This window comes from Pseudoliparis swirei, chromosome 24 (genome assembly GCF_029220125.1).
Source record: "Pseudoliparis swirei isolate HS2019 ecotype Mariana Trench chromosome 24, NWPU_hadal_v1, whole genome shotgun sequence".
Classification (NCBI taxonomy): Eukaryota; Metazoa; Chordata; class Actinopteri; order Perciformes; family Liparidae; genus Pseudoliparis; species Pseudoliparis swirei.
The window spans coordinates 10,735,890-10,857,785 of NC_079411.1; the positions used below are offsets into that span (position 1 = coordinate 10,735,890).

The 121,896-nt window shown below is 40.6% G+C and overlaps 3 protein-coding genes across 3 annotated transcripts; 2 read left to right on the plus strand and 1 right to left on the minus strand.

Annotated features, from left to right (window-relative positions):
* Positions 1 to 2,579: 2,579 nt before the first annotated feature.
* On the plus strand, positions 2,580 to 4,240 carry LOC130189830 (early growth response protein 3). The gene is made up of 2 exons (XM_056408785.1): positions 2,580 to 2,658; positions 2,910 to 4,240. The coding sequence occupies exons 1-2, from the start codon at positions 2,580 to 2,582 to the stop codon at positions 4,238 to 4,240; spliced, it is 1,410 nt and encodes a 469-aa protein (XP_056264760.1).
* A 43,008-nt stretch (positions 4,241 to 47,248) lies between these two features.
* Positions 47,249 to 91,844, plus strand: fbxo41 (F-box protein 41). The gene is made up of 13 exons (XM_056408486.1): positions 47,249 to 47,797; positions 49,468 to 49,697; positions 70,699 to 70,906; positions 74,919 to 74,992; positions 77,148 to 77,536; positions 81,561 to 81,796; positions 81,913 to 82,028; positions 82,529 to 82,681; positions 82,821 to 82,916; positions 83,024 to 83,142; positions 86,060 to 86,218; positions 86,630 to 86,745; positions 87,922 to 91,844. Exons 1-13 carry the CDS (start codon positions 47,249 to 47,251, stop codon positions 87,982 to 87,984), a joined length of 2,508 nt encoding a protein of 835 aa, XP_056264461.1. The 3' UTR covers positions 87,985 to 91,844.
* Positions 91,845 to 97,607: 5,763 nt separating this feature from the next.
* smox (spermine oxidase) lies at positions 97,608 to 114,148 on the minus strand. Its single transcript, XM_056408472.1, has 7 exons — positions 114,068 to 114,148; positions 109,844 to 110,078; positions 108,660 to 108,886; positions 104,645 to 104,818; positions 102,102 to 102,846; positions 101,036 to 101,196; positions 97,608 to 99,750 (listed from the first exon to the last, which is right to left on the minus strand). Exons 2-7 carry the CDS (start codon positions 110,049 to 110,051, stop codon positions 99,580 to 99,582), a joined length of 1,686 nt encoding a protein of 561 aa, XP_056264447.1. The 5' UTR covers positions 110,052 to 110,078; positions 114,068 to 114,148; the 3' UTR covers positions 97,608 to 99,579.
* Positions 114,149 to 121,896: the final 7,748 nt, after the last annotated feature.

Consider the following 121,896-nt stretch of genomic DNA (forward strand, 5'->3'; position numbering starts at 1 on the left):
ACCTCAGGGGTGTTATTGACTCCCTTCAATGCTTTTAAAGGCCAAGGGTTCGTTTGGACTGGGCTTTGCGGTTATTCGCCCTGATGGTGTAAGTGAACACAATTTCCAGCGAACACAAGAAAGAGGGGGAATTTGTGAAAGTAAATCAAAGCGGTTGACTGCCAGGAAGAGTTGTTCAGTTTAACTGGAAACATGCAGGCCATGCAGTCACTCCCAGAGACAGCCATGAGGGAAGTGTCAGGGGAGAGATTAGTAACTGGACTGCAGGTTGGTCTTGTAGTCATCAGAACACAGTAGTGTTTACTTCAAAAACAACCTGACAGACTCTGAATTTGCATAGTCGTTTAAATAATCATCCTTTGGGGTGCCCTTGTCTTACTTTATTACATTTCGTTAATTTAAAATAGCTTCAAAGCTATCCCAAGTCCTTGAATCACACATATCAACAACGTCAGCAGTCGGGTCTACAAAGAGCAGGTGTCAGGCAAATAATAACAGTTACAGTTCGTTCGTTGTGCTTATGTTGCTTTATAGTTGTTGATTTTTAACTTCAATTGCAAATTGGCTATAATATTATCACTAAACACAGAAATGTAAAGAACAAGAACGGTAAACTATTATGATGATTTTACTGACCGTTCACACACACACACACACACACACACACACACACACACACACACACACACACACATATATATATATATATATATATATATATATATATACTGTATATATATATATATATATGCATATTCATATTTATAAATTGTTGATATTTCTGCATTTTAATATCAGGTAAATGTGCTATCTTCTCGTGTTATCATGTTTTATTATTACTCCTTTTATAGGCCCCAATATCTCTATTAAATGTCTGAATGCGCTGTGTTTATAATTACTAATATAACTTGGTATAACATTGTCATAGTTTAAAATTATATTTTGTCGAACAAACTTGTTGCAAATGTGTTGCTGTTTTGTGAACTGGGTTTAATTTTTTTAAAATTTGACCTACTATCCTGAGTATTATAGCCTTCAAGATACATCTTAAAATACGATAACGTTTTAGTTATCCCACCTTAGACCTCAATAATATTTCGTTTATGATTTTGTTCACTGATCTGTCACATTACTCGCTACCTTCCCATTACGCCCCTGGGACTGCGTCTGCTTGCCTCCTTACACTCAAAGAAATGACTCATTGGATGAACTCAATTAAATTGTTGGCAGGTTTTCCATCCAATAATTATATGCAACTCCAACTCAAATTGAGCACATCAGTGCAATAAAATTTAATTTAGTTAGTCCAACTCATTTGTATCAAATACATCTAAAATAAAATAACGATATTCATTAAATTAAATTAATTTGTGTTTGTCCAACTCAAAATATAAACTAACTAACTAACAAAATATGCAAACTCCACACAGAAGGAACGCCCCGACTGGGAATTGAACCCACGGACCTCTGGCTTTGAGGCAACAGTGCTAGCCACTACACTACCGTACTGCCATGAAAGTGTGTTCACCTCATGTAAACAACTGATTTTCAGCTGGCGCATGCGCAAAGGGTAGTCCTCAATGAAACACATTATTTATTTTGACTTGATATGCACACCATCTAACCTAAATAAATCAAATAAATGAAAGTATTCATACATTTTGTGTTACACCCATTCAATATAAATATCTGCGTTTTGTAATTGATTTATTTAAATGTATCAAACAATATTTAAATGTGTCACCTCTAAGAAGGGCTTGAATCGTTTTTTGAGTGTACCTCCTTGCCTCCAACAACTGGAATGTCCCTCCTGTGATTGATCAAGTCAGTCAAACAGCGCTGCTGTCCACTTGTCTACCATGTTTTACATCTCAATGAGAGGACGGTCAAAACCAAAGCGGTGGATGGTGGTGGCCGTTTGAGATATTTCACCTTCGGCGTGATATTCTGAGGGGTGATACCAAGAGCAACGAGACCGTCTTTAGTTTAATATCATTTTAATTCAAAAGATAAATCGTTTCTGTGGAAAGAAATGCCATCATTACACCGTTTTACCAGCCGACACTGATCGCCACTTGTTGCAAACGTCAGACTCCATCTCTCCAGCAGCTACTGGAGGAGGGAGGGTTAGAGGAGGGGGGACTCCGTCACATCCTCTTTCCATGTATGGGCATGAAGTTTACACGCAGCGGGGAATCCTCTCACTGGAGCTGATGAATGGGGAGGAGGGCCGAGGGAGCTGCCAAAGTGTATATAAGGAGAGAGAGGGGAAGTCGCTGATGTGAAATCCACAGCAAGCAAAAACCCACCGAGGAGCAAAGACGAAAAAGGAATACGTTTAATTGCTTTGTACACCTTTTTGACACAGACTGCTTTGGATCATTTGTTGAAAACCATCAACAGGGGGGTTGAAAGAAAACATCCGTCTGCATAATTTGTTTTACATTTTCACCTTTTAATTTTTGTTTGCCTCGGAGAGACGGACTTCTAAGTGCATCAGTATGTTGAACAATATGGATTTGAATGCGAAAGATTCTTTTTACCCTCAGTTTGAGAATTGCAACAGTTCTTCCCTGGGAATGGAAAACAGCGCGCGGAAAGATAACCAGGAGGTGTATGTCGATTCAGAGCGGGGGGTACCTGCCCAGTTTGGCCACGGTGAGTTCGCATCTTTGCACAGTCGATCAAATGTGCATGCATGAACATTTTAATATGTTGAATAAGCTACCAAAGAAGATAGATATCTCGTTTCGTGCAGTCGTGGATACGGCATATTATCAATGCATTCCTGTGCCAAAATACGCATGCATGTTTACGTAACGCTGATTTGTCATCTTCGTTAAATTTGCACTGATTCCAAATATAAAACACTCGCGATGACAAAGTTTTCTCTCTTGCTGATTCAACAGAAGGAACGCCTGCGACCCTCAAAACCGAAGCCTCCAACTCGGAATTTGCGTTTAACCCATGCGAGTGCCCAAAAGACACCTACACTCCCTCCTCGCTCGCCTACTCTGGCAGTTTCTATGTTGAGGCATCTCAGGGAGCGCCGTGCAGCACCGAAACACTTCTCAATATGATTACTGAGATTGTGGGTATATCCACATTGCCACTTTCAGAAGTGCAACACAGCGGCAACAGTCGGGGAACTTATCCATCGCCTGCGCCGATGGACAGCAGCAACGGCAATTTTGGAGACCCCGGCGTTAAAAGACACTCCTACACCTGCTCCGGACCGACTCCCCCCCTATACTCCCCGGACCAGACGTGCCAGAGGTATGCTGATGATCAGTCCGCCAGTCAGGCTCTAGACCCGTCCACTTCGCAATTGAGCTTCGGCTCCTCCCGAGCTCCAAACCAGAAGAAGGATGAACCAAAGTCAGAGGCCGCTTCTTTCCCTGTCGTAGTCAAGAATGAGTTTGAAAGCAGCTGCTACGAGTGGGGAACATTCAGTAAGTCTGGTTGTTTGGAGACGAGTTTCCAGACAGAAACCTTTCCAATGTCAAGTGATTTCCCCCCTGACCAGCAGATGGATGTTAAGGAACTTTTAGACACATTTCCCCCAATCTGTCCCAACCCCGAGATGGAGTTTAAAGTGGAGGGAGGTATCAAACAAGAACCATGTTTCTCTGATACCTGTTCTCAGAGCTACTCAAGCCCCTTGTACAATAATTACCTCCCACCACTTCCGATGGGCCTCTCCTCTAACCTGAAACCCTTCCCCGAGCCTCCGCAGCCATCCAATCAGTGTGATTCCTTATACACATCACCAGCTTTACCGAGCACCATAGACTCCATCCTATATTCTTCCTTGTTGCCAGATTCTTTCGCCCAAAGTTACACCCCCCGTGCGACGAAGACCACCAGGGCCAGAAAGAGCCCCGCCGCCTCTCACGGCCCAGCCAAAGAGAAACCCTTCACCTGCCCCATGGAGAGCTGCGACCGGCGTTTCTCTCGTTCGGATGAGCTCAACCGGCACATCCGCATCCACACGGGCCACAAACCTTTTCAGTGCCGCATCTGTTTGCGCAGTTTCAGCCGTAGCGATCACCTTACAACCCACACCAGGACTCACACCGGGGAGAAGCCGTTTTCATGCGACGTCTGCGGCAAACGGTTCGCCCGCAGCGACGAGAGGAAGCGGCACGGACGGGTACACCTGAAACAGAAGGAGAAAATGGAAATAAAGCCACAAGTGACCACCGCTGCATGGACTTTCACTCTTCCCGAGGGCATTTGAAGACAAGGTTATGTCTCCACACATACAATATTAGGATCTTTCCGTCTTGGAAGATAAGCCAGCTAATTACGAGTTGATGTTTGAGATCGTTCGGCTGGCAAGCCAATGCCTGGCACAAGAGGGTTTGCAAATATTGCAGTTTTTTGAGGAGCAGAAGGGGAGAGAGGTCTGCTTCGGCCTTATTGCCTGTTGCTGATGCTGCTGACTTTACGCAAATATGCATATGTTGTAAAAGTCGGCAAACAGATCCACAGTGACTTGTTGCTGTTACTGTCAGTAGAGCCAAACCTCTCTGCTGCGGCATTGCATGACTGCTGTTCAGCACCTCTTCATCTGGACAGCTCCAACCTCCATCGCCTTAGAGCCTAGATGGATTGCACTTACAGATTATTAATATCTCCATTTAAGATTCTTATTTTCAGCTTTTAGCATTCTTAGAGCAATGGTTTATATGTTTCTTAAAACGCATGTTTATGTCAGTGTTTTCTTTACCTTTAAGCGGAATATTAACCACTGTCAAGGTACGCCTTCACTGAGGGTTATTGACATGAATGTAGGCGAAGATACTTATGGCTTTGACCATAATGCTGTCCATCTTTGATCAAATTGAGTGTTTGTTTAACTTCTTATCATTTGACTGTCAGTGTTTTTGTCATTGGTCTTTGTGTTGTATTACACTTGTTTGGATTATGACAATTGTGAAAGATATATCATAAATGGGAAATAAATATATTTGTATTACTGTACTTCTTTGTATTTTTATAGCTAACTGTATATTTTACATTTATTACATTTGAGCTATCAAGGTGAAATGTATTTTAAATCATTAATAATGTCTTGGTTTTCGAGAGCTATTGTTTAGTAACACAATATTTTAAATGTTACAATTTGATATCAGAAACATTTTCGCTCTTCATTACATTGTTGGTATGATAAGAGTTATTTAATTCAACTGCTGATCTGGATTTAAAAGGGATCAGTATGTACACTAGTTGTGGTAGGGCTTTTCAACAAAAATGATTTTTCAATATGTACAGAAGTATGTTTAATCAGGCTAGAAATGACTAGCAAATCATATAAACATTGCTTTTGAGTAATCAGGTAGCACACATTGCTGCGAGTTTCTGTGGACTTTACCTTGGACTTTCCCATGAAAGGGTTTTAAATCCTGGTATATTTAGCTGGAGATACTGTATGCTGAAATGTTCACTTTAGCAAACAAAAAGAAGAAAAAAAAGAACAATGTTGAGAGTTTGGTGAAATTGTCACCAACAGGTTACTGCAAAAAAGTTATTTAACTCACCTTAAGTTATATTAACTGTTCAAATAAAGATTTTGTATATACACAGTTTCTACAATATTTCAAATTAATATTGATGTTGTTATTTTTATTAAAAGTTTATGAACAAAATAAACATTTTCTGGAAGCAGCAAGTGTCTTGTGCATGGTTTAGAATGATCAAACAACTATTTCCCTTTTCTCCCTTTGTTCAATCTGTTTCATAGAGCATTGGGACCCCCCCATCGAAGTTTTCAGATGAATGTACCTACTCCCAACATATACATTATAACAGTCCATTTGTGGCACCACACTGTAGACCTAACATTATACATCACAACTCTGCCCTGGGAATCACAAGACCTTTGACTAAAACACATTAAAGTGAATACTCCAGTGATGTGATTCTGAATCTCTCCGACTTCGACGATCCCTTTCTCATGTTCTAAATCTAGAGATGAACACCATGGGATCTGTGGTAATCTCTACAGGAAACTTGTAAAACAGGACATTTTCTTGTCATGACATGATCTGATGCTCTCAGTTCATTCATTCCTTTGTTCATTCACTCATCCATTTTTGCAATAAAAGGATATTCATTTCCACTAAATTGCTGATCGCGATTATGGTCTATTATCATGTCTCTCTCTCTCTCTCTCTATATATATATATATATATATACTGTATATATATATATATATATATATATGTCTCTCACACACATAGAATGGTGCTACTAAATCTTAATGGTCTCTGCCTTGAAACCTCTCGAGAATAAGAAAGTGGTGCGAGCAAGCATTTGCTTCTTTTTGTGATAGTGGCCCTCACTATCACAAAAAGAAGCAATGGCTTGCTCGCACCACTTTTTTCAAAGCGACAACATGTGTACCTCACTATAAAGAACAAACCCAAATGCTGCAGAATATTCAATTGAACTGGTAATAACACCTTGAGGTATGCAAATGCAACAAAGGCGGTTGCGTCTTTACTTAAATTGGAATTTCAAGATGTGTGGGGCTCTGTGCATCTTTATTGGGTACCAAATCCTTACAATCTGTGATTGTCAACCATGCAGGCATGTATTACCAGGGACGTAGGACATGCATGCGCCCATGACGCAGTCGGCTGGCGGAACACTATTTTGCTTGCCAACGGCAGTGCGTAAGTGCCTGCTTTGTCTTTAGCTGACAAACATATTGTACCAGTGTGAACATGCAAGCTGCCACATGGAGGGAGCACTGTGAATAGCATGTACCCATCCTCTCCTGTCCATCACTCACCATCACTTACAATAGCACAGGGTCCAGCCAGCATCAACACGCATTCCTTTATCCATGTTGTTTTAGTGGTAAATGCTGTCCAGTGATGGATAGTTGAGGTTTTGAATTGCAGTGATGTGCAGTCACAGTGACCATTATCCAGACACTTGAAGACTGAAGAGTTATTGAACTCTGGCCAGTGATGGAATTTGTGCATTTGAAAGCTCAAATTCACATTTGCATACTGTAAATGGTCCTTGATATATCTACAGCATGTACGTACAGTTTCAGTTGCGTTGTCTTTGTTGAATACGTTAACCATGTCGCAAAGCCTCCTTCACTCATTCTTTGAAGGCAGACTAAAGACATAAATCAGTTCTTTTCTCACTGACATTTATGTTGTTTTTTTTACTCCTGTAGATATGCGTAATTGCTGAAGCCATTAAGTAATTGTGCAGAGAGGGCACATGACCGCCACTGAGAACCATGATTTTTCAGAACGCGCTGTAAATGGTAGCACACCAAGTCCATTAAATCCTTGCTAGGATGTTACTAATGCAAACATATTAACATTAGGACTGATGCACTGTGGATGGGTTTATCCAAGCCTAGTGTCTGTGTGTGACTAACATATTTTATATATATCCACCGAGAAAACCATGAACAGATGTGATTTCACTTATTCATTGTCTCTTCTAATTAATCGCTTAATGTAGGATTGCTCCTGGATAAGTCAATGGCACTATTTATCTGTTGTACCAAATGAGTACTTTGGCTCAGGATTAAATGAAAAAAATCCTTAAAAATGACAGTGAAGGATTACATGGGCCCAAATTCTGAGGATAAGTGTCATTTCAGAATGATATGTACTTACATATACATGACTTAAAAGCTTTCGTTTCCCTCTGATTGGCACACAAATGTTTTTTTTCCTTTTTTCAGCATAATCAATTTTTTTATATTTTGCATCATACACAAGCAAATACGGACCTTAAGATTTATATTATATAGGCTGATAACTGGAGCATGTCCTCCTCAGTGTCAAGCCCATCCACATCTGCGCTGCCATTAAATATCTGAAGTCCGTCTTAAGAGGGACAAGTGCAGGCCCAGTCGGCTCTGAAGAGCCCAACATCCCTTTTATCCATGCTTGAACTCTAAACAATTCTACCTCTACAACAATAATCCAATAATGACTTTCAGAATGTATGAAAAGGAATGTATTTGCTTATATGAAGTATCAGAAGCAGCTCCAGTGGTTCAAGCTTCAGGTATCAGGTCACCTCAAGTACCTATTAATAATCACAGTCCTACTTGAGACAGTCTATATAGCCACACAGTCTCATTCGCTTGTGGATTGATCTATTGTGGGGTAATCACCACATAATTGTATGCATACCTTTAAAATGTGCACCAGGGCACGTCATGGTCCTTGGGGTGGGCTCAGTAATCAAGGTGCATAATCGCATGGCGGTAATGGCAATCAGGTTTAGCAGATTAATTCCTCGGATCATACATCAGCCCGTCGGTTCTGTATCTGATCATGAAGAAGGGTGTAGGTGGTCTGGAGAGTGCAGGTGATTAAAAAGAAGAGAACTATTGCATTGAGAAGGAGCTCGTTATGCAAACATTTGAAAGTGCCTAATTCTTTTTCAATGTTCTGGCTCCAAAATCCTTCATTTTTATTACTGATAAGGTGAAGCACAAGACTGAAGAAATAACTTCTATTTTTTTCTCCATCGTGAACTACATGTAAACTCTGGAGTCCAGTCTACCACTTTTGTCCTGGGCACGTCATCTCGATGGTAACTCGCTCAAGGGACTTACAGCATAGGCTGCATTTAAAGTGAATGGCAAGTCGTAAACATATCCTTGCTAGATTAATGATGTTATAGCAGCTGCCCTTTGAATAATCCAAGTCTGATCCTTTACAATACTGCAGCAGCACTAGGGTGTACCTGTGTGTATACTGTGGCAACCTCGAGCCACCTGGATCCAGAAATCTTTTAGTCCATACAAACAGCTTTCTAACCATATGTTCATCTCTTTTTAACCTCTTGGGATGACATCGCAGTGTGTCAGATGCTTGTTAGTTCACGTTTGTATAAGAACAGGGCACTCTTTGGTATCTTGTAACATAACACATCATTTTAAGATGCTATAATCAGTATTTTTCATGACTAAGTGTAATGTGAAAGGGGACGCTTGTAGTGACAAACCCACAGAGACGTTTCTCTTGATTCTGTAGTTCACTTCAGCTCAATGAAGCATTTGAGCATCTTCAAGCTCATTGTTTTAGCTCTACAACTTGCAACTATAATATGTTGATTCCCTCTAACGGCTCATAGCATAGTTCTGGACCGCAGCAGGCTGCTGTTTTCAGTAAAAAAAGGTCTAAAAGCCCACTGTACACTGCTGCTTAAACAGCAGGTAGACAAAGATAGTAACTAGCTGTTACATATATATACTTTTTATTATAGTGGAGCATTCAACGAGATCTCACAGAAATACAAGAAATTACTCCAACATCGTTCTTAATATTGCTTTTAATTTAGTTTTGAGTCAAGAGTTGGTGGAGACCAAAAACAGAGCTAAAAGAAGTTATTGGAACATTGAGCTAACATTCATCAGGTAGCCAGAAAAACGAGTCAAATAAATGCTAATGTTGCTCCTTCTTGCTGCTAGATGTCTAAATAAGCAATCATTTATGTTTACGTAAGTTCACCATATTAAACTTGATTCGGTGATAATATGTGTTCACAGTTTTTTTTCAGCACCTCCAAAAACTAAATTCTTGAGACAAATTACATATTTCATTTTACTTTAAAGGAAAAAGGAAAATTGCAATCACATGTTTTCAATCAAAACAACCTGCTCATGTTCCTACAACAAAACAGACCTGATTAGCTTTTGTCCCCCTCCTTCCATAACGAAGGAATGAATATCTTTTATTCAAGTGTCATACACCTTAAGGTGCCCAACCCACATGGGCTTGCTACTTACATTACCTCAGAAGCAAGAAAGAACAAAAAGAAAGATACAGTGTGCATGTGTACAACACATTTTATGAGATACAAACTTAACAAATCGAAACCTACATTGTGGAGACTAAGTAGCTAAACGTGTACTGTAATTTACATTTGTCTGTCATATCAATCAGATATTTTCAGGAAAAACTTCAAAAATCCCGTTGACAGTAGAATAGAAAATGCATTTCCCTCTTAACCTCATTCAAATAGCACAGGTGACACTCTCTGTCCTCCTCTGGGACTGAATGGAAGCACGCCGTTTTACAGCCCAAGGCAGAATGCCAGATCTTAACTGAGCACAAATAGATGTCTGAGCTCTGACATATTGCTCGGCATGGTAAGTGTGCTATATAATAACACAATAAGTTCTCCATTTGGGGTCGCTTGGTAGTTCTTCTGATTATTTTCCTTATAATTTTCCAATAGCAGAGACTTAAAATAACTAACAGTTATGTCAATAATATAACTGTGGCTCATGATGGTTTGGACAGCTGTGACAGCAGCTTGTAGTGACAATAGGATGAAATGTTAGTCTTTAACCCATCAGCTGGTTGCCGAATATGACACTTGTGAACAGTGAATTTATGGTACTTTTGTAGTTCGACTATGTTGAGGAAATGTTACTTCCTGTATTCTTGTTGTTCTTAGTTTGTACTCTAGTTTGAAATGCACTTATTGTAAGTCGCTTTGGATAAAAGCGTCTGCTAAATGACATGTAATGTAATGTAATGTAATGAATGATCAGTCGAGTAAATCATGATTCATGTCAGAGGTGATCATATTAATCCCACCTATGTTCTCAACGCTTTGTTGTATGAATATTTGACCTGTTTTCAATTAAATGGCTAGCACAAATACATTGATGTTCATTGCAGAAGTAAGTTTTGGGTGCATATACGTATATCCTGGATTGACATTAATGCATTAATGACTCTGAAGGAAGTTTGTGCTTGTGGGTGAAAAACTATTACTTGTTGCAAATATCTAGAGCCCTGCTGTCACATTAGCATACAGCCATCTCGCAAAGTATCTGAAAAAAAAGAAAAATCCACTCATCTATAAAAACATCACCATATACACACAACTGTTAACCCCTCTTCCCATAAAATAAATTACCGTATGACCATGTGTCCAGTAGAGCCGTGAGTGATTACTTTAGTGCTTTGACATTTGCAACAGCAGTAATGAGGCATGTCTGTGACAGCTGTGTCACTACCAGCAGCCTATGTCTCGGCTGCTCAGTTCAACGCTGGGAAGGAGGCATACTGTGGCCAAACACTGGCACTCTCTCTAGATAATGATGGCTCACCCATAGAGAAGCAGAGAGAATGTGTCGAAGTCTGAGGACACTGCGCATGTGTGTTTTCACTAAGAGAAAGAAGTGAGGCCGATTGAGAGAGTGTTTGTGAAGTGTATTAGTATGTGTGTGTGTGTGTGTGTGTGTGTGTTTTGGTGTCTGTGTGTGTGTTTATGCATGTCTGTCATTGCCAAGATGGAATCAGAGACTGTGAGAGGAGGCTGGGCTGGGACATAAAGACTAGTAGTATAAAAATGAGTGGGCTGAACATGCTCAGCTCATACAGTGCACCCTCCCGTCAAGCAGGGCGACGATTTGCATGTGCACACCAGCCTCAACGCCGACGACACGATGCATTCGGCACCTAAATTAACCATCAAAATCAAGCATCGCTCTTGGGAGCTCCATGAAATGTATGCAAAATGTAGCTACTTCAGCATTAGCGCTTTGCTTTCTCGGCCGCAACAGTTGTTTTAGTGCCCACTGAATTTTGATAGTTTCTGAATCGGAGCCATTAGCAAAGAATAAGAGAGAACACAGAGCCTCGTTCTTTTCTAGTCAGGTACATGAGTGACCTAAATCATACAGATGTGATCAGACATTGGGTATTTATAAAGGTTTAAGATCATATGTGCTATTCTCTTCCGTTTGCTTCTGTTCTGTCGTAATCGAGTCTGGATTATTCTATTTAATTTTGTTCTATTCTGTTCTGTTATATTATATCATTTTCAATTCTATTTTGTTCTCTATGGTTCTTATGTGTTCTCTTTCATATATTCCTTTCTATTCTGTTCTATGAGTTTGTGTCGTCATTAGTTTGCTGTAGATGTGTCAATCTAAACGTTCGGTTTTGATTCTATTCCATCTCACAGGTCCAGTCTATATATATATATATTCTTTATTCAGCCACTTTATGGCTGTATAATCATATCCCATAAAGTCTGATATTTATATTATTGACAAATTTCCCCTTGGGGAGTAATAAAGTATATATCTATCTAATTCTCATCAATGTGTTAAAGAAGTCATATAGTTTACGAAAGGAAGAGTAGCAATACAAATATATATATACAGTATAACATACGACATTACGAGTTACAGGGGTTATATTTTTTTACTTGATACATCTAATTGGCAGTTAAAGCCTCATATTAACCTCTACTCTAAACTTTGGAATATATTTTGCACTGAACGAGGACTGTTAGGAAGTGACCTCTTAATCACCATTATGAACATATGGGCACTTGACTATATTGTCTCAATACTGATTTGAAAGAATGTTCTTCCAAAACTTTCAGTATTAAACGAGACGGTACACATTATGCTGAATGGACTTTCAGATGTATTATTGGATTTTTAGTGTTTGACATTTGAGGACAATATTAAATATGTAGGTTATAATAATTGTACTTTGTATACTGTTTGGTATTTTCTATCTATATCATTGCATAATTGTTTTAATTCCGATCATATGCTTTACATGTAAAATCTTCAATATAACTATATATCAGACATATATATGTCAGATATATCTCTGCAATGTAGTAGGATACACTTAAGTATAAAGCAACATAAAGTAGAACGACTCAAGTAAAATATAAGTACCACAGAGTTATATGCAAAAGTGCATCGCTTGAGAAAATACATTATATCACTTTCCACAATGACTATGGACGATAGTTAAGTACTATATCCTTTTGAGGCATTTGTGCTTTGCTTGAGTATTTCAATTGTAATTCTACTCCACTAGATTACCGAGGAAAATACTGAACTTTGTTCTTCAGGAGTTTTATTTGACATCTACAGTTACTTTGTGTTACATTAGTGCAGATTAAACTGTTCATTTCTCAACACATTCATTTCCTCCACTTGGTCGATGTTCAGCATTAACATGCATATACCTGTGCACATGCATTTTGAATGCAGGCATTTTACCTCTAATATAATATTTTGACCATCTTGTATGACTACTTTTACTTAAGTATAGGATCTGTAGACTTGTCCACCATGGCCTGTGTGTACCTGCTGCTTTACCCCCCGATGGTTAGCAGCATAGTAAATCCATGACACAGTCCCCTCCCCTCCTTATTCCTCCAGGTTCCCCCACAGTGGTGCATAATGACCGGCTCTGCCCCCCAGTGTCTTTAAGCTGGTGATGGACAGCCACTCTCACAGGGGGGGAGGGCACAGAGTGTGACGTCTCTCCCTGTCTGAGTGTATAGGAGGCCTGCTGGGGTCACACAGGGGCGTATACGGTAGGCTACAGTACGTTTCCAAGCCCAAAAGCTCCGGCTGGTATCAGACGGAGGCTGTCTCTGATCTCAAACCCGTGGAGGGTTGGAAACCGAAAGGGACGCTTTTGGTTCCCCTCCTGTGATTCTTTGTACTTTAAATGGTGGCTTTCATATGTATGAGTCAGAGCAGCAGTACAAATTTAAAAATCAAAACACTTTCTGCTCTGCAGGCCCTGAAGTCTCTTGTCTTCTGTTCTAAGCAATCACCATGTGAATTAACAATGCGATTTAGGTTGTAGTTTTTGTTATTGCTTTCGTACCTTTGGAGAGTTATGGCCATCTACAGTCAAAAATGGAGAAACTGAAGGACTTGAAATTTGTAATTTATGCCGTAGCACTATAGATAAGGATATAAAATCGTAAAATGCATGAACTACATGTATTATGTAATATGTGTATCATTTGACAATCCTCCAATTTTTGCATTATGGTATGAATGCATATTTTCTGTCAAAGGTGCAAATAATTTAATCTTGTTCCCAGGAAATAATTACCGACGTCAACTTTCCCGCAAAGAATACATCTAGGGATTTATGCTACATTCAGCTTGGAGGAATTAGCAGCACAAATGCTTGGTGAGAAATCCGAAGAGAGGAAAAAATAGTCGGCTCTGTTGCTGTTAGTCATCAGTGATCCTGTCACTCAATGCTGTGGTGGCATAGGGTCTGCTTCCTGTTAACAAGATATGTTTACAGCATCAGCATTGAGCTCCCACCGTCTGTGTATTTGTGCATTTATACTCCTTGTCACTCTTCGGGATTGATGCATCCACATGCCCGTTAACTATTAACTAATCAGAAACTGCCATCTTTGGGGAGACAGATAGCGACAGGGCCTTCAATCCTCCTCAGTACTCAGTGGCTGAGGCAGGTCTTCCTTTGTTATGGAGCCAAAATGGTGCCAGTGGCAGGATGCTGTGTCTAACCATTAACTAGACTCTTGGCACTCTGACTTACTACTGAGGTGACTAATCACAATGTCCCCCAGAACTTAAGCTGGAGAAATATTAACCCCATCTCAGCTGGGGCTCATCCTCTGCTGTCCTGCAGATAAATGAGGAGATGCTGATCCTTCCATCACCATCACCATCTCCCTCCTCCTACTCATCCACTCTCTGTGTTTGTGTCTCTTCTGGCACCACCGACAGTGGCGTCTTGTGAAGGAGGAAGAGATTGATATGATGAGAGGAAGATCTGTGCTGCTTCCTGCCCTTGGACGCGAAAAAAAAGAAGATAATTTATGGACTTGTCACTTTGCTGCTCATGAAAACTGTATTTTTTATAGCAAAGAATAACCCTCAAATAAATTATCATTATGAACGAATACAGAAGTATGATTGAAGTTGAACAATCACTTAAACAGTCGCAGAGCTGGTACAATCAAGGACTTTAATTTATGTAGCAGATTCTCTTCATATGTGATCTCACACAGTAGACAGTCATTTTTTATGTGACCGTGCTTCTGCTCGTTTGGCCCATTCACTGTGCACTTGAATGTTGTAGGTCTCTCTATGTGTTTAACACCCCGAAATATTTTCTCCTTTCTTCCACAGGAAGTTAAAAGGGAGACAGATTTAGCCGTTGCCTCCATCATTAAATCCTGTACCCCTTCATAAGGTCAGCAGACCTCAGTGGCGTCCCGGTCCAGTGCCGTAATGGCTGCTCACGGTCCAAATGGACTGAAGAGCTTTCATGCGTCCTGAACAGTGTACTCCACTCATCACGGTCCGTAGTGGTCTTACATCAAACAGCCTCATTATTTTCATCGAGGGAGGAAGCGTAAAAATGGTGGCGAGTTGGAGCTACAAAGTGACTACCAAGTTCAAATGGATACTGCACTTTGTGGTTATGCTTTGCAAGCAAAATGCTGCAGATATTCAAATGTCTCTCCAGACCGGTGATATAGAGCTATAAGTCAATGGTTTTACTCATATTTATTTAGAGATCAATGGAATTTATGTGAAATCAGGACTAACATTTTTTAGCTTCTCCAGCAACAAAACTGCAAAAGTCTGCTTCATGCATGCTGAGCCATCATAGTATTCCATACAAAATACTGTGATAATGATGAAAGTGATTAACATTCAACAATCGGCACATTTAAATATCCTCTATCAGGAATTCATTTTAACAATCTGATCATTAAAGCACTGCAGAAATATTTTGATACCCCAGAGACCATCATATAACCTCTTTGCTGAATTATGGCTATTTATAGGTTTAAAGCATTTTACATAACTTACATAAAAAGCCTCTATTACTAGCCTTATTTAATATTAGCTAACAACAATGTGACAAGGCAAGATCAAAGGTTGAGCTCACACACAATGGCTGTTAACACTATTAACATGGAAATGAATGCAACAACTCAATAGCCTGTTGTCATACCTACAGTGAACAGCCTAAATAAGTTGCAGTGAAAAATCACAAGGGCCGTACTTGATAAGACATACTTGTGTTACTATGGCAACATCCATGGCTCAAGCAAAGAATGCAGAGATCTGGATAATCGTTGTCATTGTGAAACATGGGGTTTTTCTGTAAAACCTGTGTATTATTAAACTGGGACATTAATGTGTTTGCCGTCAGCAAAATCAATTTCCATTCAAAAATCTTTTCAACACTGGCTATAGTGTATATACGCTGTCTGCAACACAAAAGCCTCTGGCCAGCATTATATCTCTGTATTCCCAAATAAAATACTCTTTCCTGAACAGATATGAGTTACACATTACACTAAGTATTGTGGCACTTTACACAACTGAAGAATAGTTTAAATATATTTTGTGATACTTGACAAATCTGCTGGATATTCTGCATAACTGATGCATATCAGTTGAATGTAAGATGTATATATACAGTATATTGCCTTTTTTTAATGCATGTACTTTACTAAATTAACAATTATTTGTAGGTGTATCAGTATGATTTTTCTGTCTACACTGTGCAACAAATCACAGCAAAACCCGGTGTACACTATTTAATTTTTTAATGTTTAATTGTGCATTTAAATGTGTTCAATAAAACATACATTTTTGGAGGTAAAAACCCCCAATAATTAACAATTTATTGGACCGAATCGCCATGTAAAGATTTTTAAATATATGTTTGTATCAGTGGCGAAATTAGATAATGATTCCTCACTATAGATGACATTATACATTTCTGCAGAATACTGATTAATTTGTTTAGCACCAACTGTAAGTAATAACAGCACATGTGCAGTTTGCTTTTCTTCAATAATTCCTCATCCTTCGAGGAAGCCAGGTTGGCAGTGATTTTGCATCGTGTGAGGTCTCTGATCAGATGATGAGTGTTTAGCTTTGTGAAATTGTTCTTCAATGTTTTGAAGATTTTATGGCAACATGCATTACACATGTTACCCTATTCAACTAATCGTTGTTGAGCATTATGCATGTCTGATTTGATAGAAATAGAAAGATACGGGCTGACGAAAAGGTAACAATCATCCATCAAGACACAATGTCTCCACAAACAATTACAGACAAATGTAATATTTGATTTGATCTTGTTCTGATTATTTATTTCAGTTACTGTTGTAATGTTTAATCCATGCATATTACTGGTGCCCCCTGCTGTTCAAATCTTTTACTGCTTTCTATTTGTTTTTTCTACATTATACAGCAGTAGGTTATTGATATGTTCAAAGGTGGGTTATTTAGTCCAACAGGACCTATTGAGTGGCATCGATTTTAAGATCGGATAGACATTTCTTTCGAGGATATAATAATAACTATTTTGGGGAGTTAGTAGTGTTAAACAATTGTACATTTAAGGTCCTTTAAGATGTTTTCTTTAGGATTGTGATCATGTGAGGTTGCTTCTACAGGTTTATACAATCCATTGATTTCACATCTGACGTTGACTTTTGAGTGTAAAAACACAAGTGTTAAATAACTAATGTTGAGAGTCAGACACAATAAGAAGCCAATTTTCCTGTTTCCTTTTACTCTTCTTCTCTTTACACCCGTTCAAAAAAACAAACACTGCAGCCAAAATAAAATAAATGTGCAAAAGAAAGAAAAAAAGAGTCAGATATGTGTTGTGGTTGCTAAGCAAACAGTGACTAATAATATCTACATGGAAGAGGTTTGCATTAGTGCAGCAAGCCAAAGCACAGCGTGTCTCAGTCTCTACCAATCTAAAACAATGAAGGTTCACCACACTGTAATTACCAGACAATCAGTTTGTCAGTCACTTCTCATAAATATGAATGAGGAGGGATGGATAAAGGTGTTTGGTCTAAATTTGCCACGGTTTTTGACGTGAGAACGAGAAAACGGCCTAGCATCATATTCATCCTCTCAAAATCTCCTGAGGGAGAGAGTTTTTAAGCTTTTGTGTGTCAGTCTTTCCCTGTCATGACTGGATGAGAGCGGCATGTAGAGGGCGTAGAGGGGTAGAGATTGATGTAACAGGTTTGAATCTGTACTTCTTTTTTATATTATAAAAGGGGTTATATTTTTTTAGAAACAGCTGTTAACTGAGATATGCAGGAACATCTCTTGGCTAAAGCAGGTAGTATGGCTATTAAACCGAAATATACACTAGTGATTGGTTATCGTCAAGTTGATTTGAATATTAATGGTTATGAAAAGCACCACTTATACTGCTGCATATTCGTCACTTAGCGTCTATAGAGAGTACTCTTAATGTTAAAGTAGGCTTGATCATAACCAGTGTTCTATATTTGCATTTCCAATTATATATAAAAGCTTATTTTGTCATCGGAAACTCTAATCATCAGTTAATACTTATATAGTCGTGGATAAAGATTACGTGTATCTGCCTCCTTTTTGTTGGATACATGACTAAAATGTGATTTTAAACAGCTCAGAGACCCGTGTAAGACCCGACATAAGGTATACAATAAATCCACCTGGCTGCTTAAAAATAACTAAAAAGCACAGCTGAATGGGTCCATACTGTTATCAGATATCGTTTTGATAACAGCAGTTGTAGTAAAATCAGAGTTCTTTACCTTGCATCCTAATCATGAGCAATGCAACTACTAAAATTATTATTAGCATCATTTGCATAGTCTATTGATTAAATTAAGATGGTAACAACCCGCCTAAACTGACATTACTCAAGAAGATCATAAATGACAAGACTCACAGATGCTTTGGTTATTCACATAAATAAATAATAATTTATGCATCCTACATATATTTTATTGAGGATTTTCAAAATGCCCAAATTGTACTTCTACTTCCACAAAACAACATTAAATGTCATATTCGTGTTTCCCATGCGAAACACTTTGACATTTAAAAATATGACTTTTAGAGCAAAGAAAATGTCTGCTCTCTGCATGAGTACTGTATTTACCAGAGTAGGACATTCTTTAAACTGAATACTCTTTGGCCACAAAGAACGCACTGTATCTTTGATCTCCTGCAAGTTTCACTGAAAAAATTTGAGAAGAAAATTTGGTATGAATAATTTGTCAGGTGCAGGAGTATGATGAATTATGGGCACTTTGACAACCTAATGTTCTTTGTACTGAAGATAAAAAAGGTTTAGACTTTTTAAATGTTTTTTCAAAATTAAGCCAGGGTTCTTATACTTAGACATCATTGTGGATTAAGGACATCTTCTCTCAGTTGATTTGGCAGCCTGATGGAGAACCCTATTACACACTGGGTTGTATTTTTGTTACTTTATGTTGAAAATTGTAATTCTGAAATTATAATGATGATTTATGATGATTATATTGAAATCTTTTTTTGTTTGTGGTTTGTCTGTATCATGATTTTTGTGTGTCTCCTACAGTTAAATGTATGTCTGTGAACATACTGTATCTAAAAAAGTGCTTTCCAACAGCTGTGTCTTTAAAAGCCAATAATACTTAATAAATCAGATTTTCCTCATTAGAGGGAGTTGTGTGTTGCATAATTAAATGTATCACAATTTTATTTTGATACCATTTCAATTTATCACATCTTCCAAGACGTGTTAACGGATATATATTTCAGTTGGTAAATTCTGATGTGGATAATCACAGGATTACCAGATGGCAGTCAGTACATGTTGTACTTCTTGTCTTTGACCAGTAAGTGGTGCTTGAGCTCCTAAATGGGATTTCTGGGGGTTCTGCATCTCTCCGTCTCTATTTGTCTGAATAATTTTTTTAACGACAAAAATAATGAAACCTGACACTGTACATCCACTATAAGGTATTCAGCTTCATCTTGTTAAAGCTGATATTGTTTTTTCAATAAAGAGAAAGATTTAGCGTCCTTCCATGTAGATTAATTCAGACATTAATAAATCCTTTAAAAAATCCAGCATAATTGAGGCATAATAGCTTCCTTCATCTCATCCACCCGTGTTGTATATTATCAGAAAGTGTTGCAAATATTCACACTCATGACCTTGATTTTCTCCTCAAATAAGAAATGCTCATCCAAATATTGTAAGATGCCAACCGAGTGGATGGGTTAAAGCACAAATCTGACAGTTTGTTTAGTGACAGGAACCCAATACAACAAGAGAGTCTCAGATTGCATGATATTTTTTTATCTTGGCTGTTGATTCACACCAATTTCAATAATTAAATGAACCATTCAGTTCATCTGGATTCCCCATACACAGTATTAATGTTCTGTTCACTGGGTGGTTGGTTGCTTTACATACGTAATTCTATGTAGCATCACAAAAGAAGCATCCAGTCACTCAAGGATTAGATTTGCATCCTAGTTTAAGTGAAATATTGAAGTGACCAAAAATAAAATGGGACCAAAAACAACAGCTGGAGAATAAAGCACTGGGAGCAGATTTGTATTTTGATGGACTTAATATTTTCTTCTCTGTTCTGTCACCACATAATTAGGTGATATGATTAGTTGCAAGAGTTATGACCCCCACACTAACACCTTGCAAAGAGTGTTCTCAAACTTTGTGACATCAAGGAAATACACAAATAAACAAAGAAACTAGAATGGGCACTCGGTAGAGCGCATACCTTCGCATATCACAAGATTGGGCATTGAATTATGAACATTTTGGCATTAGTTGGATGCCAATTGGATAAAAATTGACCGTGCTATGGTAAAAAGAAGAGTTTGACCTTTCCATGGCCTTGACCTTGACCTTTGACCCGATTGATCCCAAAATCTAATCAAATGGGACCCCGGATAATAACCAATCATCCCACCAAATTTCATGCGATTCAAGAAGATTTTGACCTTTTCATGACCTTGACCTTGACCTTTGACCCGATCGATCCCAAAATCTAATCAAATTGTCCCCGGATAATAACCAATCATCCCACCAAATTTCATGCGATTCGGTTTATTACTTTTTGTATTATGCGAGTAACACGCATACAAATAAATAAATAAATAAATACACGGCGATCAAAACATAACCTTCCACATTTTCAATGCAAAGGTAATAAACAGCACGCAGTTGATATACCATATCTGACATGTGTTTCAGTTCTAATGAGCACAACTTGACATTTTAGTTGGAAAAGTGAATGTAACATAGATTAATTTAATAAAAGTCATGTATCTTTTTTTGTGCATACTGGTTTTGATGACAATAATTAGTGAGCTGTTATACACTCAGCTATTCCTCTTCACAGAGCCAACTACTATGTTTCTACAGAAACCCCGAATGGACAAGTGAAACACTGTTCTAGTTCGGGCTATTCGTATTTCCATGTTTTCTTAGTTTTAGTGAGTATACAAGCTGCAGCATTCTGGATTAACTGGAGGGAGTTAAGAGAATAGCCTGATAATGAGGAGTTGCAGTGTTTTAGTCTAGAAGTAACAAACGCGTGAACCTGTTTTTCTGCATCTTTTTGAGACACGATGTGCCTGATTTTTTAAATGTTATGTAAATGTTCAAATGCAGTCCTTGAGATTTGCTTCACATGGGAGTTAAAGGACAATTCCCGATCAAAGATAACGCCGAGATTCTTTACAGTGGTGTTGGATGCCAGGTCAATGCCATTTACAGAAACCACATCACCAGATAATTGATCCTTGAGGTGTTCAGGGCCGAGTAAAATTACTTCCGTTTTGTCTGAGTTCAAGAGATCAAGAAGTTGCAGGTCATCCATGTTTTTATGTCTTTAAAACATGCTTGAATTTTAGCGAGCTGGTTGGTCCCCTCCGGTTTGATAGATAGATTTAATTGAGTATCATCTGCTTAACAATGAAAGTTTATGGAGTTGTTCCTGATAATATTGCCCAAAGGAAGCATATATTCAATTCAATTCAGTTTGAATTGAATTGAATATAAGGTCAATTAAATTCAAAGAGACAGGTAGACGGTTTAGAAGTAGAAACCGTTGAAGACAATTGGTCACGGTTGATGGGAGAAAAGCCATCCAAATATACATGCAGCCGTTTCCAAGGCCACTTGAGGACAGATTGGCACCGGTTGAGGGCAAGAGATCATCAATGTTTCCTCTAATAGTTAGAATCTTTTCATTGAAGAAGTTCATAAAGTCATTACCACTGAGGTCTATAGGAATACACGGCTCCACAGAGCTGTGACTCTGTCAGCCTGGCTACAGTGCTGAAGAGAAACCTGGGGTTGTTCTTATTTGTCTCTATTACTGATGAGTAATAGGCTGCTTTGGCATTACGGAGGGCCTTACATGTTTTAAGACTATCTCTTCAAACTATGCGGGATTCTTCCAGATTAGTCGAACACCATATTCTTTCAAGCTTTCGTGACGTTTGCTTTAGTTTGCGGGTCTGAGGGTTATACCAGGGAGCAAACCTCCTCTGCCTCACTGTCTTCTTCTTCAGAGGGGCTATCGAGTCCAGTGTCATTCTCAGAGAGCCTGTGGCACTATCGACAAGATGATCAACCTGGGACGGACTAAAGTTAGACCAGGAGTCCTCTGTTATATTGAGACGTGGTATTGAATCAAATGCAGAAGGAATCGCTTCTTTAAATTTAGCTACAGCACTGTCAGTTAGACATCTGGTGGAGAAACTTTCGACTAACGGTGTACACTCCGGTAGTATAAACGCAAAATGTATAAAGGTTATGGTCTGACAGAAGAGGGTTCTGTGGGAAGACCTCCATCGGCAACCTCACTGCTCAATGCCAACAAATCCTACACACTGCACCTTTAAATCATTTCTATAGACAGTATTGGTGAGACTCTCTCTCTACCTCCCTACACTTGTATTTTAAGTGTAATTAATTTACTAAAAACAGAGACAAAATGCACAATACACAAAGATTAATTAGACTGATTGCATAATTAATTTTCTCACATTTCCTTTTTATAATGTGATCAAATCTTTAATATAAATAATGGTCAAAATAATCATTCAGTACACATCTGATATGGTTAAAGCTTTTTGGGCGGACCAATATATTCATACTAACACCATTATTAACAACAGAAACCCAAGGGCCACAGCGAGGAAACAAGTTCAAGTCCCCAGTGGAGCCCCATCCGCACCTACCAGGAGCTTATAATATTTGGTTAGATAGTAAGTGACATTAAGGGTTCAGTTTGCTGACTTAAGAGGATATATTTGACTTTTAGTGCTGTTTGATTCACCTGTAGTTTGTTTAGATTGTTTGTGGATTGGACTCGTAAAAACAACACTCTATAACTGCAACTGCTGTGATAAGAGATGATCATGCAGTGTATATATAGGATAACATATAGTGTAACAGTACCACAATAAGTGTCTTTAACCACCTTTCATTGTGATGAGAACCTCTAGGAACAAAAACAGCCGAGGGTCCATATAATGCTCGACTCCCATGTGTCCTTTGTGTCAAGAAATATTGTTTGGATAATTGACAGAATGATGACAGAAAAGCCACGACACATGGATGATGTTGTCGAACCCCCCATCCCTTTTACTCGATGTCGATTCATTCTCAAAGCAGCAGCTGGCAGGAACAAATTGTTTCAACAGCTTGCAACTCTGAACTAGATGATGGTTATCTGTCTGTCGTCTATCTCCACAACCTCACAGGTACAGTATCCTTTATCAGAAGATGGGAGGGATGTTCTTTTTAACATGATTAATCTGTTTATGCATCCCCCTCTCTCTCTCTCTCTCTCTCTCTCTCTCTCTCCTCCCTGGTGGTCCTCTGCGGGCCTGCTGCTCTCTGCTGCAGAGAGAGGCTGTGTGACGTCAGTGAAGGCTGGAGCGGTTCCTTGGTTGAAGCGGAAAAAAATGGGGAGAAGATTGCGAGGTGAGTAAGACGCACATTTATGTCATTTTGTAACACCCCTCTTCCGATCGCAATTGCCTCGGTGCGCGCGCGTGTGTGTGCGCGCGTGTGCGTGTCTGCGTGTGTGTGTGTGTGTTTTCAATCATCGCCTCATTGACTCCGCTGCTCCCGTGCAACACATTTATGCAACGAGTCCAGTCCAGCGATTGAGCCAGTGCCTCTGAGAAAACAGGAGGAAATCGGGTCCTTGCCAGGCTGTCGCCCCTTTTTTTCCGAGAGAGCCCCGCTGCTGCCATCAGCCTGAATTCAGGCCTGTTTGTGCATTTAAGTCACTACTGTGGCGTTCATTGCTGCATGATGACAACCGGCGATGCCGCTCGTCCACACCCACATTGCCGCCTGTAATTGATCCATGTGCGGATCAATGTGTTTCTTAGCGCTAAATGTGCCCGTGTTTACTGTCACGTCGTTACGCGGTCGCCAATCGGGAGCCTAAACCGACTGAGTACTTTGACCCGCCTGTTTGGCCTGGATGTGTGGGGATCGTGCAGCCGTTGCTGTATTTAGAAATATAAACATTAGCTCCATTACAAATTCAATGTGTCTGCTTATATAGGGCGCACTAAGCTCCAGCCTGGTCGTTTTTAGTGTATGGATGCGGTATTATTTCCATAAACAATGTTAGCATGCACAACTCACAGTTATGTTATCATCTTGCAGTCATGCTCTTGCACATTTGAGGTTTTTAATATTCATCTGAGCACACTTGAATTCAAGAGTCCAATGAAATCATGACTCAGTAATAATCAGACTCCAATAGTAATATTCCCATGTGATGTCTCAAACTCCCGTGAGCAGCAGTACACTGCTGGAATGAGCTGCTGGAGTTTGGGAAACTGTCATGTGACGACAGTGCATGAGAATCATCACTCAGTCAGTGGGCTGTGGCCTATATGCTGCTGTGTTTGTCGAAATAAGATGTGAGGAAAGATGGAGTAGTCGTCCTGAAAACGGGGGGAATAGCTGCAAGAGTATAAAACAGAACATAAACACGTTTGGTGAGATGATGTGTAGAGTGAAGAGGATGTACCTCACTACATGAAGCTGTGTTGTGTATCTGCACTGCAGCAGTATACACGTTGCTATAGTCATGCTACGTGCCTGTGTGGATACCACATGGCTTCTTCATCCACTGGTCCAAGACAGCTTTTTGTGACAGCATACCTGCAGTTTCCAGCAGCCATGTAAATGTCACTGCAGACAGATGGTGTCATAATGATCACATTTTAGGCAGATTGTGAAATGTTTTACCATTTATTGTGCAGTACTTAGCAACAGATATTCATAGTGGTGTTTGTGTGGTTATGCTACTTTGTGTATATGTGTTTCCATTCAGTATGCATATGTGCACAGCTCTTACCCACAAGCCCACAGCAGATAGAAATCATCAGTTGTTATACAACTTACAAACGTGTGTTAACTATATTGTATTTGTGTTTGTATTTGTGTTTTTAGGACAGTAGGCTAAGGGGAGTTTGGTCTACATTTCTACTGACGAATAACACATGGCATTTACATATTTATCTATATCTATATCTATTTATCTGACTGACTGACTGCATATGACCTCTTTTGATGTGAGGTTCATAGATCAGAACTACCTCCCAAGTTGTTGTCAGACAGTTCATGCACACTGTAAAAAAAATCAATGTGGTTCAACTTCAAAACATAAGTACAATTGCTGCCTTAGACTTTCAAGTAGTCAGATTGGATTTACAATTTGATACAACTCATGATCATTAGTTCACTTTAGCTTTGGATTGCTCTCTGTAAGTTCACTTGACTGTATCGTACAACTTAGTTCAACTTAGCAATGCAAGTTCAAAATATATATAACTTATCATGCATTCTGTTCACTTGTCCAAATAAGTAATGTCAACTTAGCAATGTAAGTTCAAAATATATATAACTTATCATGCATTCTGCTTACTTGTCCAAATAAGTAATGTCAACTTAGCAATGTAAGTTCAAAATATATATAACTTATCATGCATTCTGTTCACTTGTCCAAATAAGTAGTCAACTCTTATATAAGTTAGAAGAAAGTTGACATTACTTTCCTAGTTAATATGACCTCAAAGTATGCATCATTTCAAATGAAAATTGAGTTATAAGAAACACCATGTTTTGTGGCAAACAAATCATATTTATTGCATTAAAACAAAGTTTACATAAAAACATGCAAATCCCTAACAACTTCCACACTGTGGTTAAACAGAATATTAACAAACAGTTCAGACTCAGAAAAATCTTAAAAGTCAATGGAAACTGTAAAGAAATCAGAAACAAATGTGTTCAAGTTTCAGGATTCCGTGGCATCTTGTCATGTGTTGTCGAAGCGAGAGCGAGAGAGGACCCAAATGCCGACACTACTTCCAAACTGATATTTAATCCTGAATTACAGGTAACACAGGACGACAAACACGAACCAAACAGTACGAAGCCACACTGGGAATGATACAAACAGGGTTTAAATACACAGGCAAGGTGAAGGTGATTGGACAACGGGGAATGAGACACAGGTGGACACAATGAGGGCGGGGCCAGCAATCACACAGAAGGAAACAATCAGGACCAGGGCAGACAATCACAGGGAGACAGATGACACAAGGACTTCAAAATAAGACACAAAACGAGACAGAAACTCAGGGTCATGAGACTCATGACACATCTGGCAAGGAACTAACTCTTCACTCGAAACATGTATAAACTATTATATTCTAATTTATTGAATAGAAGACTACTAGTGAGTGTGTTGAAGTGAGAATGCGCTTAACATGTAAATGTATGAAACACCCAGAACATTAAGAACAATTTGAACAGGAACAAGACAGGATTTAGCTAACCGTCAGTCCTTTTTTTACACTTTGTACCTGATAAGTTTGTTTCTCAGTCCATGTACTCGGGCAGAGGCTTGGTCTGGTTTTATTTTAATCACCACTCGCTGGAGAAACTCGAAGGAATATTTCATGTCTGATGGATACTCAAGATTCACACAGTACATAATTCCCATAAGCATGGCAAAGCTGCTTGGAATATCTTTTTAAGTTGTGGAGCACAATAATCTCCTCCACCACAACTGCAACGTTGAAAACTGTGCGTGGAAATGCATCTTGTGCATTTCCACGCACAGTTTCTGGCCCATTTTCATAGCCGATTAGAAGGCCGACTTGCATCCCCTTCATCGCTGAACCGACGTACTGCGGAGGGTCCGGGTCACATTTGTGATCCGGCTGTCAAAAACGTATTGATCCGCCGCGTGGTTTAAGGTTAGTTCGCCGTCTGGTTTTTACATTGATGCAGCGGAGCAGACAGACAGCGCGCTTTTGCAACATGGTACGGCCCGATTATACATAACTTTAAGCCTCAATCCAATTTAAATGGATTAGTTGACATTTTTCAATTTAATGGGGGTCCAATGGAAATGCAATCGCTTTTAAATTCTCAAGTGGCCGTTTGAGGAACAGCAGTTTTTGATAACCATAATTATAACTCAGAATCAGAATCAGAATCAGAATCAGTTTTATTGGCCAAGTAGTTTGCACAACAAGGAATTTGTCTTGGTAAAGTGTCTCTGTGCTTACACAAAATGTACATTACAACACAGAACAAACAAAACAAGTAGTGCAGAACAGAACAAACAGTGCAACGGTCTAAGAAGTAAAGTGACTTAAGTATATACAAGAAGAAGTGGAGAGTGCGAGAAGAGAAGGGATACATATATATGCTACAGTGGGTTATTGTTTAGTAGTGAGACGGCGAGGGGGAAGAAACTGTTTTTGTGTCTCGAGGTTTTCGCGAGCAGTGATCTGTAGCGTCTACCAGAGGGGAGGAGTTTGAATAGTTTGTGTCCGGGGTGGGAGGGGTCTGCAGTGATTTTTCCTGCCCGTTTCCTGACTCTGGAGGTGTACAGGTCTTGGATGGTGGGCAGGTTGGCACCGATGATCTTCTCTGCAGACCTGACTGTCCGTTGGAGTCTGTTCTGATCCAGTTTGGTGGCCGATCCAAACCAGACAGTGATTGAAGTGCACAGAACAGACTCTATAACTGCAGTGTAAAACATGATCAGCAGCTCCTGAGGCAGGTTGTACTTCCTAAGCTGGCGCAGGAAGTACAACCTCTGCTGGGCCTTCTTGATACTCACAGTATTAAGTTCAATTGACTTCTTGAAAATTAAAATGTATTGAACTGGCTTAAAAACCTGAGTTGGACTACCAAAAACTTATACAACTAAGTTGTAATTGTATAAATCATAATGATAAGTCAAAGTAAATTACAGAACGACGTTATCATGACCTATTGTTCAAATCCTTTTTTACAGTGCATCATACAAACAACATTCACACTAAATTTCACATATCACATAGGTATTTCAGTGCAGGTTAACATTAGAGACTTATCACACATGATATTTGATTGTCAAAAAACAAACAATGTGCTAGTCTGTCTCTCAAATCTTTTTGACTTCCTTACCTTCACCAAGCTCATTCCCACATGGGGAACATTTGAATCTTTAAGACAGAATCACAAATATTTAGTTTAATTTAATACAAAAACAAATATTTAAATATAAAACAGAGAAAAGCATCCAATCCTCATAGTAGAGAACCAGATAATGATGATCTTTTTCCTGTTAGTCTTTTAGATCCATGTATAGTTTCAACTCTAGAGAAAAATAAAGATTATCACCACCATCCTTCAAAACAAAAGCACTTTCTTCTCTGATGAATGCAGACTTGTTCTCAGGTCTAGTTTTTATTGTTATGTCCTTGTTATCCAGTTTCATGCCTTAAGTTCATTATCATTCTCTTATGATCAGACAGTGTTTAATTTAAGAATCACTCCGCCTACATTTTTTTGGCTCAGGCCTCTCTGGGCCGCTCTGTTATTGTTGTAGCTGCCTGTAAAATGCTGTTCATTCAACCATCACTCAGAGATCAAGGATCAGGCTCATGATTCTGGCCTTGGAGCAATGACACTTTTCTGACAGCTTGTTATGGACAACGACTGAATGTGGAAAAATACTGACACAAATGTGTAAATTGCACGCATGCAAAATTTACAAACTCTTCTTTATTGTTGGAGAGATTTAAAACCTTTCAATAAAACTTTCCTTGTGATTGACATGTTATCAAATTGCATTAAATGCTGTCTCATTTAAAGTGTCCCGTCCTTGTGTAGATCCATATGTAGGCCCAGTTAAAATATTTAATCCTACCAGCAACTTGAATAAAATGCCAACACAGGCTCAGGATTAATGAGTATGAGAGGATCTAATAGACAGACAGAATTCAGCCACAAATCACAGAGGCCATTTTCTGCATAATTTCCCACACATGTCCTCTACCAAAGCTATGTCCCCAGTCTTGTTTTGGCTAGCACAGAGTGCTTAATGTACATACATAAGAGGCTTGCTTGTGTTCTCTTAAGAGGATATACGATACTGAGTATCTTCTCCAGCTCGGACTAAGAAGTATTCTATCCAGCTCTGAATGGATACGATATTGTAGGTGACTAATGTGGAAGCATATGTGAGAGGGTTACCTGATAGATGTCAATAAATGCTTGGTAAATTATCTGTATGACTTATTAATGATTCTTATTAGCTGTTGACAAAACTGTACAATCAATTATGTTATCATATTCCTTCATTAACATCTAATCTCAATCCTTGTCTGCGGAAATAAGTAAGATGAATATAAACAGCTACCTGAATGCCATACTGTAAATGTTCATGCTTGCTGACATGCATAGGGACCACAGAAGAAACTAGTGCTGACAACATCCTCCTGCCATGTATTGTTGATGTACGTACACTACCGTTCAAAAGTTTGGGATCACCCAGACAATTTCGTGTTTTCCATGAAAACTCACTTTTATTTATCAAATGAGTTGCAAAATGTATCGAAAATATAGTCAAGACATTAACAAGGTTAGAAATAATGATGTGTATTTGAAGTATTACTTTTTTTCTTCAAACTTTGCTTTCGTCAAAGATTGCTCCTTTTGCAGCAATTACAGCATTGCAGACCTTTGGCATTCTAGCTATTAATTTGTTGAGGTAATCTGTTAAAATTTCACCCCACGCTTCCTGAAGCACCTGCCACAAGTTGGACACTTCTTGCGGACCATACGGTTAAGCTTCTCCCACAACAGCTCAATGGGGTTGAGATCTGGTGACTGTGCTGGCCACTCCATTACAGACAGCATACAAGCTGCCTGCTTCTTCCCTCAATAGTTCTTGCACAATGTGGAGGTGTGCTTTGGGTCATTGTCCTGTTGGAGGAGGAAATTGGCTCCAATCAAGCGCTGCCCACAGGGTATGGCATGGCATTGCAAAATGGAGTGATAGCCTTCCTTATTTAAAATCTAGGGCTGTGAAACGATTAAAATTTTTAATCAGGTTAATCACAGGTTTCTGTGGATTAATCATGATTAATCCCATATATACATTCAGGGTTTTTCCTGGGTCAAAATGGGTCTTCGGTGCTCCCAAAAAAAAAATTCACGAGCTGTGCGCGCACCGTCTGTTCGTTAAGTGAGTGATCAGCAGCTGGCCGCTCGGTCCATTCGCGCACCTCACAGTTGCGTATTGATCAGACAAGAAGACACGCTTATCAACTCCAGTGTTTCTCCTCCTATTATAACAGAGGGAAATCTCCACCCGTCACCCTGTAATTCCCCCCCCCCGTCAACAATTCTCGGCTCGCGCGACAGAGCGATGCGCTCGAAGGCATCGAAGCTCTGCGGCGACCGCGATCGACATATTGAGCACCCCTGCATTAAAACATTAAAGAGCCGAGAGTCTCACGCTCAATGCGTGACACTTGAGAGCCCTGCATTGCTCACCAGTGCGCGCGCCAGCATCGGAGCTCTGCCCGAGCCGAGAGAAGAGTTGTTGACGGGGGGGGGGGGGTGCAAGTGACTTTTTTTCGTCCCGCCGGCATCCGAGCTCTGCGGCGCGCGAGACGGAGATCGGAGTCGTGTTAACGCGACACATAGAGACAGAACGCTGCTGGAGAGACGACCAACAACAGACGGATTGGAAGCTCATTCTGCGCATGCGTTAAATGCGTTAAAAGAAAAATAACTAGTTAAATCTGTAATTTAATTAACTGAGTTAACGCGTTATTTTTCACAGCACTATTAAAATCCCTTTTACCTTGTACAAATCTCCCATTTTACCAGCACCAAAGCAGCCCCAGACCATCACATTACCTCCACCATGCTTGACAGATGGTGTCAGGCACTCTTCCAGCATCTTTTCACCTGTTCTGCGTCTCACAAATGTTCTTCTGTGTGATCCAAACACCTCAAACTTGGATTCATCTGTCCATAACACCTTTTTCCAATCTTCCTCTGTCCAATGCCTGTGTTCTTTTGCCCATACCAATCTTTTCTTTTTATTGGCCAGTCTCAGATAAGGCTTTTTCTTTGCCACTCTGCCTAGAAGGCCAGCATCCCGGAGTCGCCTCTTCACTGTCGACGTTGACACTGGCGTTTTGCGGGTACCATTTAAAGAAGCTGCCAGTTGAGGACCTGTGAGGCGTCTATTTCTCAAACTAGAGACTCTAATGTACTTGTCTTCTTGCTGAGTTGTGCACCGGGCCTCCCACTTCTCTTTCTGCTCTGGTTAGAGCCCGTTTGTGCTGTTCTCTGAGTAGTACACACCGCTGTAGGAAATTTTCAGTTTCTTTGCAATTTCTCGCATGGAATAGCCTTCATTTCTAAGAACAAGAATAGACTGGCGAATTTCACATGAAAGTTCTTTTTTTCTGGCCATTTTGAGAGTCTTATCGAACCCACAAATGTGATGCTCCAGATAATCAACTAGCTCAAAGGAAGGCCAGTTTTATAGCTTCTCTCATCAGCAAAACAGTTTTCAGCTGTGCTAACATAATTGCACAAGGGTTTTCAAGGGTTTTCTAATCAGATATTAGTCTTCTAAGGCGATTAGCAAACACAATGTACCATTAGAACACTGGAGTGATAGTTGATGGAAATGGGCCTCTATACACCTATGGAGATATTTCATTAGAAACCAGACGTTTCCACCTAGAATAGTCATTTACCACATTAACAATGTATAGAGTGTATTTCTGATTGATTTAATGTTATCTTCATTGAAAAAAACAATGCTTTTCTTTGAAAAATAAGGACATTTCTAAGTGATCCCAAACTTTTGAACGGTAGTGTATACTGGAGGATAAGTGTTTCTGCTTGGATCAATAGTAGACAGTGGTGAGCCGAGGAATGAGTCCATCTGTCCATCTCATCCGAGCCTTGTTCGGATCTGAGCTCCCATCACAGTGCTCATTCGGTGTCACTGCAGGGGGAGAGCTTCAGCTTTACTTTTGTGTTCAGTCTCATGTGGCAACTGAATGTTTACAGTGCTTTAAGCTTCTCTTGTTTCTTGTTCGGGTTTGTCGAGAGTTTGCAATGTACCAGGAATCCGTCACAGCCTTGCTCCACAAGTTAGTCAGTTTAGTTTTTGTCAGTTTTTGTTGCGATGCTGTCATACATTTTGAGGGAATAATTGTAATTGTGCCATTGTATTGTAATGGCAGATGTTCCTGCAAATATTTTTCTTCTGCTCAACATTGGTCATCGATAACTTTTATTAAAGATTACAACGTTTTTCTTTCTTTCTGGGAACCATGACCTTGACCTTTGGCCCGATCGAACCCAAAATGTAATCAAATGGTCCCCGGATAATAAACAATCATCCCACCAAATTTCATGCGATTCCGTTTAATACTTTTTGACTTAAGCTGTTAGTCCGGTTAATTTGTAATTGATTATAAAGCTCAATACACTGATAATTCTAGGTGTTAGATGACACAATTATAGATATGACTCGACTGCCACTCCTCCCCCAGAAAGGAGGCGCCGCAAGCGTTGTGAGAGGAAGCAGAAGAGGGGCAAGCGCGGAGGAACCCGAGCTAGGCTAGCGGCTAGGCCAACTCGTCCAGCCATACCATCCATTATCATGGCTAATGTGCGATCCTTGGACAATAAAATGGACCACATTAGACTGCTGCAGACGGAGCAGCGAGACGTGAGGAACTGCTGTGTGCTTATCTTCACGGAAACATGGCTAAACGACAACATCCCCGACTCTGCTGTGAGACTGGAGCAGCTAACATGCTACCGTGCGGACAGAGCCCTCGCTGATGGAGGGAAAACTCGCGGCGGCGGGGTATGTGTTTACATCCGGGACGCATGGTGCCGGGACGCTGCCGTGGTATGTAAACACTGCTCACCACTGGCGGAGTTTATGATCGTAAGGTGCCGTCCTTTTTATCTGCCGAGGGAATTTACGGCGATTCTGCTAGTCGCTGTTTACATCCCCCCGACCTCCAACAACAGTGATAGAAATGCGGCACTTTGTGAACTGTATCAGGCCATCAGCGAACAACAGACGGCTCACCCAGACGGCTTCACCATCTTTGCTGGTGATTTCAACCATGCAAACCTTAAGACTGTCCTTCCCAAACTACACCAGCATGTTGATTTCCCTACAAGAGGAGACAACATTTTGGATCTGGTCTACACAACCCACAAAGGAGCGTACAAGGCCTCCCCCCTCCCCACATAGGTCTCTCTGACCACATCACCGTCATGCTAATGCCAGCATACAGACCCAGAGTGAAAGCCTCCAGACCGGTTCTGAAGCAGGTACGGGTGTGGCCAGAGGGGGCCTCCTGCGCTCTCCAAGACTGCTTTGACTCAACAGACTGGGGAATGTTTAAACAGGCAGCCACATACAACGACCACACAGACATGGGGAGTACACAGACACTGTTACTTCTTACATTAGCAAGTGCATTGATGATGTGACCCATGTAAAGACCATCACCACTCGGGCTAACCAGAAGCCGTGGCTAACAGGGAAGTCCATCGGCTGCTGAGGACTAGAAATAGGGTCTTCAGAGCTGGGGCAAACGGACCTGAAAACAGCGAGAGCCAACCTGTCCCACGGCATCAGGAAAGCAAAAAATTCCTACACAAAAAAGATAATCCGGCACTTTAAAGACAGCAGAGACACACGCAGCCTGTGGCGGGGCATTCAGACCATCACAGACTATAAACCCACGCCACAGAACTGCGACAGCAACATCTCTCTGCTAAACAACCTCAACAGCTTCTTTGCCCGGTTTGAAGCACAGAACAGCACTCGTCCACACAAGACTCCGCCCCCTCCCCATGATCAGGTTCTGTGCCTGTCTGCTGCCAGCGTGAAGAGGACTCTCTCATCTATCAACACCCACAAGGCAACAGGTCCAGACAACATCCCTGGTCGTGTGCTGAAGGACTGAGCAGAGGAGCTTAAGGACGTCTTCACGGATGTCTTTAATACTTCTCTGAGACAAGCTGTTGTTCCATCATGCTTCAAGGTAACCACCATCATACCTGTGCCAAAGAAATCCACTCCGTCCTGCTTCAACGACTATCGTCCAGTGGCACTGACCCCCATAATCATGAAGTGCTTTGAACGACTAGTCATGTCGCATATCAAATCCATTCTCCCCCCCACTCTGGACCCTTTCCAGTTTGCATACCGGGCCAAACGGTCCACGGAGGATGCAATCTGCTCTGCTCTCCACCCAGCCCTCACCCACCTGGACAAAAAGACTCCTATGTAAGAATGCTGTTCATAGACTTTAGCTCAGCATTCAACACAATCATCCCACAACAACTAATCTGCAAACTTGACCAGCTGGGGCTCAACACCTCGCTGTGTAACTGGCTGCTGGACTTCCTGAGTGAGAGGCCACAAGCAGTACGGGTCGGCAACAACACCTCGAGCAGCATCACACTCAGCACAGGGGCCCCTCAGGGCTGTGTGCTCAGTCCCCTGCTCTTCACCTTGCTGACTCACGACTGCAAAACCAGCTACAGCACCAATCACATGGTCAAGTTTGCAGATGACACAACATTGATAGGTCTCATCACCAAGGATGACGAGACCCTCTACAGGAGGGAGGTCAACCTTCTGACCACGTGGTGCGGAGCCAACAACCTCCTGCTCAACAACAGCAAGACCAAAGAGATCGTTGTTGACTTCCGGAAAGGCTACACCCATCACCCACCACTGACCATCAACGGTGCGGACATTGAGCAGGTCAGCAGCACCAAATTCCTGGGGGTGGAAATCAGTGAGGACCTCTCGTGGACAGCAAACACTACATCGCTGGCAAAGAAAGCACAGAGGCGCCTCTACTTCCTCCGGAAACTGAGGAAAGCAGGGAGCCCCCCATCCATCATGTGCACCTTCTACCGCGGCACCATCGAGAGCATCCTGACCAACTGCATCACTGTGTGGGGCGGAAGCTGCACAGACCACAGCAGGAACGCCCTGCAGCGCATAGTGAAGGCAGCTGGAAGGATCATGGGTACCTCACTCCCCCCCTCCCATCCCTGCAGGACATATACAACACCCGCCTCACCCGCAAAGCGACCTCGATTGTGAGTGACCCCTGCCACCCCTCACACGGTCTCTTCAGCCTCCTGCCCTCTGGGAGGAGATACCGGAGCCTCCGGGCTCACACCGCCAGGCTGTCCAACAGCTTCATCCACCAGGCGGTCAGGAAGCTGAACTTTCCCCATCCTCCCACTCCATCCTCTTTCAGACTCACATGTCTGAATGCTGCTAGCACAATTTATGTTGTCTATATGTTTACATGTTTCTTACTATTTTTGCACTTTATGTTGTCTATGCACTTTATGTTGTCTATATGTTCACGTTTTTTACTATTTTTGCACTCTATGTTGTCTATATGTTGCACAATTCACTTTATGTTGGACAGAAGAGAAACGCAATTTCGATCTTCTGTATGTTTGCACATATGGAAAATTGACAAATAAAACTGACTTTGAGGTTATTTCTGTTGTTTATTTTTATTCTATATAGATGTTAAATAGGATATGAATGCCTTTATTCAAGTTATTTTGTTTCTTAAAATGTCCAAAAGCAGATGTTGCAAAAGAAGGGACATATCATGGTAATATGTCACATGAGACAATATGTTTTGGTCTGGGCGGCTCTCTGTATAAAAAACAATGTATGCTGAGTCCTTTTCAAAATAAGTCGTAGGGTTTGCCCTCAGGTGAGGAGCCCCATGTTGTGAGATTGTCCTCTCACGGAAGTCCCGAGGCATTTTGCCAGACCAACACACTTTGACATGCTCATCTCGGAGCCTAGAAGACATCTTTAGTGCACATATTACATTGATGCTATCATACTGTATGCTGTGCAGAGGGTTTTATTTACTTGGATATTACATTTCATCATGGCTTTGACTGGGAGAATAGTAATGTGCAAGTGGGAGGAGCACATTATACACATGACAAATACCAGCAGGGAAAACACTTCCATTGTTGAAGCGTAGGCTGACGCTCATGTCACACCTCTCGTATAGTTCTTGGCACCTCCGGTGTTGTGTACAGTAGCTTACTGCTAAATGCTAGTTTGAGTTCAGCGCCGCAGCATCTCTGGGTGAAGCTTTTGCAGAGGAGTGACAAGACTGCTGTGATACACCTTGACTCACTCAGCTCTCCACACCTCCAAGCAAAACACATCTTTATCAGACAACATCGGCACACAGGGGAGAGAGGGTGAGAGAGAGAGAGAGAGAGAGAGAGAGAGGGAGGCTGCTGGCCTCAGAAGCTGAGTGACATTTGATTTTAGCTGGTGATTTGTATTATTTATGAATAAATTCAGACCAAGTTGATCATCAGACCAACTTCATGTTTTTCCGGGCTAAACTTTGAACAGTCAGGTCATTGGCGTAGCTGGAGGGCCTGCTGATGTTTTATGCACATGGTGCAGAGTTTAAGCATTCAGTTGCAGTGACTGCAGCTTAGGCCGCAGTATCTTCACACAGTTAATCAGTTAATCAATTAAATCATGTATCATTGGTACCAGGGTTATTGTGTATCTTTGCCACTGGTCATGTCAGTTTATCGTGGTGTTGTTAAAGCCTTTTTTCAAACGTAACCATGGTTTAGTCAGACACCCACATCAAGGAATTGATAATTTCTAGAGAGTGGTTGGTTACACAGATAGCTTTGGCAGAAAAGGAGCGCTCATAGAATCCGAGCAGCTGCGAGAATTCTGCTGGGAGAACTGATTCCCTCTAAATAAACACATTCATGGACATTTAATCATAGTTCAGTCAACAATAAAACAACAAAAATATAGCAAGGAAGGAGGAAGTTGGGGCAGCTAATTCAGGCGTAACTTTAGGGCTGTGCTTGAACTACAGAAACACAATGCCTCCTTTTAGAGTCACATTATTCGTTCCTATGGTCTCTTAAGTGGCAGTAATGGGCTGTCTTATTTTTCAGTAAGTAAGTAATAACCAGTAGTCTGTAAAAACTTGGCAAAACCATTTATATAAACAATTATTTGAGAGACAAACAGACGCAACATACACACACTAAAGAGAAGCATTTAAAGTGAAATGTCCACCTATATATAAATTTTTCTAGCTTGTTTACAGTGCTAACAGTTGAGAAAGCATTGGCATCAAAGTTCATTTGCCCACAGAAATTGAAAAGCCTATAGATCTAATAAATTAAGACTGCATCCTAACATGTCAAATGATATAATACAATACTCAAGAGCATATAGAACAGGGAGATAGCCTGTACATTTAAGATGGATGCATGAGAAAACTATACTTAAAAAGAGAGAGAGACCTTGGGTAGCAGTCTGAGAGCAATTACCCACTGAGATGGCTGACAGAGAAGCAACGCCGGTACAATCAGGGTGTTTGTATGCAGAGCTGTCCTGTTCTCCCAAATAAAACAGTTTTAATACCGCTGTGTACATAGACTATAAGCCAGTGGCCATATACCTGTATTGATTAAAATTAAAAGATGCTGTAATAAAGAGGGGAAATTAGCATAAATGTGTATCTGTAATAATATCATTAGATTCTGCTTGAGAGTTAATACCTCAAAAATAATATTTCCAGCTGTGTCACAACATTCTGACTCTTAAGGCTGATGCAAGACCTAAATATATTTAAAAAAAACATATGTAGTACATTTGCAATACTATTAAGTATACGGAAGCCATATAAACATATTATGTTTCAAAACTATGATTGTGGGCTTATTCATTTTTGATTAGGGTTGAGTGATGGATCCAATCAAATGGTGAATGGACTGCATTTATATAGTGATTTATGGACTATAGCGTTTCAAATATGCCTCTCATTTACCCAGAAGTTTGAAGAACAAAATTAATACTTAAAATATTAATCATTATTTCTAACCTTGTCAATGTCTTGGCTATATTTTCTATTCAATTTTCAATTCATTTGATAAATAAAAGTGAGTTTTCATGGAAGACACAAAATTGTCTGGATGACCCCAAACTTTTGAATGGTAGTGTATATATATACATACATATATATACGTATGTATATATACGTGTATATATATACATATATATATGCAGTGGTGTATAAAGTACCAAAAAGTCATAGTTGAGTAAAAGTAAAGATACTTGACGGGAAAATTACTCAAGTAAAAGTAAAAGTCACCTATGAGAATACTACTTGAGTAAAAGTATTAAAGTATCTGATATTTATTGTACTTAAGTATCAAAAGTAATTTTCTGATATTAAATGTACTTAAGTATTGAAAGTAAAAGTAAATGCTGTTAATAAAAAAACAAAGGGTCAGAATTGTGAGAATTATGAAGTTTATTTGTTTCGGCCGCCATGAACAAGGAGTTTGAGCTAGGATGAACTTAGCAATATATGAATACTATGAAATTACTAAAATATACATGATTAACACAGAAAAAAGCAGCACCAAAAGTAACAACCAGAATCATCACTTGAAACTGAACAAATTCCTGTTCATCTTCAAAAGAAGTTGATTTTCAAAATGAACAGATTTCAGTCTCGCTCTTCTGGGGCTGAAGACGAGTCCTGCGATGCTGAAGAGCCGTTCACAGGCCCTGGTGCAGGTAGAGTGTGTCTAGCTTCACAGGCCCTGATGGTGCAGGTAGAGTGTGTCTAGCTTCACAGGCCCTGGTGCAGGTAGAGTGTGTCTAGCTTCACAGGCCCTGATGCAGGTAGAGTGTGTCTAGCTTCACAGGCCCTGGTGCAGGTAGTGTGTCTAGCTTCACAGACAGCAGCACACAGTTGGGAAGCATTTCAGCAAGTCAACGATCTGCTGAACAGGTCACGTCTCCATCCAGCTGTTTGTTGCTGTCATGCGCTTGAGATGACGAAGAAGAAGTCCTCTTCATCAGATGAACTGGACCTGGTGGCATCACATAGCTGCAGGGAGGGTTCTTCCATGTGCTGCTTGATTAGTCCATTCCTGAAATAAAGTGAGAGTATTATATAAATGATAGAATTAATAACACTTCCTAACATGTCATGACCCCAACCAACAGTTTTGTACAAAATAGTTTGTTTTAATTTGAGGTTTATACATTTAGTTTCATGCACTGTCCGTGCATCCAGAGTTGATTTGTGAATATGTACTTGTATCTCTGTAGTTAAACACAACAACAGTCCCAAATCAATATCGTCGCCATTACTGGACCGTCACTCTTATAATATTAATACAAATAATAATAATAATGCTGTAATGATTAGCATTATATTATAGCTAAGACGACTCAAATCAACAAATTCTCACAACTGTCAACACTTCTTCAGCTCATTAACTCGCTAGAGATCCGTCTGCTGCACTAACGCAAATTGTCTCATTTAATTGACGATAGCTAGCGAACGTTAGCCTAACGTACAACATGCGTAGGACTATCAGACACCTGCCTCCCCCTCTCCTGCCAAAGATATAACTTACTACAATCCTGAGGGCAACACTGCTAGATATCTTAACAGGTTTATGATAATTATGATAACTAAATATTAACGTAGCGGCTCATGGGATTAATCTTAATTTACCTCAATGTGTTTCCTGAGGTTGGATGGTGTGTTTTTGAAGGCCAGTATCTCCGTAGCTTTCGGTAGTCATAAGAGGCACTTTATCCGGTAGGAAGGAACTTTTACTCCGACAAAAGAAAAGAGTTCGCCCTAATATGGCCACGGACGTTGATCTTGGTACCCGTGGTTGTTCGAGTAGCCGGCACTTCCATTGCTTCACATGATGAAATGAGTCGTATCTGTAGCCGCTCGCTCGCTAGCATCCTGGGCATCACTGGGAATAGAAAACACGCGGCAAGGACCACTGATCCCCAACCTGCGTGTTCGTGCTGCGTTCAAGTGCGCTGCGGTGTGTTCCACAACAGTCCCCGATGTTTGCCTCATGATGATTTTTTTCTGTAGTAACGAGTAACGATACTGTTTCAGGGGAAATGTATCGGAGTAAAAGTACAAGTTTTCATTGCAAAATGTAGTGAAGTAAAAGTTAAAAAAACGACTTAAGTAAAGTAACGAAGTATTTCTACTTCGTTACTATACACCACTGTATATATGTATATATATATACATATATGTATGTATGTGTATATATATATATATATGTCTATATCAGTGTCGGCTGGTGAATTTTGGGGGGGGGGGGCGCAGTTTAAATATCACTCAACAATGAGAAGAAAAGAGGTTTTGAGTAGAATATTGTAAAAAACAAAGCTTTATTTCAAGAACACAGCGTGCTCAACAATGTCCAATAACAACTATCAACACACTGTAACTTTGGGCATGGGAGGTTCAGAGCAGCTTTAAGGAACATTGGGTTGGGTTTCAGAGGTTTGCAAAATAAAGGAGGTTCAGAGCAGAATAGAGTCAGAAAGAGATGCAGCACATGTTACATTGGGTGACAGAGCAGACCCACGACTGTAAAGAAAAGTAGCCTCCTCTCTTTAAAGTGGTCACTTTACTCTTTGGTTAAAGTCAATCATGTCTGTAACCAGCCTGTTTCCATTATTCTTGAGGGAATGTGTCTGTTTTTCAGAACTTCTTCGTTGTGTTTCGATGCCAGTTCGGTCTCCTTCTGCTGACTGTAAACAGGGTTAGCTTCAGGCTGTTAGCGAGTTAGCTCCATGCTCTTAGCTAGATAACTGCGGCAAGATTCGTGCTTTACACTTGTCTGAAGCTCTTTAGATCCCTCACCCCGTTGTAGTCCAGGGAGTTTCAGTCCCTTTGGAACAACAGACAGGGGAAACTAAACAGCGCATTACTCACTGAGCTCCAGCTGACAGCTCCGTTAGCAACCTGCTCCCGTAGCTCCGTGGAGCTCTCTGGGCTGAGGGAACGATACGTCTCTGATCTGCCGAATAGTCCAATCACGTGAAATAATAAAACGATGTCATTGGCCAACGAGCGCACATTTTTGCGACCCAAGATTCACGTTTCATCCGCCAATGAGAAGCCGGTCCTTGCCGAAACGACTGAAATATTTTCTCGATGCCGTACACACACGTTAGATCGCCTCGAAAAAGGGGAGGGGCTTCTCTCCGTGATAATGGCGATATATTATATTTTTTCACATTAACTTAAGTCAGGGATTCCCAAAGTGTGGTGTCTCTAGGGGGTGCGCGAGAGGAAAAATGTAATGGCGGTCTAATAGTGTAATAATTAATATTAAACATTCTCAGGGCTCTCAAGTGTCACGCATTGAGTGTGAGACTCAGTGGCGTCCCTAGGCTAAAAAACATCCGGATGTTTTTTAATTAGCCCCGAATATTAATAAAAAAAAGAAAAAAGATTTGGCACACAAGTGGTTAACAGCTCCAGGTCGCACGTGACGTCATTCACCCAAAACAGCGGAGTCTAACTGGCAGCAGGCGCAGGTAACAGCAAGCTGCTGTCTGAGAGTGTTTTTATGTCTACAAATTTCGCTGCTTCACTCCTCTGGGCTAAGCCCAGCGCCGCCGCTCCCATAACGCGCATCGCTCTGCCGTGGTACGCGCTGACATATCCGCGCACACAGGTGAGCACACTCGCACTAGAAAAACTCACCGAGCACAATAGAATTTAGAAAAGAGTAAATATACTGGTTGTATTTGAAGCAGGATGTTTAAAATAGCTGTAATTAAACCTCACCTGAAGAAGCCCACTCTTAATCAAGAGGTGTTGGGTACAGACCGATCTCTAACTTTACCTATCTCTCTAAGATCCTTGAGAAAGTAGTCGCAAATCAGTTGTGTGACATCATAATAGTTTATTTGAAGAGTTTCAGTCAGGATTTAGAAAACACTACAGCACAGAGACAGCACTGGTGACAATTACAAATGACCGTAGTGCTGCGTTTGACACCATTGACCATGAATTATCCTATTCCAGAGACTGGATCAGTCAATTGGCATTTCAGGCACCGCACTAAGTTGGTTTGGATCCTATTTATCCGATCGATCTCAATTAGTATTCGTAAACAATAAAAGCTCAATGAGGATTAACGTTAATCACGGAGTTCCACAAGGTTCTGTGCTTGGACCAATTTTATTTACCTTTTATATGCTTCCTTTGGGCAATATTATCAGGAACAACTCCATAAACTTTCATTGTTATGCAGATGCTACTCAATTATATCTATCGATCAAATCAGAAGAGACCAACCAGCTCGCTAAAATTCAAGCATGTTTTAAAGAAATAAAACATGTACGACCTGCAACTTCATGATGTTAAACTCAGACAACACTAATGTTATTTTATGCGGCCCAGAACACCTCTGAGATCAATTATCTGGTGATGTAGTTTCTGTAGATGGCATTGCCCTGGCATCCAACACCACTGTAAAGAATCTCTGCGTTATCTTTGATTGGGACTTGTCCTTTACATCCCACGTGAAGCAAATCTCAAGGACTGCAATTTTTCATCTACGTAATATTTAAAAAATCAGGCACATCTTGTTTCAAAAAGATGCAGAAAACTGGTTCATATACGTTTGTTATTTCTAGACTATATTACTGCAACTCCTTATTATCATTTATCAGGCTGATCTAATAAATTTCTTAAGATGGAGGGAGGGAGGGGTGAGCAGAGCAGAAGCACAGTCTGCGGTCTGCTGGAATAAAGAATATTACCAAGTAGAAACTTGGTGTTGGCGAATCCTTTCGGTGCTTTGGGGGGAAACCCATGGGTGACGGCATGAATCCCGTTACACTCTTGTATTATCTGCTCTGCACTGGTTCCCTGTAAAATCAAGAATCACATTTAAAAATCTTCTCCTAACCTACAAAGCCTTTATTGGTGATGCTTCATCATATCTTAAGGAGCTTGTAGTACCATATTGCCCCACTAGAGAGCTGCGCTCACTAAATGCGGGGCTACTTGTGGTTCCTAGAGTCTTAAAAAGTAGGATGCGAGCCAGAGCCTTCAGTTATCAAGCTCCTCTTTTATTAAACCAGCTTCCACTTTTAATCTGGGAGGCAGACACAGTCACCTCATTTTACAGTAGACTGAAGACTTTCCTCTTTGACAGTGCATATACAGGACTGTCTCAGAAAATTAGAATATTGTGATAAAGTTCTTTATTTTCTGTAATGCAATTAAAAAAACAAAAATGTCATGCATTCTGGATTCATTACAAATCAACTGAAATATTGCAAGCCTTTTATTCTTTTAATATTGCTGATTATGGCTTACAGCTTAAGAAAACTCTAAAATCCTATCTCATAAAATGTTTATATTTCCTCAGACCAAGTAAAAAAAAAGATTTATAACAGCTGAGTGTTTGTCAAGGCTCAGGAAACCCTTGCAGGTGTTTCGAGTTAATTAGACAATTCAAGTGATTTGTTTAATACCCTACTAGTATACTTTTTCATGATATTCTAATATTTAGAGATAGGATATTTGAGTTTTCTTAAACTGTAAGCCATAATCAGCAATAAATCAGAATAAAAGGCTTGCAATATTTCAGTTGATTTGTAATGAATCCAGAATGCATGACATTTTTGTTTTTTAATTGCATTACAGAAAATAAAGAACTTCATCACAATATTCTAATTTTCTGAGACAGTCCTGTAGTTAGGGCTGAATCAGGTTAGCCCTGGTCCAGCCTCTTGATATGCTGCTATAGGCTGCTGGGGGATGTTTTAGGATACACTGAGCACCTATCTCCTCTTCTCTCTCTACTTATGGATGAATTTTCATCTCTCCATCGCAAATCATTAACTCTGGTTCCTCCCTTAAGTCTTTGTTACTTCACGTCTCATAGGGTCCATTGGACCAGGCTTTGTCTGATGTTTCCTGCCATGGCCCTGCTGATGCGCCACGGTTTTTTCGATTTCTTGAGAGTTTTTCCTGATCAGATGTGAGGTCCTGGGACAGGCATGTCGTATGTATAGAGATTATAAAGCCCTCTGAGGCAAATCCGTAATTTGTGATATCGGGCTATACAAAATTAACTGAATTGAACTGAATTAAAACATTTTTTTATCACAGTAGTTATGTAATCCTTCGGACTGGAATTTTTTTGACTGGTAGTCACGCAGTTGGTGTCTTGACCGGTCTTGAAATAAAATCCTAAAATTCTCTTGGTCTGAGACCGAGACAAGGTCGAGTAAATATGCGGACAAAGACATAGACAAGATAAACCTAAAAGTAACTTGCATCAATACAAATCTTCTTTTTTTTGCATGCTCAACATGCTTTTATACACTGATACATATAGCTAAGTACTATGCCACTGTATGAAATGTTGCCATAGCACCAGGTGGCTGCTTTGTAGAATCATTATTACAGAGCCATTCTGTGCATGTTTATGTCCCCAAATAGTGCCAGGACCCAACATGTGGTCTTTGGGATTGTTGCAGAACAGTGCACAAGTGACAAAGAAGCACTGAGAGTTTCCTGTTTCCAACTACAGCCTTTACTCAAATGATCTCTTATATATCTGCTCGCACAGCTTGTCAGTTGGAAGTTGGAAGAAAAGACTACTCTGTTTTGGATTCAGATGGGACAGCTGGTTTGGCAAGACAGATGGCTTTTAGTTGTCACCGACTCTTACAGAAAATAGTAGTTTAGTTGTGATGTTGTGATCTCTTTTAGATTGGTTCTTGTAACCTGTCACTTAAGCAAAACAATGATGTTGGTTCATAGAGCTGAAATGACAAATTAATTAGTTGATGGAAAAAATAACTTGCAACTATTTAATAATCGACTAATCAAAGTAATTTTTCAAGCAGAAATTAAGCGCTACACATCCTCAGCTTCCAGTTTGGCAACTGCAGGATTTGTTGCTTTCTTTTTGTCATATATAAATGTAAACTGAATACCTTTGGCTTTTGGTCAAACAAAACAAGACGTTTGAAGACGTCACTTTTTACTTAATCCCAGACTATCTCCCAACATTCTTAAAATTTCCCATCAAAGACGTGCTGTTTCTTGCTCAAGGAGAACACCAGTCACTGCAGTTTACAGGGTCCTCTGATGGCGAAGAGCACTCAGAATTTAAACATAAAATATAGAATAAGGCACAAAACATCTGCTGTTGTGTTGATGCATCCTGGCTTTCTTGGGTGCGGGAGAATGAAATGAAATGAGGGAAGCTGAAGAGCGTCTACTATTAACTTATGACAATAAAACATTAACGGCAGACCTCTGCGATTTCTCAACTAAGCTCCATTGCCAGGATGTGACATGTGGATACCAAACAGCTTCACTTCCTTCCATTTACTGCCCGGTTAAATGCCTCATGTTGTAATTTTAAGCAGAGGGGATTTCTTGCAATCTGCAGTGTCGTGACTGGGTCTAAAAAATCCTCCTCTGTTAATAACTGGGCACATCTTGCCAGTATACTCCCTGTTCCAGCCTCACCAGACTTCTAATAACAGTCTTGGTGACTTCTGGGGATTTCTAGTGTTTAATTTAAGCCCTCTGTGAAGAACCGTCTATGCATCTGTGATTTGTGATTAGACCGCCAATGTCTGTGCCTGCTTCTTCTCTCATTAATAGCTGCTCGTAGGATGTTGTGAGAGAGAGAGTCTGTTCTGGTTCAAGCGTCCGTCCTGGATTGCTGTACAAGACCTCTGTGGTGGTCCATGTTAAAACACAGACTGTGCCCACTCTATGTCATTGCCTTTACTTGATATGCAGACCATGTGCAGACCATGTGCTTGGAAACATCGTTGTTCACCAATCCAGGTTGAAGGCGTTAATATTCTTGATTGTTGGTTTCTTCCATTTTTTCCCCCTGAAGGGTTATTTGGGAGTTTTTCCTGATCCGATGTGAGGTTTTGGGACAGGGATGTCTATGTGTACAGATTGTAAAGCACTCCGAGACAAATTTGTAATTTGTGAAATTGGGCTCTACAAATAAACTGAATTGAATTTAATTGAATTAAAATAAAGAAGAAAGAAAAAAGGAAGTAATGTTGTCATTGGGTAGATGAGGCACGTCAAGTATTCAGCAATAATGGACTATCCAGATTATCGTTTCATTGAGTTCGGCAGACCTTTATTTTCTATGAGTAAACTATGAATTTATCAATACATTATCATTTTTAGTTGTGCACTTAATTTATTCATCCTTTCTTTGCTTTCTGGGGTTTTAATACAAATATAAGGCAGCATTTAAGACATAGATGGAACTGCAGTAGCAATGGATAAAGAAAACACCACTCAGATCACAGATCCCCTCATAAAGAGCTTAGAGTTTGTCCAGCTGACCTCATAGACTTTAGACTAGAAAATTATGTTCCCGCTAACAAGCACTCTCACTAATGGAGCCATTTCCTTTTCCCCACTCTTCTCCCAGTCTTTCTCTGTGTGATTCACGGTACAAAGTGCAGGGGATTGCTTTATAACCTTTTATGAAATGCAGGTTTCATGTTTCTCAACCACTAAACTTAAAGATGAATGTTCCTCGAGAGTTCAGACACAGCAGACTGGTGGAGTGGTAAACATGGATAGATAAACTGTTATAGTGAAGTGCTCTCTAATCTTACAAAGATGTGTCAGAATGCTATGTTCATGCAACATCATGAAATATTTTGTATATGCAGTTGCATACAAATGTGTGAATTTGTCTTTTTTCTTACTTGTTGAAACATTACTAATGGTCCACTATGTATCAATGTTGCACTTCTTCTCCTAAATAAAAAAGAAAGAAAAGCAAGGAACTTTAATCAACAGTTGTCGAAGAAACAAGTTAAAGTATCAGGATTAACTTGACTTTCCTGCTGGAGAATTCTTGATATATTTGTTGATAAAGTCCCCCTGACTATATCGTTTTAAAGATAAAATAAGATGGAACTTTTTTAATGAAGAGTTAAATTGTTGGCTTAGATTAGCCTTTGTGATCAACTTTTTGTCACATATTTATCTAGCTTGATTAAATTATATTTGTTAAAATTATTATTTTTTAATTTAATGGTATACCACACTTTTACTCACATTTATTTCCTTCCCCTGTTTCTAGGACCTCAGACAGAGGGACCATGACCGATGAAGACCGGTTGAATGTTGCCACTATGTGTGGTCGTGTGACTGAGCTGGGCTCCTCCATAGCACATGGGAAACACTTCCTCCTTCTGACTTTTTGTTGTCGCCTTGTTGCCCTGTTTTCACCATGAGAGGATCTATCAGGTGCTTGACCTCTGTATCCTCATACGGGCGCTGCTGTTGTCCCGCGTGAGCGCCCCCTCTCCTCCGGCAGCCACTGGCGGTATGGCCTCTCTGGATCTGCCATACCGCTGTCCTCGCTGCGGGGAGCACAAGCGCTTCCGAAGCCTGTCGTCCTTACGTGCCCACCTGGAGTACAACCACACGTACGAGACCCTCTACGTCCTCTCCAAATCCAACAGTGTGTGTGACGCTGCTGCTCTGCTGCCGCTTGTGGCTGAGGGAGCTCTCCTTGCACCTGTCAACAACAACGACCCGTTTGAGCCGCTGCGGCCTTCAGCTTTAAAGGAGCGCCGGTTTCCTTGTCGTGAGCTTCCTTGTGCGGATGACTTGAGTCTGACCCCGGCTAACTCCAACACTGCAGCCCGGTATATTCCCAATGTGGAGTTTCCCCATGGGGAGATTTTTATGAAGAAAGCCATGACATCTGCAGACCAAGGTCCCCATGGCAACCCCAGCACAGCTGTAGCAGTGGCAGCTAATGTAGCGGCTAGTGCAGTGGAGGCGGCCTACGAGGAGGGCCTGGCCAGGCTTAAGGCTCGGGCGTTCGAACGGCTGGAGCTGGATGAAAGGCTTGAGAAGCTGTCTGAAGAGGTCAATACAATCCTTTTGGTTGTCAGAATCAACTTGACTTTGACTCTCAGTCGTTTTCAATATACTTTCGTAAAACAGAGAACAAACTTACATGATACAGATTCAGACATACGACTAAACAAAGATAACAAGCTAAACAAACAAGCAAACAAAAACATGTAGGTGTATGCTAAGTTAGAGCTGGAGACACACTATTTATAAAGATATTAGTCTGATCATTACATGTTCAACTAGAATGGGCACTCGGTAGAGCGCATACCTTCGCATATCACAAGGTTGGGCATTAAATTATGAACATTTTGGCATTAGTTGCATGCCAATTGGACAAAAATGTATCGTGCTATGGTAAAAAAAGAGTTTGACCTTTCCATGACCTTGACCTTGACCTTTGACCCGATTGATCCCAAAATCTAATCAAATGGTCCCCGGATAATAAACAATCATCCCACCAAATTTCATGCGATTCTAGAACATTTTGACCTGTTCATGACCTTTGACCTTGACCTTTGACCCGATCGATCCCAAAATCTAGTCAACTGGTCCCCGGATAATAAACAATCATCCCACCAAATTTCATGCAATTCGGTTCAATACTTTTTGAGTTCTGCGAAAGATTTTGACCTGTTCATGACCTTTGACCCGATCGATCCCAAAATCTAATCAACTGGTCCCCGGATAATAAACAACATCCCACCAAATTTCATGCGATTCGGTTCAATACTTTTTGAGTTCTGCGAAAGATTTTGACCTGTTCATGACCTTTGACCTTTGACCCGATCGATCCCAAAATCTAATCAACTGGTCCCCGGATAATAAACAATCATCCCACCAAATTTCATGCGATTCGGTTCAATACTTTTTGAGTTCTGCGAAAGATTTTGACCTGTTCATGACCTTTGACCTTTGACCCAATCAATCCCAAAATCTAATCAACTGGTCCCCGGATAATAAACAATCATCCCACTGAATTTCATGCGATTCGGTTCAATACTTTTTGAGATTTGCGAATAACACGCATACAAATAAATAAATAAATAAATAAATACACGGCGATCAAAACATAACCTTCCGGCATTTTCAATGCGAAGGTAAAAATGATTTTACAAGAGAAAGCTTCATTTTGTTAGGTGGAATTAAAGCATTTCTCACTTCATCACCCCCTAGTGGTTGTATCAAACTATAAATGCCCAAACGATCCAGAATAGGACATTAAGAATTAATAGTTAATATTTTACAGTAATTTTCCACATACACATTTTTAAAAACTTTTATTTGAAAGATGCTGTACGAAAAAAAGAAAAGTTGCTTTAATAGAAGTATGTAGAATAATACAAACTCAACACAGGGAAACTCTGTGACCTAGCAGAAAGAAAAGCTTTTCTTGCTCATGAGGGATTGGAGTGTAGCTGTGTGCTTAGTCTTCACACTAATGTCTGAAAGTTGTGTTGTGTTTTTCAAAACATAATGTAGAAGGAACTTTAGTCTGTTCTCAGTAGGTTTTGAGAGTCAGATGCTAAAATATAGATATGAAAAGATCTTCACTGACAGAAGTATTTGCTCATGAATATGTTATTTACTTAGTTCATGTCCTAATTTGCATAACTAGTTATGTCTCATCCAATGTGGAGATTATGGCGGGACAGGCAGCTCAAGTGCGTCTTGTCTTGTAGGTGGAGCAGAAAATAGCGTCCCGCGTAGGTCGTCTTCAGTCAGAGCTGGCGAGGAAGAGCTCCGAGCTGGAGCGGGCCAAGATGGAGAGCGAACGGCTAAGTCAGGAGAAGCAAGATCTGGAAGACAAGGCCACTGAGCTCTCTCGACAGGTGGACGTCTCTGTGGAAATGCTGGCCAACCTCAAACAGGACCTGGTGAACAAGGAGCAGGAGCTCAACCACAAACAACAGTAAGTGATATGTCTGTTCTTCAGACTCAGTTGAGTCAAGCTCTAGCTCATCTGTTTTGAGCTTTCCTACTAGGTGAGGAAATGTAGTTCGATTAAAGATTAAATATTGAGAAGAGATCAATTGTTTAAGTGTGAACATTTGCTGGTTTCGAACGCAGTGATAAATGTAATACTTTGAGCTTTGGACCATTGGTGGGATATAACAAGAAGACTTAACCTTAATTGTTCAAATAACCCTTAACACAGACATTTTGGGGGGCAGGTGCTCAAACCAAAATAAAGGGCACCCAATGCCAAAAAAAAATTCTGACAGAGTTGAAGCATTAGCAGCAATACACTGATGATGCTGTCCTCGACCTGCGTTTCCTCTGGGCAGCATCAGACCGCTATCTTACATTTTCTTTATGAATAAAGATGAATGATTATATAGCAACAACAGTACAAGCGTTCTGATTGGCTAATGGGTCATCATGCCAGCCACGTATTGCCCTCCTCGCTGGTCTGATACGGCTCCGTATTGCCCTCTTACGTCATTTTCAAAATGAGCGATATTGATAGACATCAACAGCCAAGAGCAGTGGTCCTCAAACTAAGGCCCGCGGGCCGGATACGGCCCACCTCCACATTTGGCCCGGCCCTCTGAACAAGAGAGGCCTGATTATTTTTTTTCAGTCTGGCCACGCAAATCCTAGACTAGCCCCTGTTAAATAGAACGGAATAAGAATTCTCTCTCTCTCTTTTCTCTCTTCTCGCTCTCTCCTCTCTCTTCTCTCTCTCTCTCTTCTCTCTCTTCTCTCTCTAAAAGGGCACTTTTCTCATCCAGGGCAAAGGGGCTGGTGCTTGAGCACCACTAGGGGTCTATCTGTGCACGTGCCTGCTTAAAAAGAAGCCTTATTTTTTATTGTGTGTAAAAAATACATGCTGCTGTTTTTATGAAGGTGATGTCAGTTTGTTGGTTCATTGGTATGTCCATCTCAATTGTTGATAGGTCATAGTCCACTTGGCTTATTGTAGAATAGAAAGAAGTAAAACATGAACCAATTTTCTCACCCGTGACCCTGATACTGTTGGCTCCTTACAATCCCTTGCTCTTCCTTTCATTACACAGTCATGCAAACACTCACACACACTCCCCTCCTCTGCTTTACTTCTGCCTATTTGTTGATGGTTTAAGTCACCAGATGTGGTCGGCATCTGTCCTGCTGCTTTCTCCATACGCCAGTGTCCTTTTTCTAAGTCTATATTCAAATGGAAGGTAATAAATAATATATAATGCATCCTCTGGTTTCCCTTTTTCCTCCTTCACAAATTAGGTTTTTAAAGATGAATGATATTAAATTTTCAAAAAACATATTTTACCAATACCATACAGTTTGTAATTCATTATTAATGATGTGTGATTAATTCCTCTTGCATAAAATGAATGCTAAACCACAACGTCATCGCATTACAAACTCTGCTCCTAGAGGGGCGTGGTCCTGGCGTGGTTGCCTCTCCCTCAATCCCACCACCTCGTTCGGAGGTGTTGTGAATGCCTTGTGGATGGATGAAAGCATTGGGTTATATTTGTGAGTTAATAAACTGAGTACCCACCCCTAATCTCCTAAAGGGGCGGGACAGTGGCAAATCCCACAAGACTCCAAAACAAGAAAACTAACTCCAAGTGTGTCGTCCCCTTTCTGAACTGTCTCTCTGAACTACTCTCTGGTGTAGTACTACTATAGCTGCTGCAAACTTAAGCTCTTTACCTATTTGTATCTATTTCATTTGTTAAGGTGATCTACAGCTGTAGGTGCACGGTGGTGTAGTGGCTAGCACTGTCGCCTCACAGCAAGCGGGTCGTTGGTTCAATTCCCGGTCTGGGCGGTCCTTCTGTGTAGAGTTTGCATGTTCTCCTTGTGGCAGTGTGGTTTCCCTCCAGCTTCCTCCCACAGCCCAAAAACATGCAGCTCAAGTTAATTGATCTCTAAATTGCCCATAGGTGTGAATGTGAGCATGAAAGGTTGTCTATCTCTATATGTACATATGTGCCGGGTACACCCAGGGCAGGGTGTACCCTGCTGTAGCGGCGTTCCGTCGTTGTTGTTTTCTTAATCCGCTAAAGAGCTGCAGACAGTGAGTTTCCTCTCACGCGCATGACAGGAGACCGTTCATTTCCTTTTCTTTCGATTTTATTTTCAACAGCAAAAAACACTAACAAAGTACACAAAATAATAAACGTTCAAAACGATCTCAGTCTTACGGTAAAAAAACTATATCTCTCATGTCTAATGCGGCTCTGCTCTTACACCTGTTGCCGTCATGACGTCATTAAATAGCCTGGCCCGAGCGTCAGTCATTAACATAAAGATCTTTTAATATATTCAACTTATAGTTCCTCCTAAATGAGCATAAATCTAAATATTAAATTATAAACTATTCTGAAACTTAAATATACTAAAAACACACTTGTGGCTCTTACATATCCGGCCCCTAATGGTTAAGCTTAAAGATTACACCATTACCAAATAACTTAAATTCAAAGAGCCAACAACTGAGTCAAGTATCAAACTAAACAAATCTTCATAATCACTGCTAATCTAAGTCTTGTTTAACAGTCTTTTTAAACATTTCTTCATCATCTGATCTTCTTGTGTTCACGTTGCTTCTTGCAGTAAACAGCTTGTTGACGGGTCTCTCCAGCGTGCTGGTTTGAGTCTGCAGCTTCATTCTGCGTACAGTTCCACTGGAGTCCGGTATGGTTTGGGTTATCCTTCCCATTATCCATGTGTTTCGTGGTGACGAGCTGTCAACTACTAACACCACATCTCCATGCTGGAAGTTTCTCTTCAACCTTGACCATTTCTGCCGTTCCTGGAGGAGAGGTAAGTATTCTCGAGTCCATCTGGTCCAAAACAGATCTGCGAGGTCCTGTACTTGCCTCCAGCGTCTCCTTGCATACTGATCGTTCTCGGTGAAGGTTCCCGGTGGCATGTTGGGTTGCACTTTCATCAATAGCAGATGATTGGGCGTCAGAGGCTCCATGTCGCATGGGTCATCGGACGGGCTCGTGAGTGGTCGTCCATTAATGATACTTTCGACCTCACACATCAGTGTCTGGAGGTCGTCGTCAGTGAGGGTCTGTTCTCTCACAAGTGCGCCAAGGATTCTCCGTGCAGTACGAATCTTCCGCTCCCAAACTCCTCCTTGGTGGGAAGCAGCTGGGCTGTTGAACATCCATTTAATGCCCTTTTGTTGCAAAGTTTTTTCAATCTTTAACTCATTCAAGCTCTCAATGGCCACTCGCAACTCTTTTTCTGCGCCGACAAAGTTTGTGCCATTGTCAGAGCGCATGATGGAGACCTGGCCTCTTCTACTTATGAAGCGGCGTATGGCGTTGATGCAAGAGCTGGTGTCAAGACTGTCTGCTATCTCTATATGCACTGCTCTAATGGCGAGGCAGGTAAACATCACACCGTACCTTTTGACAGTGCTCCGGCCCCGTTTGACTTCAAAGGGGCCAAAGTAATCTACGCCCACATTGGTAAATGGTGGCTGGTCTGGTGTTAGGCGATCTTCTGGCAGATTCGCCATCTTTTGCTCTCCCACTCTGCCTTTGAGTTTCCTGCAGACTGTGCATCTTGAGATCAGTTTTCTGATGGCTGAGGTTGCTTTCGGAATCCAAAACTTTTGTCTTAAGTGCGACAACATGTAGTTGCGCCCACAATGTCCAGTCTTTTCATGCAGATCAAGCAAAATGAGGGAGGCGACTCTGTAGTCTTTTGACAGAATTGCTGGGTGTTTGGCACCTTCTGTCATGGTGGATTTATCCAGTCGTCCTCCAACTCTTAAGATGCCATCTTGCAAAGTGGGATCAAGCTTGTATAGCTGACTACTTCTCTTGACAGTTCCACTACCGTAGAGGGCCTTCACTTCATCAGGAAACCATTGCTTCTGACTATGTCGAATAACTTCCACTTCTGCAGCCAGCAACTGTTCCCAGCTTAGTGTGTTCTTTTCTACGTCAGATTTGACCTTTTTCATTTGTTGCTGCATGCGTAATTTCAGTCTTTGTGGATTTTCTTTGACTTGACCAATGGAGTGCTGTAATTCTTTTCTTTTGTCCCTCAGGTGGATCAAGTTTCCTTGACTCTCAAAATCCATGCGACTGCTCTCTTCAGTCTGTCCCAACTTGAGTAGTACTGAAGCAGTTTGTTCACAGGGTCAGCACTCCCCTCGGCGAGGATCGTATACACAGCAATGTTTCTGACCTCTGGATCTTCCTGCGTGTCTTGCTTCTCCTTATCTGGCCTCTGTGGCCATTCACTTTCTGGCCACAACAGAAACTGAGGTCCTTTGTTCCACATATCATCTTCTATGAAGCTCTTAACTTTCATGCCTCTGGTGGCTTGATCAGCAGGATTTTGTGATGTTTCAAGTTTCAAGTTTCAAGTTTTTATTGTCACATCCCCTTTTATACAAGTATAATCGGTTCGTGAAATTCTTATGTGCAAAACACCCGACAGCAGTAGCAGACTAAAAAAAAGAATAAGAATGAGAATAAACTATACAATATCCACACACAAAAAAGAAGAAAGTATTAACAATATATATATAAAACAATGTAATAGAATATACATCATGACAATATATATATATAAAACAATGTAATAAAATATACACTTTTTTGAGACTATATATATATATATATATGTATATACATACAATATATATATAAACAATGTAATAAAATATACACCATGGCCATAGATATTCACAGAATATGTTCTAGTGTGTAGTGTTAATGAGGGTCTCAGTCCTTGTTCAGCAGCCTGATGGCCTGACTGAAGAAGCTGTCCTCAGTCTGTTTGTCGGCACTTGATACTGCGGTATCGCCTGCCTGACGGTAGAAGGTGAACAGTTTGTGGCCGGGTGGTTATTGTCTTTCATCATCCGCTTGGCCCTGGCCACGCACCGCTTGGTGTATATGTCCAGGATGGAGGAAGCTCACCTCCAACGATGTACTGTGCCGACCGCACCACCCTCTGTAGTGCCCTACGCTCCAGGGCGGTGCAGTTCCGTACAGACGGTGATGCAACCTGTCAGAACACTCGATGGTACTGGTGTAGAATGTTCTGAGGATGCGGGGGCCATGTTGTATTTCCTCAGTCGCCTAAGGAAATACAGGCGTTGTTGGGCCCTTTTCACCACGTGAGTGGTGTGCGTGGTCCATGTGAGGTCCTCGGAGATGTGCACGCCGAGGAACTTGAAGCTGCTGACCTCTCTACTGCAACTCCGTCTATGGAGATGGGGTGCTCCTCTCCGCTTCCTGTAGTCCACGATCAGCTCCTTGGTCTTCTTGACGTTGAGGACGAGGCTGTTCTCCTGGCACCACTGTACCAGTGATCCAACCTCCTCCCTGTAGGCTGTCTCCGTCGTCGGTGATCAGACCCAACACTGTTGTGTCGCCAGCAAACTTGATGATGACGTTGGAGCTGTGCATGGCCGTGCAGTCGTGGGTGTACAGGAGTAGAGGAGAGGGCTCAACACGCATCCCTGAGGGGCTCCCGTGTTGAGGGTCAGCGGCTCTGAGGTGGTACTGCCCATCCTCACCACCTGGCGGCCCGACAGGAAGTCCAGTATCCAGCTGCACATGGTAGAGTGCAGGCCTAGACTAGACTCTGAGCTTGGTGTCGAGCTTGGCGGGAACAATAGTGTTGAACGCTGAGCTGTAGTCCACAACCAGCATTCGCACACAACAGTTCCTCCCTCCAGGTGGGAAAGGCGGTGAAGTGCCATGGCAATTGGCTGCTCGGTGGATCTGTTTTCACGATATGGAAATTGCCATGGGTCCAGCGTGGCAGGCAACATGGAACAAATGAAGTCCTTGACCAACCTCTCAAGCATTTACTGTCAATCGAGGTGAGGGCTACGGGTCTCCAGTCATTCAGGCAGGTTACCTTGGGGTGTTTGGGGACAGGCACAATGGTGGACATCTTGAAGCTCTCAGGAACAACAGCCTGGGACAGGGAGAGGTTGAAGATGTCTGCGAAGACTCCTGCCAACTGGTCTGCACATGCTCTGAGGGCGCGCCCCGGGATGTGGTCGGGACCTGCCGCCTTCCGGATGTCCACCCGCTTGAAGGCTCTGCGCACGTCAGCCTCTGAGATGTTCTGACATACCTCCACTGTGACGGTTTGGTAGCCTCTTGAACTTCAACTGCGTAGCCTTTATCCAATATGCTTTTCATGAAGCCTTTATAGTCTTCAAGAAAGACATCATTCTTTTTCAGTTTTCTCTTCAGGCTAGCAGCTCGTTGTCCTGCCATACAGCGGTTACTTGGCATGTTAGCTGCTTCATGTTTCAATGGAAGTCCTACGCAGCAACGTCCATCCACAAACTTTGTTGTCTGTTGCACTGAGTGCATACACTGCTTGTCTTCTTGCGACATCTCTTCCTTGTCACCATAGCGCCGTTCTGGAAAATCTGTGTTGTACTGCTGAACCATTAGCTGTTCTAGTTCCAACACTGAAATTCGGTTTACGTTGCAATGAGCCGACTCCATCTTGGAATCAGTAGTCTCGTTCTTTGTGGGTCCACACACCATCCAGCCCAGGACAGTCCTCACAGCGTAGGGCCCATCATCCCGACTATTAATTATCTGCCACGGCTCCATTGCCTTTGGGATGTTAGCTCCAATGAGAAGTTCTACCTCAGCGTTGATGTGTGGTAAGGTTACTTCATGCAGATACGGCCATTTTTGCAGATGTTGTTGCATCGGAATGTTTTCCTTTTGGACCGGGATACTGCTGTGCGTGAAGACCTTGGGTAGCTGGACGTACCTCGTGTGCTCAAGGCCGCACACCTCCAGTTCTGAGAGCATATGACTGTTGATGAGCTTCTGCTCACCAGGTTTATCTTGAGCCATCGTGCTCAATAATATCTGAGTCGGTTTTCCTTTAATGTTCAGCTTTCGAAGCTCGTCTGTACAGAACGTAGCTGTACTTCCAGGATCTATAAAAGCATACGTCTCTATACACCTTCCACCTTTACAGGATCTTATTTTCACTGGTACAATTGATAGCATGCACTCTGTGTTTCCTGTCCCAGCATAGCCAACTATTTCTGGTTTAACTGAGTTCTGGGCTCCTGAGACCTCTTCATTTGAAGAACTGTCCTCACTCGCCACTTTATATGAAATATAAGTGTTGGCTTCTTTCGCTCTGTGAAGGATGTCTGGGTGTTTCTGTGAGCACTGTGTGCACACCATCCTCTTGCACGTTTTGCTAAGGTGTCCTCGTGTTAAACATCCAAAGCATAGTCCCTTTGTTTTCAAGAATTCTACACGATCCCTGTGTGCTAGCCCTTTAATCTTGCTGCATGATTCCAATGTGTGATTCTTTTGACAGAAAAGACATGGCGGTTCAAAGGCGTTAGCTGCCTGAACTGGGTTGGCCTGCCATGTTGTTGCATCCGGCCTTTTCCAGCCCATCCACACATTTGTTGCGAAGCTGCTTCCTCTCGTTCCACTTTTGAAAAGTTTCTCCTTTTCCTTGCCTTTGCTGACTGTAGATGCGTGTTTGTCTTGGAAGTCTCCAAAGAGTGGGTCCATAGCGATCTTTGCTTGACGGTCAATATAGTTAACAAGATCAGCAAATCTTGCTCTGTGACCTCTACCTTCCTTGAGGTCAAATGCTACATTGCGCCATCTCTCTTTCATTTTATATGGCAATTTGGAAACCACAATTCTCATATTTGTGGGATTATCCATCTCCGCCATGAACTCCACATCTTCGATTGTGTTACGACATCCAGTCAGAAATATAGCATAAGTATTCAATGCTTTCACATCTTCAGACTTGATTTGTGGCCATTTTAAAGCCTTGTCAATGTAAGCGCTTGCTATCATCAGCTCATCTCCATAGTTCTTCTGAAGCAGTCGTTTCGCTTCTCTGAACCCTCTGCTTGATGGCATGTGCTCACAGCTACGTACAAGTTCCTGCGGTTCTCCTGCCGTGTACTGTTGCAGGTAGTACAGTTTGTCTGGATCACTATCAGTTTTCTGTTCAATAGCTTGTTCAAAAGCTCTGATAAATGATCTGTAGGTAAGTGGATCACCCTTAAAAACTGTCACCTCTTTAACTGGTAGCTGAGCTTGTTTCTGGTGATTAACCAACATTTCCGGTTTCAGATTTTGCTTTAGCATTACTTGAAGAATTGCATTACTGCTTCTGTCACGCAGTCTGTCAGGGTTGTCTGTCTGTCTTGGCCTCGCAGCTTGTTGCTCTGTACGTTGCTGCGGTCGCATTCGAACTGTAGCTCCACGTACAGTTGTGCTAGTGTGTGGTAAAAGTTCTTGCTCCTCCTTTTGCACTTCAAATTGTGAGTAAAGATAGCTGTTCATCCCATCCTCTGATTTCTCATAGCTTTTAAGCACATTTACTTGAGCTCTTTTTTCAGCAATTGCTGCATCCAAAGTCAGCCTTTCCAGCTTGGCTTTAATAAGCGCCGACTCCAACTCAAGCTCCTGCTTCTTCTGTAAAGTTGAGGCGCGTTCCACCAGGCCAGCTAACTTCGCTTCTTCAGAAGCACACACTGATGACCTGCCTGACCGGGCAGATACGCTTGTCACTTGTGAAACACTATCCTCAGGATCCACATCCTCTTTATCTTCATCCTGATCACCGGCTTCGTCATCATCATCAGCTGTACTTTTTTTGCTCAAAGCACACATCATCCATTGCTCAGCTTCTACTGCAAACTGTCTCATAGTCATCAGCTTTGGCCCCAACCAGTTGTTAATATCTGCATCTTTTTCTTCTTCAGACAGAAGCTCTCCCACTTGTCCGCTGATCTTTTTAAGCTCACTGACAAGAGGGTTTAAATCCTTATCCATTAACTTTTGCACTTTTTAAAGATTGCCCGCATCAGTCATTAAACTTTCAATTTCGTTTCTTTTTCCAGTTATCCGAGCTAGTACTCCTCTCCTGGTTCCAATGAGCCTGTGCAGCTTCTCCTCCAGTGCTTTCTCCGTTAACTTTCTGCTTCTCTTAGCTTCCGTTCTTTCAGCATTCATTAACTCCTTATCTTCGGCCATCATATTAACAAAGCAATGCGCCAATTGCGTGCAAATGTTCAAAAAGTATTTCCAACCTTTTCCGACGTTTTCGTTCGGTCAGCAGCACCACGGCGCAGCGCGCGGGGTTTTAGATCCTTTCCTCGGGTTTCAGCTGGCATCTGAAATCCTCTTGTCAACTCCTTGGAGCAGTTTTTTTACTAATGTAGCGGCGTTCCGTCGTTGTTGTTTTCTTAATCCGCTAAAGAGCTGCAGACACAGTGAGTTTCCTCTCACGCGCATGACAGGAGACCATTCATTTCCTTTTCTTTCGATTTTATTTTCAACAGCAAAAAACGCTAACAAAGTACACAAAATAATAAACGTTCAAAACGATCTCATAGTCTTACGGTAAAAAAACTATATCTCTCATGTCTAATGCGGCTCTGCTCTTACACCTGTTGCCGTCATGACGTCATTAAATAGCCTGGCCCGAGCGTCAGTCATTAACATAAAGATCTTTTAATATATTCAACTTATAGTTCCTCCTAAATGAGCATAAATCTAAATATTAAATTATAAACTATTCTGAAACTTAAATATACTAGTAAAAACACACTTGTGGCTCTTACACCTGCCTTCGCCCAATGAATCTACAGTTGATGGCAGGTTGCTATTCAAGCCATCCAGTTACTCTTATGTGTCTTTTATCTGACCGGACAGCGTCTTTCTATCTTCCTCCGGGATTTCATCACCTCTTCGTTTTCTTTATCGGGCCTGCACGTCAATTGTAGGTCGGAGACAGAATAGTGTTCTCAAGGCGTCAAATCTCATTACAAACATGCAAGTGCACATGTGACTGTGCTATGTGTGTGTGATTCTTTGTTAAGGTGTCAATGGGGCACAAAGGGAATGTACATATCAATTTAAAGGCCTTTGGGTATTAAAGCTGACGCAGAAAACATTGGGAAAAAACAGCAACACTACATTAGATTTAAAAAGCATCCAACAGAAAACATCTCAGCCCCTCCCTTCAGGCATTTCTCTCAAAACACATGAACTAGCCCTGCTACTCCACAATAGAGTTGTAAACATTATCCAACATTAACCAATGAACATGGCTATTCTTAGGACTCACAGCTGCTAATGTAAATAAGTGCATTCAGACGGGCAGGTAGGTAGGCCATCCAATCATAGAGGGCAGAATGAAATAATTGGATGGCTTAATTACAGGCCTGTGACAACAACAGATACCAGATTATTTTCTTTTTTAGTCAGAGAATTCGATAAATTGGTTGCTGACAGGATGTTTACAGAATTTAAACCAATTTAACAAAAATGCTTCTAAATGAATTTCCCATCATGGTTTCAATTATTATTATTATTATCTTTATCAAACAACCATTGTGACAACTTCATGACAAATTGAATTATAAACTAGAGTCCATGGTGTTTCAGTGATTTGTGTAATGTGTTGGTCATCTTGGTCCCTGCAGGTCACGGCTAGCTCACAAAAGTGCCTCTTTGTGTCAGCATTACAGGGACAGCTGAACTGTTAATATTAGAGGTAGAGTAGCTTATCTTGTGATAGAATGATATAAGAAGAAACAACAGCGTTTCATCAAGTTAAATGAGCTGAAGAGAGGCATGCTTTTCTTTGGTTTAAAGGTTACAGTATAGCTGTGATCATGTCTCCCAAATCTGGTGGCATCTGACTGGGATGGCCATACTCTCCCTGCCTGGGCTGTATGACCGCCTCCTAGCTATGCCAGCAGCCCCGTCTCTCGCTCACTCTCTCAAACACACACACACGCACAAACACACACACACACACACACACACACACACACACACACACTTGTTCTGTGTCTGTCTCTCTGAGGAGAAGCTGGCAGTCAAACAGTATGCTCATTCAGACTTTAAAATACAGTTTGAGGTGGAAAAAGAGCATCATAGTCGGTGAATGTTCAGCAGGGTTGATGACTAAGCAGAAAGTTAACAGACACAGAGCAGCTTATTGGCTAAAACAGGGCTGCCCAAAGACCTTATGCATACAGCAGATTCAGTGGTGCCAAGAGCTAAAGATGCGAGTCACCTCATCGTGAGTTGCTATGCAACTGGAGAAAACTCCCACAAACTGGCTTATACTGCTAGCAGTGCTATGGATACGTATATGACACAACCTAATAATTTATTCTGCACTCAGAAACGCTGTAAATAATGATTAAAAACGCCTCAGGTAGATTTGTGCAATTCATCTTGGTTATCATTATAATGTACAGTTTAGTTTGAAGCCAAATTCCTTCACAAACAACAACACAGAAAACAATACACCGCATGCTCATACTGTAACAGCCACTAAAAGCACATAATGATAAACATTACAGCAGTCAAAGCTGAATGAATAACAGAGTCCTTCAAGCATGCCTGTTTGATAGCAGCTGAATAAATGAGAGCATCTGTAATCAGCAGAAACTGGAGCCTAAAGAGAAATGAAAAATGGTGGCACGGTTATCTCCATAATTTCAGTGTGCTTCAGACCAACAGTAGAAAAAAGGCCTAATTTTGTGTCTATCCTAGAAATATGTCATATCATAATCTTTCCAGCTAATATTCGCTTGATGACATAAAAAAACATTTATTTAGTTACGATGATATTCATTATTCACCAATACGCCAAGTGTCATATTATTGTTCGAATAGATCATTTAAAATATTTTTTGATCTTCAGTTTGTGATCCATTTTATTCAAGGACATGACTGGCCTTACTGCTCCTGCCGGAGGACATACTCTATGCAGCCAGATTATCAGACGCTGATCTTTTAATGCTTAATTTTGTCTCTTCCCGAGTTGAAAAGACGTACACGTGGTTGATAGTCATTATTCAGACCAGAGCAATATTTGTCATCCAATATACTCCAATCCTGAACAAAATTAAAGCTAAAACCCTTTGTCTATTTAAATGACGAGTTAGTCAAGAAACAATATTCAGCAGCTATTTTTAGTAGACATTTTTCAATCAAAAATGACAAACGTTTCCATGTCCAAGCTTCTCAGTTGTGATAATTTGCAAGACATTTTAACACCTGTGGCACAAAACAACAGCAAGGGTCAGTGCACAACATTGGACATTGATGTAAATGTGTCACAGTTGGACAAGATGCTATTTTCCATCTGGACAAATGTTACAAAGTCACCCTAAAAAAATGTGTGAGATTGTGTTCGGAGTGTGCAGAGCAGTAATACATAAAATAAAGAGACTGGACCAAAACCAAACCAATTCAAATGAATTGGCAAATTAATAGACAATATAAATAATTGTAAATGGCAGCCCTACAACAAATACTTATTTGTGAAGTTCATTGTGTTTGAAAGGTGATTATTATGGTAATTGTTGTAGCTGTAGGTTTTGGTATTGTGGTGACAGATTTTCTTAGACTTTGATTTGTATCGTACACACTTCATGTAATGTACAAACAGGGCAGGGGTTAAGTGTTGCGGTCTTACAGTTGTTTGTATTAGATTGTGCACGTATTCATGGTGTCTGAATAGATGGAGAGAAGACACAGCGTTGCTGCAGTATCCCTCGACCCTGAGGTTTGATTTATTCCTTCAGCCAGCTATGATAAAGTAAATGTGCCGCTCATAAGAAAACCAAAGGCTCACAAGGCTCCACAGAGCATAGAGGAGTCTGGCTATTGGCTGTCACTGTGCCAACCTAAAAAAAACATGCTCGAGCAGCAATCTATGCAAAGTGAAGCTGTCAGGGCTGAGAGAACTCGCCTCATTAACAAGTGTCTGAGAGAGAGGAGCATCGAGTATCAGCATGGCAAGACCTCTGAAGGCTCTCTAATGAAAATAAATCAGAGTAAAGACGTGATCTGCAATACATCCAAAAATGTGGATTTGAAAATGAGTTTGACACCTTCTATAAAGGGTCTGTGTTTTAATATAATATATTAAAGCTCAGTGTATCTCAACATATGCCAAAGCATAAGAATATAGATCAAAATGTGTACAGCAAGCATTTTTATGCTATGAAAAAACGAATGCACGGGTTCATTGTACATCGTTTTCATGTGCATTATATCTACATTTTCCATGATTATTACTTGACACACGTTATCTTACATATACAGTACTTACTTACAGAGCTCATTTAATAGAATTGGATGCCTGCAGGTAGATACATTCAGGCTATAATGTATAATTTATAGCTGTAATTGGACACGCTTAGGGAGAATCATGCTCGGTGTAAACCAAAGTATGGACATAGACACTGCATTCAGACTTCCAGCAACAATATTAAGTGGCGTATAACAAGAAAGAGTTCTGTTGATCCACTGAATGTTATCCCTTAGATAGAACAGGATTTATGAGCGGAGGGCTGTTCATGTCTATCATTAGATGGAAGAAACTGATTTTGTGTGTGTGTCCTTGAGGCTGAATGAAAGACTTTGAACATGAAGGAAGAAAACGGGAAGGATATTGCATCCAGTCTTTCAGTGGACATATATTATTTCTCATTTTGTTCAGTCTGACATGAAACGTTAACGTAACCAGCGCACTGTAACAATGTTAGCAGATGGACTGTGGTTATAGGAGTGTAAGATGTGTGGGGGATGTACTGGAGTCAGTATGTCTGTGGTTCTTCTCACGAAAGCTGATATTAAGACAATACTGTCATTATGTTACTGTCAAGCTGTCATAGAGCTGAATGAATGCTACTGATGTGTATACAGTATAAAGGCCGGTGTAATTGAACAGTCTGCACTATATAGCTGACATGTTTAGCTGATTAATTTAGTTGATGGTCAGAAAATTTATGGAAGTTTTGAATAATTTATGATTTTCAAAACTCCACAAGTACAAAACATCACCTTCTTCATGCAAACACGAATTTGAGGACAGATTATTGTTCTGTTTTGGAGAGTCTGACAGATGAATTTCAGGTGGCCTTTTCTCCCATAATGATATCATGATGCATGTCATATCATCACCTTGCTGTTGCATCCCTGGGTGACTCAGCCTTCTGTCTTTTGTTACAGTCGTTAATCAGTAGGACTCCCGTGATTGGTCAGAGCCAAGACGTGAATTAGTGATTTGTCTTTCCTTTTTTTTTTCTCTAACAGGCTTTGAAAAAAGTAAATTTGAGCCTGCATCTCTTTCATCATCCCTTCTCTCACCCTTTCATCCTCGTCTGTCTGACATCTTCTTCTCGTGAAGCCATACTCTACACATCTCCTCATGCTGGCGTTCTCTTTGTGTGTTTTTGTGTAATGCATACACATGTGTGACATTATGACATGATAACAATAATGTAGCCAACTGAATCTGTCTCTCAAAAAAAAACACTATTTGATTCAGGTGTCAAAACACAACGAGACACGAGCAGCTGTCCTTTGTTAGACCGGAGAAAGCTTGTATTCATGCAGCAGCCTCGTACAGCCTTTCAGTCAATCGTCTCTGCTCTTTAATATTAATGAGGCATCATTTTGAATTAATGGACAGATATCTTGACATCTTTGAAAGGAGGCTGACCAGTGATTGTTATTAACATTTAAACAAAAGCCTCCAGAAGATCATGCCTTATTATTCATGCCTGTTATAGCTGGATGTCTATACCATACTATACTGTTAGTTATGGCTGTTAAGAGGTAGGGAAATGAAACATTGAAGGCTCAGCTATTCATTATTTCTCTGGACATATTCAGTGGGACATATATTGAAGTCTACAAAGCCCATTTTCATCTGTGTAATAAACAAAACTGTAGCTTAGATTTTTGTTAGCAAGCCTCCATTTAAAGACTGGAGCTTTTTCTATTTCCAAGAGCTTGAAGGGACAAGAAGGCATACATTTTTCTTCTCATGAATATCAGGCAAACAAGCCCAATTTCTAGTCCTCTAATTGGGGGAAAGCAGCAAGACCAGTGTTCGTTGTTTGGCACTGAAGGAGAATGTGAGGTAAAATTCAAATGTAGCACTGTAACCAACATGTGTTAGTGCTGGTTAGGACTTAGTGAGGCACAGTGTCTGTATTGCATTGTATGGACTATTGCAGGGATACCTTGACAAGGGCCTTTGCTTGATTACAAGAAGCTCACTAAAGCAAGATTTAAATATTTGTTTTACCGGCTTTGTGATTCATGGCTTGTTACCAGACTCAATGCTGTCTCTTCTGTTAGTGCCTGTCATTAAAAACAGAGCTGGTAAAGTAGGTAGCCTAGATAATTGCAGGCCCATTGCTTTGGCCAGCATCCTGTCAAAAGTGCTAGAAATAATCCTGTTGGACAAAATATACAAAATACAGCACGTTAATTGGTGAGTTTTGGAGGTATGTGGTGGATTGTGTTACCTTTTGCAATACCCTAAGGCTAGCTGTTCCCCTCTGTTTCTACAGGTCCCTTTTTAGAAATAACTGTTATCCTGTTATTCTCATCTAGTTCTGGGAAATAAAGCAAACTAGCATTGTTTTCGAAAATGTGTGCGCCATTAACTCTGAACAGTCTACGATGTGAATTTACTCCGTGTGTTTGCATGTGTGTGTGTGTGTGTGTGTGTAAAATGGAAACAAAGATAGCGATGGTCACTCCTCTGAATCACGCCCCAGACTTAACAACCTGCACATTCATCACTCTGAAAAGATGTTTGTCTTCTTTTCCTGCTCCGCCAGCGTCCGGGTGAACAAACAGGCATGTTTGTTACCTTGAGGCTTTCTTTCTGAGGTGTTGGAGTGAGTCGCGCTTTGAGAGCGAGGCATGTGTGTACATCTGAGTGTGTCTGTGTTGAAATTAGGTTTGACAACAGGAAACAGCCACATCCCATTTCTCTCCACTCCTCTGTCAAAGCTCCTGTGTTTGCTGCTTCCACATGACTTCATGCGGTGTGTTGCTTTGGCCTCTGCAGGGTATTTCCTCATGGTCTTTGTGCTCGATCCCTCATCTTTATGTTGTTTTTTTTCAGCTTCAATCCGCTTTCTTTCTGGTATCTTTACAATTTTCTTCCGATCAAATTCCTGATTCCCTTGCTTCTTCTCCATAAGGGTTTCCAAGCTGAGGGAGGTTCCTTCAGCTGAGTGGCTGTTGTATCTGTGCATTTCTTCCTTGCAGAGAATAAGCGAGGGAAAGGATTTCCTGTGTTGCTTCTAACACACTTCTCTTCATGGGATAGGTGCATCTGTCTCCAGTTAGAACACAATTTTGATATGTTGAATTATTTATTGAGACTAGTTACAAATGCATTGCAATTTGGATGCCAAAACACATTGTATGGTACATGCAATCCTAACTCAGCTCCTCTATTAATAGCAGCTCTGAGATTCATTATACGGGAGGCTGAACTAAAAACAGTGCTCAGTCATTGTTGTTTTCCATTTATTAGCTTGAGTAATGAGCGCAGACCTTTAGCTTCAGGCTGCTTAATCATACACTACATTAGGTACAGCTCCAATCATTTAATTAAAAGAATGATACTTAGACTCATTAATTGTACAATAATGACATATTATGAGTCAAAAGCAAATTCTCTAAATAAATCTGATTACTAATGAAAGCATGATCTTGTGTTCATATTGCACAAAGCTTTGTCCGTGCCAAGGTAAAAGCACATTTTATACATGTATGCCATTCAAAGGGGTTTACATATTGCATGACACATTAACAGGAAATACAGAGAAAATTTGAAACACAAAATACAAAGATAGAAAGGAAATTAAAAAAGAGAAATGAAAGCAAGCGAGGGAAAAATTTTAAAGTGTAAAGTGGAGGATGAGGGGGGTTTAATGCTGCACTCAAAAATGTGATAATTTAAACAATAGATTGAATGCGTAATGGGAAAGGGGTAGTTCTTATTGATGAACCCACAGAGATTCATCACTCAACTCTGCAGCTCCCCTCAGCTCTCTGAATCATTTGTAACGTCTTGCAGTTAATTGTTTTGTTTTTACTGTTTTGGTCCAATCTCACCAGCATCATTTCTAGACACAGCAGTCAGCTGTTTTCTGCGATAAAGACACAGTAAGCGACTAGCTGGTGAAAATAGTGGTGCATAAATGAGAGTGAATAGTCACCACCATGTCAGAAAAATACTTCTAAGTGAATGCCATTGTTTCTATGGTCTCCTGGACGTGTAAATATGCAACTCCTTGCTATTAAGTAAGATTGCCATATTAACGTTACATGGTGATAATATTTAATCTTCTCAATCTCTCAAATTAATGTTGCTTATGTGTTCAGTCACAGTGAGAGAGCATAACATTTTTACTAGGAGATCAAAGCTGGGTTAAAACTTTGTTCAATTAAAAGAACAGTGTGTCCCAGTTGGGGGGATCTATTATATTGGAAGAAATTGGATCGACCAAAAATTCGGATGAACTGAAAACACTGTGTTAGACCACATTGACCTGGGGTTGACCTGTCAATCACAAGGTAGCCACGACCTAAAGGATACCCTGCTTTATGGTCTATTTTACTCTGAATGGGAGCATAATTTAACAAATAAACATCATGCTGTATTTTAGAAGAGTTGAAACTAGCAATTGAGACCTAAACGAAAATTAAAAATAGTTATTACTAAGGTAATAAATCAAGTGAGACGTAGGGTCATTTTCTCATAGACTTCAATACAATCAGACCAGAAGAGTCTCCTCTTGCTGGCAAGTGGAGAGAATGAAAGTGTAAGGTACTTGTGTATTGGCTTCACTTTTAAGTCTCAGAGGTTGCCTCCTGCTTGTCACCTGGGATAAGTTTTAGTTCAGCGCTATAGATACCACCAAATCCTACACACTGCACCTTTAAAGCACCCGTAATTGAAAAAAAGAAAAGAAAACAGAACTGTTTTATGTTCTATGCCTCTGATTGGTTGTTTTATTGATTAGCGTGTGTGCCACCAATTATATGCAGCGAAAGTGGCTCAGCTCTATTTATTCTCACTTAAATTTGTGTTCGCTGCGCTGTGGAGAAAAGTAACCTTCGATAGCTTGGCTTTTGGACTTCACTGGCCGCTGTTTTTTGTGTGCAGTTCATTGAGTGGCTTCAAGAAAAGTGAGTAATGAATGGTCTCTCTGTGAGAAAGAGAGTAGTTCATACCAATTGAGGTTAAAATGGATGTTAGGCTTTTAATTGCTTCTAATTCATAACGTTTTTGTCGAACCTTTTTTGGAAGTACAACAGACAATGCATAAAGGAAGTTAAGGGGAAGGATTTGTTGATTGTTGGTAAAATATCATGATTGCACTAAACTACCATCATGTGTTGTGTACTTTTAGGCAAGGAGCTGTGCAGGTGTTAGAACTTGAGGCTTTGTGTGCATGTGACCTTAATTTGGAGGTAAATATCATACCGTTGTTAATTAACTGTTATTAGTGTTACCACCTGCCATAGCCCATTATGTGGAAATCAGAGCTTGCCTCTATGTATCCTCATTTTGTCCCCTGTGAGATCCCTGTTTATACAACCTTTATCATGTGTTGGCTGCATGTTAAAATGTCCCTCTTTCCTGAAGCAGAAAGGAGAGTTTATATTTGATAAGGATGAGGTAGTTGGAAGAGCTTGCTCCAAGACAGTTTATGTCTTATACAAACACAAACATTCTTTGTGCTTCCTCTGTAAATGTCCACAGTAGCAACACAGTGTAAAGTAATACAGTGGTCATCTTGTAATCACTTCACAGCCAATTGCATAGAGCCCAGTTATCCCTAAGTAGATCAAAACCATGTTATCTCACATTATGGGCAATTACCAAAAGACTAATTCCAAACATTATTCATCACTGAAGAAAAGTAATGGACACTTAATTTGTATATCACTGATTCAATGATTGTTCACTCACTGATTTGATAGCACATGTGCCTTTTACCCTGCAGTCAAACACCTTGCCTAATTTTGGAGTGATATTTTTTTGTCATCTTTGCCTGAGGATAAGAACAGTGAACTGAGCCAGATGTCAAACTATATTTATCAGAGAATGCCCCCATTTCAAGAAAACTCACTGTAAACTCTGTTACTGTTATTGGATGGATTATGGATTGTGTAATGGTTAATAGTAATGGATGTTTGACATCAGCTGGATGTAAAAGTGTCCATCCCGATGAGCAACTTCGATTATTTCACGAGGGAAAACAGATTCTATGTCTCCATTATATGTCTGCAGTGACAGTCTGAACCTTTTAATAGTTCATTAGGCTCCCTCAAGGTCAGATGTCTGAATTATCTTGTTACGTTCTCCTCATGACTGCATTGCTTAGACATTAAAGGCTCATGTTTTGTATGAGTACACAAACACAAAGAAAGCTTCTGTCCTATATGAGGAATATGTTTCATATTGACAGGCATGAAAAGAAAGGTAATGTGAAATGTTGATTTGGGTGGTTATTCAGACATGAAAAGGTTTGTCTGGATGTGAGTACTACATTACAAAAACAGTTATTATTAATAGATGTACGGAAAATAATCGACAACAATTTGTATAATTGTCTGTATCAAGCAAAAACAACTACAGAAATGACCGTTCCAGCTTGTTAAATGAAATAATTGACTGCTTTGTCTTGTGGTTTATTGTGTTAATAACATATCTTTGAGTTTTGAACTGCAGTTGACGTCACCTTGGTCTCTGAGATGATTTTTTATGGACATTTACAGAATAAATTATTCATGAATTCATCAAAAAACATACAACTGAAACTCTAAATTATTGTCAATTGTAGCCTGTAAGAGAAATGTGTGAAAGCGGATATAATACATTTTCTAATAACATCGTATAAATAACAATGTGAAAACAATGTGACACTCTGACTGCTTTCATAGCGTTGCTTTCAACAAGCAAAGCTTTGATAAACGTAATGCACACAACCCGCTCAGCACCAAATGGCAGACAGACAGAGACAGTGATAACTGGTGGACATATTGGAGCATATAGCAGTTAAAAAAAGCCAGATATTTCCTTCAGGAGTTTGTAGAGACCAAAAACAGATTTCAAAGGGTGCAAACTTAAATTCGGCGTGTGGACAAAAACACATATGTTAAAGGTCCTCCGTAACTGCTGGATGCGTAACTAATTACACAACTGTTCGCTAACAAATTCTCAATATGAACTGAAGAGAAGTTGATACCTATCATAATGTGGTTTTAACAACTTGTTTCTGCTGCCTCCAAGTGGCTAAACATATTCAGTTATTGCAGGTTGAAACAATCAACAGAGCTGGATGAGTACAGAGGTGGCTTCAGTCATGTCTTTCAATTTCTGTGTTTTTTCATCGTTTCACAAAGGTAGAACATGCTCGACATTTATTGGTTTAACTTGGACAGGTAACAAGTCAAGGCCAGGTCCCACTAACGCAAAGACTGCTGATACTCAACATACTGAAGGCTTGTATAATTCATCATCCAAGTTTTCATTTATTAAGTTAATATATCAATAATCATATTGGAACATTTAGGATTTTTTTTAATCACCAGATCATACGCATCATCATCAGCATTTTCTTTTCGAGGACAGTGAACAAAATCACTGCAGGGAATGCGACATACAGTTTGCCTTGCAGGCTGCAAACAACTACTAACACGGTCTGAATTCCTGGTTTGTTTGCCTCCGTATCTGAGTAACACTGTCCCTAGAAATGATGGGAACTTGGCCCCGCTGTGCCTGCTCTCTCACCCTCTATTCCTCTTCTCTCTCTCTCTCTCTCTCTCTCCCTCTCCACTTCTCTTTTTTGTTGGTATTGTGTATTTAACTCTGTCGCCAAGCCTCACAATGCATAATCTCAAAAAGGACAGAACGGCATGTTCTGTGAATGTAATTGATTTTTATTTAATTTTCCTTAAAGTGAAGTTGAACATGTACGTTTTCAAGCCAAACTAGGTTCAGCAAATCTGTAACTTCCCCCTTGATGAGAACTTAATTTTAAGAAAGCATACCACCAATTATAAAGAATGTCCCATTAATATTCCCCTTCTCCTCTCTGCCTTTAGGGAAGTCGCCCAGATTGACCAGTTCCTTCAGGAGACGGCGGCACGTGAAGCCAATGCCAAAGTGCGGCTGCAGCAGTTCATCGAGGAGCTGCTGGACCGAGCAGACCGCGCCGAGAAACAGCTGCAGATCATCAGCAGCTGTGGCACCACACCGAACGGCAGCCTGGGACGCTGCAGCCTGCAGGCCTCAAAGGGCAATGGACGCCAGGTGAGACCATCACGTATTAACATGTATCTTCTGTTGTAGTGATCGATGCTCAAAACACAACATGCACTGAGATCCTTTTTGTTTCTTGCGTTTTCAGAATAGGCTGAATTGATGACGTTCAAGACTTTTCCTATACAATAGACAATGTATACAAATGGATAAAGATTACCTTTAACTGCCCAATAATACAGACATACATTTTAATAATGTAATATGTAATTAACATGTAATATGAGCTATTTGTGGCTAATTTTAATTGTCATAACAAATCAGACAACACAACTATTATTTCATAATATTGTGATTCTATTTTATGTATTTATATTCTTTGTTTTGCCATCCAAGACTTCTTAGAATGCTAATCCCAGCTCTTTGACAGTCCTTGACAAAGCTACTTTTTTTTGCTGTTGAATAGTGCATTAGCATTGATTATATTGAGTAATGTCCCGATAATGCACCACAAGTCAAACGCTTAATAGACTTTACGGTTGACTCTTCTTTTTAGAGCTGAGGCACAGTAACTGTCCCGGACTTTCCCGTGTTAAATTAAAAACACCTCAACATCTACACACATATGAAGAGTGTGTGTTTGTCAATCTTTTGATTCATTTAGCTTGTTGTTGTTGTTTGACCAGTTCCAGGAATCAGTCATGACCTTCCTGTTGACTGTATTAGCACAACTTAAATTTAGCCTTGCAGAGAGATTTTTTTAAATGTGAAATGTACCTCATAAAGTCACAAGGGACGGTGAAGGAATGTTTGATTTAATGATTGTACATGGGTTTAAGGGTGTTTATTTGCAATGTTTAGCAAAGCTCAACTGTGCTGCCCACCGGCTGCTAAGTCAACATTAGCTTGCTCTTTTCCTGGCGATATAAACGGGGATTTGTTGTTCGATATAAACTGTTCTGTTTTCAGAGTTGGTCTGGAAGAGGGCGCATGGAAAACAACCACAATGGAAAGAATTTGCATCAATTCTTTTTAATAATCAAAATACCTGTTTCTCAAGTAACCGTCTCTGCCCTAGTAGATAGGTCATGTCATGTTAAAACAGTTTCGAACGCCTAAGCTGATGCACACTATTATTTGGCGTTACTTTACATATAAGATTTCCCTGAGTTGGAGCTAAGGGGCCTTACCCAAATCCCGAAAAGCAGCTCCAGACAAAAGATACATACTAAATATATGTGGCCCATGTTGTGTTTGTATCTACATGTATCTAGAATTTTGTTTTGTAGTGCAAAGTTTGGTATTATCGTTGTAACAAAGTGGAATTAGAGGCTCCATCTCGGTCTGCTTTGCATTAAGCATCAAAACAGTACTCGCATAAAAAGCTTCCTCATGCTCCGGAAATGTGAGATTAGCCCTTTGCCCTCAGGCTTTCTGCAGCTTCCATTGTGTCATTTCCCCCCTCTTCTTTTGCCTTTTTATGCGATGATAAAAATGTCACTTATTCAAATTATTATCAAACACCTTTTGAAAAATGGACGACCTGTTTCATTGCACAGATCTGTGTGCTGCCATGGAAACCAGTTCATGCTCTTGTTTAAGGTTCCAACATTAGTAATGTTGTTAGGGAAATGAGAGAACATTCTAACCTTTTGCAAAGACGGCTGAAATAGTTTAATGACATTTTTCTAGCTAACACGATTTTAACATTTTAACATTTAACATTTAACATTTTAACATTGAATACATTTTAACAGGAAATATAATTTTTGTCTCAACCATTAGACCTGCGATTGACCCATAACACTGCTTTCTATATTTAGATGTCCTCTCTTTGGATTTATACATCAGTCAGTTTCCTGTGGGACTGTGAATAATCAAGATGACAAGTACAAGTGTGGAGTCACAGACTGGTTGGCACCTTGTTACACGTCAAGGGAAGCCCGGAGATGTCACCCAACCAACCTCACAACCTCACTCTCCGTCTCTGTCACAACATTAGCGAAGTCGCCCTTATCTCCTCGGAGACAGGTTTTTAGAACCACAGAGGTATTTTAGGACTGACAGCGAGTGACGCGATGGATGGCTTGTTTCTGGCACACTCTCTAGTTCCTACTCAAGCTGGATCTAATGCTTTCTTCACAGCAAGTGGAAGGTGGCGATAGCTTTAATTCGATCACAGTATTTCATAAACATTTGGCCTTTTAACAGAGAGACAACAAGAGGGAGAAATAGAGAACTGCTAGTGTAAGACCATAACTCGTCACCAGACTGGAGTTTTACCCTCTGCTCATTTCTGGAAGATTTGTCCCTGTTGTCCTTTCACTGCAAGCTGGCCAGGAATGAGAGCCACGGATGGTGTTTGGCTGTTTCCTTCATGGTCCATTTTTACTGGCCATATGCCAGAAACAAGCTATGTGAGTAAAAGCAGAGAACAAAGAGAGAGAGAAAGAGAGGGAGAGAGGGAGAGAGACAGTGTCTGTGTTTGTGCACATTATCCCTCTGTGGCTTGTCACCGGGCCGGTACACACAGTTCCACCTGGCACTACTTCACACGCACATACAAAACACTACACACCACATACTTCAATGCACAGGCACAAGACTGACGGGGAGAATTTAGCTCTCAGGCAAATAGAGAGTGAGAGTCAAGCGATGGTCACCCACCATCAAATACACTTTAAAAAAATGTGTGTAGTGGTAAAGATGCTGAGGGTATTTTGTATTGCTCGAGTAAGGACTGGTCAACCAGTCAATTCAATTCAATTCAGTTTCAATTCAGTTTATTTGTATAGCCCAATTTCACAAATTACAAATTTGTCTCGGAGTGCTTTACAATCTGTACACATAGACTGTCCCAAAACCTCACATCGGATCAGGAAAAACTCCCAAATAACCCTTCAGGGGGGAAAAAAGGGAAAAAGCCTTCAGGAGAGCAACAGTCTGTTCAACCAACAATTTGGACAAGAGCAAGATGTCTGGACTGCTGGCCAAATTGCCATGAAGGTTGTATGGACCTTGTATGATCTCCTGTAGATGATTCCTATTGACTTTGGTGACTTCCTGGAGCATCACTAATTGGCGAAATAAAGTCCATTTGAGGTTGTTGCATATTATTTATTGTGCAGATTCACGCTCCAGAGAGGGTGAACCCTTTCGTCAACTTTGGACACACGATTGAGATAAAATGACAGGATGTACATTACCGTTCAAAAGTTTGGGATCACCCAGACAATTTTGTGTCTTCCATGAAAAATCACACTTTTATTTATCAAATGAATATAAAATATAGTCAAGACATTGACAAGGTTAGAAATAATGATTAATATTTGAAGTATTAATTTTGTTCTACAAACTTCAAGCTCAAAGGAAGGCCAGTTGTATAGCTTATATCACCAGCATAACAGTTTTCAGCTGTGCTAACATAATTGCACGGGTTTTCTAATCAGACATTAGTCTTCTAAGGCGATTAGCAAACACAATGTACCATTAGAACACTGGAGTGATCGTTGATGGAAATGGGCCTCTATACACCTATGGAGATATTTCATTAGAAACCAGACGTTTCCACCTAGAATAGTCATTTACCACATTAACAATGTAGAGAGTGTATTTCTGATTAATTTAATGTTATCTTTATTGAAAAACAGTGCTTTTCTTTGAAAAATAGTCATTTCTAAGTGATCCCAAACTTTTGAACGGTAGTGTATCTTTAGATTTTTTTCTGGTGATTCATGGGCCCTAATTGTTATTATTTTTATTGCAGAGCTATCTAACTGTGGCAACAGCTTTATTATTTAATTAAATACTATTTCTCTCATGATATAGTTTGAAGTGTATGGTTTTTATTATATTTTTTAAAAATGCTAACACCTGTATATATCATGAACTGCTTTCCACATTTAGCTGAAAGTTTATGGCAGTCATATTACCAATGCTGCAATCCGCTCTTCAGGAGTTGACTAAGGAATACACTTGACCCAGGGTAATGTCGCAGGAAGCTTACGGGTACTGTGTCATTATTCCTGATAGCTTTTCTTTCTGCATGTTTGTGCCTCTCCAGAGAAACTCCAGCAACTCTGGAAGCACAAGAGGCATGTACCAAGTGTCCGACCGACGCTCGTCCCCCAGCACAGGGTAAGTCAGCAGTTACACTTGATTTAACACCTTTAATGCTTCAAATGTACACCATCACAGGAAATATTCTATTTTTCAGAAAGACAATATTTATGTCTATGGATCTGTCTGGATTAAACAAATTAATAAAAAGCATGTTTTCTGGTCCAGCTGGAGATGTTGTGGCTCTTGGCTGACAATTGAATTTGGTGCACTTTCTCTTTCTCACCTTGCGAGAGCTGATGTAGTGAAACTACTAAATCAGTTGGTTTTGTAGAAATATGACAGAGCCCCTGGAGCTGCAGAGCAGGGGGGATATGAAAATAATTGTTAGTTGCAGCCTTACAGTACTTACACGATAACAGATTTACTACATGCAGTTTGTTAGCTATTAAAAATATAGCTTCTTCCCACGCATGTAGTCTTACTCTCCCATTCATTAATTAAGATATTTACATTAAGGGTTAAACTGTGATATAATACATCCCATTTTCCGTCAGACTCTCATTCAGTAGAGGGGTGAGGTACAGGTTAGGTGTCTCTCTCCATGACGTGTGACTGAAGTATTTCTGTGTCCTTGCTGGTGATAAGTGTAAAAATGTCAGATCTCATCAAACTATGAGACTTTTCCTTTTTTAAATATCAAAATCAGTTTTTGCTTAGTCTGTGCTTTTCCAATCAATTCCAAACAGAATGTCTAATTTCTTCCAATGAATATTGAGCCTTTTTATATTTTCTCTCGGATGCTGATTTGCATTCTGGATACACACCCTGAAATCATTCATTAGAAATTGCTTCTCATGATTTGGATCAATTCATGTCATTACATCTTGCTTTTAATTTAATGTTGACAAAACATTTAAGCAGTGATCAGGTTACGGCTTTACAACCAGCTCATTAAACTGTAATGAACCACAGCTTAGGTGGTTGACACCATAAACACGCTGCTCTGTTTTGATTTTACGTAATCTAAATTCATATGCATAACCTGCATCTCATCTTCCGTGCATCCTCTTCCCCTACAAGAGCTGATAAGTGCTACCTGCAGTATAATCTGTGATTATCTTTCATTTTTATTCCTAACATTATTTATGCAGAAGCTTCTACTCTTCGTATAATGATGAGAGAAAGAGGAGGACGTGTTGAGAAGGCAGGAATGAAAAAAGAAAGAAAGAATCTCCTACTTTTTTAAACTAATGTTTCTAACTATTTATTACTTCTCTCTGCTGGTGGTTTATTTGAAGTATTGTAGCAAGTACGTATGTACAAAAGCTGCCCTTATAAATACCCCAGAGCAGCCGAGACCTATTTGTAGTTGGTTTTGGTTTCAGAAGTCCATCCAGTACTGTCAAATTAATTGATAACAATGATACATTTATCCTCAGTGGACTTTTAAGGGTGTTACTCTGTGCTGAAGGAACTGAAAGGACCAAATGAACAGATCCCAAAGGATTTATAGGACATATATTTTTTATCTGATGCTAGAGTGTATAGTTTTGCTTTTTGGGCTCGTTTATGAATCTATAGATGGCTTAGCATGAAGACTGGAAACAAGAGAAACAGCGATCCTGGCTCAGTCCGACAGAAACAAATATAGATAGATAGAGAGACAGAAAAGTTATTCTTTATACAAGTAGTTGCCAGTGAACTTGAGACATTGTTGAAGCTAGACTGTCTGTTTGCAAAGGACATTTCACAAATGCAAAGACATTTTCTCTCTTGCATATTGATCATCAAGTTTAGTAATCAATATTCGATTTACAAGATAACCAAACAATCATTCTTAATCCTCCCCTCCTCCTCTCTACCTCCATCTGCCTGATGGATCATGGAGGTCTGGATCGTGGTCCATGCCTACTACAAACTATTCATACACTCTGTCATATTCATTGGATGTGTTGTTACTCTGTAATGATTCCTTCTGTACACATGACATCTATTGCACCTGTCCATCCTGGAGACGGATCCTCCTCTGTTGCTCTCCTGAAGGTTTCTTCCCTTTTTTCCCTGTGAAAGAGTTTTTGGGGAGTTTTTCCTGATACGATGTGAGGTTTTGGGACAGGGATGTCTAAGTGTACAGATTGTAAAGCCCTCTGAGGCAAATTTGTAATTTGTGAGAATGGGCTATACAAAATAAACTGAATTGAATTGTACTGTTTATTCTCTTTTTCGGCAGAGCATCAGGGCGAATCAAGTCCGTCTCACAGGGCTCTGGAGGTTACGACAGTGACAGCGTTGAGATGCATCCCATGGAGGACTGTCCCGAGGCTCAGTGCTATCACATGCAGTGCCAGCTGGGTGAGGGCAGTTACGAGCGCTCTCCAGGATGTGGCGGGGGAGGATCGAGGAACTGGGGTCTTCGTAAACAGGCTATCCAGAACTGGCAACGGCGACCTTACAGGAACAGCACTGAAGGCGAGGAAGGGGACGTGTCTGACGCGGGCTCTCGGACCACCGAATCTGAGGTGGAGATGTGGGAACAAGAGAGGAGAGATGTAGCTGAAGTCCAGCAGTCCGCCCCTCCCTATGCTCACCACGGCAGGACAGGATATCGCCAAAACACAGGTAAACGTCTCTCTGGAAAGTTCTTTATTTTTAGAACTATATACTCTTTTAAACACTCTCTCCAGTTAAACATCCAAAAACATGGGAGCCAGGATTCATAGAACAAAGGCCTTAAAATGACTCCCATAAGAGCAGTGACTGATGTGGATCTAAGTCAGATTGGGATGCAGTCGCTATAATGTTGCTGGAGCTGGGTCACTGACCAAAGCTCATTCCAGTGTGGATCAGCCATTAGCATATCATGAAAACATTGAGGAAAGAGGCCCCATATCTGCTGAAGTATGTCGACACAACAATGTAAACATTTTATAAAAAATGACTTGAAATCTGAAGTAACTTTCTTAAAAAAATGGCTCAAGTGTTTTTGGAGGTTTTTCTTATCAAAATCAGTCTACGGACAGAGAGTGTAGTGTGCTTTACAGCCCTCTGATGTCAAGGTATATACATGAACTGGAGTTAACTTAACTCGCTACAAAGCCAGTTAGTAACATGTTTAGCTATTTAAAGCTCTTCTGCATGAAACGTTTAACTGATTATACAAAAGTCTCAATGTAATGCTGATGCCTCTATATGACCTACACAAGTAAATATCAATGCATAGACTATTTATATAGTTATTATTAATGTCTGTCAAAAAAATTAACGGCATGCAGGGGCCCCAGAACCTCCTGGAGCTCCAGCGGGCGGAGTGAAGCTCAACAGTGTGATATGTGCTTTTTTTAAAGGACCTTGAGATACACTACCGTTCAAAAGTTTGGGATCACTTAGAAATGACTTTATTTTTCAAAGAAAAGCACTGTTTTTTCAATAAAGATAACATTAAATTAATCAGAAATACACTCTCTACATTGTTAATGTGGTAAATGTCTATTCTAGGTGGAAACGTCTGGTTTCTAATGAAATATCTCCATAGGTGTATAGAGGCCCTTTTACAGCAACTATCACTCCAGTGTTCTAATGGTACATTGTGTTTGCTAATCGCCTTAGAAGACTAATGGATGATTAGAAAACCCGTGCAATTATGTTAGCACAGCTGAAAACAGTTATGCTGGTGATATAAGCTATACAACTGGCCTTCCTTTGAGCTTGAAGTTTGAAGAACAAAATTAATACTTCAAATATTAATCATTATTTCTAACCTTGTCAATGTCTTGACTATTTTATATTCATTTGATAAATAAAAGTGTGATTTTTCATGGAAGACACGAAATTGTCTGGGTGATCCCAAACTTTTGAACGGTAGTGTAAATAACCAATTTGGAGTGCATTGCATTAACAAAAGAACAGCTGATACTTATCAACAAGAAAGGGGATAATACATTTAAGTTGATTAACTCAAGACTGTTTTATACCACCAGTATGTCTGTTGATGAGTAAACCAAGTCATACATTGCTGTTGTTGCTAAACAATTTATGTGTATGTCCATGTCTTGGGAACATGTATTGGGGAAAGCGCTGTATGCTTGTTATATCATCTCAGTTCCTTCTCTCATTCTAAGCTTTGCTTCTCCAAGTGAGTCGCCATATTAGAACGTCAATCATGCATCCACCACAGATTGTGCAGCTCTCTGTTAACTTCCTGCGCTGCCAAAAATCCTTAAACTCACTACTGCCCTCCATTTTCCTTCACCTGCTGTCGGGTTTCTTCTAAATATCAGGCGGACTGATGCAGTCTGGGATGGAGTGAAACTGTGCCAGCCCAAAGCCCTATGACAAATTGGTATGAACTGCCATGACTGCCTCATGAGCTCAAAGGTTTTTCTCACGTAACACTCAACATGTTACTGGCATTCCTCTGCTCTGACGTAGTTCTCCTTATTTGGAGATTCTCTGCCAGGTTTTATCAGATGGTATGTATCTCAGCATGTAACGCACAGCTCGGCTTTTTTAGTGCATTTGGCAGTCTTGAGCGTAGGTGGTGTGCGAGAGAAAGAAAGACGAAGAGAGAGCGAGAGTGTTAGTATTGGTTCATAGCCCTGGTGGTTTTTGAGCAGGCGCCTTTTCAGGGCCAAAGATGAAATGAGTCATCTCGGAGCAATCTTGCTGGGAGGAATGAGACAGACTTGGATTGGATATGATATCAGCCAATAAATGGCAAGAGAGGGAAGAAAACATTATGTAATCTCATTGAGTCTCTTCTTGAGGGTTGGCGCCACCATGTGACAGAAACATTGTTTATTTGTTAATTAAAATAAACTAAAGACCATCTTACTAAGCTTGCCGTTCAATGTTTTCAGTCTATCTGTCACACCGTGGTGAAGCTTGTCTTGTCTTGGGTTTTTGTCTCGTAACTTCCTGTTTTATTTTGAAGTCTAATGGTGCGTTCACACCGGACGCGTCGAAAAAATTCTCAACGCGTCTGACGCAGCAGTCTTGACGCGCGTCGAAAAAAGTGTGTTCACACCAGACGCGTCGGGGGCGGAGTAATAAATGGGTCGAGGAACGACAGGACCGCAGAGTACTTCCACTTTTTAGTGGACTGAGCTGCACTCCCACTGCGCTTCTCGCTGCTCTCTCTCTTCTTCTCTCTTTGATACGTGTCTCCCACCTACGGCGGCAGATCTCCTCTGCCATGAAACACATATGCCGGCGGTTGGTTGATAGTAAAGTACAACAAATAGCGAGAATAAAAGCAAATACATACATTCAAAACTTACCAGGTAGTCCCACGGCTTCTCCAACCTTGTTCCACGCTTTATCTTTATAGCTCCGGTTTCGGTAAGCATAAAGAGTTGTATCGTAAAGTTCGGGGTGCCCACAGACAGCGACAATAATCTTTTCCTCCATTTTTTTCAACCGGCAGGACGATGACGAGCGGAGCTGCTCAACGCTGATTGGCTGACGCAACTATGACTCACGCGTCTTTGCTGCCAAAGTTGGGAAATTTGAACTCGCGCGTCAACGAGCTGCGTCTGTTCGCTGTGTTCGCTCAGTTCGCCCCGCGACAAACCCTCTGTTCGTGCTGCTTCAAACGCGTCTGACGCGCTGCTCGCTGGAAAATACGCAGCTACGACGCAGCTTCGACGCAGCTTTGCATTGACTTAACATGTAATCTCGACGCGCGTCAAAATTTTGACGCGTCCGGTGTGAACACACCATAACTCTCCTCTCGTTTCAGGTCACTTGCCCTTCCTCATGTGTCACCGGTCTGATTGTCTCCCCTGATCCCTGATTGTTTCCACCTGTTCCCCATTACCCTCATGTGCTTATAGTCTGCGTCTTCCCTCTGTCCTGTGCCAAAGTGTTTCGTCTCATGGTCGTTAAACCAAAGCCACGTTCATAGCCGCCAAGCCTTTTTGTAAACCAAACCTCGAAAGAGTGATTTTTGTTGGAGTTTTCATAGTGTCTTTTGTAAAGTGAGTACCAACCTCGAAAGAGCGATTTTTGTTGTAGTTTTCATAGTCCAGATTTTTATTTCTTAGTACCTTGTTTAGCCTCCACCTCTTAGGAGAGTTTTTGTTTGGAATTATTAAACTGCTCACTGACGCCTCCGCATTTGAGTCCTGATTGGAATCTCGGCCTGACACTATCTTTATTATATAAGTTTACATACTCATATAAAGCTAATCATAATCAGGTGCATTTGTTCCAGTTGTTCAGTATCAACATCAGCTATTACAAAGTGCTTGACAAAAAGCAAAGATAAAATCATAAAAAGTGGTACAATATGAAATATAGTCATACGAAAGTACACAAATCCATCCTTTCATCTTACAACTATGACTATGGAAGGAACCAACAGGTTTCTGCTTTAGGACCTCAGACTGCATGCAGTTTGATAAATAGAAAGTCATTAAAATATGTAATCTGGCTATGAAGTGCCAAAAGTAATGACAATTATAACAATTTACCGCCATCCTGGGTTAAGATTTAAAGGGATTATACTAAAACCTTAAAAATATTGTAACTTTCTACTTTCAAACTCCAACTTCCTTCAAAAAAAATTCAACATAGCTGATGGTTATAACTGGTGTGGAACCCCGCATTGTTTCCAAGTTGGTTAAAAGCCTTTATCATCCCACAGGTCGGTCTGATCGGGTCTACAAGCCGTGCCGCCATGAAAGGAGCTCGTCCAGATCCAACGAGGTGATCAGTCCAGAGATCCTGAAGATGCGCGCAGCTCTCTTCTGTATCTTCACCTACCTGGATACTAAAACCCTGCTGAGAGCGGCTGAGGTCTGCCGGGACTGGAAGTTTGTGGCTCGTCACCCAGCTGTGTGGACCAGAGTGCTGCTAGAGAACGCTCGCATTTCTTCCAAGGTGCATAGTGAACGTCTATATACTGTGTGCAGACTATAAGTCAGTAGCATAATCAAAGCATTAACATGTTGGGCATCATCTGAAGGTCTTCACTTATCTACGTATTTCTGCTTTAGTTTCTGAGCACAATGTCTCAGTGGTGCACTCAGACGCACTCCCTCATCCTGCAAAACCTCAAACCAAGACAGCGGGGCAAGAAGGAAACCAAGGACGAGTACGGTAAAAGCACACGGTAAGACACACACATATATACAGGAAATTACATCTGCACACAGTTTATATAAAAAACCACTTTTGTGTAACTAATTACTGCATCATGGATTATTTCTACTTTGATACATTCATTGCTTTGCAAACAATTGAAATATATGACTTTAAAGGCCAACAAGAAAATAACATCAGAGATTGCATTGCTGATGTTTTTCTGCCGTTTGATTTGGATTTGCATGTAAAACACCAGCTTTCATTTCCTGAGATAAGACGGGAGTAGAAGTTCGATTCGATCGGAAAAAGTGAAGATGTTTGTGTCGACATGTTTTATGTCAAGGTGACAGATTGCAGCTGGAGTCTGTTCTGACAAGACAGACGCACTGCTTCCTGTGTCACTGCAAACACTAGAGGAACATTTTGTTATGTACTATAAATGGTAGAAGTGCTGTTCTGAAGGACAAAATAATTACTTCCTCTGTCTCTGTCTTTTTCTGTTGACCTTTCCTCACGTTTCCATCGAAGTGGCGGTCTGGAAGAAGGTCTGGAGGCGTTGTTAAAGGCCACAGGAAGCAACCTTCTGATACTGAAGATTTCACACTGCCCCAACCTGCTGACCGATCGCTCCCTCTGGCTGGCCAGCTGCTACTGCCGAGCTCTGCAGGCTGTAACCTACAGGTAGACCAGTACGGTTCCCTGCACTCATATTACAGTTTAAACCTCAGTGGCTTTGCTTGAATGAGTCATAAGTCTATACACAGTGTTGTGCTGTTGACGTGTGTGTGATTAGTGTAACATTACACTTATTGTGTTCCAGAAGTGCCACAGATCCAGTTGGCCAGGAGGTGATCTGGGCCCTTGGAGCAGGTTGTAGAGACATCATATCCCTACAGGTGGCACCACTACATCCATGGTAAAAGACAAAGAAATATACTTTTGATTATTACCAAATATTGTATCTGCCCTTATATCAGTGCTTGATAAATGAATGACCATTGACTGTATCTTTGTCTCTTTTAGTCAACAGCCTGCTCGTTTCAGTAACCGATGCCTGCAGACGATTGGAAGATGCTGGCCACACCTCCGTGCTCTTGGTGTGGGTGGGGCTGGATGTGGCATTCAGGGACTGGCCTCACTTGGTAAATATGGTTTGAAAATTATACCATTCAGCTTTTAGTTTAATTCCTTCAAGTGATTTTTTTCTAATTTATACTAAAGATTTTATTTAGGTATTTTTACAGTTTAACAAGAAGTACGACCTTCAAAGTAAGAATTCATACAAAAAATTAACCTTGCATCTGTCCAAGAAGGACCATAAAGAAACACAAAAATAAAAATGTTTAAGCAGGAAAATAATTGTAAATAAGAAAACAAAACAATCAAAACAACCATGCAACACTTCACCACCATAGTAAGAGATATTGAGCATCTGGCGCCAACAAAGTCCAAAATCTTGTGAGGTGCATTTCACTTGTCAACTTCTTGATTTTGACATATAACTATTGTTTTTATTTTGGAAGAATAAATAAAGTCTTTAAGGTAATGTAAGGACATACCACCTCTCTCCATACTGATGGATAACATGCTATATTTAACCCGTGGCTTCCTTCCGTTCCAAATAAATCTGGAGATCTGTCTGTCCCAATCCTGGAATAGTCTGGCTGGGATTTTAATTGGTAGCGACATAAATAAATACAATAATATAGGTAAAATGGACATTTTAACATATAAATTATCGCACATAAATTCAATATGGGTGTTGACCAGTTACTTAGATCTTCCTTAATTTTTGTGTTTAAAGTGTCATAATGTTTTTTATACAAGTCGCTAGTACTGTGAGTTAACCAGATTACAAGGTATTTGATTGTCTTCTGGGACCAGTTAATGAGTATCATTTGTTTTTTACGAGTTGGTGGATTGTAGTTAAATGGTAATATTTGTATTTGTATAGCATATTTAGCTTGTATCCTGAATATGTCAAGGAGATCAAAGAGGTTAGGGAGGCAGACATCTGGGTCATGGATATATAAAAGCACTTAATCACATATAATGCTATTTTATGATCCTTATTATTTATCAGAATTCCTTTTATATCGCAGAATTCTCTTATTACTTGTGCCAGGGGCTCCATATAAATTGCAAAAAGGGTTGGGGAGAGGGGGCATCCCTGACTGGTGGATCTTTCCAATTTTATTTGGTCAGTAAGACATCTATTTATTTTTATTCTTGCTGTCGGGGCCAAAAATAGGGCTTTAATACTGGTAATTGACTTTTCAGCAAAATCAAATAGCTCCAAAACCAAAACCAAATATTCCCAGCTCACGCAGTCAAAAGCTTTTTCAGCATCTATTCTGACTAACACAGCTTTTGATTTGGATTTACCGATATTTTGTACGATATGGAGAGAGCGTCTAATATTATCTTGGGTTTGCCGTCCCTGGACAAAACCAGTTTGATCGCTGTCAATTAGATTAGGGATGAATGTTTCCAATCTCTTAGACATGATGGATTCATACAGTTTGTAACCCTGATTTAAAATCGAAATCGTTCTGTATGAACTGCATAAGATTTTATTCTTGCCCTCTTGGGATGACATAAATTGTAGCTTCACTCCAAGAAGGTGGAGTTGACATTTGTTCAAGTGTGCAGTTAAAGGAGTTCAAAAGTACTTGAGTCAGCTCTTCCTTAAAAATCTTATACTATTCAGCCGGAAAACCGTCACTTCCTGGTGTCTTATTATTGTTTTATTTATTCACTCCATTCTTCAATTCTTCTTTGGTAATCTTAATGTCAAATTGTCATTCTGGTGTTTTCCAATTGAGGGCAGGTCTATAGACTTCAGGAATGATTCGATATTCTCTTTAGTTTCCAATTTTGGTTAAGAGTACAGTGTTTTGTAATATATTTGGAATGTAGTGTCTATTTCATCCAAGTTATTACTTATTTGTCCTGATTCAGGGTTAAGTATTTTATATAGAGTGCAAGATTAGTTTTTTGCGTATTTTCTTAGCTATTAATTTTGTAGCTATCGGACCTATTTCGGAATATGTTTCTTTTAAGAACTTGAATTTGTTCTCTGGTTCTTCTTTATAAATGTCCAAGATCAGGTTTTTGATTGCCTTCACTTTGGTCAACATTTGAGTTTTATAATTAGAATCAAAAAATATATTTTTGGATTTTCCCCATCTCATTTTTGCTAATACTCTTCTCCTAACAGGGTTAAGGTTAAACCGTTCACATTCCAAGATGCTACTCTAAGTTACTGTATCCCATAATAACAGTTTGATCTGTATGTGTTGGCAACATATGCACAAGTGTATTATTAACAAATGTAAAATTGACTTCCATCCTCAGGGTCTTACTCTGCCCTGTCATCTTCACACACGTGTTGAGTTCCTATTTAATATAGTTTATAAACTAATTTTTGAAGTCTTTTACTTCATGTTTGAGTTCCGTTTTCAGGTTTTAAATATCTTTTCCCAGGTTTTTGATGGCTTCAACCGTAGACATAACCTCCTCTGCACGAGGCTCCGTTTCCTCCGCCGCGACTGTGTTGTCGTTCGTCGCTTTCTTTCCTCTTCCCTCGCTGCTCTTACTTTTGCTCATTGTCACTTTCCTGCTTCTAGCCCCACTCATTCTGCATCACTTTTGTTTTTGTATCAATTTGTTTCTTTTTTTCTTAATTTGACCAGGAGAGTCTAAGATCTGCGTCGCCATCTTGAAACGCTCACCGGAAGTCTCCTTTCAGTGATTTTAGATACAGCACTTCATGAAAAACTCAAACATCCTTACACTGCTTTTTGATTCATGACCGCAATCACATATGCAGAAACAGAAAGGGGACAGAGTTGATAAAACAATATTATCGTGATATATGGCAGTAAATGCTTTTCTATATTCATCTGCATTTCAAGCACTATTGGTTGAGACGTGAAACAAGCCTGAATGCACAATTGTAACCTTTTCTGTTTTCTCTTATCTCACCACTCTCCTATCTTCTCTATCTCTGTATTTTCTCACCTCCATTCATCCCCTTCAATCTCCCACCTACACCAGCGAGGAACTGCATGCGCCTGCAGGTGCTGGAGTTGGATCATGTGAGTGAAATCAACCAGGAGGTGGCAGCAGAGGTTTGCAGAGAGGGCTTGAAAGGTCTGGAGATGCTGGTGCTCACTTCCACACCAGTCACCCCCAAAGCCCTCCTCCACTTCAACAGTAAGTTTGAATACTGCTGATTTATTGTCGAAGATCCTGACGAGAATATGCAACATTTAACTGTTAACTGTAATATTCTTGCTCTGATTTAGTCGTTAATACTGTTCCCATAAGACTGTGCTGCATATTGTGCAATAGTTCTGTGATATAGAGGTATTGTTAACATTGGGCGACATACATTTGTTTTTACGGTTAGGCTACTAAAACAATGTAGGTTACTGTTGCATTCAGACAGCTGGTTGGGTATTTTTTTATACATTAATGGCTTAAAAAATAGAAACTATAGTTGAATTAATAATTATTTTTATAGATATAAGTACAAAGTAAAAATGAGAACACACTGTTGACCCTTAGAGAGAAAAGTAGCACCAAATATTGATTGCTGCCGAAATCCTCCTTCCTCTCGTGTAGGCGTTTGCCGCAACCTGAAGTCTGTCGTGGTTCAGATCGGTATAGAAGACTACTTCGAGGACCCCAACAGTCCTGAAGCTAGAAAACTGTTTGATGAGATGGTTAACAAGCTTCAGGTAACAGCACACATCACTCCTTACTCACACACGGGGCCAAACTGTCCATGGGGTAGTCCGGGAAGACTCCAAACATACAATCCATTCCATGTGCACGAGCCGGATCGGTTTCGGATCAGTCATTTTTCTTTTGGACCTGACGAACTGTGACTGGTGTTCCGGCTCACCTAGACTTCTCTGGTTTTGATTAAGTACAGTGGTGACGTGCTGATACCAAGCAAGGAGGCTGGCGTCTGCCAGGCATTCCAAAGTATCTTAAAGGTTTTCACAGCACGTCCCATGAGGGAAATCAAGACCCATCTGCACAATCTGGCTGAACTTTCAGTACCCTGATAACCTGTTGTAAGCACATAAACAAATACTATATTTGTGTCCATGTTTATACTCCCAAAAGGAATACATTTTATTTTTGGTGCATTATACTTTTACTGTATAACCGCTGTGCCATCCATCAAGTGCAGTGATGACTTAGAGGTCTGCACTCGGATAAGCACTTTCTTCCTGAATTTTTTTCAGCCAACATATCCTTGGAGTTTTGCTACACTGTATGCACATGACCAACATCTCGACCAATAATTCTTCAGACGATAAGATGTATCTATTTGTATCACATTACACACTGTTTAAACCATGACTCAAACCTGAAGTCCCAGTGATGATTGGTTGTGGATGTGCTGGTGCTAACTCACTCGAGCAGAGGCTTACTGTGAGAGGCTAGGGTCCTGCATATAGCTGACCACACATAAACAGAGATAAAAAAAAGCTGTGAAATCCCAGGTTTTATTTATGTTTTGTTTCTATGAGTCAGTTTACAGTGTGTTCCTCTTGGATATCACACTCAAGATGGCACGGTTGCTCACAGCAGTTAGTTAAGCGCCACAAAAGCAATGATGATATTTGTATCACTCCCTATTCAAGTTTTATGTAAAAAGTAAGCCAAAGCTCTCTTCTCATGTTCAATCATCCATTTTTTTTAAAGGAGTTTTGTAAAGGTGAAGCTTAAAGTCATTAACCTGCTGCATCTCAATGCTTTATCATTTTATATAGCTTTCAGTAATTCTGCTAATAGCAGGAAAATTAAAGGTATGAAGACAATAGGGGAAAAGGGAGGATTATGCAAAAGTTGCCTTTTGAAAAGATTTGATTCTAATACCCCTTAAATCATTTTTCTTTTAGGCTCTGAAAAAGAGACCCGGCTTCTCCAAAATCCTCCATGTGAAAGCAGACAGTCTCTGCTAACATCATTTGTGCAGATTCTTCAAATCTTGGAGAGGTGCCATCTTGGCTCGGTCAATCAAAAAGACTCGGCTGTTTTGAGCCCGCTCCACGGGCTTGAAAAAGTCTGCAGCACCGACAGAAACAACAGAAGATCGCCATGTTGAACCAGGGCCGAGGCTCAATGTGCATATTCCCATAACTCTTACACTATTCCAGTAAGGGGAAATCAATAACTCCTTCATGTTGGTCAGAAGACTTCTTCGGACAAATAATGGCACTATATATCACAAGAAGGTCCTCGAGCTTACAGACTCCAATAACACAACACAACTGTCAGATTCCTCTTTCTTAGTCATCTCCTGCTTTCACCACTAAAATGGATTGTGTTGTGGCACAGAGCCAGATCCCTTTTTTTGAAATGCCTGGAGCCAGGGGACAGCAATGTGTTAATGCTTGACATATACTCAAGCCTACAACGGTTCGTGGGCAGGAGCACATTATACAGCGAACATACTTTCCACAGGGGTACATACAATGGAGGCAGGAGTAAGAAATTGTAGAGGAATTGATTTCCTCAAGAAATGTCGAGTACTCAAGGTTAGGAGTATGGCACAGGAGCTTTATGTTTGGTCGTGTGTCAAGGATAGAATAAAGGGTTTTGAAACTGGACGACTTTCAACACTTCCGGCTTCCACCCAGGAGAGCAACATGCTGCACCAGCTCCAGGCACAGTGCAGAGAGCAAGGGCATCCTCACTGCAACACACATGTACCTTGACAGTCTTCTTCGTAAATTGCATGGCAGCGATGCATTTACCCTCTGCTACCATCCTCTACTTTCTCATACAAACAGCGGTGTGTCATAAACCTGGACTCAAGTGTTCTTGATAGTTGTAGCATCTCTGAGAGAGCAGGCTGCAGTATCTGATGCTTTTCATTAACTGCAAAGACGATCCACAACGCCATCCTCGAGAAACACTGGTGACATTTGTAACAGTGTCTGCCCTTATTCCAGCAAGCGTTTTCTCCAATGTGCCATTAATGAGGGAAGAGGGACCATGGACAGAAAGTTAATCTCTTCAAATCAAATGTAACTTAACATTATTGGAGTTTGATTTGAGTGTAAGCAGCTCTTAATGAGCACACGGGTGTTGTGTTTCATATGGAACATGGTCTCCAGATGTATACAGGCGTTACAGTGTTTATCATGTGACTTTCATACTTAACCATACTACACAGTGCCATTCCTATTCGTAGTGCTCATCATGACTGAGGCCTCCTTGTTTATGTGGTTCAGCTGACAACATGTGGCTCCCTCTGCTGGATCTCCAAGCACTGACACAGCCAGCTGCTGTGATTTGACACGTTGTACTCTTTGCAGCCAGGAACATCTATCACCTTTTACTATTTTGCAAAACTCAAAACCAAGAGATCACCTCCTCGGTATCACCTTTCAAATTATGAATTTGATTTGGTGTGATTCATGCCTACAAATTAGTTGAGCCTATGTCGCAGACATTTTCAAGAAGTATGCGTAGCAATACTGTGGTGACACATCAGTTTATTATTCACAAGGAATAATAGTCTCTTCTGGCTCTGGAGGAAGTCTGAGAAAATAATCCTTGGAATGTTATCTGGCTGTTCTCAACATTGAAACTACAAATGTATAGCACATACACCCGCATTACAAGCTGGGGGACATGTAGTCTGAAGAAATGTGGAAAGATGCGTTTACAAATACGGTCCATAGAAAATACTATTAATAGGAATTTCTTCAGCTTGACCTATACTGGGGACCAAAAGTCAGGATTCTGCCTCTGCTGCATTGATTTTGTTTTCCCTTCCCAAACATTATGAAAGTGCAATACTAAATCACTGGAGCTCCTATTAGACATTTACAATCACTTTGCTTTCGAGAAACATGCACACAGTTTTGACTTGGGTTGAAAAATGATTCACACATCTAGTAGAACATCATCATCTTGCAACATGTTTACCGTTTGAGCTTGCACACCTAAATATTTCTCTACAACACGTGTTAACATTCGTGGGCTGTGCACCAGAGCACGATGACCGTTTCCGCGAAGGCCGAACAGACGTTTGTCCCGGGGGCTCTTTTAAGGTCACTGACAAGTAGAGTTGCGGGCTGATGTTTTGGGGTCTCTATTTTATTGTCAAACATGAGGACTTGTGTAGCTGCATATTCTAGTGATGACGTTCCAGATGAATGTGCGAGAACAGTTGTGGATGTTCATTTATTTTTGTTCTTCCAGTACTGCATATTATTATCATATACTGGTACTGATTCATTGGAGAGAAAGGTGTGAAACACAAGAGCGAAAACACAAAGCACTTGTTGATTTTAAGTTTTAGACAATCCTGCCTTTGCTATCAGCTACTCTGTACATACTGTTTGTAAAAAAAGAAAAGAAGAAAGAGTGAAAAAAAGACCAACATTTGATGTTATATAATATTACGGTCTTCATTCTGTAAGCATTTTCTCTCCAAAGTTGAATGAAAGATAAACATAGAGAATTATATTATGTATAACAGTAGTGTGGAAATTGCAGTTGTGTATTAGATACTTTATATTAAATGTGCATCAGAGTCATAGAGATGGAAATTATTTAAGAAGAGGATAAAGAGGATAATTCAACTATTTATTTCTATAAAAAAGAGCGATGTGTATAATGTTGGCATGTTTGTGTTCAAGCATCAATCATTAAGTTGCCTTCTTAACTGTTCTGCTACTGTGAAAAGAAGATTATTAGATGTTTAAAGAGCTTTGATTGCCTGCAGGTTAATAGCGTTTCTCTTTATTTGCTCCAGTCTGTTGTTGCACTAGTGAGAACAAAAAAAGATATTTCAGATGTTTCTTATAAAAGTGTGGTTTTTTCGTCTTCAGCTTTTTCTCAGTATTTGACAAGATATGATGCACTTTTTTTCCTAAACACTTTTATCGACCTGTCGATCTTTGGTTTAGTCAGAGGCAAAGCTGGTTTCTGTCAGCGGGATGCCGGGCGGCGTTTTCTGTTGTGATATGAAACCGACAGAACACCAACAGTGTTTGCTTATATGTTCTGTTTCACAGGAGGAATATTTTGGAAACACAGTGATTACAGATGAGCCTCTTTTCTCTTACTCAATCTCTCATAGCTCACTAGTTGGGAAGTTAGAACAGTCAAACTGATTCAAGTGCTTTTTAGGTTCTCTGCCAATATGACCTTATGTTCACCCTCTGTATTTGTTACTGTCTTTGTTAAGTTTTGCATTATAATACAGATTTCACACTCATATCAACAGGACGTCTGCTTTATTGTGACAATTGACCTGCTGATGATGTAACAGAGCCTGCGTGCTCGGAAACTACAGATTTGAGGTGCCAGGTACGCCAGAATCAATTTTTGGCTTATACCTCTCCAAATATAAAACAGAATTATTTGTAATTTATTTATTTTGAGTCAGAAACTGAAGCATCACTTGAATTCCACCTGTTTTGCAGTCCAACGTATTATGTATCATAATGTGCAATTGAAAAAACAGTGTCTGAGTGTTTGTGTACCTCTATACATATTCTATGTATGAATGATTGTACTCTGCCCATTCATCTGAATAGTATTTTACACATTACCTCAACACTTATATGGGCAATTAAGTGTGCAGTTTGTCTTTGTAATTCTTTTCAACTCCGACTGCCATCAACAGGTACGCCAATTGACCCATGAAGTTCATCCATGTTGCGACAATGACTAAATGGATTCTTTCGCTGAAAAAACTTTCCTAAAAGATGATCAGCCTTTTGCGATGACTGCAACAGAGGGAAATGTTTTACTACTCATTTTCGCTCATTTGTTTCCATCAATAAAGTTGCTTTAAATTGTATTTGTTTGTACTTGAAGCTATTTAAAGGAGTTGATGATACCGATTCGAGATTCAAATACATTTCTTGAATCACTAATTCATATTATCTAGAACCATGAGATTGTATCTTGAAAGACGTGTTTTTGTTCAATTCCTTCATGTCATTTTTCAACGCAGCACCTTCTGGTACAATCTCTGCTCACATTGGATATATACCAGTAGAATTAATTGAGAAAATATGTATTATCTTACTAAGACTGTACCCTGCAGTTAGAACCATAGACTGTAAAAAAAAAAAAAAGAAGGTGTACAGCTTCTGTCAGCTAATAAGAAACAGCTATATGGAGGTTCATGCTCTCCACTTGGACAACATAGGTTTGGTAAAACATTGTCTGTTCTGACAAGTCTTGTTTTCTGCTGCAACATTCAGATGGAAGCTCAGAATTTGGCGTCAATATTTTCTTAAGTTGACGCATCCATCCTGCCTTGTAGCAACGGTTCCGGCTGCTTGAGACTATAATGGATAGTATATATAGTATAATGTATGTAAGTGGAGGTTTCATGACACTGTAAAGCTGGAATACTGTAAGATAATCGCCCTGTTTCCCCTCTCCCCACCCACCCACCCACCCTATCTTTCCCTCCCTCTCCCCCCCACCCACCCTCCCAACACACACACATCAACACACATCAACACACGCACCCACTTTGCATATAGAGGACAAATGTTGCCCAAAGACAACATACCTTGCTCCATTCACTGTGTCCAAAGATCAATACACACACACACACACACACGCACACATTGTGACGATGTTGTGCATGTCGCATAAACATGAAAGAAACCTTTAAAATAGATTGACCTTTGAAAAGGAAACGTTTTATTGACGGTTTGGAAATTATAGATGAATATTTTTGATTTGGAACACATTTGAAAGAAAAATGTATGAATCCAATTTTAATCTGAATATTCTTTTGCAGGGGAAGTTGGACCGCAGAGTAAACTTTTTCTCCCATTTAGCTTTGTTTCTTACATTGTTTTGGATTAAATTGGTGTTGTTGTAACTTGTGTTAACAGTAGAATGACTAAGAGTCGTAACGTCTGTTTAAATCAAACCAATAACCTTTTTTCCCATTTGTAAGTTTCTTTGATTTTGGTTCGTGATGGTTGAACTATTTCGTTTAAAATAACAGCTTTTCCCATTTCTTGACGGTTGATTGTTACAATATTGGCTAACAGTAACAGTTTTTTCCCATTTTGACACAATATTGTAAAATGTGTACACTGTGCAATTCCAGTGTATAACTTTATCCCCTAACTAATTTGAATTTTGAATTTTCCCAATCGCACCACACTTGCATCTTAGACACAGTGTATAATAATTTTCTTTTTAAATTTATTCGGAATCATTTTGAATTGTTTAGATATTTTTCTTTTTCTACATTTACATTTCCTCACATATATAAAGCCAGTCAGTACCTATTCTCTGGAAAATACCAGAGCCAACTTCAATCAAGACCCCAGTAGCTTGAAGGCCAGAAGTTGACTGATGAGAATGCTCACGCTGGAAAACACAGCAAAAAAGGAGCAGAAGGAAAGTATGGTTCACGTCTCGATCGGCAAACCCAACAGAACCGGTGAAGCCATTGAGCGGGCAAGACTGCTGCCGTATGGCATAGCAGTGGATGATGACAACGATCCCAGAAGATGCCTGGAGGAAGACACACCCTCAATGAAGAAGCATCCCTGAATGAGGAACTTCCAACATATACAACTCATGTACCTCTGCTGTCAGTTTAGTTCCCACCCCTTTCATCTACCCAGTCATATCTCAATACCCTCCCCGTACACCCATAGGAAGGCATCATCATCCCACCTCTACCCATTTGGTATCACTGGAGAGCCCAGGATGCCCTCTTTTAGAGAGGAGGGATGCAAAGTAGAATGTCCACCATAGAGGACATACATTAATAGGTTGGCTCTGAGGAGGACAAGAGATCATTTTGAGAGTGACCACTTCTCAGATATGCTGGAGAATTGGTTCAGGAGAGATAAATAATTATTTCCAAGTTAGATGTGACATTCTGTGTAGAGTCGGTCTAGAGGCCGCTGTGTTTTCTAATTCTCTTCAACAGCTACACCTGACGCTCCACCATCGACCTCCATCGTGTGCCGGCTGCCTGCTGTGAGGACCTGCCATGATGAGCCGCCCACAGAGGAGTATCGTGCACCTTCGGAGAGAAGGGAGCAGCAGACTGAGAGCCATCCTGAGGACACCTGCGATGCCATCCAGAGCAGCGGACAGAACGACGCAGAGGAAGAAGGAGAGATGACATCATGTGGATATGCGAATCCACCGACGGTCAGACGGCTCAGCCAGTGAGCGAATTAGGACTAATGTTTTACCTGGACAGGTTAACCAATGAGGAGTGAATATCTGCCCTGGGGCCGGGACGTCCGGGAGGTACAAAACAGATGTTGACCAGAGAGACGATGCTTTTTGATCCTTTGAGAAGCCCTCAGCTGAGATTTAGTGAATGTGACTTGCTGTTAGACAGTTAACTGCTTGCGGTCTGTGGACGCAGTAATTCATGCTCCGTCAGCTGAGTGGGACTCTGTATCGCAACCGTCATTGACAATCGGCTTGGAGGAATGCAGAGAAAAGAGGAATGCTGAGAAACTGGATTCACAGGGATACACAGCCACTTACACAGATGCACATTAGATTAATCAGAACCATCAGGATTTTAAGATTTATACCTGTGTGATGAATACATTCACACTGACACTTAAGTGTTATTTGGGGTTTCCTTGAGGAGCAGTGATAAAAGGAGGAAGTGAAGTTTTTCCTTCCACAGGGACACTAGATGATAATGAGTGATTAATAAAGATTGTTTTACAGTGATGTTTGCATTGTGAGGGTTATAAAATCTATAACAAATGTGTTTATACTATATTATTAGTATAAAAGGAGGGACTGTTAGGTTAAAGTGGATTTTATGTACACTTGCACATGTAAATAAGGAAGTCTTATGTTATAAATAATGCATATAGAAAGATAATTTACATAGTGGATATTAGGGAGGAATATTCAAATTAATGTATTAAGAAGCATAGACAAGTATGATCACTGTATTATATGTAGAACTGTGATGTTGATTTTATGAGGTTTATTGTTATCACAACTGTAGGATGCAGTGGCGGGCCGTGGGCCTGGGGCCTGGGCCTTCAGTGAGGTCCTACACAGTCCCACCCGAATTAATCCACCTCTTATTACTATCATTATGATGCCATGGCTCTAGACCAGGGCTGCTTAATACGTCGATCGCGGCGTAGTATTGGTAGATTGCATGACATAAAAAAAATTTGGCCCGCCCCCGTCATTTTCTCTATAGATTCAAGATTCAAGATTCAAGATGTTTTATTTGTCACATACACACACAGGGTGTGCAGTGAAATGAAAGTGGCAATGCTCAGCAGGAATGTGCAAGGGCAACAAGTACACACTATTTACAATAAAAAACAACACAATATTTACAGTAAGTGTGTGTGTGTGTGTGTGTGTGTGTGCCTAAGAGGGGCAGTTGTGTGGGTCTATGTGGGGGTCCTGGTGAGGTCGGAGTTCACAATCCTGATGGCCTGAGGAAAGAAACTCCGTCTCAGTCTCTCTGTTCTTGCAGCGTGACTACGGAGGCGCCTGCCTGACCGCAGCAGCTGAAACAGTCTGTTGTTGGGGTGGTGAGGATCCTTCATGATCCTGCCGGCTCTGGTTCTGCACCTCCTGGTGTACAAGTCCTGCAGGGTGGGAGTGTAGTTCCAATAGTGCGCTCAGCCGAACGCACTACTCTCTGCAGAGCCTTCCTGTCCTGAGCGGAGCAGTTGCCAAACCAGGCTGTGATGCTTCCTGTCAGGACGCTCTCTACAGCTCCAGAGTAGAAGGACTGAAGGATCCTCTGGGAAACTTTAAATTTCCTCAGCTGCCTGAGGTGGTAGGCGCTGCCTTGCCTTTCTCACCAGAGTGTCTGTGTTCGTTGACCATGTCAGATCCTCGGTGATGTGGACTCCCAGGTATTTATACCGCTCACCCTCTCCACAGTAGTCCCGTTAATCCCCAGTGGTGAGTACGTCCTCTGTTGTTGTACCCTCCTAAAGTCCACAATCAGCTCCTTAGTTTTGGTGACATTCATGAGGAGGCTGTTGTCCTGGCACCAGAGTGACAGATCAGCAACTTCCTCCAGGTAGGCCTTCTCGTCGTTGTCGGAGATCAGGCCCACCACCACTGTGTCATCCGCAAACTTGATGATGGTGTTGGAGCTGAACCTGGCGACACAGTCATGTGTGTACAGGGAGTACAGTAGGGGGCTGAGGACGCAACCCTGGGGGGATCCTGTGTTCAGGGTGAGGGTTTGGAGGTGTGTCTGCCCACCCTGACCACCTGTGGCCTGGCGGTCAGGAAGTCCAGGATCCAAGCACACAGGGGTGTTCAGTCCCAGCTCAATCAGCTTGCCGGCCAGTCTGGAGGGACTATGGTGTTGAAAGCTGAACTATAATCAATGAACAGCAGTCTCACATAGCCCCCTCTGGCTGTCCAGATGAGAGAGTGTGGTGTGCAGTACCTGGGAGACAGCATCATCCGTGGATCTGTTTGGGCGATAAGCAAACTGCAGCGGGTCCATGGAGGAAGGGAGGAAGGCGCAGATGTAGTCCTTTATCAGCCTCTCAAAGCATTTCATGACCACCGAGGTGAGGGCCACGGTCGGTAGTCATTCATACATGCTGGAGAAGCATTCTTGGGCACAGGGACAATAGTGGATCTCTTGAAGCAGGCGGGGACCACGGACTCAGCCAGGAGAGGTTGAATATTGTGGTGAACACTGGAGCTAGCTGGTTAGCACAGGTCTTCAGTACTCGCCCAGATATGCCATCTGGACCTGCAGCTTTCCTGGTGTTCACCCTCAACAGAGCCCTCCTCACACTGTGCTCGGTCACAGAGAGTGTGTGTTCATCCCCAGCGGTAGAACTCACCTCGGCTACGCTAACGGTGTTGTTGTTAGCGGCGAGCTAGCGCTGTTGTTGCTAGCCTCAAACCGTGCATAAAATGAGTTCAGGTCGTCCGCTAGGGATGCGTCGGCACTCACCATTGCGCGGGGTCTGCTCTGGTAGTCTGTGATAGTCCGTAGCCCCTGCCATAGGCGCCTGGTGTCGCGCTGCTCCATCTGTGATTCCACTCTGTCTCGGTACCTCCTCTTGGCCTCCTTCACCGCCCTCCTCAGTCCATAGACCGCTGCCTTGTACTCGTCCATGTTGCCGGATACAAGACCGGAGTTATAGGCAGCAATGCAGGCGTTCACAGCTTCACGGATGGATCTATCAACCCACGGCTTTTGGTTAGGAAAGACCCTAACTTTTACCGTGGGGCGATGGTGTCCGCTAGCGTTGCTATGAGGCTCATTGCTACGTCCGCAAACTCGCTGACGTCACTGGAACTGGATTGGATCATGTCCCAGTCGATGACACGCAGAGCGTCCTGTAGCTCAGCCTCTGATTGGTCAGACCACCGCTTTACGTCCCTCGTCACTACCGCTTCCCGTGCTATCTTTTGTTGGTACTCCGGTAGCAGGAAAATGGCGGCATGGTCCGATTTGCCGAACGGAGGGAGAGAGACAGCCTTGTAGCCTCTCTTGAATGGCGTATAGCAGTGGTCCAACGTTCTTTCCCCTCTGGTAGCACACGTAATGTGCTGGTGAAAGTTCGGCATGACAAATATGGCGCGGACACAGCAGTAAGTTAAAGAAAAGTGTTTATTTAACATAATAAAGAAACATAACGTAGTCAGTAACATCAGTAGTGTCCATGTAAATGTTGTTAGCCAAACCCAAGTAAACCAAATGCAAAGGAACCGGCAGCAAAGTCCCACGACCACAACCACTCCACCTGTGAGGAGAATAACCCGCCCCGCACCGTTTGAGCTCAAGGCCTTTATGCCCTCCTGCTTTCGGACCAGGTGTGCTGCATCAGGCAATCACTCACCTAGGGACAAGGGCATGATTAGTAGACACGGGGACCGTCACAATACTTTTATACCAACACGAAATTATGTTGTTGTGGTTTTTCCCCCAAACATTTTAAACACAAGATTAGAGAGCCTAAAGCATTGGTTGTTTTTCAGTAGAAAAATATATGATGTTGGCACTGCCTCTAACATTGGCAGGTTACATTTTTGGATGCATGTCACTTTCTCAATATTTTTTTCTGTTCCTTCTCTTCCACCAAGTTACTATCTGATGCTTCTTGATATTTGTCGTCGTTGTCCAGAAAATGCATCAGCTCTAAACTTTAACTGTTCTCCATATTATTTCTACTTAATAATTTGACGTTCTCCAAATAAAGGATTCACAATAAGCGTGAATGGCAAGCAATGTGACAAGTAAAGCTCTGACAAGGCTTTTAGGATATTATTTTTTGTTTTTTAATAAAGCCATATTGTGACATTGCAATGGTGGAAAAAAACCATTTACATCACTATTTCATTTCCTCAAATACAGTTTTAAGCTATTTTCTGCATTTGTTGCTACTTGCCCTTCAGTAGGTTATACATGCTAGATGAAATATTGCACTTTTTACAACAATAAGATCAACTTTTTGCATTGTCTATTATTGGGTCATAAAGTCTCATAAAACCAAATAAAAAATATGTCAGAACATTTAGATTATTTCAACCAGGTAAAATAGAAGTCAACTAGTTCTATGAAATTTCTAGAATATGTCTACATTTTTATTGTATCCCTTATTGTGTCTTTTAAGAATCTCACAATTATTTCTATAAATGTTCTTGAGTCAAAGGAAATATTAGACATCTCAACATTTCTTTTTAGAAATAAATCCAGTATATGATAAACATGTAAAGTGGTTAAAATTAGCTCCATGATCAGCTAATGCTGTACATGCTCATGTATACTGTAGGTGATAGAAACACACAAAAGGAGCACTCTGCTTTATTATTACTCACGGCTTTGATACTTCAATTACATTTTGCTAAATTTTATTGAATTGAAACGTCAAAGATGAATATTTTAAAGAAGTTGCATTTCAAATGCTGTCATTTTAAACTGATAAACCAGTATAATGCATGGAGGACTGGGTTTAGGTCTATTCCAACATCATCTGTTATCTTTGCACAGAATGTTTGGCTTTGGAGCCTTTTCTTTTCTTTCCATGTGCACTCGCCGTCTTCCTTGATCTCCTGGATTTAAAGGTTGACAGTATGGAAACAGCTTTCCTGTACTTTCCTGTAAAATATTCAGGAGGACAGGTGTATGAAGATGAGATAACTGATGGCTCCAACTAGTGTGTTTAATATTTTTAATGAATTAAGAAGACTCAACTGGTCTTGTTAGATGATGATATCACTTTTATTTTGTTAAAACTGTATTTTAATTGAGCATTTCCTCATTTTGAAAGAACATAATATTACGTACAGAAGGCACTTACAAAAACAAGTAAAATTACAGATGTTGTTCTTATAAACATCAAATGAATGATTAAAACTATTTTTTATGACAGAATAAAGACAATAAATGACAGCACCATTGGCAACCATTAAACAGTCCATCTCAAATAAAAATGTAGCATGATTTTTTTTCTACAGTACAATAGAAACAATACTCAATGAAATAATGCCCAAGTTATGTTTTAAAGTATAGATTGATCATTAAGATAAAATGCGTAAAACTCAACAGTAATGTGTTTCACTAGTCAGAGGTTTGTTATATTTGACATATTAGGCTTTGTGGTTTCAGCTCTGTGCAAGTCCTGGTACAACTCTATTAGCCGAGTGGCCTCCCTCTGTCCAGACAGCAAAGCACCATGGGTAGTGGAATAGTATTTTCTGTGGGTTGCCTCTCCAGCGAACAGGACCTGTAGAGGCTGAGGAAGGAGTAAGAGACACACGATTTGAGAGAAGAAAACCAGAGCAGTCAATGTCATCCTGACATTTGTTTGCCCTCCTATGCTGCACTATTTTTTTATTTTCACCACTTGTTAGCGCTCTACATGTAGGAGGCCACAGAAACTTTCCTTGAGGTGTTCAGAGTTCAGTTTAACAGGGTTGAAGGACTTTAACGGAGGGGTCATACCATTCCTTCAACAGTGTCAAGTGAGAACACAATCCCCCTCACCCCCCTTTTCCCCTTCACGCTGAATACCTCAGGTTTCATGGTCGAGACTGCGAGCCAGGAAACCGCCTTCATAACCCCCTGACACCAGCTGTATTTTCTGCATGTGCGGTGATGTGACACGGTAGTGATGACATCGCCGCATTAGCCATATGCTCTCAGAGTGCATGTGGAGAACAACATTCACCGTGCAATATAAATAATGTGAAGTAATTATCTTTCAAAATATACCATATTTTATTTTTACAGGTCCATTAGTTTCATATAATTCTCAACAAACACACTGATTTGTAACTTTAAACAACGTTTTTTTCAGAACTTCTGTCTATTTCCAAATAACTGGTATCATAAACTAGAGACTATATTAGTCAGTACACAGCTATACACAATTCACTGTAGTTTTGTTACTTATCTTACGCACTTTAGTAATGCCAGTTAAGTAACAAATGTACATATTCTAACACAAACCACAATGTTTTCCTAAACCTATAACCAAGTACTTGTGTTCCCTTAACCTTACCAACTTTAGTTTTGTTGTTTGTAAATAAGTAAACCTAGTTAGAACATTTTTCTTTTTTTAAGTAATTGTATGCATATGACGAACAGAACATTTTGAAAAGATTTGAAAAGACTCTACATGTGGAAGCTGATAAGCTGTCCCTTAGTCCAAAACCACGAGAGGGGCCCCAAGACCACCATAGTTTTAAGCACAAGGCCACTGATCAAGTGTCAGTATTTGACAAGTTGGGAATGAGAATGTATTGCCAAAAGAAATGAAAACATATCCTTTTCAGCTTAATTCAAGATATTATCGACTGCATTTTACACTGCACCGTGCAAAATTACAGAAAAATGCAATGAATTAATGCAATACCAACACTATTAACTGTTGCCTAACAATACCTAGACATTGAGTCTGGCATCTTTCTGAGGCAGTCTAATATTATAAACTTCCTAAGGGCTACTGAACTGACTCAAATGGGCGAGATGTCCTTCTTACTCTGTCCATCCACTGTGTTGTCTTGTCTGTGTCTTACCGGAGCCTTGGTGCTGTTGGCATAAGGCAGAGGCGTGGCCAGGCTCTCACAGTCCCCACCACTGGATCCCACCCTGGTGAAAGAGTAGGAGCCTCGAATGAAGGGGTCACTGCCCCACGAGGAGCGCAGGACACGCCAGGGCTTAGGAATGTCGGGGTTCCCTGTGGCCATATGGACAGAGAAACTTTATGACGATCATGGACAGTCTGGCTTTAACACAATCCAGTGTATTACGGAACAAAACCAGTTCAAATTAAGAATGTGCCGGCTGTCAGTTGAGGCCTTTCACTGGGACGTGTAATCTGCCAACTGAGAACTCTGATCAACACATGACCCTCTTTGAGCAGAAAGGCACCAGCAAGTCTATATGTAATTAAGCAGCAGCTGAGGGGATTACACCACGTTGACCTAAATGAGGAATGTGGTTGTGTGTGTGTGTGTGTGTTGGTGTGTGTGTGGTGTGTGTGGCTTTTCTGTGTGATTTAACCTCTGCAATCTTTAGGAAGACCACTATTCTGAGGAACACTGTTATTCATTCTTACAGCATCGACACATTAGTAAACTATTGCCAAACAATGCGTAGCCTTTTACATTCTATGTTGCAATCTGTCGCGCAAGAAGAGCTGCGTCTTGAGGTAACTCGTAGCAGCAACATCCGGGAAGCTTCAGAGAAAATTAAACACCCTTAACACTTGTGTACTGATCAAATGTGAGTTAATTAAAGACCTCATCCCCTTATCCAACTTCATGATCCATCCTTCAGTTCAGTGTTGCTTATGTGGTGGTAACACCAGACCAGTTAGCTACTGCTTACTAGACAGGAAAACACCTGAGTTATCAAGTTGTATTACCTGTCAACCTTTTGTCACAATAAGAAGCTGCTTGCATCACAGCCGAAATAATTTCCAAATATGACTGTTTATTTGAGTCACTGAGCTCAGTCTCAGCCTTCCCAGGTTATTGAGTTTGTTTTACATTCATCAATTCTTAGTGAAAGATAAACTAGAAAAGAGTTGGAAGACGGAAAATGATCCTGTCTGTTTTCTTTCACGAAAATTGTCCTGACCTGTAAAGCGCCTCAGCAACTCAGTGCATGTCTCAGCCACTGTTTCGTCATCGCAGCGCTCCATGTACAGCGCCTCCTGTCCGCAGATCCAGCCGCTCAGTATGTAGCCGTAGCGTTCAGGCGGGTAGAGGACGTCAAACCTACAGATCTTCTTGTACCACAGCTCCTCGGGGTAGGCCAGCTGTTCTAGCTGAGCCTCATCCTCCCACACAAACTGGATGCTGTTGCACTCAGGGCTCCAGAAGGGCTCTTCAAACTCCAAGAAGATCTTATCAGTGGTGCTGATGCCCAGCTTCTCGATGGCGAACACTTTGTCCTCAGGCAGAGAAGGGGTGAACATGGCCTCGTGGTTCTGCTTCAGGACGCCCAGAGAGGCTGTGATGATCACGTGGTCAGCTGTGATCCACTCCTCGTCCTCACACTCCACGTAAATGGGGTGACCCAGGAACAAAGGGTCCTCGCAAGGTTGGACGCCGTGGTTGTTGTCATTATGGTTGTTGTCCTGGTGGGTGTCGCTGCTCTTGGCGATCACCTTCTGATGCTGGGCTGAGTAGTTCCAGTGGATGCAGCGGACCGGTTTGCTAAGGCAGATGGTGCGAGAGGGGATGTCCTGGGCAAGGAGCTCCACAACCTTCATGAAACCTTCAGGAATGACATAATGTGCACCAGGGATCTCTGTCCACTCGCCAAACTCACTCAGAGACACCTCATCCATACTGGGAGAGCCGCTTTCACAACTCTCAACCTAAAGCAAGAGAAATATCAACACAGAGAATGTTTGGAGTCAGCAGCCAGTTCATACTGATGTTCTACCAGGCAACACTCGAGACATCATTAGACACAGAATTAAAGCATGGTTTGGCAACTTAACAGTGCAAGTTGCAGGCCTGTACAAAACAGCAATGAAGGTAATCGTGAAGAAAGACAACAGAGTGTGTACGAGCAGGCAGTCATTAAACATTGGGGACTCGTAGCATCCACTCTTCTGTGAAAATGGGAGAAGAATCCGTGTGACAAAGGGCAAATTAAACCGGTTGAAAAAATCGTTTGTTTCAGCCTCCATCAAGCTGCTGAACTCTAATGCTAAATCTTAGTGTAATAAAGCAATGTGCAATAAATATACAAGCACTTTAGCAGTCTGCACTTTTGCACCTTCATTCTTAAAGGTTTCTATTTAAACTGTGTTGTCTAATTTAAAATGTCTCGTATGTCTAAAGATGGTTTCATAATGTTTTTGTGACAATTCCCTTTCTCGCAAATTACACAATATGTATCATCACTTTAGCAAACACGTGGCTCATTTAATATTCAGCTAGCATGGTAGCTGGTGGCCAATGTGCCATGACCGTCTGTCTCTTCTCTGCTGCAGTTCACAAAATGCTCTGGTTTCTGTGTCTTTTTGGGTGACCAGACGTCCTCTTTTCCCCGGACATGTCCTCTTTGTGAGACCTAAAAAATGTGTCCGGCAGGGATTCCAAAAACGTCCGGGATTTTGCTTCGTCGGATATTTGTGTTTCTCTGGGTCTTTCACAAACTAGTTATTACCCCTTACAAGTTTTGGAAATGGTATCTCCCTTACGTTCCACCTTCTTGCGCGAGCTCTGACTGTAGAGAGAACAGTCATTGGTCGACCGATCTCAGGGTTGCCAGATACACGATAATTATCCTCCAAATACGACCATTTTGAGCCTTTGGTACGATACTTCACCATTTCCAATCTGGCAACACTGAGCACCTTGCCGCCTCCACTAGTTGCATTGTTGTTTGTGCGGCATGCTAGACACTACTACTACTACAACCCCCCCCCCTCACGACGAAGTGTCCTCTTTTTCACAAACTCAAATCTGGTCATCCTCGTGACTTTGTGTGTGGGCGGTAGCGTATCAAGGAGCACTCAAAGGAATGTAGCACTGATGTAGCATCCACGTTAATATGTTAAATGGCTGGTGATATCAAATCCCAGTGAGGCAAAATTGCCAATGAAGGTGTTTTTATGCAGACAAAAACATCGGGGAGCTGCAGTTTTAGTTCTTGGGTGTTTTTCTGACATCTGCTCGACAAAAAAAAAACTAACCTCGAATGTAAAAGGAAACATTGTGTTTGGCTCCCTCACACAATTACTTATTTTTCCTCACTGAATACATCTGGTGAGGTAAAAGCTCAACAAAAGATTTACCAATTTTCATCATATGCCTCTTTTCCACCGCATGGTTTCGGCTCATTCGACCTCATACTACTTGCTCTATTTCCATTTTCTGTTGACAAAAGTCACGCCGAGGTATTACTCTCGCAATACCTGGTACTTATTATCACCTCTGTTGAGATTCCAAGCAAGCTGAGCCAAGAATAAAAAGTAGAGTTAAAACACTACACACCACTGATTGGTCAGAGAGACGGAGAAACAAACAACATGTTGCATCTTCTCCATGTGACACTTTTCTGCATTTCTCTGTTTAATATAATGGAAAATGTATGTTTGTATACCAAAAATGTATAATTTTCATATCATGATATAAGAATCACACACACACACACACACACACCTTGAGGTACTGTTGAAGCATGGACAGTTTGAGCTTCTTGGTGCTCTCAGAATCATCAGGATACAACATAATTTTCTTGCGCACCACGTCCCGCGTAAAGATGCCGACGCTGTTCTGGCTCTCAGCGCAGACAGGCGTCCCATTCTTGAAGAACTCCTGAGTCAGCTCGTACACCTAGAGCGGGGTGATTGGGAGAGTAGTCGGGAGAAGGACAATGAGAAAGAATGTCAAGGAAGCAGACAAGAAAAATAAACCAGTTAAGGTCAGCTCAGAATAGATCAGTTCAGTACGTGATGTTAAATGGTGAAGTGCAGCATGATGAAGGAACACCACCGGTAGCACACATCACCGCATTTAGTAAGAAATGCTGTCAGCATGCAGCGACAAGAGCAACATGTTGTTGAGAAGAAAACAGAAAGAAGAAAGTAGGAAAAGAGACTTGTTGATACACTAATGCTTCACAGAGGTGATCATTCACCAAATACTGGAAAGTAAATCAACGACAGTGAAATTAAAACAGTTACATTATAAATGCGGGCTTTCTTTACTTTCGGTTAATGAAGTTAAAACTGAAAGACTTTAACCAAAACCTGCAGAACAAGTACTGCAGGTGCTCTATTATTTAGTCAAGGTGGAGCATTAGCTTAAGACCAGTTCTGTTAAGGAATGACTCAGAGCCACAAGGAGTAGTCTTTACTAGCAAAACATTCACGACAAACTGACCCAGAAAACGGGGTTGACACAGACTAAATACACAGGGGAACGAGGCACAGGTGGAAACAATGAGGGCGGGGTCTGCAATCACACATGAGGAAACAATCAGGAACAGGGCAGACGATCACAGGGACAAGAAATGCAGGGAAACAGATGACACGAGAGACAGGGACTTCAAAATAAGACACAAACACTCCGGATCATGACAATATCTGCTTTCATTGTGTCATTATATCTTGATAATGAAACAGAACTTTGATATAATCCATTATGGTGTTGGATATTGTATCTTGCAGATTCTAAAACAATTAGTTGATCGATGGATTTGATTATTATCAGAAAATTCTGATCATAGGTTTCCATAATTTCACGAGCTTTAGGTTCCTGAATGTGAATATGTTCAAACAGATTAATAATTCAACCCTATTGTTTAAAGGAGCAGGAGATTGTTCCTGCTGGGTGCTCGGATCCATATGGCTGACTTTATATGTAACATGTCTTTGAATCTGTGTTTGTTCTATCGTCTTGTATTTCAATGTATCTGGCTTCAATTGCATTTTAATTTCCCTGTGGGAATAGAGTATTCTATCTTTACATCATCTATCTGTCAAATAGAAAATGAAACAAAATATTAGTTATCAGCACTCCAGGACAAAAAAAAACACACACTATGCCATTTATACAAGACATAACTGCCCTTGCCCCAAACATACATATTGGGCAACAAGCTTTACTTTTTAAGTATAGCTTGTGAATACAGCGCTTGCCTTTGTCTGAATATGGAGGATACTTATGCCCGCTCCCTGCCCTTAGCCTCTACATCCTATTGTATCTAAGTATCACATACATACCGCACAAACACAGGGAAAAAGATGAACACAAGAACCATATAAGCTAATCACAAGCTGCAAAAGCATACAAAATAATAGAACATATGTTGCAGCTTCTATACAAAGAACATTCCTTGAAAAAGTGGGCCACTCCCCCAGGTCTGTATGTTCTGTGAGTTAGACCTTTTTGGACCACAACTTAAGAGATCTTTACACACTGCTGTATTGGTAAATACACTACAAAACATGAACAAATAGTCAAAGTTAACGCTTAATTTCAGTTTACTTTCACAAGCTGCAGTGCGCTAGAGGCAATAGCAGGCAAGTGTTGTGGCTATGGAGGTGATGGTCAGGTCAGGTTATCTGTCATTCACTCTTCTTCATGTGATGTTGACCATAATCCTGGTCTCTATCATTCTTAAGCATGTCAGTCCGGACTGAAAGACTTCATAAAGAGAGACAAAAGTGAGGTGAACTTGAAGCATGGACTCATTTTTCTCTTTTTTTAATTACACCAGCAATTGAAAACACAGCCTGGAGGCTTTAGAAGTCAACTTTATTCATAAACTCCAAAAAATTAAGTTTGTTTCAAATTCAATTCAATTCAGTTTATTTTGTATAGCCCAATATCACAAATTACAAATATGCCTCAGAGAGCTTTACAATCTGTACACATACGACATCCCTGTCCCAGGACCTCACATCGGATCAGGAAAAACTCATAAAAAACCCTTTCACAGGGAAAAAAGGGAAGAAACCTTCATAAATACATTTTTAATATAGACAACTGACACAGAAACCATGATGAGGATTTTCAAAGGCTGACAACTAGAGGAAGGTGCACAGCATGACTACTATACAGGGAGAAAAATGCAAGAATATATTCAGTCTTTAGGACACTGAACATGCCAGTGTCTGTAAAGGTGTTGGGGTTTGAGGTGTGAACTTCCATAAAGAAGATTTGACAAAATGAGACAGAATGGGTGGGTCAATTTTGACCTGACATCACACAGAAAACAGGGTAAATGAAGATGAAATCCCACTCTGAGGGCCGTATACTTTTTCTCTGTAACTGATCCTCCAGAGGTGACCTACTTAAACTGCGATAATCATTCTCAAACAGGAGCCACTATTTTGTACATATTCTCTATTCAATCTCATGTATCTATGTTTTGATGGTTGCACCTTTCTATGAAGAGGAAATATTCTAGATGTCTGTCAAATGTAGGGTTGGGTACCGGAAACCGGTTCCAATACAACCGGTATAACCCGGAACGAAACGCAACGCACATTTCGGTGCTTCTTTCCGGTGCCTGAGCCGATTAAAATGGAAAAAAACTATTGTTGTGAACTACTCTGGTGACTCCGCCCTGTCAGCAGGTTAAGATAGCCTCTCATTTAACTTTGACAGCGGAGGCATGCGCCGTGTGTGACTCCGTGAGCCCGTGCCGAGCACACCAGCGTCAGGCTGGGCGCGACGGGGAGGCCGTCACCGGTCCCCTGAACACGTGGAGACCGATGATGACGAGCAGCCGGGACTCAGATTAGTACCGTAACGTTGATTGCAAGTCTTGCATTCATAAAAGTAGGCCAAGAAATAATAAATTAGCCATTATAACCATGCATGTTTAAGCTAGCTCGTAGCTAGCGCTAGCTACGAGCTACGCGCGTAACAGTCTGCTAGCAGATGTGTTGATGTGCAGCGGTCCCGGCTGTATACCCGGTGTTACCGGGAATATAATGACGGAGGAATAAAAACCGTGGGGCATCACTTTTTTTCAGTGGACCTCACGCTGTCAAGCACAAAACTTTGTGTCACGTGTCATCTTTAGTACCTCTGATTGGTTGTTCTCTTTGCTCATCAAAACAGTGACAGGATTAACCCTATAAAGTCTGCACATGACATTATATATATATATATATACACACACACATCATATAATGGAGAACATATATTGTGTATGTTAACAGTCTGATATCCGTTGTGTGTCAGTGCTCCATGATAACGGCTTCTACAGGGAATATGGCCAAAGAAGTTTTTAATGTCCTCATTGTGCGTTTTTAAAAAAAGTATCGGTTCAGGCACCGTTTAGGCACCAGTATCGTTTTAAAAGTACCGGTTTAGCACCGGTATCGGAAAAAACCCAAACGATACCCATCCCGAGTCAAATGTCATTATACATTTCCCCAAATTCAGCGTATTCAGCGTATTTTCTCCCTGGAATCTTTTGGATCTCCAATAATTTACACTTTTGCAGGTTTGAATAATATTTGGTCACAGAGCATTTGTTTTTAAGGGTCTTGCCACTAGTTACTATGCCTATGCTACATAACTTAATTTAGATAAACATATTTTGATGTAAGGTGGGCTGAACAGTGAGATTATCTGTGTTCTTGTCCATGCATGCATTCATCTATGCATATAAATGAATTCACTACTGTATGCGTGCCTGTGTGCACATGTGTCCTACCTCGTTGTATAGGTCACTGAACTCCTCCACCAGGTCTTTGGGGATCCTCTTGCCGATGTTGGTCTGGTAGTGAGCCACGCCATTCTTAGTGTACAGGCTGATGCGTCCCACGCTCCTCTCCTCATCTGTGGTGTGCTCCAGCAGCCCGTTGTCCTCTGCCAGGTGGTACACTGGGTTCCCGTTGGCACCATGGATCCAGGTGGCTCCAAGCTCCAAAGTCGCTTTACCTACAAAAAAAGAGAGGAAAGGTACACAAATGTGTGGAAGTTAAAAAAAAGAAAAAGATCTCTTTTAACTCTGCTTTGTTCTGGCAGAATCACACCAGAGTGTTCACAAAAATGTATAGTTCAAGGAGGAGTCCAGCTCAGTTAACATACTGCAGTTGCTTTAGCCCACTGGAATACCATTAATTTGATGACATTTGAGTAGGATGGATGCCACAATTCATATTTTTTAGATTCATTTTTATATTAAAAACAGACCATTGGAAATACACTTATGGCTGAATGCTTCTATAATTACATAACATCTCGAAATATAAAAAAGCCTTCTTTACGTAAAAGATGCAGTTATTTGTGTGCCTCTTAAATGTGTGACTTCATCTTGTATCAGAAGATTCTTTGTTGTATCAACAATAATTTTGTGTTTTGTCTAGCAGAGAAAAATGTGAAATTGTTACTTGGAAGAAATACTTGTTATTCTTTAAGAACAGTTCACTTCTTGCCATTGCATACATTACAACATTCCTCCTATAAAACCACATATTGATGGAAATAGTTTGTGCGCTCCATATGAGTCTGTCCGAAATTAGTAGTTAGTTAGCAGTCACCTCTTGGAGGTTAGCCGTTTCATCATGCGTCCTTCTCATCTAACCCTCTGCAGGAGAGCAAATGAGCATAATTTACAATATGTCTGGCTATTACTTCATTGATGGATTGTTACCACTTTGTAGTTGCTTTTCCATAAGGATTTGCTTGATGAATTGTAGGACATCTGAACTAAACTAATGCTCTTCGTTAAAGGACAATTTATAATAACCAATTAATGTTTGTAAAAATGAAACAGCACAGGTATTGTACCAAATACATGTGTTGCACATTGCACGATTTCAGTGTTTAGGTGTTATTCATGGATACGTTACAAAGATAAGTTTGAGGTAAGAACAGGTAAATGGAGACTCTCACCGAGCTGAACACTTTGAACTCTCCCGCCGATGTGGTCTGACGCCTCTAGGACAGTGACATCCGTGAAGCCGTTTTTCAGAAGGTTCTTAGTTGCAGCAAGGCCGGCCAAGCCAGCACCAATCACTACTATTCGAGGCTGCCGATGAGTGCGTAGGTCGCTTAAAAGAGGATCATCAGTGCTGTCTGACGAAATTTCACAACTTTGCATGCCGTCCAAGATCCTCTTCGATGGAGTCTGTGATAAGAAAATCCACAGAATATGCTTTATATAAAAAAGCAGTTCTCGCCGAAACGCTGAAAACCGTTGAAGTTAGGTCTGTGGGATTGTAACATTGAAGGAAAAAACTGTCACATTGTTTTATTCTAATATCTAAGTGTCTTAAGCTCCACAAACTAAATCCCCCTTACCTCCATTATCGTGGAGTGGAGGCAGAAATCGCCAAGACAGAAATCTCAAAACTTTGCATTATTGATACTGCATGCGCCTACACCCTTGGCAGAAATAATTTAGCCTCTTTAGAGCCCTGCTGTCTTTTGTTGCTAATTAACCACTGACTACACATATACATGCTTTAGCTGATAAGTGTTGCTTATCATCATTCCCCTTAATATGACCCACATTTACAGTTGCATTTGGAAATGTGATTAATTGAATTTGATCTTTTTCATGACGCGTTTACATTATTTCTACCTGCTGTGTGTTATACTGTACAACATTGTTGATTGAGCACAAGGAAAATAAGAAGTCCCTGTTTCCAGGAGACTCAACTTTATTATTATGTCGATCAGAGAATAAATTACAAACAAATAAATAAAAATATGATTGCACCTCTCAAATTACACTGAAATTGCTCAGGGACACTAATATTATGAGTGAATAATACACAAGCCACCTTGTTATTCTAGCACATGTGGCATCTTGCTGTGAATGTATGGACAGCTGTGTGAGAATAACACAGTGGGATTCCAAGCCAGGGGGAAAATTTACCATATTACAGTAATATTATTCAGTGGCAGTTGTACATGTTAGGTACGCTGTTGTACCTGACAAGATTTTAATAATAAACCAGTGCGTTGTTATAGTCCTGACATGCAGTCGCAACAATATCAAGTCCTGAGGTAAGACGGCGATATCCTGCCAGTTAAGATCACGCACAAGAAAGAGTTATGTGTCCAATTCAACGTATATGTATGTGTCATCTGTTCTGACCTTATGACCTTCGGCCTGAAAGTGGGAGATAGCACAGATTTACAGGCTTTTATAACAATATGACAATATATATTGAAAAACAAAACAAATGTCAGTCAATAAACTGGATTAATTTGTGACAGTATTGGATTGTCACATGATTTGACATGCTTTCTTGATTTGGCAGATATCTAATTCAATTAATTTTACATGAACGGATATTTTTCTCTGGTTATTTTCATCTAATTATGTTATCCACAGTAAATTTGTGAATATATTTTCTGGAAAATGCACTATTGATGCATTGTACAATATAATGTAACAATAGAGTAATTTATCAATGTTGAGATTAAAATCTTTACAGTTGCACACACAATAATACTAAACCACAGAAATACATTGAATTACGTCTTTGTCTTTTTTTAAAAATAAAGCCATGTTTCAGTTCCAGTTCTGTCTCTTTCTCTGGACCTCCCTCTCACTGTTAATCATCAGTTGGATTCCCCGAACGTGCAGATGAAACATTGATGCAACATCAACAGGAATGGACAGGAATTTTGGGATTCAAAGAAAAGTAAAGGGTGAAGTTGGTTAATTTTTTATTAAATGTAACATTCAAATATCATTAGCAGAATTACCTAAAATGGTAGAAATCCTCAAACCAAACCAACAAAAGGCCTTTCTGTGATTGTTCTGTGACACTTGTTTATTGAATCGGTTGAATTGAGGCTGACATGTTTGTTTCCTGAGCTATGTTTTTAGTAGTTTCAGTACTCTGACTGCTGTTCTTTTATATTCCACAGCTGTTAGAGGTGAAGGTCATAGCCAGGACAACATGGCTTTGTGGCAAATTACAAATGTAGACAACACAGTACAATTATATAGGGTGTGAATGTTTCCTGCCGAGAAATATCATAGAGCAGCTGTTGGTTTAACACAGAGTTTTACAGTTTTTGTACACATTATTCTTCATAATTTTTTTTAGGTTTAGGCTTTAACTTTACACTAAATGAGTCAAACAAGGTCAGAGGAATGAGAAGAAAAACAACATTCAAGCTGTAACATCTTTGTTTTCAAAACTTCTTCTTATAGCTTTAAAGGTTCAGTGTTCACTCGTAATCTGTTAATGCTGTGCTTGACCTATAAACGAAAAGCCCTTCTTTTTTTTAAACACCAAAAAAACAACCTGCCTGATTGTATGATTACATAAGAAACACTGATTCTAAACGAATTACAGGTCTAATTCAGTAACCGCCTATGATCACATCTCACACTGGGCCCCGTAACAGATTGTGCATCCATCCCTAGTTGCTTGTAATTATTCCACTACTGGTTAATACTCTTGCCACATGCCACCTCATGCCTTACACCCCACTGCAGATTAATGTGTGGGCTGGCCTTGGGTAGATAGGCAGCTCAGGGTGGGGTTGGGTGGAGTGAAGAGGGAGGGAGTTACCACTGACCTAGAAATGGCAATCATAGAGTGCATCTGCCAGTGGCCTTTTGAAGAGCAGGGCGAGCCTTGAGCGGGAATATTTTAAATTAATGAGTCTGACTACCCGTCTCTCATCTCGACTGCTCACCTCTCTTCTAAAATTGTGAACATTGCTCTTTCCAGCTGTGTCCACACGCACATCTGCATTTTCTTTTAATCAGTTGCATGTGAGCATTAGCATGGTAACAAACATTTCCACATAAAAAAAGAGGATTCTGGGGGCTTTATGCCAAAGGTCGAACATTCCACACTTCTCTCCGAGTTCTGATTTACCAAGCTGGGATGATGGAGCGAAGGCACCACACACACACACACACACACACGCCCCCCCCCCCCCCCCATGCTACTGTTCACACTCTGTATGTTCTCCTGGTGCAGATAAAGAGTGCACTGAGACTACTGTAGTATTCCCAAAGATACACACTGGCTCAATGCATTCAATTACACATATGTCTACTTCACACGATAGTTGGAACATTATACCAACAGAGAGAGATGATAGCAAAAAAATTAAATTCAAGTGTACAGAAATGACAGGAAAAATGGGGATATTATACTTTCTAATAAGGACCCTGTTATACAGATGGATAATGTCTTTTGTTAATAGTTAATACAGCATTTACAACTAATATGGATCCGTTTCCAGCCTGGGATAAGGGTAACTTGTGGGTTGCCATGTTGTACAACATCTGGTTTGACCACATTTTATATTTACAGGTGTATTCATGGGCACGGATTAACATGTCCAAGTGCAAGCTTGCTAGAAAGTGAGAAAGCAATGGCTTTTTTCCTAAATCTAATCTAATCTTGCTTGATCTTTTATAAGTAAATGAATACTCAACGCACTAGAACACAATTAACCATGTAAGGCCGTCTTTAGTTTGAAAAAAACGTTATGCAATTTGATATATTTGTAACTGGTACCAAGATGCGAATAGTGAAATTATAAATAAAGTTGTAACTGGTATTGAAAAATCGAAGGGTAAAGAGGAAAACAAAGTGTTTTATGTCATCCTGCATGCTGCCTGGCTGGAAAACTCATCTGCATTGGAAAATCCTTTACTGCCACGTATAAACTGTGATACCGAAGGCAGCAGTTTGAAACGAAGCGGGCAAGTTCAGTGAGTTACTCCAATGATTTGTCCGGGAAAGACAACATGTGACAGAGACCCAATAAATCACAAACATAGTTTAATGCTGACAAATAGAGCGAAACACACGAATCCACCGTATTCCAGGCACAGCAGTGTGTCCAACAGTACATCGGCGCAACCGACTTGTCATGTGCGCTGCAGTCCCTGAGTTTACGCAGGTGTTGTGTGTGCAGCGGTTTCCTCAACACAAACATTCAGTGTAATGTACTGTCGCTCGCAGCATTGGCCACTTCAGAAAGCTCCCAATGTCTTTCCGGCGATACGTAGCCTACGTATGCATACTGACTGATATTTTTGGTTCACATTTAAATCGCCACAGTCACCATCACCAACCGCTGTTAAATAATAATTCTGTGATATGATGTTTTAGTAGAGCAGCTGGTTACCTGACTCTCGTGGTCTTCAGCTTTAAAACCTCAGAGCGCTCCGCTTTCCTTTGTGACCGTTTTGCCTGAGACCGGCTACACTTTATATTTATGCCTGGAAACCAGAAGCAGCCAGTTTTCCTGTGGCCGCTGCCTTCTCATTAATTAAATATGAGCATGGATGACGACAAAGCCCAGCCCTCCACTGAAGCCGCTGTGACGTAGCTGCACACACAGATACACACACACACACACATACACACATACACTCACACGGATACACACAAAAATACACGCACACAATAACATAATGTAAATCAAAGAGAGCTGAATAATGTTACAACAATAATAATAATAAATCCTGCAATGTGAGACATTATTATATGGTCACATGTCAAGTAAAATAGTATGTCACAATAAAGGGGACATGTTATGCTCAGTTTCAAGTTCATATGTACATGTTCATTCCCTAAAAATCCCAGTCTTCTCTGATTGGCTTGCGAGAAAATATTGTATACCTTTGCAAAGGCTCTCAGGCTGTGGGTGGAGATACTCAGATTGGGGCTGTTATATGTTATTGAGTCTGCAAGTGTCAAATCTGCATTGCTTGTTGAATCAAATGTTTATTTCTCGACTGGACAGCTCCCAAAAACTGACAGTGTTCTCTTATGTCATGCTTTCTGGGTTGGCAGGCACTTTTTTTCTTTTTCATATCTATTCTCTATCATTAAAGTTCAAATCTTGTGTATCTCAGTTGTAGTCTCCAGGACAACTTGGAGACTACACATGTACGTCACTGCAGAAAGGTGACAATTTAAACAACAACACCAACAATAATTGTGAGATGACACATGGTTTTGGGTTTGGCATTGTCGTGTTGTGATTACCTCAGTCTGGCGAAAGAGGTATTGAGATACTTTACCTTTTAAGTAAAACTGGCAATAGTATAATATAAAAGTATACTCCATTCCAAACAAAAATCCTGCATTAAAAATGATTTCTTCAAGTATAAAAAATAAAAGAATTCATTAGCCAGCAAAATGGCCAATTGTTGTATTGCATGATTATTATTCCTGATGCTTTGCTGTAAAAAGAGCATATTAATGTTGCAAATCAAGGCTGATCTCATTTTAACGACTGGAATGTTCTATAACAAGACATTGTATTTTATAAAATTATTTTGGTTGTAAAATTGTGGTGATAAAAACAATGCTGTGAATTAAAAGTTGGAGGATACAAAGTACACTATTTCCCTCTGAAATGATGTGGTGTAGAAGTATACAATAATTTCTGAAGTAAATAGATTTATGCTACTGGTGATCATCATACATTATGCTGCTGGGGTGGAACCAATCAATTTTGATGATCCATGGTGATGGTGAACAGTTTGATAAAAGGTCATAAAAATGCTACAGCAGGCTCAAACAACATAAGATCATATGTTTTATATATATAATTTCAGGTTAGCCCAATATAACAAATTACGAATTTTCCTCAGCGGGCCTCACATCGGATCAAGAAAAACTCCCAAAAATTTAAAGAAACACTTAAATGGGGTAAAAGGGAAGACACCTTTAGGAGGGCAACAGAGAAGGATCTAGATATATATCTATACACATGACATTCATTTGCGCTTCTGTCCATCAGGGGAGAGGGAACTTTCTCTGTTGCTCTCCTGAAGGTTTCTTCCCTTTATATATCTATCTATCTATATATATATAGATAGAGATAGACAGACTGACCCCAGGGGAAAATGTGTTTGTAGCAACAGCAAACAAAGTCAATAAATTAGCAGAGCAGGACATATTAAATTTAAATAAAGATAAAAAATGCAAAGTGTATATAGTGTATAACAAGTATATAAAGTGAAAGAGCTCCTTCCCGGCTCGTTGGGGAAGTTGATCTACAGAAGACACATTTTAGGCAATGCCATAAGAGCTTTGGTATAGATTTAATAACACATATATGTATGTCTACAAAATTATACTATTTGGGGACAGTAAGTTTGATCAGAAGACTGTTCTCTCCATGTACATTCTGTACTCTGACAAAATCAGCAACTTCTGGATCAAGTTTTGAATATTTTTGAATACATTTTCCATTGTCCGTTGTGCAAGTTTGCATTTTTAGCAAACCAGAAAGTTTCAGTAAAAACAACGTACGAGAAAGATTGCAGACTTCCACTGATTCAGATAGGGAAGTGGAAATCGTTTAAGGAATCAAATATTCTGAGTAAAACAAACAGACAAAGTTAGCAAATTTCATTGATGACAATATGTTACAAAGTGGTACGAAAACAATTGCAAAAATCAAAAAGCTCAAAAAGACATTTTCTCAAAAGCTTAAATAAACAATGTAAAGACAAATTGGAAAAATCTATAGATAGAAAGAGAAAATATAAAGTTTATATATATACATTTTATAATAAATCACCTCTGGCCAGATCCTCCTCAAATTGAACAACTTCAATAACCCTTGCACGCTTTTACCTTATAAACACTTAGATACACTACTTTTCATTTTCATTATTATTTAAATGTATTACATTTAATAAGTTGTGATCTGCTAATTTATTGTATCTATTGTAACCATGCTTGCTGCTACAAACACATTTTCACTGAATAAAGTATCTATCTATATTATGTCACAGAAGAAACTCTCGTGTATTTTTGAGGAAAATGTACATGTTAATCCTAAAATGTATAATGAATTTAACCACCGAAATAATAAAGAAGACAATTAAACATACCTACCCTCCATCCTGCAAGAATGAACTAAATATCAATTGGGAAGCATAACGATAAAAAGACACAGTATGTCAAATTGATGATGGTGCATGAAATGGATTAGTTTCAAATTGTTGAGCAGGAAATCCCTCAGGAAGCAGGGTCTGTTTGCTTTGGTGGTTTGACCCTTCAGCTTCCCCAAAAGGCCACCCCCGGCTGTTTCGCCTAAAAGGTCCAAACCCATAAATCAGGAAGATGATTCAGTGAAGTGGTGCATTCGCCTCTCTGATGTCGTCAGCACTTTTCTGTGTACAGGCCAACAAAACTCTCGTTCATCTTGCAGGTTGCCTCCCTTCCTGTTCTGTGATTTATTAAAAGAAGGAAGTCTGGCAGACATTTGTTCCAATAATCAACAGAAAATGTTAAAAGCTGCTCAAGAAAACTACATTATTTACACTAATAATTGCACTTAAGTGAAACAATAGTTGCATATATATATATATGAAAATTAAGCACTATATCTAACAGCTTTACGACCAACCGGTTTGTTTGAAGATGTCATATTGTTACTGCTGTTACAGTCATTTGCTTTAACTCATACATTAATTTGAAATGGTACACACATGATCTACATAATCAGTGAGGAAATCTGACATGATATACTTCATTAAGTATCAAAGTGCCTGTATGTATCTGAATTCCACATTGAGTACAGGTAAATAAGAATAAGAAAAAGCTCATTGCACATTACGCTAGAGTTTAATGAAGTGCCCATGCATGTTCTCAGTATATCCAAATAAACCTGTGTGGAACAAAGTGAGCCCTTCCAAAGAAGACTGTGGTTCGCAGTTATTTATACATTGGCATGCAACTCACCCTTCATGCCAATTTAGAAATGACTGCCAATGACTGTTTGAAGTAAATGTTAACTTGGGCATGTTTATACTCAGCTGTGGAGGTTTGTGAGGGAGTGGCTCCAGTGTCACATGTCCTCCCCCACACACCTCCACAGCTGAGTCTAACCACGCCCCAGCCACCACAGTTTGCATTTGTCATATGCATACATACAATAGGTACATTTATGACATTTTACTTCTGCATTTAACCCAAACTTGGTTTGTAGAATTCAAAGAAACGGGGGCTATGCCCCAAGGGCAGCGGTATGTCTGGTCATTTTTACAGCTTAAAGTCCTGACCACTATGTCAAGTTAAGGCATTGAGGTAGAACATTACAAGCAGCTATAATCAGTACATATATATTTTTTAAATAATAACAGGGTGTGATGAGTTTCAGCCCTGCAATAAAATCTACTGATCCTACAGTGAGATATAATTTACACAAAATATAACTCAGTGTTTTGTGTCTGTTGCGTCGGCATATTTAAGTTCCATGGTCCATTTACACTTCTTTATACGAATCAATGAAACAGGCTGTAATCTTTCTCGTACTTTTTTTTTTTTTAACTGACACTTTCTGGTTTAAACAAGGAAACACTCTTCCGGTTGCTAACTAACAACTCCCGACTACGCCGGTCATTGTCGAGGTGGTGCCCAGCGAACGATGTGGGCTACGTAGATAACTGGAAGACTTTCTGGGGAAAACCTGATCTGATGAGTAGAGACGGCATTCATCTTTCACTTTGAATGGAGCGCGTCTCATTTCTGCGAACATGACCAGGTTGATTACCGGACTTAATCCATGAGAACCCAGGGTTGAGATCAGGAACCGGGAGCAGCGTTGTCATCTTTGTCACGACTCAAAAACAGGACCCAAGCGCACGACTCCAAGATTAAGGGAAATCAAAAGGGTTTATTTTAACATAGGACGTCCACAAAAATTCCAAAGAAACAAAGTACAACAGAAAATCACAGCTATGCTGGAAAAGCAAACCTGGACAAAAAAACTACACTACCATGAAAGATGCTTACTTGGACAAGAAGGATCAGGACGAGACGCGAGACAAGACGATCTGACAAAAGACACAGGTAGACACAGACTTAAAATACATGGGGAACAGGTGGACACAATCAGGGGTGGAGCAGACAATCACACTAACGAGGAAAAACCGGGGCAGGAAATAAAGTTTCTGAAACGAGAGAGGACAGTTACTACAAAATAAAAGCGGACATGGAAAACAGAACTAAAACATAAAACTTAACATAACCGACGAGACATGACAATCTTACACCCTTCTCTGCTCTTCCATTCGAGCAGTTACCCACCCACAACTCTAGAGTAGAGACTGTGTCTGTCCCACGGCCACTAAATCAAAAGTAAGCAGAAGAGGAGTCATACAAAATAACTAGGGCTGTGAAACGATTAAAAAAATTAATCAAATTAATCACAGGTTTCTGTGGATTAATCATGATTAATCACATATTACCGATATTCTCGGTATATTTTTGTGAGAACATAAAGATTTATGACAAAAGACGGATATATATATTTATACACGGGTGCACATAACTTGCTCACCAGTGTGCACGCATCGCGGCTGAGCCCTGCCGCGCGCGAGCGGAGAAGAGTTGTTGACAGGGGGGGGGGGGGGGGGGGTGCAGGTGACTTTTTCTGGTCCTGATGTGCGCGCACACGCCGGCATCAGAGCTCTGCCGCACGCAAGACGGAGATCGGAGTAGTGTTAACGCGACACTTGAGACAGAATGACATGCTGCTGCAAGACCACCAACAACAGACGTATTGGAAGCTCATTCTGCGCATGCGTTAAATGCGTTTAAAAAAATTAACTAATTAATCCTGTAATTTAATTATAACGCGTTAACGCGTTATTTTTCACAGCACAAAAAATAACCTCATAAAAGTTAACACCATTATTTCAGCAGTGCAACAAATTAGGAAAATGAAATGTGGACTCCTTAAAATTAGATCTCTGTCATCTAAAGCTGTATTAGTAAATGATTTAATATCAGACAATCACATTGATATATTTTGTCTTATTGAAACCTGGCTGAGTCATGAAGAATATGTCAGCCTAAATTAATCGACTCCTCCAAGTCATATTAATAATCACATTGCTCAAAGCACCGGCCGAAGAGGAAGAGTAGCAGCCATCTTTGACTCAAGCCTATTAATAAATTCTAAACCTAAATTAAACTACAACTCATTTGAAAGCCTTGTTCTTAGTCTTTCACATCCAACCTGGAAAACATTAAATGATGATTCAATACCAGGTATTACTGCATTTAACAAAGAACTTCTGTGGTAACTTTAGTTGGTCCCAGATTGATCATCTTGTCGATAGTGCCACAGGCTCACTGAGAATGACACAGGACTCGATAGCCCTTCTGAAGAAGAAGACAATGAGGCAGAGGAGGTTTGCTCCCTGGTATAACCCTCAGACCCGCAAACTAAAGCAAACATCACAAAAGCTTGAAAGCATATGGCGTTCGACTAATCCGGAAGAATCACGCATAGTTTGGTGAGATAGTCTTAAAACATGTAAGGCCCTCCATAATAGAGACAAATAAGAACAACCCCAGGTTTCTCTTCAGCACTGTAGCCAGGCTGACAGAGTCACAGCTCTGTGGAGCCGTGTATTCCTATAGACCTCAGTAGTAATGACTTCAGGAACTTCTTCAATGAAAAGATTCTAAGATTCTAGAGGCAACATTGATGATCTCTTGCCCTCAACCAGTGCAAACCTGTCCTCAAGTGGCCTTGGAAACGGCTGCATGCCCTGGTGTATATTTGGATGGCTTTTCTCCCATCAACCTTGACCAATTGTCTTCAACGGTTTCTACTTCTAAACCGTCTACCTGTCTCTTAGAGCCCATCCCGACGAGGCTGCTTAAAGATGTTAGAAAGATGTAATATCTATTAGATATTATCAATGTGTCTGTAATGGCCATTTGTCCAATAAATCAATCAAAACTATAAATCAAATTGCCACTGATGCACCGTGGGTTTTGGAGTTGACGCCGCCAAAAGAAAGTAATGTCCATTTCAGTATTCCATTCTTCGGATAATTTATTTACGAAAACAAGAAAAATGAATATTGTCTCTGGACATTTCAATCTGCTCCTCCAATGATCTCTCATTAAAGTCATGGTTATACTGTTTAACCAGCATTTCTTGCAGATGTTCCACAGAGATTCGGTTGGCTGTTACAGCAGAACAGCCATTCTTACTCATACTGCTTCTTCCACGCAGTGGACCATTAATGACCCAACCAACTTTGGTTCTCACTGCATAGGGTCCTTCATACTGGCTGTTTATCAGCTCCCAAGGCTCCATCACTTTTTAAGCATCAGTTCCAATTAGTAGCTCAACATCTGCATCAATGTCATGGAGCTTAACATCCTTGAGATAGGACCATTGATCAATACCCTCCTGTCGTGGGACATTCAATGTAGAAACAGGCATGGTCTTTTGAGTTAAATCAGGTAACTCAATGAAATCATTTGCACTCATGCCAGACACTTCAAGACTTGACACAATATGTGCATTTACAATCTTCTTTTGACCCATTGTTCTCAATAGAATACTTTTCTTTTAACAATCATGTTACATTTTCTTGCCAAGTTATCTGTACAGAATGTGCCTGAACTTTCTGGATCCAAAAAGGCATACATCCGCACCGTTTTGTTGCCCCTCTGGCCCTTGACTTTGACTGCAACAATAGAAAAGATTGAATTATCTTCATCACCAGCTCCAATATGGCCACAGGTCTGAGACATTGCATTGTAAACACTTGGAGGGCTCACAGACTGTTGGGGTTGCTGTAAGGTTGTTCTTCTTTCCTGTCATTTTATATGAAGGATTTCTGGGTGCTTTTGGTGACACACTTTGCAAGCCAAGCGACTCCCACAGTCTTTGCTTGTGTGGCCTACTTTCAGGCAATCAAAACAAATACCCTGTTCCTTGACCAAATTGTTCTTATCACGATGTCCTTTCATTTTAAACTTTGGGCATTTATCCATTGTGTGACAACTTTGTAAACAACAGACAGTTGTGAATAGAGAAAGACTTGGTCTTGTTTTCTGTATATGGATTAGTGACTCCTCATTTTACTGCAGTAACATTGATGGCAAAGCTGCTTCCCTTTTTCCTTTGTGTCAAATGACCAATGTTAGAGGCTTGCATATGCATAATTTGCTCTGTTAGAT

Coding starts and splice junctions, on each gene's coding strand:
- LOC130189830 (XM_056408785.1), top strand. CDS start 2,580: ATGGAAAACAGCGCGCGGAAAGATAACCAGGAGGTGTATGTCGATTCA. Junction 2,659..2,909: donor ACCTGCCCAGTTTGGCCACG/GTGAGTTCGCAT, acceptor CTGATTCAACAG/AAGGAACGCCTGCGACCCTC.
- fbxo41 (XM_056408486.1), top strand. CDS start 47,249: ATGGCCTCTCTGGATCTGCCATACCGCTGTCCTCGCTGCGGGGAGCAC. Junction 47,798..49,467: donor TTGAGAAGCTGTCTGAAGAG/GTCAATACAATC, acceptor CTTGTCTTGTAG/GTGGAGCAGAAAATAGCGTC. Junction 82,917..83,023: donor GTGGCACCACTACATCCATG/GTAAAAGACAAA, acceptor TGTCTCTTTTAG/TCAACAGCCTGCTCGTTTCA.
- smox (XM_056408472.1), bottom strand. CDS start 110,051: ATGCAAAGTTGTGAAATTTCGTCAGACAGCACTGATGATCCTCTTTTA. Junction 102,847..104,644: donor TGCTTCAACAGTACCTCAAG/GTGTGTGTGTGT, acceptor CTCTTGCTTTAG/GTTGAGAGTTGTGAAAGCGG. Junction 99,751..101,035: donor CCAACAGCACCAAGGCTCCG/GTAAGACACAGA, acceptor CTCCTTCCTCAG/CCTCTACAGGTCCTGTTCGC.